The 103,914-nt window shown below is 45.9% G+C and overlaps 2 protein-coding genes across 3 annotated transcripts; both read right to left on the bottom strand.

Moving 5' to 3' along the window:
* Positions 1-4,808: 4,808 nt before the first annotated feature.
* On the bottom strand, positions 4,809-24,781 carry RTRAF (RNA transcription, translation and transport factor). Its single transcript, XM_044272328.1, has 8 exons — positions 24,628-24,781; positions 14,952-15,076; positions 13,110-13,209; positions 12,175-12,249; positions 11,939-12,027; positions 8,504-8,572; positions 6,849-6,897; positions 4,809-5,070 (listed from the first exon to the last, which is right to left on the bottom strand). The coding sequence occupies exons 1-8, from the start codon at positions 24,686-24,688 to the stop codon at positions 4,916-4,918; spliced, it is 723 nt and encodes a 240-aa protein (XP_044128263.1). The 5' UTR covers positions 24,689-24,781; the 3' UTR covers positions 4,809-4,915.
* A 7,799-nt stretch (positions 24,782-32,580) lies between these two features.
* GNG2 (G protein subunit gamma 2) lies at positions 32,581-88,805 on the bottom strand. 2 transcript variants are annotated; one of them, XM_044272232.1, is made up of 4 exons: positions 88,750-88,805; positions 51,522-51,580; positions 42,106-42,221; positions 32,581-33,199 (listed from the first exon to the last, which is right to left on the bottom strand). In XM_044272232.1, exons 3-4 carry the CDS (start codon positions 42,190-42,192, stop codon positions 33,071-33,073), a joined length of 216 nt encoding a protein of 71 aa, XP_044128167.1. In that variant the 5' UTR covers positions 42,193-42,221; positions 51,522-51,580; positions 88,750-88,805; the 3' UTR covers positions 32,581-33,070. The 2 variants fall into 2 exon arrangements, with proteins under 2 accessions (XP_044128167.1, XP_044128166.1); XM_044272231.1 differs by lacking the exon at positions 51,522-51,580 and having other exon boundaries at positions 88,750-88,799.
* Positions 88,806-103,914: the final 15,109 nt, after the last annotated feature.

Raw genomic sequence — 103,914 nt, 5'->3', positions numbered from 1 at the left:
CATACATCTGATTGGCTCTATGCCGGAAAAATCCTGATCAGGATTATCCCAATGCATTCTGAATGGAGAGAAATCCGTTCAGGACCGGAACGTTTTTTGGCCGGAGAAAATACAGCAGCATGCTGCGCTTTTTGCTCCGGCCAAAAATCCTGAACACTTGCCGCAAGGCCGGATCCGGAATGAATGCCCATTGAAAGGCATTAAGCTAAACGTTGTTTCGGCGCATTACAGGATCAGACGTTTAGCTTTTTCTGAATGGTTACCATGGCTGCCAGGACGCTAAAGTCCTGGCAGCCATGGTAAAGTGTAGTGGGGGAGCAGCATACTTACCGTCCGTGCGGCTCCCGGGGCGCTTCAGAGTGACGTCAGGGCGCCCCACGCGCATGGATCACGTCATCCATGCGCATGGGGCGCTCTGACGTCATTCTGGAGCGCCCCGGGAGCCGCACGGGCGGTAAGTATACCGCTCCCCACTACTACTATGGTAACCAGGACTTTAATAGCGTCCTGGCTGCCATAGTAACACTGAACGCATTTTGAAGACTGATCAGTCTTCAAATGCTTTCAGTTCACTTGCGGTGTTACGGAGCCGGCGGGCACTTCCGGCAACGGAAGTGAACGCCAGATCCTAACAACGCAAGTGTGAAAGCCACTTGTGGGTAGATGTTCTGGTCACACAGGCGATTACGCATGGACTCATGTGGAAAAAGAGCACTATAAGGCCTCATGCACACGGCTGTTGCATGCATTGGGGACCGCAATTTGCAGTCTCAATGCATGGGTACCATTCGTGTGGATCCAGACCCATCCGCAACACAAAAAAATAGAAACCCCCACAGAAGCAGGACTTCGATTCAAGTGAATGGGTCCTCATCCCTGATGTGGTGAGCAGACGGCTGGTGCCCTTGTGCATGAGGCCTAATACAGTACCAGGAAAGTGTATGAGATTACACAAATCTTATGTATATTTGCTTTTTTTCTTCCAAGCAGATTTTGAAATATGTCAACTGTTTGTGCTATATTTTTTTGGTGCACATTTCACCCTTCCATGCAAGGCTGAGATCTGCAGCAAAACCGCATCAAGTAATGTGGGTTTTGATGCGGAAATGCACAGAATTCTGTGCAGATTTTCTGTTTGTAAACCTGCAGCCACGTGCAGGTTGCCAACAATTGTTGTAAACCAAGGCTATGTCAACTGACCGGTGGTTGCAGATCCAACAATTCCCCGGCTCCTCTTCTGTTAGAGTCTCAGCCTGGTGCACACTGTGCGCATCTTTAGCCCAAACCTTTCTACTTGTCTAAATCTGCTCTTGGATTGGCCAGCAATGTTCACGTGAGCAGTGCTGACCAATCCAAGGGCAGTAGGAGGTGTCGGGCCTCCAAATGCACAGGATGCCTCAGATAGACTGAGAAGCAATGCCGCCATCTTGGATGGCAGAAGAGGAGCCTGGAAATGAGTGGATCTGTCACTTAAGGGGTTCTCGCGGAATTAAGAAAATGAAAATACATAAATATTACTTTATAGATTTCCAAATACCTTTCATTAGCTATAATGGCTCGTTTTTTCTGGGGAGCAATCAGGGGAAACAAAATGGCCGCTGTCCTATTAGTGCACACAAAACCTGTCCTAATCACACAGGAGAACAAGTTACTTCAGAAAACTGAGGTAAAGAGCTGCCTCATCCTCCTCTTCTACTTGTCAGGGATTATGCTCCTGAATACAGATAAGAGCTTCAGCTGAATCTATGTAGGAATGGAGTCCATGAGGAGACATGAAGTACATAGAGGACGGACAGGACAGACTGTGGTAATGGAGGCTGCATACAAGTGCTGCTGCTCATTATCCACATCTGCTCATGAACTCCATTCCTACAGAGATTCAGCTGATGACCATAGTAAACTGTGTTCAGGATCATAATCCCTGACAAGCAGAGCAGAGAGGAGGATGAGGCAGCTCTTCAGCTCAGTGTTGTGAAGTAACGTGTCCTGCTGTGTGATTAGGACAGGTTTTGTGTGCACCAATAGGACAGGAGACATTTTGTTTTTCCTAATGATTACTCCCCAGACAAAACGAGCCATTATAAATAATGTAAGGTATTTGGGAATATATTCATCATGAAGTCATATTTAAAGGGCTTCTGTCACCCCACTAAACTTTTTTTTTTTGGGGTACTTATAATCCCTATCCTGCGCTATACATTATGTTATTAATCATTTTCGTTCTGTAGATATGTCAAAAAACGTACTTTTATAATATGCTAATTACCTGTCTACCAGCAAGTAGGGCGTCTATGTGCTGGTAGCAGCCGCAAAAAAACCACCCCCTCCTCCTGTTGATTGACAGGGCCAGCTGCGATCTCCTCCTCCGGCTGGCCCTGTCAGCATTTTAAAAATTGCGCGCCTGTGTTGATTCGGCGCAGGCGCTATGAGATAAGGAGGCTCGCCTCCTCGGCACTCCCTCAGTGCGCCTGCGACATCTTCTCTTTCGGTGACTTAATCGGCGCAGGCGCACTGAGGGAGTCTCCTTATCTCAGAGCGCCTGCGCCGAATCAACACAGGCGTGCGATTTTTGAAATGCTGACAGGGCCAGCTGGAGGAGGAGATCGCGGCTGGCCCTGTCAATCAACAGGAGGAGGGGGCGGTTTTTTGCGGCTACCAGCACGTAGACGCCCTACTTGCTGGTAGACAGGTAATTAGCATATTATAAAAGTACTTTTTTTTTTACATATCTACAGAACGAAAATGATTAATAACATAATGTATAGCTATATCGCAGGATAGGGATTATACCGTATTTTTCGCCATATAAGACGCACCGGCGTATAAGACGCACCTAGGTTTTTGGGGAGGAAAATAAGAAAAAAAATATTTTTAACCAAAAGGTGTGCTGTGGGTTTGGAACTAGGTGGTCTGTGGATGGCACTATTACTGGGGATCTGTGGATGACGGACACTGTTATGGGGGGATCTGTGGATGACGGACACTTATGGGGGGATCTGTGGATGACGGACACTGTTATGGGGGGAACTGTGGATGACGGACACTGTTATGGGGGGAACTGTGGATGACGGACACTGTTATGGGGGGAACTGTGGATGACGGACACTGTTATGGGGGAACTGTGGATGACGGACACTGTTATGGGGGAACTGTGGATGACGGACACTGTTATGGGGGGATCTGTGGCTTTCACTGTTACAGGGGGATCTGTGGCTGGCACTGTTACAGGGGGGGGATCTGTGGATGGCACTGTTATACATGTGTCATCCACAGACCTTCCCAGCCCATAACTGTGCCATCCACAGATCCCCCGCCGCTCCTGTATACTAATATAATATGTCTTATTCAATTAATAGTTATTAAATATGCCTCTTTATTCCTAAAAGTACCTTAAATCCGAAGCGCTTCAGTACAATGCCGGCAGGCCGGGCAGCCGGCGCGGCGCGTCACTCACTGACGTCACTTGCCTGCGCCGCCTGCTTCATTCATAAAGTAGGCGGCGCAGGCACGTGACATCAGGGAGTTACGCTGCCGCCCGCCCAGCCTGCATACTACTGAAGCGCTAAGGATTTAAGGTACTATTAGGCATAAAGGGGCATATTTAATAACCATTCATTGAATATGACATATTTTATTAGTACACCGGAGCGGCGGGGCGGGCCTTTAGTACAGTGACTGCACCGCCCCGCCGCTATTGCCGGCCCCAGCTCCTCCTCCCAGTCCCTCCCCGAGTCCTCGCTCTCTTTACATCGCTGCCAGCGATGTAAAACTGACTGCATTCGCCGTATAAGACGCAGGGGCATTTCTCCCCCATTTTGGGGGAAGAAAAAGTGAGTCTTATACGGCGAAAAATACGGTAAGTACCCCCCAAAAAATGAGTTTAGTGGGGTGACAGAAGCACTTTAAGTATTTTCATTTTCTTAATTCCTGGAGAAGCCCTTTAAGATGAAAAGGAGGGCACCCGGTAAGCGTTCTGTTCGCCCCCCAGTTAATGTAAAGGTTTGTTTCTTAAACCAAAGGGTCGTTTTACTTCGCAGGAGCTGGCAGTTTTCAGATTATTGGCTGTTGTGGATTATCAGATGGTGGAAAAAAAAAAAATGCATAAAAAACAAAAAACGTACTTCTATGCTAAGAGATCCCTTTGGAAGATGGCCCCAAATAGCAATGGTCAAGTAAAATATGCACTGTATCACTTTTTCACAAGGTTGTCCAGGACTAGTGCCTGTGCAGAGCCCACCTGGGTGGAGCCAACACTTTCTTCCTAGTGGCAGCTGGGCATATACCCATGGTGCTGTGTCCCCCAATGCCATTCACGAGAAAAGACATCCGCTTTATTCCAAAAACTGCGCCGCGCTTATCCATAGGTTGTGTCTGTTATTGCAGCTCAGCCCCTTTCACGTCAATGGAGCTGAGGTGCGAGTAGTAGACAACTCATGGACAAGGGTGGAGCTGCTGGCAAAAAGCAACCATGTTTTTCTTATTCTGGACAACCCTTTTATTAAAGTGTACCTCTAATGATAGCGATGTCAGATCCCCAGCAACAGCTAAAACGAAGAGGCTCTGAGCTCCCGTAGCCCCGAGTGAAGACTGCCACAGTTCTCACTTTATCAATGGCTGATCTCTATGCGACACTAGAACATTACTAAATGTCCCCAACTGTGCCCTAGTGGAAGCTGAACATAAGGCTCAGGAAAATAATTGCACAGAGCCATAATAGGCCACTGCTATAAATCTGCATGCCCATAATGTACCAGTACTATGGAGATACTCCATGTGCGGCCTGTCAATAAACCGGCATAAACAGGAGCTGCTCGGAAGGGTTTTATTTTACCTTGTGGTACTATACATGAGTGCGCGCTGCATGCTGGGTGACTGACTGCAGGTTTGGGAGGGGCACACAAGTCAATGCCTGTCCTCATCTCCCCACTTTTCCCAGTCTGTGGTCTGTCTTGGGATCTGCAATGATCGCCTGCACAGCTACAATGGCCTCGTTAATCTTGGTCTGAAGTTCTCGGAGTTCTTCAACATGAAGTAATCGCAGGATTCGGGCAGCGTCGTTCAGAACGGCGTCTAAGTGACAGACAAGGAAACGTTTAGAGGACATTGTAAGGAAAGTGCAGAACACTGGGAAAGCTATAACGTTTCAGTCTTTTAGAAATCTAAATGTGATGGTTCCAAATTTTCTCACCTTTAAAGGGGCGATTATGATCCAGTTATGCAATTATGCTCTATCCACAAAATAGGGGATAACTATTAGATTGGTGGGGGTCCCCAATCACGAGAAGGGGGACTCCATACCCTGTGGAGCACCGCACTGCTCATTTCAGGGTGCTCCATTGGGTATGGGGTCCCTTGTTCTCATGATCGGTGGGGTTCCCAGCAGTAGGACCCGCACCAATCTAATAGTATCCCTTACCCTGTGGATGGGGGATAACTTCATATAAGTGGAATAGCCTGTTAACCCTTTCGTGGCACATTATACCCCCGTACCATATATTATTTGATAGCAGGCATGTTGTGAACATACCACCCAAACCTTCAGGCTAATTCCACACATGATGGATTGGACTTTGATGACACTTTACATACCATGCGTGTGATCGGGGTACACACTACATATTTCTGAGGAGTCTACAAAGGAAGGAAACTTAAATCCGCACATACATGCCAGAAATCCAAGTGAAGCCTCAGCTTTCTGCTGCGGATCTTGTAATAAATGTGTGCAGGATTTGCAATATTTAAACCCACACGTGTGAATACCCTTGGGCTTCATTCACATGGGTGCATTTTAGCTGCAAATTCTGCGAGCCTAATAACCTAGGAATCTATGATGCTGTAGGTCTGGATATGAGACCTGACGCTAGGACGGGATTTGCAGCTGTAACACGGACAGTGAAATGCGCCAGATTACAAACATCTGAATGAGGCCTTACACTGAAAGGGGTTATTCAAGACTTTTATACTGATGACCCATCCTCGGGATAGGTCATCGGTATTTGATAGGTGGGGGGGGTCCGACACCTGGAACCCCCTCCGATCAGATGTTTAAAAAGGCACCAGTGCTCCAGCATTCTTGCAGCTTAGCCTAAGCCAGTGATGGCTAACCTCTGGCACTCCAGCTTTGGTGAAACTACGACTCCCAGCATGCTCCATTCATTTCTACGGAGTTCTGAGAACAGCCAAGCAAGTGTCATAGTTTTACCACAGCTGGAGTGGCAGCTGGTCACATGGCCCAGACACAGCTCAGCCCCATTGAAGTGAATGAGCCGATATGCGATACCAAGCACAGCCGCTATACAATGTACCACGCTGTGCTTGGTGAGCAGAGAGAAGGCTGCGGCGCTACTGAGCGTGCTGGTGCCCTCTCAAGCAGCTGATCGGAGGGGTCCTGGGTGTCCGACCCTCACTGATCAGATACCGATGACCTATCCAGAGCATAGGTCATCAGTATAAAGGCCTTATTCACATGGTCCATGTTCGGTCAGTGATTGTGAGCCAAATCCAAGTGTGGGTCTAAACACAGAACAGGTGCAGATCTTTCCCTCATCTGTGTAGCCTCCACTCCTGGTTTTGGCTCAATCACTGACCCTTTAACGGTTTCATGGTTGCCTTCAAAATGAAGACCAATCCCTGCAGTACGCAGCATCCTTCTTCCCTTACACAGGCAGAATCAGGAAACACGTGCTGTGCTCCTAATAGTGCGTGCTCTTATAACTCTGCATGGCGGTGTTGTACCATGCCAATTCATACACATTCAGGAGAGCCACCAGGGGAAGACATGTGGATTAGAAACTAGAAAAAAGACAACAGCGCGACTGGACGGTAACGCATTAGTAGGGGAGACTCACCTCCAGTGTCGAATCCAAGTGTGTGTTTATCCAGCGCCACCGGAAGACCCTTCAAATACAGAAAGAAGATATTTCATGATCAGATGCTGAACTCTCCACCTGCAGGCCCATCAGTCTGGATAGAGGCTCGTCAGGCGCCCCCTAGTGTTTAACCAAGTACATGCGGCTGCTTGTGCACAGCTTCACTGTCAATAGTAAACTTACATCCATTCACAGGATGGAAATGGAAACTGCACTTGATGTAAGGAGCAGGAGTTCACTGCATGGAACTGAGCAGGTGGAGAAGCAATCGGAAGAGCTGCAGAAACCCAGGAGAATGAGGGAAGGGGGGCAGACCTGACAAAGCGCTCTATTTCAACGGAATCAGGCCATATGGAAAACGCAAATGTGTAGAAAACAGATGCCTCAGCTTTTTAAGAATTTAGATTAAAAAAATAAAATAAAAAATCTGAAATGGTTTAAATGGTATTGTTTGAGAATGGAAAAACACATCTTTCTATCACAATCGGCACAACTGTGGTTCATAGGCTGTTTGGTATTAAAGCTGGGACAGAGCTGCAATACTAGACACAACCATGTACAAGAGTGGCGCTGTTTCTGAAGAAAGCAGACGTGTTTTTTAAAGTGCATCTGTCAGCAGATTGACAGGACCAGGCAATGTAAACGTGATCACACCTGGCCCTGTCAAAGTGCAGAGGGTGCGGCAGTTGCAGAGAGAGAAGAGCCTCTAGGTGTAACAGCAACGCCCCCGTTGCTCCTAGAGGCTCATTTGCATATATAAAAAAAAAATCTCAGCAATGCGGGCACATGACCATGGGACCAACACTGATGCCTTCAGCTGCCGAGAGCACATGTAACAGGTCAGCCGGTGTCATAGGGACAAATCTGCTGACAGATGCCCTTTAAAGGAGAATCTGTCACCAGTGACCTCCCGATCCAACTGTTTGCATAGACACAAAGCTGTGATTCACCTGATTAAAACTGTTTTTCTTTTGTTGATTTGAGGCTCCGTTCCTGAGATATACGTTTCCTTAATATACAAATTAGGCCTTTGGTGCAATGAGGGTGTCACCTTCGCTCTTGTTGCTCCCAAGCTCCACACATTTCTGTAGCCAGCCCTTCCTTTACTGCTTTGCAACTGCCTGGCCGTGTCAAAGCAGCGAGGGAGCGGCTGGCCACAGAAAGGAATGGAGATTTGATGCAACAAGAGCAATGGTGACACCCTCATTGCACCAAAGGCCCAATTTGTATATTAAAGGAAAAAAGTATCATAGCTCCGGAAAGGAGCCTCAGATCAACCAAAGAAACTGCATTTTAAATCAGGTGAACCACGGCTACGTGTCTATGCAGACAGCTGGATAGGGAGGTCACTGGTGACAGATTCCCTTTAAAATCTCACACAACCTCTTAAAAGGGCAGTTTTAGATTTTTTCAAATCCACATCATTTTCCAGAAAGAGCGCCACCCTTGTCTATGGGCAGTATCTTGTATTGCAGCTCTGCTGCATTCAAATGAATACTTGATAAGAGGAAGATGCTTGACAAACCAGACATTCAGATCTGCAGCTTGTGACAAAGGTGAGCGAGCTCCAGCTTTCCTGTATGAGCCCAGGCTGCAAACAAGAGTCCGAGTGGGAGGTCCGGAAGAAAACTCACCTCTTTAGCGCTGTTGGATTTAGCTACGGCTTCTGTAGATAATCGCTCTTGGACAAGAATCCTTATGGCCTGAAGAGGGAAAAACAATCAATGAGCCATCATTTCTCAGACCGATATTATGGACGTTCCCTTCCTGTAGCTTCAGAGGTTGGCAGAAGGTCCATGACAATCCCAGAGCAGTAAAAAGGCAGATTTAGGACTAGAGACTCGGAGGAGCTTCTAAGTCACGCTGCTCATAGCGGGTGTAGGTGTCCATTTCTGCCATAACGACGGCCTCTAAATACATTTGCTGCATAGTACTCCAGCAATCTTTAGTATAGAGCTGGTGTAAAGAACATCAGTCCTAATAAATCCCCCTTTTGTGCTTTAGTTCCTTACTATTCAAGAGCTCTGCTTGCGGATAGTGAATGAGAACATTTTTATTTATATGCTCAGACTGAGGCCTCATGCACACGACAGTTTTTTTTCACGGCCCGCAAAAACGGGGTCCGTGGGTCCGTGATCCGTGACCGTTTTTTCGTCCGTGGGTCTTCCTTGATTTTTGGAGGATCCACGGACATGAAAAAAAAGTCGTTTTGGCGTCCACCTGGCCGTGCGGAGCCAAACGGATCCGTCCTAAATTACAATGCAAGTCAATAAGGACGGATCCGTTTGAAGTTGACACAATATGGTGCCATTTCAAACGGATCCGTCCCCATTGACTTTCAATGTAAAGTCTGGAGTTCTTTTATACCATCGGATTGGAGTTTTCTCCAATCCGATGGTATATTTTAACTTGAAGCGTCCCCATCACCATGGGAACGCCTCTATGTTAGAATATACTGTCGGATATGAGCTACATCGTGAAAATCAGATCCGACAGTATATTCTAACACAGAGGCGTTCCCATGGTGATGGGGACGCTTCAGGTTAGAATATACTGAAAAACTGTGTACATGACTGCCCCCTGCTGCCTGGCAGGTGCTGCCAGGCAGCAGGGGGCAGACCCCCCCCCCCCTGTTTTTAACTCATTGGTGGCCAGTGCGGCCGCCCCCCCCCTCCCTCCCCTGTGCGGCCGCCCCCCCCCCTCCCTCCCCTGTAGTAAACTCGTTGGTGTCCAGTGGGCCCCCCCTCCCTCCCCTGTAGTTAACTCGTTGGTGGCCAGTGGGCCCCCCTCCGTCCGCTATAGATAACTCATTGGTGTCCAGTGGGCCCCCCCTCCGTCCGCTATAGATAACTCATTGGTGTCCAGTGGGCCCCCCCTCCCTCCGCTGTAGATAACTCGTTGGTGGCCAGTGGGCCCTCTCCCCTCCCTCCCCCTCCTAATTAAAATCGCCCCCCTATCATTGGTGGCAGTGGTGAGTACCGATCGGAGTCCCAGTGTAATCGCTGGGGCTCCGATCGGTAACCATGGCAACCGGGATGCTACTGCAGTCCCGGTTGCCATGGTAGCTTAGCAATTTGTAGAAGCTTCATACTTACCTGAAGAGCTGCGATGTCTGTGACCGGCTGGGAGCTCCTCCTACTGGTAAGTGAAAGGTCTGTGCGGCGCATTGCTTATAGCACAGACCTGTCACTTACCAGTAGGAGGAGCTCCCGGCCGGTCACAGACATCGCTGCTCTTCAGGTAAGTATAAAGCTTCTACAAATTGCTAAGCTACCATGGCAACCGGGACTGCAGTAGCGTCCCGGTTGCCATGGTTACCGATCGGAGCCCCAGCGATTACACTGGGACTCCGATCGGTACTCACCACTGCCACCAATGATAGGGGGGCGATTTTAATTAGGAGGGGGTGGGAGGGGAGAGGGCCCACTGGCCACCAATGAGTTATCTATAGCGGACGGAGGGGGGGCCCACTGGACACCAATGAGTTATCTATAGCGGACGGAGGGGGGGCCCACTGGACACCAATTAGTTAACTACAGGGGAGGGAGGGGGGGCTGGCTACCAAGAAGTTAACTACAGGGGAGGGAGGGGGGGGGGGGGGGGGGCGGCCGCACTGGCCACAAATGAGTTAAAAACAGGGGGGGGGGGGGGGTCTGCCCCCTGCTGCCTGGCAGCACCTGCCAGGCAGCAGGGGGCAGTCATGTACACAGTTTTTCAGTATATTCTAACCTGAAGCGTCCCCATCACTATGGGAACGCCTCTGTGTTAGAATATACTGTCGGATCTGAGTTTTCGCGAAGTGAAAACTCACCTCTGAAAAAGCTTTTATGCAGACGGATCTTCGGATCCGTCTGTATGAAAGCAACCTACGGCCACGGATCACGGACACGGATGCCAATCTTGTGTGCATCCGTGTTCTTTCACGGACCCATTGACTTGAATGGGTCCGTGATCCGTTGTCCGTCAAAAAAATAGGACAGGTCCTATTTTTTTGACGGACAGGATACACGGATCACGGCCTCGGCTGCAAAACGGTGCATTTTCCGATTTTTCCACGGACCCATTGAAAGTCAATGGGTCCGCGAAAAAAAACGGAAAACGGCACAACGGCCACGGATGCACACAACGGTCGTGTGCATGAGGCCTTATAGATCTATTAGAAGTAGTTAAAGAGGTCGTCTCACTTCAGCAAATGGCATTTATCTTGTAGATAAGGTTAACACAAGGGAGTTACTAATGTTTGTTATTATCCATATTGGACCCTTTGCTAGCGGGATTCATTCTTCCATCACATAAAAAAACGTCTCCTTTCCAGGGTTTACAGCCACCGCTGCAGCACAGATACGAGGTCACTGCGACAAGAGCTGCTGCTCACCAAAGAAGCCGGCACTTTTTCCTACAGTGTGTAACCACGACCACCGCTGCCAGATTGCAGGGTGGTCGTAACAATGGAAATGAGCCATGTATAATGTGATGGGAAATGAATCAAGCCAGCAAAGGAAGTAATACAGAGAATCACAACACATTAGTAAGTGGTATTTACCATATTTTTCACTTTAAGATGCAACTAGGTTTTAGAGGAGAAAAATCATTAGTTTGGACCCCCAATCTTCATAAGACCACCGATCAGTCTTCACCAATCAGATCCCCCCCCCCTCAATCTATATTAGACCTCAGATCAGACCTCAGATGCTCTAGAGTCTAGACTGCACGCTCTTCCGGGTCACCTGATGATCCATAGCATCAAGTCCTGATGCTGCACGGGGCCTGGAAGACGATCAGGGAGCGGCAAGTACAGCCGGCACTACACTCACTATGCCTCCTGCAGACTAAGGAGCACTTCCATAATGGAAGTGCTCATTAGCAGTCACTTTATAAGACGCCCTGTCACCCCCTCCCCCCCTACACACTTTTAGGAGAAAAGAGTGGGTCTTGTGCAAAATATGGTTTTCTACATGATAAATGCCATGTATGTTGGCATCTCACACAAAACATGTAAGTACACAGGGCGATACAGACAGGACACGGCGGGGGCTCACCATTATTAGCCACAATAAGACTGAACTCACCTTCAGCATCACCAGGTAGTCATCGTGCCTCTGGATCTGTAGAAGGTTTGCCAAGGCCATGACGCCAGCTTTGAAATCCGGATTATTCACTATAAAGGGAAGAAACAAAACAATTCAAACACGAAATAAACCAGATGAACGCTCCCGCTTCTGGCTCAGCCGACTTATGATACCAGGGAGGAAGCTGAATGCGCTATATGCAGGAAACCTCCTGTAAAACGCGGTGTGCGACTTACCGTCCAGGTTTATCAGCGGCTCTGCAGGCTTCTGACCTCCGGAGGTGACCGGCTGTGCATCCTGGTATTTAGCAGCTGCAAAGACAAAATGACAACTGGGGTCACCATGATATAAAGAGGCCGCACCGCGCCAAACCGCACTCAGGATTCAGCGCAGGGATCGATACGTTTACAAAGAGATATTTTGGTATCAGCAAATAAATGTTACTCCTCGGACCATGGAAAGTCATACAAAGCAACTTCTCATGATTTCTAAAAGCTCTGCTTGCTGACATTCAATAGGAGCTTTCATTGTTTACTACCGAAGGATAATGATCTGCTCCGGTCATGTGATGGACACACACGACTGAATTGCATCCCGATTTAAACTCCACAGCTGCAAACACTATTCTGCTGGTGCAGTCACTGTGTACATACATTACTTATCCTGTACTGATCCTCAGTTACATCCTGTATTATACTCCAGAGCTGCACTCACTATTCTGCTGGTGCAGTCACTGTGTACATACATTACTTATCCTGTACTGATCCTCAGTTACATCCTGTATTATACTCCAGAGCTGCACTCACTATTCTGCTGGTGCAGTCACTGTGCACATACATTACTTATCCTGTACTGATCCTCAGTTACATCCTGTATTATACTCCAGAGCTGCACTCACTATTCTGCTGGTGCAGTCACTGTGTACATACATTACTTATCCTGTACTGATCCTGAGTTACATCCTGTATTATACTCCAGAGCTGCACTCACTATTCTGCTGGTGCAGTCACTGTGCACATACATTACTTATCCTGTACTGATCCTGAGTTACATCATGTAGTATACTCCAGAGCTGCACTCACTATTCTGCTGGTGCAGTCACTGTGTACATACATTACTTATCCTGTACTGATCCTGGATGATGCCGTACATGTCTGATGAGGTCACTCACCATTGTCTCCATACTCCAGACGTACGGCCAGGCCCAGCAGCCAGTCTATCGCTTCCTGACGCTCCTCTACTTTGAAGGGACACGTGACGTCCTTCAAATACTGGAAAGAAAATGGCAGCGAGTTATAAGAAACCTGATCCACATGGGGGCGCCCGATTACCCTAAGACCCCCACCTATGGGAGACCACTTCCTGCTATGTGCTCTAGTATTGGCTTTTCCAGTCCCACTGAAGCCAGAAATCCACTTCCTAGGTCATCAGAAGTGCTGGTTGCAGCTCAGTCAGTCCCCCATACTTTGCACTGCAACTCAACGTGTTCCGGTTGGCTGTTGTGTATAAGCAGAAGCTCAGCTCAAGGGGATTTAAAAAAAAAAAAAAAAAAAGTACTTTTTTTTTACGGATACCATAATACTCTATGGAGGGGTGCTGATGCCCCAATAGTCTATGGCAGGGATGCTCAACCTGCGGCCCTCCAGCTGTTATAAAACTACAACTAGCTGGAGGCTGTTCAGGCATGCTGGGAGTTGCAGTTTTGCAACAGCTGGAGGGCCGCAGGTTCAGCATGCCTGGTCTATGGCATGGATCAGCAACCTCCGTCACTCCAGCTGCTCAGAAACTACAGCTCTCAGAATGCTTCATTCACTTCTATGGGAGTAAGAAGAGCAGCCGAGCAGGTTTGCATACTGGGAGTTGTAGTTTCCCAGCAGCTCGAGTGCCGAAGGTTGCTGATCCCTGCTCTATGGGGTCGGATGTCACTGTACAGAAGCTCCACTGACACGGTCACTCTTCATCTACGGACAGTTACAACTGGAGGAGCGTTGAGTGAATCGAGCTTCCGAACCTAGATCCTAAGACGCTTCGCTCCAAACTCCAAACCCTAACCCTAATGCTGCACAGAAATCCGTCTCCATAGAGCATGAAAACGTTTGCGCAATGGCGAAGTGAAATTCATCATCTCAGACGTCCCGCAATAACTTCAGGATTAGATTTTTAAACTTTAAAGTAAAACCATTTTAAAACATGGATCCAAAGTCGGCTTCGGGAGCAGCTGGTACCTCGGTACTGACGCTAACTTTGGATCCATGTTTTAAAATGGTTTTAAAGTTTAAAAATCAAATCCTGAAGTTATTGCGGGACGTCGATGACAACGAATATCGCCTCGTCGGTGCCCTATACATTTTAATGCTGTACGGAGACGGATCTCTGTACAGCATTCAAACAGAAATCGGCTTCAGATCTAGGACCTGAAGCTCGATCCGCTCATCTCTACACTGCAGCTGCCCCTATGATCTGAGCTCTACTTTCTCCCCCCCCCCCCCCCCAAGCGTCCTAGAGCGGCATCTGGCGGGTCTGCCAGTACCACCACTGGTGCCCACCTCTTGCCACAGTCCCACTGCACCCTATATAATGGAATCCATTTCAAACTTCTGTCAAGTGTAATCATTGGGGTCCCCCGACACATATCTCCAACTAGGGCCTGAGACATGATGTGAACAGAACCTATGAGGCCTCGTGTTCGGCAGGTGCTGAGGCCTAAGGAAAGCCTCTTAGGCTGCCATGAAAATCAGTCAGCATTATGGAGGGTCTCATAGGAGGACAGAAGGAGCTTCCACCCTATAATGAATCACTCAAATGGTCAGGATCAGAGCGATCACCGGTCCCGGGCATTGCCGCAGGGTGCCACCTGTAATACACAGCGGAGATCCGTGGCTGATGGTGCGGGCTCAGCTCCGGTCCCAACACTGTACATGCACGGCTTGTGCCAAGGGGTTAAAGAAGACTCCCACTATCATATGTTATAACGTACAGGTCAGCTGATGTCAGACGGGGTCACATGACTCACCTTCTCGTACTGTTTCGGCCATTCGCTGCTGTGTATATTCCTTAGATTTCCTCGTTCTTCGATCTTGTAGTGTCGGATTTTCTGATCTTCTAACCAAACAATGAAGTTTCGGAATTCCGTTTCATCTGCGCAAGAGGGAAAATACACAAATCAAGTCAACGCCATCTGTACGGAAATGTGCTCACTGACCACACGGGCGAGACTGGAGCAGTGTATGGGACCAAATGTACTGACATAACGCCATGGGCTGGTGTTATAAGGGCAGTGTTCAGTCCGGGAAATACTGCGGTCACAGGGGAGCTTATTTCATGGACTGAATATGCGCGCGTGAAATTGCCCTTACACAAGAGATCCCAGCCGAGCATTCACCTAAATCTCCACCCGGACATCAATATGGCGGCAGAAGACAAACGACAACTCCAGACAAGACGTCAACCACTGGCAGCTGTCAACTAAAGTTACAAAGGTCCACACCGCCATCTTGTGGCTACACCTGGTACTACAGGATTTTCTTGTTGGTCACCTATGTATAATCGTTTGGTTATTTTCCTGTAATCACAGATTCATTGATATTTTTTTTTTTTCAAAGTGATATTCTGGTTATAACAAGTTATCCCCCATCTGCAAGGTAGGGGATAACTATTGGATCAGAGGGGGTCCTACAGCTGGGACCCCCCACAAATCACGAGAGTGGAGCCTCCATGGTCGTAAAAACGCTGCCACTCCATTTGCATAGGGCTTCGTTAAAGATCGCCAAGCGCTAAACTCTCCCATAGAAACAAAGAGCAGGGGCGCGCTTTTCCAACCAGCTGCCCCATCCATTTTAGCGGGGGCTCCATGGGGTCTTCATCACTGTGGGGGTCCCAGCGGTAGGACCCCCACCAATCTGATAGTATTCCCCTATCCTGTGGGCAGATGACTTGTACCTACCAGAATATATCGATATTTGTGAGCAAACCGGGCGATATACCCCGAGATGAGGCCATGAGGTGAAGACAGAAGGAACGGGATGTATGTTCCCTGCTCGAGTCTGGTTCTTCAGAGATGAGCGGCATCAGGTATATGCAGCCACTTATCTCTCTATAGAAATAACATGTACGTAGCCCAAACCTGCAAGTGATAACTGACTTGGGGCCGACAACTACCCCAAGCGTATCCTTAGGACATCACTACCGAAGGGCAGAATCTGCACATCATGGAAAGTTCTGCAATCTTCTAATCTCGTTTGTGCCTCCGTTTATGGCCGGTAGGAGCACCTGACTGAGCGGCAGGCACTACCTCTGCTACCAGGAATGAGGGGGACATGAGCAGGACGGAAAAGCGGAGAAGAATCACCCGCACATCCATTCCTCTTTGGGGGTCCCCGTGCCTCCCCTCCAGTGCACCCACTGTCACTTTCATTTGCATCAAAGCCGGTGCAGCCGATTCCCAATCACTTATGTGGCAGAAACTGAAAGGACCTCACAGGCTGTGCTCCGAATCCCAGCGGGAGGCCGGCACCGACTCCTGGGCTCCCGCTGTAACCGCGGGCATTAGGATTAAAGGGGTTGTGCAGCCGGTACATATTAAGAATGGTGGGGATCCGGTTTCCGGCACGCCCGCCGATCAGCTGTTTGAAGAGGAGGTGTCGCTCGTGCTGCTGCTGCTTCAAGGTTACACCGCACGTCGTCTCCCTTGTCTTGGTCGGTGGCGCAGAGTAATTACCAGTGATGGTACCATCCACTTGAAATTGCGCTGCGCTGGCGCTACAAGAGAGACGGCGTGCGGTGTAACCTTGAAGAGAAGCAGCGCTCGCACGATATGTACCGTGACCATCAACAGCTACTGACAGCAGCAACCACTTTAACTCTGATGCTGGCGGCTTCACCCCCTAAATACCAAGGTCAATAGCGACTGAGGCATCTTGGCAGTTAGAGGCTCAGGAATCCCTCTACCACTATCAGCCATGGGAGCCGGGGGGCCTAACAAAGCCCCCCCCCAGACCAACACGACTGTCTATTAGACCGTGCAGCAGACGCAGCCTAAGAGTTCATGCACACGAACGTATTTTCTTTCCATTACGTTTTTTTTTTTTTCGCGGACCATATGTGGAACCATTCATTTCAATGGGTTCGGCAAAAAAAAAAAAAAAAAAGGGAAGTTACTCTGTGTGCATAACGTTTCCGTATGTCCATTACGCAAAATGTTAAAACATCTCCTATTATTGTCCACATAACGGGACAAGGATAGGACTGTTCTATTAGGGGCCAGCTGTTCCGTTCCGCAAAATACAGAATGTATACGGATGTCATCCGTATTTTTTGCAGACCGCAGAATACATACGGTTGAGTGCATGAGCCCTAATACAGAGCCCGTCATTGATGATGATAGGCTATAATGCATTGATAAGCAAGGTACCAGCGCATTATGAAAAACAAAAAGAAATCTAAGAAAATAAAACCACTTTTCATGAAGTGTTAAAACACGCACGCACACACACACACACACACACACACACACACACACACACACGATATCGCACCGTGCTTGCAGTAACCCGTATAATAAAGATAATGTTAGGTGACCCTAACCCAAACTGCCCTGTGAAATACTTTCTTTTTCACCCCTGCCCCAAAAAATAACCAATGTGAATCCAAAAACAGTACTAATGAAAAAACGACAACTCGCCCCACAAAATACAAGCCACGTGCTACATCAGTACAAACACAGATGAGTTCGGGCTCTTGGAACGCTGTGACAGAATGAGACGAGCTGTTATGAGGCCCCAGAACACAAAAAACGAGACGCCGGAATCACCGCACTGACCTACAGAATAAGGCCTCATGCACACGACCGTTGTGTGCATCCGTGGCCGTTGTGCCATTTTCCGTTTTTTTTTCGCGGACCCATTGACTTTCAATGGGTCTGTGGAAAAATCGGAAAATGCACCGCTTTGAAGCCGAGACCGTGATCAGTGTATCCTGTCCGTCAAAAAAATATGACCTGTCCTATTTTTTTGACGGACAACGGTTCACAGACCCATTCAAGTCAATGGGTCCGTGAAAGAACACGGATGCACACAAGATTGGCATCCGTGTCCGTGATCCGTGTCCATAGGCTACTTTAGCACAGACGGATCCGAAGATCCGTCTGCATAAAAGCTACTTCAGAGCTGAGTTTTCACTTCGTGAAAACTCAGATCCGACAGTATATTCTAACACAGAGGCGTTCCCATGGTGATGGGGACGCTTCTAGTTAGAATATACAACGAACTGTGTACATGACTGCCCCGGATCTCTTACAGGGGGCTGTGATCCGTACAATTAACCCCTCAGGTGCTGCACCTGAAGGGGTTAATTGTGCGTATCATAGCCCCCTGTAAGAGATCCGGGGCTGCCAGGCAGCAGACCCCCCTCCCTCCCCAGTTTGAATTTCACTGGTGGCCAGTGCAGCCCCCCCCCCCGCTATTGTAATAATAGCATTGGTGGCACAGTGTGCAGCCCCCCTCCCTCTATTGCATTAACATTGGTGGCAGTGTGCACCCCCCCCTCCCTCCCTCCCTCTATTGTTTTAATACATTGGTGGCAGTGTGCGCCCCCCCCCCCCTTCCTCCCTCTATTGTTTTAATACATTGGTGGCAGTGTGCGCCCCCCCCTCTCACGATCATTGGTGGCAGCGGAGTTCGGATCGGAGTCCCAGTCCCAGTTTAATCGCTGGGGCTCCGATCGGTAACCATGGCAACCAGGACGCTACTGCAGTCCTGGTTGCCATGGTTACTTAGCAATAGTAGAAGCATCATACTTACCTGCTGCGATGTCTGTGTCCGGCCGGGAGCTCCTCCTACTGGTAAGTGACAGCAATGCGCCGCACAGACCTGTCACTTACCAGTAGGAGGAGCTCCTGGCCGGACACAGACATCGCAGCAGCCAGCAGGTAAGTATGATGCTTCTACTATTGCTAAGTAACCATTGCAACCAGGACTGCAGTAGCGTCCTGGTTGCCATGGTTACCGATCGGAGCCCCAGCGATTAAACTGGGACTCCCGATCCGAACTCCCTCCGCTGCCACCAATGATCGAGGGGGGGGGGGGGGGGGCGCACACTGCCACCAATGTATTAAAACAATAGAGGGAGGAAGGGGGGGGGGGCGCACACTGCCAGCAATGTATTAAAACAATAGAGGGAGGAAGGGGGGGCCGGCGCACACTGCCACCAATGTTAATGCAATAGAGGGAGGGAGGGGGGGGGCCGGGGGAGGCCGCACACTGTGCCACCAACGTATTAAAACAATAGAGGGAGGAAGGGGGGGGGGGCGCACACTGCCACCAATGTTAATGCAATAGAGGGAGGGAGGGGGGGCCGCACACTGTGCCACCAATGCTATTATTACAATAGAGGGAGGGGGGGGGGGGGTGTCTGCCCCCTGATCTCTTACAGGGGGCTATGATACGAACAATTAACCCCTTCAGGAGCGGCACCTGAGGGGTTAATTGTGCTGATCACGGCCCCCTGTAAGAGATCGGGTGCTGCCAGGCAGCAGGGGGCAGTCATGTACACAGTTTGTAGTATATTCTAACTAGAAGCGTCACCATCACCATGGGAACGCCTCTGTGTTAGAATATACTGTCGGATATGAGTCTATATTCTAACATAGAGGCGTTCCCATGGTGATCGGGACGCTTCAAGTTAAAATATACCATCGGATTGGAGAAAACTCTGATCCGATGGTATAAAAGGGACTCCAGACTTTACATTGAAAGTCAATGGGGACGGATCCGTTTGCAATTGCACCATATTGTGTCAACGTCAAACGGATCCGTCCCCATTGACTTGCATTGTAATTCAGGACGGATCAGTTTGGCTCCGCACGGCCAGGCGGACACCAAAACGACTTTTTTTCCATGTCCGTGGATCCTCCAAAAATCAAGGAAGACCCACGGATGAAAAAACGGTCACGGATCACGGACCAACGGAACCCCGTTTTGCGGACAGTGAAAAAATACTGTCGTGTGCATGAGGCCTAACAGTAACACGCTAGTTATGGTGCACGGTGTTGTAAATGTAAAGTGCTAAAATAAAATGATGGCGGAACTTCTTTTTTTATCCCATATCCACCCCAAAAAAAGGTAATAAAAGTTAATGGCAAAATGGTGTCACAAAAAAATCCAGTTGGCCAAAAAACAAGCCCTCATGCGGCTACATGACAGAAAAACAAAAAAGTTATGGCCAGAGAAAAGCAAATAAATTCCGTATCCTCCTTGACTGAAAATGAGGGGTATTTTTAGGCCTTGTGCAAACGACTGTTTCCGTTCTACAGTCCGCATTTTTTGAGGACCCATCATAGAAACACAGAATGTGTCGGCAGATAGGAACCATTTGGCCCATCTAGTCTGCCCAATATACTGAATACTATGGATAGCCCCGGCCCTATCTTAGGCTACTTTCACACCTGCGTTAGGTGTGGATCCATCTGGTATCTGCACAGACGGATCCGTTTGCATTATTCTGTAAAAAAAAAAAGCTCAAGTCAAAACGGATCCGTCCTGACTTACATTGAAAGTCAATGGGGGACGGATCAGTTTTCAATTGCAGCATATTGTGTCAGCGAAAACGGATCCGTCCCCATTGACTTACTTTGTAAGTCAGGACGGATGCGTTTGGCTCCACATCGCCAGATGGACACCAAAACGCTGCAAGCAGCCTCCAGAGAGGAATGGGGGCCAAACTGATGCATTCTGAGCGGATCCTTATCCATTCAGAATGCATTGGGGCAAAACTGATCAGTTTTGAACCGTTTGTGAAATGGATCTCACAAACTGAATTCAAAACGCCAGTGTGAAAGTAGCCTTATATGAAGCATGGCCTTATGCCTATCCCATGCATGCTTAAACTCCTCCACTGTATTTGCCGCTACCACTTCTGCAGGAAGGCTATTCCATGCATCCACTACTCTCAGTAAAGTAATACTTCCTGATGTTACTTTTAAACCTCTGCCCCTCTAATTTACAACTATGTCCTCTTGTAGCAGTTTTTTTTATCTTTTGAATCTTCTCTCCTCTTTTATCTTGTTGATTCCCTTTATGTATTTAGCAGTTTCTATCATATCCCCTCTGTCTCGTCTTTCTTCCAAGCTCTACATGTTAAGGTCCTTTAATCTTTCCTGGTAAGTTTTATCCTGCAATCCAGTCTGCCTACCTTTAAGTCTTCTGAAATAATGACCCCTAAATCCCTTTCCTCAGACACTGAGGTTAGGACTGTGTCACTGATTTTATATTCTGCTCTTGGGTTTTTACGTCCCAGGTGCATTATCTTGCACTTATCAACATTACATTTTAGTTACAACTCAAAATAGGGTGAGCACTCGACAAATGGCTTATTGGGGGTTAAAAGTTTATTTAAACACTAAAATGCACACATATATGAAGTATAAAATGATGTAAAATACAATTTCATATGCTATACATCTAATGATTCGCATAGATAGGAGATTTCCCCATTTGGTATGAGCAGTCTCTTGTTAAAGAACAATGTTAAAGGATATCCTGTAGAAATTCGTAATCCACTACTGGAACGTCTCTATCAACACTCTGATATACTGGTTAGGGGCCCGTATTCAGTATTGCACATGTATTCCGCTTTATATTGGCTGGTTATAGTCTTATATTGCCGGTCCTTGAACGGGTTATGGAGGTGGTTTTGTCTTACCTTCCTCGTGTCTGTCCCAAGCCTTCCTCTAGTTTGGCGAGGGCAACGCAGGACACAGTTGGCGTGGCTCTGCGCGCTCCTTCGCTGACTCACCGACTTCTCGCCGGAGTTGAGGCTCTGTTCCGGTTTAGTCCGTTCACGTGACTTGTATCCAGCGCAACAGGCAAGACAAAAGTCCGTCTTACTTCCAGGTATTACTTGTAGTTGTTAGAATTCTCGCATGGCCATGCAAGTTATCGCGGAGGAGTTTTCTTCTTAAGTCAAGCAATCGACCACTGATGAAGGGAAGGAGAGTTCCCGAAACGCGTCTGGGCTGGATCGCTTGACTAAAGAAGAAAACTCCTCCGCGATAACTTGCATGGCCATGCGAGAATTCTAACAACTACAAGTAATACCTGGAAGTAAGACGGACTTTTGTCTTGCCTGTTGCGCTGGATACAAGTCACGTGAACGGACTAAACCGGAACAGAGCCTCAACTCCGGCGAGAAGTCGGTGAGTCAGCGAAGGAGCGCGCAGAGCCACGCCAACTGTGTCCTGCGTTGCCCTCGCCAAACTAGAGGAAGGCTTGGGACAGACACGAGGAAGGTAAGACAAAACCACCTCCATAACCCGTTCAAGGACCGGCAATATAAGACTATAACCAGCCAATATAAAGCGGAATACATGTGCAATACTGAATACGGGCCCCTAACCAGTATATCAGAGTGTTGATAGAGACGTTCCAGTAGTGGATTACGAATTTCTACAGGATATCCTTTAACATTGTTCTTTAACAAGAGACTGCTCATACCAAATGGGGAAATCTCCTATCTATGCGAATCATTAGATGTATAGCATATGAAATTGTATTTTACATCATTTTATACTTCATATATGTGTGCATTTTAGTGTTTAATTAAACTTTTAACCCCCAATAAGCCATTTGTTGAGTGCTCACCCTATTTTGAGTTGTAATTGCATAGATTTTGATTAGAGGGTGGGTGTCCCTCTAGTGCGTTAGCAGCACCATTTCTATAATTTCGTCCTGAGTGAGCCACCATTCCTGAAGATACAGTCTATTAAATTTTAGTTGCCAGATTTTTGACCATTCCTCTAGTTTTCCTAAATCCTTTTCCATTTGGTGTATCCCTCCAGGAACATCAACCCGGTTACAGATCTTTGTGTCATCAGCAAAAAAGACCCACCTGACCATCGAGGCCTTCTGCAATGTCGCTGATAAAGATATTAAACAATGGGTCCCAGAACAGATCCCTGAGGTACCCCACTGGTAACAAGACCATGGTCTGAATCTACTCCAGTGACTACAACCCTCTGCTGTCTGTCCCTCAGCCACTGCCTAATCCATTCAACAATATGGGAGTCCAAGCCCAAAGACTGCACTTTATTGATAAGCCTTCTACGTGGGACAGTATCAAAAGCCTTACTGAAGTCTAGATAAGTGATGTCTACTGCACCTCCGCCATCTATTATTTTAGTCACCCAATAAAAAAATAAAAAATCTAAAAAAAAAAATCAATAAGATTAGTTTGACATGATCTCCCTGAAGGAAACCCATGCTGTTTGTCATCTTTCAAACTACTTAGGGAGGGGAGGGGGCAATGTGGACGAAACACGACCACTCAAGTCTATGGGTCTGTGAAAAACCACTGACAACATGGATGGCATCAGTGTTCTGTTAGTGATTTTTCACGGACCATTTATAGGAGACACTCTGGAAATTAATTTTCAGCCTAGCTGTGTCTTCGGGGAGCAAAAAAACGGACGAAACACGGATCCTTCACAGATGAACCACTGACCATCTGGTCACAGACATAGATGTGTGAAAGACGCCTTACATTAAAGGAGGACTCCGGTTACGTGAAGTAACAGGATAGGAGATAACTATTAGATTGGTGGGGGTCCTACTGCTGGGACCCTCATTAATCACAAGTGCAGCCATCATGTTTTCATGATGACATTTTACTCATTTTGGGCTAAAAAAAAAACCTTTTTCAATTGGTCTTTATTAAAAATATTAAGCCGCTCTGTCACAAGTAGCCTGCTACTAGAGAATCTGAAGGCCGTACAGAGAAAAGGACTCAACATTTTTAATAAAAAAGTGACTTCTAGCTCAAAATTATCAACAATTCAAAATAAATAAAAAAAATGCCCCCAAAGAAGGACAGCCGTTAGCTCTGCAGTGTAAAGAATGGCGGGATCCCTTCTGGTTGCCATGGTTACATTCTTGGTAACCATCAAGCTTACGGTGTACGTTCAGCGCATGTGGCCGGTTCCTTAGAGAACGATGCACCGCCAAAAACCTGTCCGGAAAGTTTATTTTGGGGGCGCTGGACAGCTTCTTAAAAAGGGAAAGACCCCCAGGTCTGGGAGGCTGCAATATAACGAAGAATGGCGGGTTCCCTTTAAGAGCGGCAGCCATGACACTGGATTAAATAGAGCGCAATGTCAGGTCTCCTCATGTATCAATCATTAGCTGCAAGGAAATGTATGGACGTCTTCCTGGGCATAACCACGGCAACCAGAATGAAAACCTCCATCCTTTACACTGCAGGCTGCGTTCTGAAAAACAAGACAATTCTGCACAATAGAAACTTATTCTTATGTTAGACAATTACTTATTCCTTCATTCTGTTACTTCAAAGGGACAGTTTGGGGCCCCAGTTACAATGACCGCCTGTCAAGGGTCCTCACCCAGCTTTCCCAACGCCCTGATCGGTAATGCAGGGACATTGCGAGCCTCACAGTGCACAAATAGGCACATTTGCCATTTAGGAGCCTGAGAAAGCTGGGTGACCACCCAGGGGGCGGCCATATTGGTTATCAAACAGCTTCACCAGAGGCTAAAAATACCAGGAAAGAGAGAAATGTAACGTATAAGGACCGCACAGGAGAAACCGCACCGGGAAGAGGCACCAGTGTGACTAACGCCATACGACCCCTGACAGAAGCCACCGATGAATGAACCCGCGGCGGGAAGATGCCGCCACCTCACCTTTACAGTTGAAGCCGGCGGGGTTGTGGTAGTCCAGCGCTTGCAGCTTCCTGCGGAACATGTCGTCTCCTCACCCGGTGATAACCTGCCACACTGCAGCTGGCAGACAGCTCTTCACAAACCGTCAGTGCGCAGCCGCACGACTCGTCCAATCGCACGGCCCCAGCGACGCTCCGTCCAATCACTGCGTACGTACGTGCGCCCCCTCAGCCAGTCAGAGCGCGCGCTACGTGAAACATCTTATCCAATCACAGCGCAGAGCGCGAACAGCCAATCCAAGGCCAAGATCGGGAAGCGTCTGACCAATCACAGGACGGAGGAGCCCACGCAGCGTCTCGGGAACGCTTTACGGTAACGTCGTAGCGCGCTAGGAGAAGCTTAGGTGGGGGCGTGGTTTAGGATGACAAACCCGCCTCCTGGATTGCTAAAACGTCCATTTTGGTTGAGGGTTATGTGCCAGGGGGTGAATTATAATTGAACAGAGAATCATTTCCGGAAGTCATTGCCCCGGAAACAAATCTGGGCCTTGTAATGCATTGACCAGACACAATGGACTGTTAAGCTGCTCACAAATCCCACAATGCAATGTGCATTGTCACAGCGGGAGCATGCTGGCAGATGTAGTGCTGCAGCTGAAGAATTTATTGGCCATTTATAAGGCCATGACTAGGCAGGAACCTGGCCCTGTTCATCACTAAGAAGAGGGAGGGGCTGCTAGGGTGCACAGAGTGGCTCTGGCCCGCCTTCGTTGCACTTAACTGCTCATTTGCATTAGGATTAAAAGTCCCCTTTCTCCAGAATGATGCCACAAGTCGAAGTGAAAGGTATCATCAGATTCAGCTGAGATAGTCCTAGAAGGCACAGAGCCTGGCGGACCAGGGAATGTCCTGCTGACACACGCCCTTTAACCCCTTCATTACCAGAGTGTTTACCCCCCCCCCCCTTCCTTACCAGGCACATTTTTTTCCGCAGTGGGCCTATTTCACAGAAAATAACTCATTTCTGAGCAAAACTGCATGAATTTGATATTAGACCTTTAGACACACTTGCTGACTGTCCCCAATTTGCAGGGACTGTCCTTCGTTTTCAGAGTCCTGGCAAATTTGGGCTTTCCTCAACCAAAAATGGCTAGGGCTAACGATAACCCCGCCCATAAATGATTGTTTCTGGGTGGAGTTGGGCGTTCCCAGGGGCGGGGTTTTTTCAATGTCCCTATTTTTACCAACCTAAACATTGGTAAGTCCGCATTATATGGCAGATGTAATGTTAAAATATATCTATATTGAAGAAAAACTGAAAATTATGAAATGTTATTTTTTTTCTTCTGTTACAAAAGATTTCAAGAGAAAACATTTTGAAACCCATCACCTTATATTTGCACTCCGCCACTTGTGTAATTTATCTACTGGCTCAGCTCATCGCAAGACTTCAGAGGACTGCATTCTGACGGTATTATTTTTCTATTGCTGGTTCTATGGCACCGTACTGCCAGATGTTGTACAGCACCAACACATTAGAAACACCTTCAAAGTGACTTTTTTATGTTGATCCCATAAAGCAGGCGTGGCCAACTTGCGGCTCTCCAGCTGTTGTAAAACTGCAACTCCCACAATGCCCTGCTGTAGGCTGATACCTGTAGGTAGCCTCGGCATGCTGGGAGTTGTAGTCTTGCAACAGCTGGAGAGCCTCAGGTTGACCATCCCTGCCCTAAAGAATTCATCTTGGGGAAATTTGAACATTTTAAATGTTTGGCTTTAAAAAAAATAAAATAATAATCTATAAATGAAATAAGTGTGCTTTTTTTTATATGTTACACACACAAAAAAGAGATAATATTTAATAATAGAAAACGGGAAAAACGTTTGTATATTTTACACACTCAAAGTCTGCTATACTCTTGCTAAACCTAATAGCTATAACTTTTTTATTACATTTTTTTACTTTTTTTTATTTTCTTTAAGAAACAAAAAGTGAATGAACCCTTTCCTGACACAGTCAGGGCAGGAAGGGTTTAATTCACAGACAGACTGCCAACCTTACAACCGGCAGGGGTCACGCTCACACATCAAGGATCTTAGCTGTCACAGGGATCACCTTAACTGATCTCCGGGATCTTCACTCTAATGACAGCGCGGTCACAGCGACCTGCAGCGCCACAGAGCACCGGCAGATCGTAATGTACCCTGCTATATATGGCGGGTTACATAACAACTTACTCGCCCGGTGGTAAGCAAGCGGTTAAGCTTCAGAGAATTGCATTAGATTTAGAAGCAATTCCCTAATGCAATATTTTTGATTTGCAGATGCATTTCTGCTTCTCCGCCAGCAGAGGGCTCCCTACCCCCGGGCATCCTCTTCACAGCAGGATTTATAATGAGCTCAGGCATGTTTGTAAGTAATGTCAATTATAAAATGACAGGCTTAGCCGCTTCCAGAACAGCTGCTCCGATCCGGGAGGATTTTTTAGATGACTTTACATTTTTCTTCTTTGTTCCAGGCTGCGCTCCTGTGTACGGTCTGGGAACCGACGGCAAACAGGACTGGAATCTGCACAGCCTCCCCCTCTCTGGAAAGGCACGGCCTCCTTGCATAGCAGTAGTGCACCCTCCTATTTGGCTACATTCACACGACCGTTAAAAATGGATACACTGACAGTGTTTCATGGCCATTCTGCATCCATTTCCTGCCCGTCTGTTTTTTCTGATGTTTTGCATCAGCCGTTAAAAATGGATGTAGTTCATTGGCTTTTTTATTTATAAACATCCCAATCCTCAGTATATATAATGCCCCCCACAGTGCCTCCTAGACATCAAATGTCCTCCATAGTGCCCCCAGTATAAATAATGCTCTCTTAGTGCCTAATGCCCCCCAGTATTAATAATACCCTCCTTAATGCTCCCCCAGTATATATATATATTTGCTCCCCATTGTGCCCCCAGTATATGTAATGGCCCCTCCAGCCCTCAGTAGTGCTCTCAGTATACATAATGCCCCCTGGATTTCAGATGCCCTTAATAGTGCCCCCAGTATAAATAATGCCCTATTAGTTCCCCCCAGTATAAATTATGTCCGCTACTGCCCCCCAATATAAATAATGACCCGATAGTTCCCCCAGTATATATATATATATATATATTTGCTCCCCATTGTGCCCCCAGTATATATATAATGGCCCCTTTAGCCCCCCACTTCTTGTAGTGCCTCCAGTATACATATTGCCCCCCATGGTGCCCCTTGGACATCAAATGGCCCCCTATACTGCCACCCAATATAAATAAGCCCCCTTAGTGCATTTATTCCCCAGTATATATAATGGCACCTGCAGCCGCTGACCGATCCTTTTTTTTTTTTTTTTTTTGTTAAATAAAAAAATTATTATACGCGCCTCATCCACTTCCACATGAGGGAACACTCGCTCCTCACTGGAGGCAGCAGGTCCAGTGCTCCCAGTGTGATCACATGACATCATGATGCTGGGAGTGCAGGTCCTGCAGTCTCCTTGTGTTCCCACACATGCAAGTGGAGGAGTTGTTTTTAACGCCCCCCCCCCCGCACCTCCTGATCTTGTTGCAACCAAGAAGGGGACCCCTCCCCTGATCAGCTTATCCTGAATCGCCAATAAATTGTTCAAACCAGACTGCACCAGGTTTACTCAAAATTTACCATATGTGGTACCTCACTTTTTTCAACATCTCTGCTTACAGTCAATGAATAGAACGTTTTTGTTTCCATCTAGAGGCAGAAAAGAGGTCCATGACACCGCAGAGTGCAAATAATCAAACTGGACCTTCTGATATTCCATGGAGATGATGAGAATCTGTATGCACCTGCAGCACAGAGTGTTTCAGGAGCCTAATACCTAGATGTTGTGGGCGACAAGGACCTGACTCCTTCGTACAGCGTAACATGAGACGGGAAATGGACGCGGAAGACCGAAACTGGTACAGGAAGCAGGGCCAGAACGCCACAGCAGCACAGAGTGCTTCAGAAGGCTAATGGTCTGAATTTGTACAAAGGGAACGACCTGTCCACTCAGGAGCAGAGCCATGATGCCACGCTGGAAAGCGAATGTACAGACCATAGCCTGGTGCTGTGACAAGCAGGGTCCACAACAGCACAGAGTATTTCAGGAGCCTAGTGTGCTTCTCTTATCGGAGGCAGTGTCCTGATAAATGGACTGAGCGTGAAAAGCATCAAGTTATGAAGAAGGGAACATAGGTAGAGGTAGAAGTCCAGAGAAATCATAGGGCCTTCCAGCAGCACAGAGTATTTCAGAAGACTGTGACTATTTTACAGTTAAAAGGTTCCCGATATTGATGACCTTTATTGCATATTTATTACCGATATTGCAATCCATATATGGCCCGGATATAATGGACTGGAATCCACTGCTAATGTTATTGAATAGGGATATGCACGTGGGCGTATAATTTCCGTCAGTATTTGAAATCCGCAGCATGTCCGAGTTTTGTGCGTATTCGTTTCCAAATATGTCCATTATATTCTATGAGAGTGCATCACATCAGAACACGCATGTAAACCCTGAAGCAATACTGCCGGTCTATCATCAGGAATCTGTGCATAATCCAGAGCCAAGAAAGCGGGTAGGTCACTAATATCTCATCTGTGAGGGTCCGACGCCCCGCACCCCCCACTGATCAGCTGTTCCCTGCAGCCTCGGGCACTGGAACCATCACTGTGAATGGAACAAGAGGCACAGCGCCAAAGTGTGGCCGTTCTGGGTTACTGCAGCTTATTTCCCATTGAAGTGAATGGAAGCTGAGCTGCAGTATCCCAGCACGACCACTACACTTCGAACGGCGCTGTGCTTCCTGTCCCATTCACAGTGATGGTTCCAGCGCCGGAGGCTGCAGGGAGCAGCTGATCGCCGGGGGTCGGACCTTCACTGATATCAGTGCCAGCCTGTCAGGAATGCCATCTACCGGTACCAGCCATTTCAGGCTCGGTGAATCCACTGAGGACAGAATAACACGAGGAGTCAGATCTTAAATTAATCCAAAAGTTTATTGAGAACAACTACATGGAGGTTCACTTGGGATTCGAGATGATAGTGACGCACGCCGTACACTGCCCCCCCCCCGCTCACCTGCGAGGTGCAACGTGTCATTGTCTTCCCGTCACCATGAAATAATGGAGGCAGCCATTGTGTGATGTCACCGGATCCCTATGATCTTATTGGCTGCATTATAACATCACTGAAATCCGGCAATGAATGGTCCAAAAAGCGGCGCCCCCCGCAGTGTACCGTATTGTGCCCACTTCATCCTGTCTTCTGTACCTAAAGCACGATCGCTGTATTATAATATACAGTCTCTTTCTATCCCTCTCTACCTTCAAGATCTTTGCTTGCTGTCAGTGGCTGACAACATTCTTCTTTAGATCCAAAGGCTGACGACCTGTACAGATCTAATACTGTACTACAATGGTTTCCAGTCTAGACAATCCTCTGTGGGCTAAATCCCTCTCCTGCCCTGGTCGTTTGTTACAATGTATCAGTGCAGGGACAACGTATCCGTCTGGTGTACTGCCAGTTTATAGCTCACAGAGGACGGTCCAAGACTGACCGCAATGGTAGCAAACTCTCATCTGTGAGAGTCTATACAGTGTGTGAGAACAAGAATCCACAGCAAGCAGAGATCTTTCAAACAATATATTAGAAATGTATACGGGTTGGGCATTATTGACACAATATTGGCTTCAGATGGGTCCCATTTACGACAGACTGTAGACCGTCAATGCTGCCCATAAAACAGCCCAGTGCGGCTGAAGCTTCAGGGAAGGTGAAGATGCCAGACGTATCGCATATGTATGTACAAGTGACATTGTAACGTTACCATGCAAGTCAATGGGCGCTGTTTGTGCGCCACCAGGTGGTGACTGGTGGTACTGCAGTTTATTAATTTGGGAATAATGGAGTATTCTGAGCACTGGTATTTTTGGGAGTGGTTGGTCTGTGACCTCGCAACACCCAGGCTTATTACCGACTGCAACCAACGTTGTTCGGTTGCTTTAGGGAAGCAGAAATCCCTGCGCTGCCGTCCAAGCCTCTCGTGTTTCTGGATGCATAAAGGACATTAGTGCGAATGACTAGAATGTGGTTACAGGTTTAGGTGAACGCATTCATTCGATACCCTGCAAGTTAAAATGTGTATTAAGTGCAATTCTTCGAAAATCTTAGAGACCCGGGAGCCGGCCTGTTCATTGCACCAAGGCAGATAGTGTGAATCGGGCAGTGGAGACTGCGAGAGGTTACTAAAGTACCGTCACGTGAGGACTCGAAATTTACCCTGAGCTCAAACCACACCAAAAAAAAATATATAAAAAAAAAAAAAAGTCCAAGATTTCCAGCCATGCAAAAATGGAAGAGAAAGGAGTCAGAAAAGAACAAAATGTTAGGAGGCTGAAATAAAATTTGACATTATTTACACAACACACTAAAGGGAGCAAAATACGTGGGGTATTGTATAATGTCCTATTGGTCAGCATAGACAATCTGGCTGCTGCATGCTTAGTGGGGAAAAAAAAGGTGAAAAAGCATTTTTGATATTTGATGGTTCAAGAAACAGCGCCACTTGCGTTTATGGGTTGTGTCCGTTATTGCAGCTCATGCACATGAGGCTGCAATATCAGACACTGCCTGTGGTGGCGCTGTTTGGCGATAACTTTTGGGAGGGAGAAGTTTCCTTGCGGGAAGCCTATATAGGAGGGGCCATATAATCCAGGCAAATTACTCCTCGGACTCCATAAGGCCCCCATTTTTTTTTTTTCTTGTATAGCCACTGTAAATAACACGAGGGGGCGACAAGATCAAAGCTTAGATGCATCACTGAGAATAAAGCCCGGGGTTCCCAACGCAGTAACACACGTCTCCAAACCAGGGCAGGAGGTCCACCTTGACTGGGAGACATCTGTCACCTTCCATAGGACAATCAGATCTCCACATCTCCCTAAAATGCTGAGAAACGTCTTCTTGAACCGATCTCGAGTTACATGATGTTTTCTTCTCCATTCGCATCTAAAGCTACATCGAGATTCTACTGGCTTCCCTTTCCAGAGAGCAATGCATTGTGGGAGTTCACTTGAGCTGAAGTTACAGCTCGGCAGGTAGTTCACACATCTGGCAGCAGGTGGCGCTAAAAGGCTGTCGGTTTCAAGAATTTTCAATGCAGCTCTGGATGTGAACGGAGGATACAACATAAAATGACTCAAAATCAGTACGAAAACAGTCGGGAATTTTATGCAACTTTCTAGAGCTTAAAGGGCGAACTCCATGTTTAAAATTGGCATTAAATAAAAAAAATTAAAAAGAAGAGCAATCAGCAACACAATATGGTAATATATAGCATTCTCCTGGTATATACATGCAAAAAAAATAAAAATGGCACATCACCTAAAATGATAAAAAAAAAAATGAATAAGTGAAATACTTTCGAGCAGACATATGGTACCACCTTAAATTTCAGATGGCGCCATAAGGTTGCAGCTCAGGGGGAGGCATTATGGCTAAGGCTGTCAGTACTTGAGCAGCAAAATGGTTAAATTACACCCCTATTTCTAGGCAGTGGAACAGTCCTCTAAAGTTTATTCCACTAGGGCATACGTTGCAATTTTTTTAAAACTATTTTTATAAATAATTTCCATGCAGGACGCCTTTTAAAATAGTCACGAAAAAAAAAAAAAAAAGATATAAAAAGACGGCACTACACAAATATCTTTGCAGAATTAAAAGCAGAGTTAAATAGATTAAAAATCGCAGGCTGGTCCCCCCCCCCCCCCAGTAAGTAATGGCGCAACGCTGGATGATGCCACTGTGCACGCTGTGAAGGTTGACTGTAATCTATCCAAGATCCCTAAACGTGAAAACCCATCTTTGTGCTACTCTAAACGCCACAACACACGCTAGCAAAAAATGACATAGAAACAACACCGCCGTTTGCTTTCCTGCAGCTTTAAAAATAAAATAAAAATACAATACAATTTACGGCAATTTAAATTAAAACATCAGAAAAAAAAATTTGAATTATAAATCACACTGTACATCCTTTAACATCTGCAGAGCGAATATTTTTCCCCAACATAAAAAACTAAACAAAAACAAAAAAAATCTTGAAAAAAAATTGAAAAATATTAAAAAAATAATAATAATATACAAGCAGGATGTTAACTGAGAGGTGACACAAAGCTTTTTTTTCCCCCCCCTTTTTTTTTTTTTTTTTTTTTACATATTTTCTACAAGCTGGAAAGGACAGAAAGTCTTGGTGCAGGTCCCCAGATGTTTCCATAGACTTGCCCCGCCGTTTTCCAGACTTCTTCTAGATTACTATTATTACTGAGGATTCTGCAGACCATAAAAATAGTCCTTGATGTTACAAATTCTAACCCGGTGTTCAGGTAGCCTGACCGCAGCCCGGTCCGGGTCTTACTACAGGATGGCACAGAAAAACTTTTTCTCTCTGAAGGGGTTTTCCGAAGCGGGCACTGGGGTCAATAGCGGGTCCTCCTTGGCGTGGGCTTCGCAGTACGCCATCAGATCTGCAGCTGCTTTGGATACCTTCGGAGAAAAAAACAAAAACAGCAGGTCTTAGGATATTCACGGAGCAGATTTACAATGCAGACATTTCCGGTATATTCACACAAGACAAATTTGTTGCAAAACATAATTCTGGGACTGTCCCATTCATCCGCTTCGCTATAGTCCATGCGGCTGCAGCAGAAGCGACCCCATTCCCATGAACGGATTATCAGTCCCAGAAGTGTCTGTAAGAAATGAGTAAATTCACACGTGGCGGATTGACAGCAGATTCTACCCAAGCACAATCTGCAGCGCGTCCATTCTGCTGTGGAAATACCGCCGACTCCTAGGGAACGTTCCCACGTTGTAGAGAGCAAAGCCTGCGTCAGATTAGCAGCATTTCTGCAATGAAATTTGCAAGAAAAATGCACGGCTTGGGTTTTTTCTGCTGTGGATTTCTAGCAGAAACGCGATTTTCTGATGCAGTAAATCTGCAGCATTTCTGCGACGTGTGAACGTGCCCTTACCATGGATTTCACCAGTTTCAATGTAGCAAACACAGTCTCCTACTATTATCCTGACAACTTGGGCCTTTTAATTCACTGCTTGCTGTCAGTGAATGGTAACCTGTCACCAGTACAGTCACCTGTACTGATCTAAAACTTCTCACAGCTGAGCATTTGCTACAACTGTTTCCAGTCTAGGCACTCCCTATGTGTATGTAGAGACCAGTTATAGGATATAGTGGTATACGGGATGTCACAGGCTGAAACCTGGGGAAGAGGAAAGCGAGCTGGTGCTGGGTAGAAGTGGGTGCAGGAATGGAAGAGAATTTTTTTTTTATTACTTTGCCAGCTTCCTGCAACTTTGGTAAAAAAAATAAAACAAAACAAAAAAAAAATAAAACTTGGACGACCGCTTTAATAGTCGGAGTACATTGTTACCTGCACTGATACAATGTAACAAACTACCAGGATCAGAAAGAGACGTGTGATGTCGGTGAATTAGAGGATTGTCTAGACTGCATGCAATTGTAGCAAACCCCCAGCCTTGCAGGTTTTCAGTCTCTGGCTGTTGTGTAAAAGAATATTCCCATTTGCAGAAGAATCGTCTACACAGAGTATATTAGAGAAGAACCTGTAAAGTCCAGTCCTGTCTTCAGAGATGAATGACGACTGCCCGCTACAGTGGCAGACCGCTAGGATACGCCATCACTTTACGGTCGGTGGGGGTCCAATGCCAAGATTGAATGGGAGGCAGCACTAAATCAGGTGGCGGTCCTGGCGATATGCCATCACTTTATAAGGCTACTTTCACACTAGCGTTTTAGTTTTCCGGTATTGAGTTCCGTCACACGGCCTCAATACCGGGAAAAAACGCTTCAGTTTTGTCTCCATTCATTGTCAATGGGGACAAAACAGAACGGAGAACTCCAAAATGCTTTCCATTCCGTTTAGTTGCGTTCCCAGACCGGAGAGCAAACCGCAACGTGTTGTAGTTTGCTTTCCGTCCTGGGATGTGGAGCAAGACCCATCCGGCATGACCCCCAATGCAAGTCAATGGGGACGGATCAGTTTTCTCTGCCACAATCTTCCACAATAGAAAATGGAACCGTACCCCATTGACTTGCATTGGGGGTCATGGCGGATCCGTCTTGGCTATGTTAAAGATGATATAACCGGATCAGTTCATAACAGATGCAGACGGTTGTATTATCCGTAACGGAAGCGTTTTTGCTGAACCCTGCCGGATCCAGTAAAAACGCTAGTGTGAAAGTAGTCTAAGGTTCTAATATCCCTTTAAATATGTTCTGTATTTCCTGTAATCATTAGGATGTAATGTATATATTAACCCCCAATCACACAGGCCCGTACAGCGGGGGCCACGCTCTCAGAAGATGAAGGATTTGCTGTGTCAGGAGCCTCCATGTGTCACTTTCTGGTATCAGGAGATTTCAGCTTTCATTTGTTGTCCTGTCAATCACTGTCGGCTCGAGTGCAAACGCAGAAGGAGACCTGGAGGTCGTGAGCCCTGTGTGGACGGGGTTAAATAAAAGATGCTACACCACTGCTGGTCACAAGGGTCAGATGTAGCAGAGCTATATTTGTCAAAGGCTGCAGCCAGGGACGTAGCTATAGTGGGTTCAGAGGTAGCAGTCGCTACCAGGCACAGGAGCCTGAGGGGCCCGAAGAAAACACAAGGTAGTCGCATGCTGGTCAAGTTACACCTCTGGCTGGAGGGAAGGGGTTAGGTCAAAAATTTGGCATGGGGGATGGGGGTGCCATTTCAATTTTTTCCCTCAGGCAGCAGAAAGGCCACGTGCTTCCCTGGCCACAACTGACTGAGGAAAGGGGGGCCCAGGCTGAACGGTTTCAGCTGCAGCATTTGTACTGGTGGGCTTCTTCCAGCACCAGGGACCCCTCTGCACCCCCCCATAGCTAAGGTTCTGTACAGCAGCTCAAAGACTTTGTATCCTGCTGACACAGCTGTAGTATTCATTAAAAGAGAAGCGCCTGATACACTGAAACGAACCACACATCATGTTATGGCCCTGTTCACATTCTGGTACAATTTAGTATTTTTTTTTGCAGGCAAAAATTCTACTGGAACTGGAGAATGTATGTAGACAGTGCTTCCATTCACCAACAGCAGCCAGAGGTGCTGAAGAACTGGAATGCAAAGTCTATTAGAACGTTGTCAGACCGGCTGGTTGCAGTATGATGGAGCTGCTTCACCATTGCATTCAACGAGCTGCAGTTAAAATAGGTGCCGCTGCCTGGGGGGCCCTCCTGATCGCTGGGGCCCCATGCAGTTACGTGGTCTGCATAGTGGCCGTAGCTCGGCTTCACCCAGACCAGAGGTTCGCCCCAGTCAGAGTGCCTTGTTGACCCCCTTAGCTACGCCCCTGCGTGGGGGCACGGCTACTGGAGTCAGTCGTCAGTGTTATGTATGTATTATTCAGCAGATTGGGGATGCTCCCTGCCTGCGCCTGGAGACCACTAGGCTGCTCTGAAACAGCAAATTTTGTGAACCCCTCCTAGCAATTAAATAAAACATGCACTCCCTCCCCGGGCTCCGATGTGACACGCATGATCGCCTATTAAATATGATCCAGACTTCTGCCTCAGTCCTGTACTGTACATTACGTCAATTAGAAGACAGCCGAAACATCCGCTGCTTAAAGGGGTATTCCCATGGCACATCCACTCACTGCAGCATAAATGTTTGATAGTCCCGCGTCTATGTGGAAAATCAGGGTCCCCCGATGCCAGACCCGCCACATGCAGGCAGCGAATGAATGGAGAGCTGGTCGCATATATGCAAGGCTCTCTCCATTCACTTCCACAGCCGGACCCCCATACTCCACACAGGTGCCGAGGTGGGATCTGTAGCAGACATTTATCCACAGTACACAGCCATGTTGGAAATTTTCCATACTCAAATTCAATATTCTGCAATTTTATAGTTTATTTTCACTTCATTCTCACCAGCTTTAAAATCACTGCTTACTGTCAGTGAATGAAAACAGGGTTGTTTAGCTCAGGAGTGTCACTGATGCACGGTAACAAATGATAGCTGTGTGAAAGTAGGGCTAGGTTAGTATGCATTTTTACTCTCCGAATGTAACAGTAATGTTTTTATTTACTGACAGCAAGCCAAGATCTGAAATTTAAAGTGTAACTGCCATGTTTTCATCAAAAAGATCAATTTTAGCACTGTTACTGCTGCTACATGCATTATGCATAAAGCAATCTTTAGTTTCTTCACATACAACTGTTTTCCTTGAGATTTTCCCTTAGTTTCAGGCTGTTTTAACCTCTACAATTATGAGGATCTTCTCAAGATGGCTCCTCTGCCAGTTCTCCGAGGCCAAAACTGCTTTCCCTCACTTCATACACACTTGCTGTAGCCAGCAGCTTCCTGCTAGCCAATCAGATTGGATTACTGAGAGACACGCCTCCTCACTCTGAAGCCTAATGCAGGCATGCAGTGTGAAGGACCGCCCCTCTGTCTCTGTTTAAACTAAAGGGAAGACAGACCAGCTATAGCAACAGTCTTTTAAGGGAGCAGTGGAAAGGGACAGAGGACATTAATGACAGCTGTTATTATAAGGTAATTACAGATCTGTTGACATTCATTGACAGACTAACTCAGGTATACATGCCTAGCGCTAATAAACTAGCAAATAAAAAAAATATGACAGTTACACTTTAAATCCAAAGTATGATCAAAAGGTGAATAAATATATAAAGGAACTATCTTTCCAAAAATAGAATTTCCCCTGATGTGTAGAATGAGACAGAGCTAGCAGAGTCATCTCATTGTCATTAGAGGGCAGGGCCAGCAGAGTCATTACAAGGTAGGGTCAGAGGTCATCTCATTGCCATTACAAGGTGAGATCAGCAGAGTCATCCCATTGGTGACCATGCTCTCGAATGACAATGAGATGACTCTGCTGACCCTGCCCTCTAAAGACAATGAGATGTATCTGCTGATCCGGCCCTCTGACAATAAAATGACTCTGGTGAACATGCCCTCCAATTACAGAGTATTCTCATCATTTGAGGGCCATATCAGCAGAGTCATCTCATTGTCATTGGAGGGATCGTATCAGCAGAGTCATCTCATTGTCTTTAGAGGGTAGGATCAGCAGAGTTATCTCATTCGAGGGCAGGGTCAGCAGAGTCATCTAATTGTCATTTGAGGGCCATATCAGCAGAGTCATCTCATTGTCATTGGAGGGCATGGTCACCAGAGTCATCTTGTCATTTGAGGGATCGGATCAGCAGTCTCATCTCATTGCCATTAGAGGGATCGGATCAGCAGAGTCGTCTTATTGTCTTTAGAGGGTAGGATCAGCAGAGTCGTCTTATTGTCATTCGAGGGCAGGATCAGCAGAGTCGTCTTATTGTCATTCGAGGGCAGGATCAGCAGAGTCATCTTATTGTCATTGGAGGGCAGGATCAGCAGTCATCTTATTGTCATTATCTTCTTGTCATAAGGTGGGGTAATGAGAGTAATCAAATTTTTATTAGAGAGTTGAGTCACCAGCTTTCCTGCCAATTACTGGAGACTGTCCTAGTTTATGGACACTTTTCTGGCCATTAATCACCAATAGCTATAGCTGCCCTGCCGCACAGCCTTCACTCAGGATAGGAAGGAAGTGTGTGCCTCCAATATGGCCGCCACCAGGGAAATGGTAAAAAAAAAGAAAATTAAATAATTCCAATGTGAAAAAAAATAAGAGAACAAATATTAACATTACAGACAAGATTTCTCTTTTACAGACTCGCGTATAATGAATGAACCCTGAATTAAACAAGACATTCCCTTTAAGGTGTTTTTAGTAATGGACGTCTTGAGGACGCACCAAGAGTTAACCAGAGACTTAATGGCATTAATAGCTGTCAACATGAAAACAGCGGGGAGTGTTGGTTTATGAAGAATCCAGCCCGGCTAATGGCAGAGTGCACATCTTGATGTTTTAAATTATCCAAATACATCTGCGTCTTCCCGTCTCTCCCCGTTTGATGTATTCAGCTCCATTATTCATGGCACCATGGGTGGAAGCTTTGCACACACAGAGAAGTCACTTAATTCTAGAAATCACATTGTGCATTAAATCCACTAATGAAGGAAAAGTTCATCTGGATTTTTTATTTCCGTTGTATTAATTTTTTAGCAGAGTGTGGAGGGAACAGAATTTGTATTTAACACATGGATTAAAAAAAAAAAAAAAAATGTAGTCTGGCAGGTCTAGAGAGGCTGGGATGGGTGTAGACTACTAGTCGGTAATATTCCAGATTTATTTCAAATTTATAGAATAAATAGATCCCATGGGGTGTGAGGTCATCCAGTATGGCGGTTTGTGACATCACCACCAGTCATGTGTCAAAATTAAGACCAGCAGGGACCTGGTAATCACCAGAACAGGGATCAGTGAGGTGAGCATCACTTTATTTAATTTGTTTTTAACCTACTGAGTCCTTTGCATACATTTTCCATGCTGGACAGCCCCTTTAACGAGAGGTGGCCCAGGGATATATGGTCTTCACAAGCGTAAAATATACTTATAGAAATGTAGTCATCTCTCCTGACGCGTTGCATTCCCCATGTAATAACATCTTTTCATATAACTGTATGTTGAGCCATTTCTCTATTATTCCTACTAAAATGTAGTAAATGCACTTACAGCAGTCTGCAATGAAAGTCCATCTGGGACTGGGTGTTATCAGTTGGGAGTGTGTCCCTTCACCGTCTGACACTGGCAGCACTGATTGGATAATGTCAGACTGTGCATGGAAACACCACCCAACTGGTAACATCTAGATGGGCCTTTATTGCAAAATGATAGCAGTTTATTTCTATAGTTCCAGTTGGAATAATAGAGGAATGTCACAATATAGAGTCATAAGAATAGATGTTGCAGTATTATTACATGGGGAATACTGATGGTTACTAAATTAGGCTTGTCAGGAGCCGATGACAGCTCTTTAAAGTCCATCTGTCATTATATTTGTCCCTATGACACCGGCTGACCTGGTACATGAGCACTTGGCAGCTTAAGGCAGTGTTGGTCCCATGTTCATATGTGTCTGCATTGCTGAGAAAAATTAAGTTTTCATTGCGTGGCCCTGTCAATCAAAGTGCAGAAAGAGCTGAGCCTCTAGGTGTAATGGACACACCCCTGTTGCTCCTAGAGGCTTATTTGCATATATTAAAACATCATTTCTCGCTCGTATCATTGGGGGGACACAGGGCCATTGGTATAGCTGCTGCCGTGTTGGTCCAATGTTCATATGTGCCCGCATTGCTGAAGAAAAAAATGAGATTTTTGTGGACTCACCTGTAAAATCTCTTTCTCGCTGAGTTCATTGGGGGACACAGGACTGTGGGTATAGCTGCTGCCGCCACTGGGGGGTGACACTAGGCTAAAAAGTATTAACTCCTCCTCTGCCGGCTAGATCCCCTCCAGCCTAGATAGAGCATATCAGTTTGTGCACAAGCAGTAGGAGGAAAATAAATCAGAAATTAAATAACATAACAATAACCAGTGGGTCCGAACCCAAAACTGAGGACCCTACCAGTAAATCAACTGCCGTCACCTGCGGCAAAATTAGAAACAAAAACAACGGGTGGGAGCTGTCCCCCAATGAACTCAGCGAGAAAGAGATTTTACAGGCGAGTCCACAAAACTCTTGTTTTCTCGCTCATATCATTGGGGCACACAGGACCGTGGGACGTCCCAAAGCAGTCCACAGGGAGGGAGAAACCACACTCCCATGGAAGCCACAGCTGTGGGAGTCTAAGACACCACAGCCCGCAAGACCTTGCGGCCCAGGGCGGCGTCTGCCGATGCAAAGGTAGGCACCTGGTAGAACTGACACTAAGCTAAAATACTGATATGCTCTCTCCAGGCTGGAGGGGATATAACTGGCGGAAGGAGCTTTTTTTTTTTATCAGATCATTTTTATTAAAGGTTTTACATACAGCCAATTAGTCAGATAAACCATACATTATATGACAATAGGATATCAATACAGTAAAATAAATCATACTTTATCCAAATCAGCACGTCAATAACACTGCATCAAATAAACCTTTATTAAATCTCCCAGTCCCCCCCAACTCCCTTCCCACCTCCCCCTCTCTGTGTGGTCATCGCCCTCGACATGGACAAAAATGCTTCTCTTACATCTTAACTTCCAAATCCCCTTGGGACCATTCCATTCCAAATATGCATCAATCTGAGACTTCCCCCCAGGTCCAGCCAGCCACACCTGCCATTGCTTCTTAAATTTCTGTACAGTGCCTCTTTTAATATAGATGCCACTCTCCATGGATATCATATGATTGACCATATTTATCCACTCCGATTTAGTCGGAGAGATCGGCTGTATCCAGTGTTTTGCAATGGATTTACGTGCAATGTACAATAATTTAGCAATTGCTCATTTATAATCATTGGTGGTTGTTAGGTCCTCTACATACCCAAGATACCCCACCAGTGGAGTCTTTGGTAGAATAACTCCATAGCTGTTTTCTATTTGTCTATACACTCCACACCAGAAACGCTCCAGTTCTGTACAGGACCAAAACATATGAGCCAAGTCTGCATCCGGGGCAGCACACCTAGGACAGTTAGAGTCCGCACGTAGACCCATCTTAAACAGGAGTCGTGGCGTCTTGTATACCCTATGAATAAGGAATAATTGCGATCGCCTATGTGCCACACTCATAGATATCGTGGGTACTGCCCCCAAAACATCCCTCCATTTTTCCTCCGACAGTTCCCCAACATCCCTCTCCCATTTAGCCTTAAGACTGGTTAATGGATCACATACTACTTTATCTAGTAGACTGGCATAAGCCATGGAGATAATCGTGCGCGATAATCTGGCCTGCACTACTGAATCAATCACCGGCATGGAGTGCAGAGCTAACACTTCTTAGCCTAGTGTCGCCTCCTAGCGGCAGCAGCAGCAGCTATACCCACGGTCCTGTGTCCCCCAATGATACGAGCGAGAAATTATGTTTTAATATATGCAAATAAGCCTCTAGGAGCAACTGGGGCGTGTCCATTACACCTAGAGGCTCAGCTCTTTCTGCACTATGATTGACAGGGCCAGCCAGTGAAAATTTAATTTTTCTCAGCAATGCGGGCACATAGGAACATGGGACCAACACAGATGCCTTCAGCTGCCAAGTGCACATGTAACAGGTCAGCCAGTGTCATAGGGACAAATCTGCTGACAGATTCGTCATTGGATTGGAGGAACTAGGACCTCCTTACTAGGGGGTTAGCAGACTAGTAGTGTCAGGCAGCAGCTGAAACAGGCGCGGTTTTTATTGTTGTATAATCACATCACTGACTAAGGCATAGGAAGTTACCGTTCGACCTCGGTACTGATGTATTGTACAGGATATATGTGTATACTTCATACCTTTATTCTGTCTATATTGGCTTCCATTTTCAGTTGCTCTACCAGCTTCCTGGCTTGTGCTATGTTGGCTGTGTTATTGCTCGCCATTAGGCTGCCGGCTTGGCTTCTACGCTGTGCTGAAAAATGAAAAGGAAGGAAATTAGTTGACAAGTTGCCTGCAGTTGCCTGCATTAATTATCACTAAGTGCATTACTTGAAAGATACGCGTTAGGAAATAATAGACGGCAGGGGCGGATTATAGGGAGGGCAGATAGACATGTACCTCGGACCTGAGGGGCCTCCACCACGATCCTATCCAGCCGAGACGTGGCCAAGCATGCATGTGGCTCTCCCTTTTGAGGTCCGAGTTGGTGTGTGGTTTTCTTTACTCCCATAGACTTGCACATGAACACCACCTCTACTATACATGTCTGGTATAGGGGTCTTATAGGGTCCGGATCCCAGATTTGGGATGAGGGCCCCCACTAACCTTTATCCATCCACCAGCAATTAATAAATGTATAAAATACAGGACAGGGGTTCATGGGAGCCTCAACCCAACTGATTTCACAGGATCAATATCCCTGGTGTGACCTTTCCATTCTTAGAAGTATTGATTTGTGAAACCTCCTGGAGTCAGTAGTATCTGAGATGTGGCAGCGAGTGCTGAGCTGTTAGAACTTGGGACTGAGGTCGTGTCGTGACTTTGTGCCAAAGGAAAGTAGTCGAACACAAGCCTACCCCAATACACAGGGATATCGTCTATCCGCAGCAGCCCGAGAGGCCTCAAAATAATTTAGATTTAAAAAAATGCCCGTTCTTCATTTCCAGTCCCAGGGTAATAGGAATTTCTGTTATACCCTAAATATTTATTTAAAAATAATGTTTATATTTCCATGTTTAACTGGAACAGTAAATAAAGGAAAAACTACATTGTAACCAATTGAATACAGTTTTTTTTTTGTATTGTATTTCCTTTAAAAAAAAATTGATGTTTCTAATAACTTTTTTTAAGATAAAACATAAAAGGCAGATGACTATTCTGCTTTATATTGTTGTTTTTTAGTATTGAATTTCCTTTTTCTAAAAAAAATAAAAATAAATTATATTATATATATATTATAAAACATAATAGAAAAACTATCATTTCATTAGGCTTCCTTTACAGTTTTTGTTTTTATGTCAAAACCTTTTTTTTTTACCACAATTTTTTTTATTCAGTTGAGTTTTCATATGTGTTTTTCTGTATCTCTACCCTAAAGAGATGCAAATATTTTCTGTGTAAAATTATGTCCCTCCAATTGTTGAGATTGCCATGGATGGGGTTTTTTCATTCCCCAATACAAAATTCTTATTTTGGGGAATTTGTATTTATTACCAGATAACATTAGTCCCCCTGAGATGAGGCAGGGGTAGGGTTGGCCGACCAGTCGTACAGAAGGGGGGTCTGATGTCATGGACTCGGTTGCCTGTTATCATTTCCCTCATGCGTGCACAGTGATAAAACTCTCAGGTAGGATTTTCTCCCCCACATCAGAGGGATAATAAACATGGTGATTACATTTAGCGATAACTCCTGCATTTTAATGACATTACTGTCAAGTCGAAGACAAATGAATGTGCACCTGTCACCTTTGCATATCATAGGCAGCCTATAATAATACTGGGAACCCGCACCAGATGTAGACAAAAACAGCACAGACAAAAAGTTGGACCATAGCAGCCGGTGAAATCGCTTCCGATTTTCTAACCGGAGCCGTAGTGAAACCTTCCTTCACAAGGAGAAAAGGATTATTTTGACGCCCTACCCTGTCCAATGAAAAGTGTTGATGCTCCCGTGTCACCCACCGAGCACCCGCCACGGTAGCTCATTCTGGATGCGCCGCTGCAAGGGATCAGTGATCCGATTGGTTCCTAACAGCAAGAGCTCCATTGACTTTTATAGCTATAGAACACTCAGGGGAATTTCAGGACGCCACCATATACATTAGTCAGCTGGTCCCACCCAAACCGTCCGACTGTGTATGGCCACTTCTGGGATCACGTGCCGTACATTTGGTAGATGATCCCGGCCTGAGATTACTACCTGCAGCGCATGCGCGAGTCTGAATCTTTCACTAAAGCGTTAGAAATAGATTCAGACTCGCGCACGCGCTGCTGGTTCTGATGCCAGGCTGGTATCACAAGCTGGATGTATGGCACATGATCCTGAAACTGCTGGCCGCACGGGGTCGTACGGCTTCTTGGACAAACACTTTAGGGTCTATTTTTTTCTTCTAGAACTGAAATTGGAGAAGCCCTTTAAAAGGGGTGTCATCTACTGGAAATGATCCTCTTTTATCGCAGTGGGCCAGTCGAGGCAAAACATACAAATCCTATGATCCGGCATCCAACAGTCTGGTCATTTCTATAAACTGGAAGTTGAAGGAACCAATACAAACTGCAGACTCTCTAGCTGCAATAGTCTGTAGCTATTTAGCTGCTGGGAGCTGTAGTCCCCCGGAAGATGGGGGTAGGGATGGGGAATAGGTTGGGGGACTGTCAATCTAGAAGATTCTTATCCTTCAATGTAATTGATTTCTACGTATGTCCGTTAAAACAGTATTTATCAGGTCCAGTAAATTCCTGATTAAAGGGGATGTCGCATTTAGCGACTCCATTTTTAATACACCCTATTAGGGAGTAATTGGAGAGGGTCCTTGGTTCAGGATACTCATCACCAGGGTGAAGAGTGGTTACAAACAATGTCTCTCACTCTGGGAGGACCTGTCCTGCATTACATAGACAGCTAATTGATTTCAATGGGCACCGTGTAATGCTTCACTTCTCCTGCGGGGGCACTGCAGGGAAATTGAACACTTCCTGCCAAGTTTTCTAACAGATCAGGCTGATCATTGCAGGTCCCAGGAAGGGAACACTTTATGATAAACTTATTGTCAATGGGCCAAAGAGTCCAAAGTGGAAAACACACCCTTTAAAGGGTTTTTTCCAGGAGTTCAATACTGATGGTCTATCCTTAAAATGGAAAAATACCAAGATTAAACCAGGCACTCAAGTATGGAGCATTGATCAAAATTTAATAAAGAATAAAATATATCGATATACCATAAAATATAAAATAACATAAAATCATACAAATTCACATAAGGAAAACCATTAATAGCAGCAATATATGGCCAATAGTTTCAGCAGCTTAAATTTGAAAGACCGCAATCCTTATTTCAATCCAATGAAGATCAATCTGAACAGAGGTCTATGCAGAGCTCCAGGCGGTTTGATTTTGAAAAACCGCACCCTTAGTTCAGTTTGGGAAAAAGATGCAGCTTGAAACAGTCTAGGCGGTTTAGATTTAAACAGCCGCCGCCCTTATTTCAGTCTTAAGAAAAACCGCAATTCCAAATATTATAAGAAGTCTTGTGAACAGTCGCCGGTCTTATTCGGTAATAGCAGAGTGTGACTATGCACTAAGGTGGCGTCCCACCTATTCGAGCAACTTTGTTACTTTACCTGGCCGGTATTATCTTGTCCTGTGTCCGGAAGGGGCCATCCAGAGAACCCCGAAACGCGTATGGTCTAATACCTCGTACCGGCATGCTGGGACAGTAGCTCCCCTGGACTCCAAGATTAAAAAGCTGTGACTAAGAGGAACGAGCACCGGAGAAACAGCCACAAACATCGTTCTGTAAGCGGATATCCGGATGACTTTGTACCCACAGCATATCTTTTCTAGGTCCGGACACAGGACAAGATAATACCGGCCAGGTAAAGTAACAAAGTTGCTCGAATAGGTGGGACGCCACCTTAGTGCATAGTCACACTCTGCTATTACCGAATAAGACCGGCGACTGTTCACAAGACTTCTTATAATATTTGGAATTGCGGTTTTTCTTAAGACTGAAATAAGGGCGGCGGCTGTTTAAATCTAAACCGCCTAGACTGTTTCAAGCTGCATCTTTTTCCCAAACTGAACTAAGGGTGCGGTTTTTCAAAATCAAACCGCCTGGAGCTCTGCATAGACCTCTGTTCAGATTGATCTTCATTGGATTGAAATAAGGATTGCGGTCTTTCAAATTTAAGCTGCTGAAACTATTGGCCATATATTGCTGCTATTAATGGTTTTCCTTATGTGAATTTGTATGATTTTCTGTTATTTTATATTTTATGGTATATCGATATATTTTATTCTTTATTAAATTTTGATCAATGCTCCATACTTGAGTGCCTGGTTTAATCTTGGTATTTTTCTATATTTTATGTGACTGGGTGGGTCATATAAACCAAGAGCACCTTAAATCCATTACCCAGCTGTAGTGATCCACAGACACCCTGTTCTGATTTCACCCTATCCTTAAAATAGGTCATCAATATCAAACCCCCAGAACACCCGCCAAACAGCGGTTTGAAGAGGCCGTGGCACTCCGGTGAGCACCGCAGCCACTGACGTCAGGTTCATTGGTGACAAGGCCTAGGTGCAGTTCACTGCCATTCAAGTCAATGGTCTGGGTCTGCATTTCCAAGCATAGCCACTATACAGTGTATGGCACTGTGGTCTGCAAAGTAATATATTTCAGAAAAGCAACAAATTTGCGATTTTTGTAAGAAAAAAAAAAGCAATGAAAACACCCCCCTGCACCCCCACCCAATTATAAGAGGTCTTTCTACAGCAGTGCCAGTCTCTCTCCCTGCAGTCCCCTGCTAATTGCCAGCTGCCAGCTTGAGGGAAGCCATCGCTTGGCGCGGGTTCTATGCAGATTACAGTTCAGCACATGAGATCACCCGGTTCCTGAAATAACAGGCAGCCTTATAATTTATCCTCAATGGAGAAAATCACCTCCCTCTGTTCTGTATGGCATAATGGCTCCTAGGAGAGGCGGCGATGTGGGGTCTATACAAAGCTAATTTAAGGGGATGGCCTAGCTTTTGACAACTCCATTTTACATTCCTTTAAGGAGACTTTTAGCTGAAGGGGGTAGTGGGGAGGGGGTGAGGGTCCCCCGTTTTGGACCCCTCCTCTATAAGCCATGTCTAGAGCCGCTCTCAGCCCCGGCCTGAAATGCGTCAGCATCCCGTAACTTGTACAGTCACAGGGTCTTCTAGACTTCTATCAATGACATTCAGTCATTGTATAATAAAATATTCTGAAGCTTTCTGATTTGCTTTGTGTTTCAATTCTTCACCATTTTCAAGAGCTCTGTTTGCTGTGACTGAAGGAAAGCATTTGTGTTAACATACAGAGGCCGATTACTGGTACAAAGCTAGTAGTTTTCACAGCTGAGAGTTTGTCACAGTCTAGTTAATCCTCTCTGAGCTAGAGACATTACATGCACATTTTACTACAATGTATCCGTGCAGATGAAGTGTATCATCATGGGTTCCTGGCTGTTTAATAGAAGACTGGATTCAATTGAAGCAAACTCTCAGTTGGGAGAATTTGGGAAATCTATTGGAAGTTGGTTTCACACATACAGGTAAAATTCTGCTCCTGTATTACACCCGCAGGTCCCAGCCCAACTGCAGGTCTAATACCCAAACTAACACCATCATAGATCAGACCCGTGGTAATATGGGCATAAACATTTTCCTCTATTACGCTTCATGAACCTGGCCTAAACAAGAGTGTTCGCCTTCATTGACAACAAGCAGAGATCTTGAAAATGGTAAGGGACTGAAATAAAGTATGTGAAATCCCTGCATAGTTTTTTTTATTTTTATGCAGTGGCCACTAGAGGTTTTCCATTTAAATACGTAAGCGGCTGTTATGGCAGCGTGCCCACCACCGATCCACTCCTTCCAGTGCTCTGCTCACCCTCTCTGTTGCTCCTGGACTCGTGGCAGCTTGGACCCACCGATGTTCCTCACCTCCTAACTCATGGATGTCAAACTCATGGCCCTCCAGATGTTGCAAAACTACAACTCCCATCATTCCCTGATAGCTGTAGTATGCCCAGGCATGATGGGAGTTGTAGTTTTGCAACAGCTGGAGGGCCACGAGTTTGACATCCCTGTTAACTGGTAGGCTCAGCTGCCGGAGTAACACTGCTCTGTCCACCTCCACACGGACTAAGGCTTCTTTTCTGTTATCCCTGTAGGGTGCAAGCTTCCTCTGAATCTTAAATGGCCAGCACGCACCATAATGTTCCCCAGCCAATAGCTGGCCATCGTAGGCTACTTAAGGCATCTTCCCCCGGTGGGAAGGTGCCTGAGCAATAGGTTCTGGTTCTCTAGTTTCCTGCAAAGGTCTGCCATTTCTCGTTCTTCTGCCCTTGTACTGACCTCTGCCTGATTTCTGGATTCAACCCATCACTGACTTCTACCTAGTCTCTGTGCTGAGATTGAGCTGCCTTCCCTAACCTTGGCCTGTCCCTGACTACGATTTTGTCTGATCCCTTGGTGTTCCACATCAGTGGCTCTTGAACCTAGTCAGGTCAGTTTCTCTCCTGAACAGAGACTACTCTGAGAGGTAAAATCATGGTGGTTCCCCAACAGCACAATCTAGATCCCTGTATAGGAGTTAAAGGGTGAAGGCCAAGGGGGTCACTTAGGTAACACCGTTAGGAGTAGTCCCAAGCGAAATCTGTTCAAGTGACACAACAGATCCACATCCGTGACCCTTCACTCCAGCTCAGAGAGGGATCCTGGACAGGTGGACTGGGGTTGTCCTAATGCAACAGTCCTTTTCAACTCCTTCAACCTGGATCAATGACATTCTGATTAAGGGTACATTCACACGAACGTATTTCGTTTCAGTGTCCGTTCATTTTTTTTTTTGAGGATTGGATGAGAACCTATTCATTTCAATGGGTCTGCCAATAATGCGGACATCACACCGCGTGCCATCTGCATCCATATCCGTTCTGTAGCCCCGCATTTTTTTTAAAAAAAAATAGAACATGTCCTATTCTAGTCCGTTTTGCGAACAAGGACAGGCATCGTCGTTACAATGGATCCGCAAAAAAAAACAAAAAAAAAACGCATGCCATACGGACGTTATCCTTTTTTTTGCAGATACGCAATTTGCGGCATACGGTCGTGCGAATCTAGCATGTAAATGACTAGAACAATTATTTCCGACCGAAGAAAATACTGTTCATCTATGGAAAATGAACTCTTCATGCAGTGGCCAAATAATGAATTATCAATATACTGATTGTATCTGGGACAAAACCGTCCGCAATGAGCTGAATGCATCAACAAGTGAGCTCCTATCCATCGGGGGAAGATGAGCATTCCCAACACTAGATGGCCTGAGGGTGTTTTCTGGATAAAATAAATATTAGCGTCTAGGAAGGGGATTACTATGTGCCAGATATTACAATAAGCAGCGTAGAATAGGGAGAACATCAAGATCGGGGGCAAAAAGTGTCATCAGGAGGGTGACAATATCCTGCAGGGATGCTCAACCTGCGTCCCTCCAACTACAATTCCCAGCATGCCCAGACAGTCTACAGCTATCAGAGCATGTTGGGAGTTGAAGTTTTACAACAGCTGGAGGGCCGCAGGTTGAGTATTCCTGCTATAGAGAGTGATACGTCATATACACCGCACAGTAGATGTGCGGGAACCAGGAGCTGAAGAATGAGGTATTGATAGTAAAATTCCTTTAATCTCACATCCGATCATCTGGCCATTCAGGCAGCCTCCACTTGTTCCTTGCACAGGACTGATAAACTGGGGTTAAGCAAGGAAATAAAGATTAAAGGGGTATTCTCATCTTCTAAAAGGATGGTATAAGGGCAGCACGGTGGCTCGGTGGTTAGCACTGGTGCCTTGCAGCGCTGGGGTCCTAGGCCTACATCTGCATGGAGTTTGTATGTTCTCCCCGTGTTTGCGTGGGTTTCCTCCGGTTTCCTCCCACGCTCCAAAGACATACTGATAGGGAGCTTAGATTGTGAGTCCCATTGGGGACAGCGTGATGCTAATGTCTGTAAAGCACTGTGGAATATAGTAGCGCTATATAAGTGCATACAATAAATAAATATTGCTAGGATAGGCCTCATCTGTTGGGGTCCCCAATCCTAATGTAGGGGCTGCATCGTTGTACTGCCTGTACAGTGGCGCCCCCACTCCCCTGGTTGTGCAGGGAACTGCATTTGATCTAAATAGGCAAAATTGTGACAGGGTAGCTGAGCTAAATCAGCCCTCCATCCCCTTCATTCTCAGGAGTAGTGGTGGTCCCAGAAGTCGGACCCCCGGAAACTACTACTCCCAGAATACTCTATTCATTTCTATTGGAGTTACAGATGAGCAAGTGTGCATGCTGAGAGTAGTAGTTTGGCAGCAGTTGGAGTGATGAAGGTTGCTGACCCCTGTGCTTGGGGTTACTTTATCTAGTTTAATATCACAATTCTTATAGGGCTGCAGTTCATTCCATATCAGTCTCTGCTGTGTCAGCTCCATGGGGACCGGCTGAGACATGAGGTCCTCATAGCTGCTTCCCTGTCCCTTCCCTGTCCACAGGTTAAAGCAGCTATAATGATCCCGACACTAAATTCATTAAATGTTAAGGAAATAAATAATTGACTATAATTGAGTTTTCGTGAACCTTCCATGCATTTAGTACAAATGGAGATCGGGTTATGCAATTTTAAAGGTGGGAATTTAGCTGCCGACCTGAACTGTCCTTGCTTCACCCCTGTATGCAAGAAGCTAATATTGAGGATTAGAAAAACATGTCTGCTTTCTTCCTAAAACAGCGCCACCCCTGTCCAGGGGTTGTGGGTGGCATTGCAGTACAGCCACATCCAGTTCAACAGAGCTGAGCTGCAATACCAGATACAAGCCATGGACAGGCGTGTTGCTGGAAGAAAATAGTCATGTACTTCTAATCCTGGACAACCCCTTTAAAGTGCTATCTATGTGCACGGTAGTGTGGCCGCCACGACAGGAATCGCCAGTGCTATGGGGCCTCTAACTTTGCGCTGAACTGTAAATTTTAGTGGAAATGTATGCTAATAGATTACTACCGTAGATTTGATTTTTCAGCACAGAGACAGGTGGATCTTACTGCAGCGCAGCATACGGTATATGGACTCTATACAGCTCATCATTAGTACAGTGGCATGAGAAGTCAGTGGAGGGTCGGTGGACGGCTATGGTCAGGGGGGTATCTTGAAGCTCCTGTAACAGAGGCCCCCACTTATGTGTTATTCACAGTACTGGTGTCTCGCTTTTTGGCAGATGGGTCTTTGAGGGTCTCCGCACCCCTATAACTATGTCACAGGCTTGGGAATAGCTTCTGTATAATTCAGCATATGCTGTGCTGATTGATGGCTCTCGGCAGGGTGCTTCTACGCCGTCATTCAAGAGCCCACATCTGCTATGGGGTCTTCCACCCATCCTTATGCCCTGCTTATGATATCACCAGGTGGGGGTTAAAAACACGAAATTACATTTAAAATGGCAAGACAGAATGTAGGAAAACAGGGGAGGAAAATTACCAAGAAAAGCGTCAGTGCTCTTCTTACTGTCGCTCTCCACCGATCTCTTCTAATCTCGTCTGTCAATAGAAAAGACAATGTAATAAAATATACAGCACTACCCATAATCAATGCAATAAAATATACAGCACTACCCATAGTCAATGCAATAAAATATACTGTACTGGCGATAAATGTAATATACCACACTACCCATAGTCAATGTAATAAAATATACAGCACTACCCATAATGTATAAAACTATGTCATACTACCGATAATCAACGTAATAAACTATTATTGGTGGCACGGCATATCTTATTACAGTATCGGTAGTGCGGTGCCCCCTTAGTGTGTGTTTGATGATGCAGCATCCCGGTCCCGCACGCAGTTAGGGCTGATTTCTGGGAAGCATTTTTTGGTAGCTGGAAGATCTGCCAACACTTTCGGGAGGTCGTCCCTTTTTCCAGGAAAGTTGTCAAGTATGTTTAAACGTCATGCCTGGTGTCTGTCAGGACATGCTGGGAGTTGTAGTTACTGGTTGGAGAGCTCTAGACTGTACATAATGAAGTAAAGCACTGGCGACCCGGGCTGCGTCCAATCTACTCCTAATTGCACTCCAGATAGCGATTGTTTGCAGGTGCCCAAGTGAGCGTATCTGAAGATAAATACATTAAGGCGCAGGGATGTGCTGGATAACACCTGTCCGCTGTGTATCCCTCCGTGTTAATGTGCCTATTATAGATCCCTGACACTTCAATGGACATTGACCTATGCACACGGGTGCAGGCTACACGCCATTGCCTGGTTACAGACCTGCAATCAAGCACAGGCCACATGCTCCATACTCCAATTAAAATGCTATTAAAATCAATTCCTGCAGCATCGGTGTAACAAGGGGCAACATGCCGCACCCACAGCGGTCCTGCATGTATTCTGCACTGTTCATTTATTATACTTTTATATTCCGCAGCGCTGTATGTCAGGAATCCACATTGGTCCCTATGGGACTTATAACCTAATTTTCCCTACCTCAATCTGCACCCCAGGGACAAGTCCATAGCAAACCAGTTATCCTCAGCAGAGGAAGAGGCCAGAGTATCCAGCGGGCGGACACAGGCAGGAGAGGGGCCCCTGGTGTACATGGGCTCCTTGCTGTCAAACATCTTTCTGAGAATAAACGTCAATAGCTCAGTCCATTACATACAATTTAATAGCAGCAGAAGCAGCTTGTGAGCCTCCTACCTTCTGAGCCCCTATGCAGCTGCACAGGTTGCACATATAGTAATGTTCACCCCTGTTTACTCTGCTTGGCTTGATGCAATATGGCACGGAGGGTTGTCTAGACTGGATACCACTGTAGCAAACACTCAGCGGTGCGGTGAGAAGTACGAGGTCTGTACAGGCTGTTAATCTACAAGACTCTTGCACTGACAGCAAGCAGAGGATGAAATGTGCAGAAAAGTGTTTAAAAAGTTGCAGAACTTTTTGTTTTCCATCATGTTCTTGGTGAGTACAGGACAGAGCTACAAAGAAGAATATTGTCCCGGTCATCGCAACCTCTGAGCAAACAGAAGATCAAATGAAGAATCGCTGCGGAGTACAGAAAAGCAACCGGACTGCTGCAAAATACAGAATCATTCCTACTAGTGCCTCTAGATCAAATGGTCCCCCCAGACCCTAAATTAGGAATTTTAGCATGGCTCCATTACTTTATTTATGATGGGTATAGATAACCTTTTTTCATACATTACCAGAGGGGACGTTCCATCGGGACCCCAAGTATTAGCTGGAAAAAAACAGAGGGAAGCTATGGAGTCTCCGACCAACACTGATGCATGTGTATGGTCAGCTGAAAGTCCATCTGTCAGCGGATTTGTCCCTATGACACTGGCTGCCCTGTTACATGTGCAGCTGGAGGCCTCTGTGTCGGTCCCATGTTCCTATGTGCCCACATTGCTGAGAAAAATTATGTTTTATTATATGCAAATGAGCCTCTAGGAGCAAAGGGGGCGTTACCATTACACCTAGAGGCTCAGCTCTCTCTGCAACTGTCGCGCCCTCTGCATTTTGATTGAGGGGGCTAGGGAGTGATCACATTTACATTGCCTGGCCCTGTCAATCAAAGTGCAGAGAGCGCGGCAGCTGCAGAGAGTTATGAGCTTCTAGGTGTAACGGTAACGCCCCCATTGCTTCTAAAGGCTCATTTGCATATATTAAAATGTCATTCTTCTCCTTAATGCGGGCACATATGAACATGGGACCAACACACATGCCTTCAGCTGCAAAGTGCACATGGAACAGGTCAGCCAGTGTCATAGGGACAAAGCTGCTGACAGATGCCCTTTAAATGAGTATCCTGGTTAGATAAATGATCCCACTGGATAGGGAACAGCTGTTAGAGAGGTGGAGGGTCAGACCGCTGGGACTCCCAACGATCATAAAAACAGCTATCGCATGCCGCTGTAGGAAGGAGTGGCAAGTCAATGCACATGGTCGCTCCCGTCAAACCCTATGGGACTGCTAGAACTGTAACATCTTGGCAGAAGAGCAAGACTCAAGAAAATTGCAACAAAAAAAAAACACTTTGTAAACCGACTGCTAAGGTTTTAGCTTCAGAAATGCTCAAGTTAAAGAAGCTGCTGTCAGGGATCGGTCTCCCTTGCAGCGGCCACTACAGGTGAAATGTAGTATTACATGCAGGCCATTGAATGACCAATCGCCTTCTAATATATGAACGGCTGGGTCCACAAATTGTGTATCTGGAAAACACGGACACGCATTCTGTGGAACGGAACGTCCGGCCCATAATAGAACAGTCCAGTCCTTGTCCATAATGCAGACAAGTATAGGACATGTTCTATATTTTTGCGGGTGCCACGGAACAGACATACGGATGCGAACAGCTCAGGCTGTGCTGTCCGCATTTATTGCAGCACCATTGAAGTGAATGGGTCCACATCTGACTCACAAAAATTCGGATCGGATGTGGACCAAAAATATATTCATGTGCATGAGCCCTAACCTAGCGTCTCTCTCCTCTGGCTAATAGAAGAGGATCCCTAGAACTGGACAGCCCTTCATATTCCCTAGGGCAGGGACGCCCAACCTTCGTCCCTCCAGCTGCTGCAAAACTACAACTCCCAGCATGCTTTGACAGTCTACAGCTATCAGGGCACGCTGGGAGTTGCAGTTTTACAACAGATGTAGGGCCGCAGGTTGAGCATCCCTGCCCTAGGGGTTTATAAAATAAGTGGAAAAGCCCTTTAAATGCCAGTGAGTAAGATGTCACATTGCTCCTATAAGCAGGGATGTGATATATTAATTAGAGCTGCTGACTAAACTTCTTTATAGATTGGCTTTTCCCTCCAGTGCCGACTCCTCACATGTGCGGCAGGTTTGACCTTGTCCTGGATAGATATTAGATATATAGATATATACACCCCTCTCGCTACAATCAAGATCCGTCATCCCCCCGGGTAGCGTATAAGCCACTTATCTTTAGAATAGGACCACATGTGGCAGCCGGTGAGCAGTCAAGACACAGCTATAATTTTGCCAAAATAACGCGTGGCCATACAATTTATAGCCCCCGACTTACGAGGCCATAACACCAGACCGCCATCTCCTATCATCTGCAATCCAAGTGTGAAACGAGCTCTTCAGTATACATTCTAATCACCAAGGGTCCTGCTATGGCAGCTGGGTCTCTACGAGGATACTGACTCATTATCCAATTAAGTGTATCTAACGTTTCCTCTGGGAGCCTTCATGCCCCACTGATTCCTTAAGACATCTATAAGGACCCTCTCCAGGGTATTTACCCATTTCTTCTGAGAGGTCCCTGGCTGGATGTTGACTGGTTTTTGGTTGACAGGGGTTGCCCAGCCTTTACTAGGTGATGGTCAAGATAGGCCACCACTAGCTGATAGGCGGGGGTCCAACAACCCACACCCCTAGCTGTTGGGGTGTAGCACTGTTGCCAGAAGTTGGCCATAAGCACCATCAGCCTTGTAATGGAGGGAGCTGGTTACCACAGCGCTGTTCGCATTGACTTCTACACCTTAACAGCTAATCAGGGGGGGGGGGGACCTATGGACCCATAAGCAAGCTTTGGGGGCTCCTGTTCATTAGATCTGTAGTTTAAAGATAATTCCCCTTTGAAGTAAACTTTTTTCCAGAAACCTAATATCCCCCATCGACGGGGTAGGCGATGTCTGCTGGGGCCCCCACTAATCATGAGAACAGGGGCCCTGTGTCACCTGTTCAAACTGAGTTGTGGTCGTGCATGGGCCCACTGCGACACCGCTCAATCTCTATTGGACTGCTGGAAATGTACAGCGCTCGGCTATCTTCATCAGCTCCAAGACTTTGACAGTGCGCGAGTATTACCACCTCTCCAATCAACCAGAGGCCAAGGGACCACCATTCTCGTGATCAGTGGGGCTGTGCCACCAGGGGACAAGGGACCACCATTCTCGTGATCAGTGGGGCTGTGTCACGAGGGGACAAGGGACCACCATTCTCGTGATCAGTGGGGCTGTGCCACGAGGGGACAAGGGACCACAATTCTCGTGATCAGTGCGGCTGTGCCACGAGGGGACAAGGGACCACCATTCTCGTGATCAGTGGGGCTGTGCCACCAGGGGACAAGGGACCACCATTCTTGTGATCAGTGGGGCTGTGCCACCAGGGGACAAGGGACCACCATTCTCGTGATCAGTGGGGCTGTGCCACCAGGGGACAAGGGACCACCACTCTCTATCAGTAGGTGTCCTCCCTGATCATGCCTGTGGCTAGGAAAAATGATCTAACATTCTCTTTTGGCAGGTACCACCATAATGCCCCCTCCTCTTCTTCTGGCAACTAAGTGCCCGACTGTATAGGGAGGGTGCTCAGTGACTGGTGGTCTCTCCGCCACCCCACCCCCCCAAGTTGTTTGGGGAGCTGGCCCCCTCACGGTAATGTTGAAGTAGGTGTTGGCGGTCTAGGGCCATTAAGGGTTAATTAACTGGGGATCCTTCTTTATTCATAAGGGGGCAGTGCAGGAAATCCTGCTGGTTACATATACCCCCCTCCCTGTCCCTGTCACTTCCTCTTGCTAGTGGAAGCCATGTGGCCCTCCCTCCCTTTGCGGTTATTCTTGGGAGACGAATCGATGTGCGATGTTATGATCAGTTCTGGATACTTGGTTATTTTGTTTTGTTTTTTCTACTCTTAGAGCTGCAAATTCTAGTTGAGTTTATGAAGCCACAGCTGGCGGCATTTGAGTATAGCGGAGATATGGTGGTAGCTGATGGCAAACTTGCCCGCTGGGAGTCCAGCGGTTGGCATACCACTCCGATAATTATGGTTTATTAAGGTTTGGCGCTTTAATAAAGAAGCTGTGGCCGATCACCACCCAGCAATAAAGTGACACAGTTGTCGGCATTTTTTGTCATAGGTCAAGGTTGGGGAAAGGGGCCAAGGGTGAGTTAAAGGTGGGACGACCCCCCCCCACACACTTTCCCCTTTTTTCCCTGTTTACCAACAGTCTTGAGCTCCACATTTACCTATGGTTATAATTTCCTTTACAGAAGTTCCATCTTCTACACTATCTGGCAGAACAAAAAAGGGGAGGAGGGGGATGCAGCTGCAGCTTCAGTGCCTGAATTTGTGAGACTGCATGCTGCGAGAGGGAGCAGCACGGAGGAGGCATCTAATTGGCTCAAATCACACAGCACTGCTCGCCCCTCACCCAATCAGTTCACTCGGTAAGCATGGAAAAAGACTAATAAGAAGGAAAAAGACCTAAAGCATGCAGATTACACGCCACGTTTCTTTGCACTATATCTACTAGACATCTGCTGCTATCCTACAGAGTTTGCAGGAGGACATTTTTCTTGCAGCGAAGTGAAGCACACAAACTACTGGAAACGCCTTTCAGAAGGTCAGATTTGAGGTAGCCAAAAATATGGCAGCAGTCAGCAATATGAGAAGATGCTACCGTGCAAGTTTATCAAGATGTTGGATCAGCATCAAGAAATGAGAAGAGACTTCTGGAACCGGCGTTCACTTGACCCTTCTGTGATGTGAGCTTGAAGAAACCTAGACAGTGAGAGAGGGTTGTGTCCTCCAGGGAATCCTGGACCATTGCACCATGTCTGAATTCCTTCATATGGGTCACACGTTTATTACAGTGCACCTAATGGTCGCTGCCACTAGGGAGTAGATCTGCATACATGGCCTCCTGCTGACCTTAGGACCACATTCATATTGCTCTCTAGCGGTGTTTACAGGAGAATGTGTGGGGGTACAGAGGAATGGTGCCCTGCACTAGAGACAGACTTGCACTTGCACTTTCTTTGGGCCAGTAGACGGCATTTATAGAGATTTTATGGCTCCACAATGAATTTTAGTGAATCATACAATATCACATCCATCCCACCATGCCTTAGACAACCGCTGTAAAATGGCCTACAGAAGGGTCTACAGAGGGCAAGACCCAATAACAATTGGGGAAATGCTGTGGTCCTACAGGACGCAAAGGACTTGTGGACCTCCAGATGCTTCCCCTTCCCTTTGCTCTCTACATATGGAGATGAAGCCCAGTAAGTCCACATGGGAGAAGTAAGGAGCTGCCAGATTTCAGCCCCCCTCCTGCCTCTATGGCTTGTATATCCTAGGTCATATGAGAGTATTTAGAGGTAATTAAGGGGGCTTCAAGATGTGATTGACAGTATTGCATGTTCTTTTCGGTCATTTCTGCTGCGGAGGACCTCCTACCCCTTCATCCCACCACATTTACTTGGATACACGTGGCAGTATATGAATGCTCCAGGGGCAGTTTCTGTATATGACCTCATTCACATACTGTATGTTGTTTTTTTCTTTCAGCTTTCAGTCTGTTTAACAGAACAACTCCCGACACATTCCAGATCCAAGTAGTTAATCTGCTCCAAGGAACTGCAGCCAGAGATGAGGAACAGGGGTCAATGTACTGCACCTTTTCAGAGCAGTGCAGGATTAACCTTTTATAAACTTCAGCTTTAAAAAATAAATAAAAATGAACAAGTGTGTGGCGAGCAAGGCGATAACACCGCCATAATACTGGTGAATATCCTTAAAGGGCTTCTGTCACCCCACTAAACAGTTTTTTTGCTTACTTATAATCCCTACACTGCGATTTCTGCCTACATAATCTAATTAATCATTTCGGTTCAGTAGATTGTGTTAAAAACGTGCTTTTAAAATATGCAAATTACCTTGCTACCAGCTAGTAGGGCGGTTACTTGCTGGTAGCAGCCGCACCCTCCGATCCTAAAGACGCCCCCTCCGCATGTTGATTGACAGGGCCAGGGAACGGGATCGTCCTCCGCTGGCCCTGTCTGCTATCAAGATCTCGCGCCTGCGCCGTAACGGTATTCAGTCGGCGCAGGCGCACTGAGAGGCGGCCGCTCACTCGGCCGCTCCATCCTCAATGCGCCTGCGCCGATGACGTCACATCTACACCCGGCGCAGGCGCATTGAGGATGGAGCGGCCGAGCGAGCGTCCGCCTCTCAGTGCGCCTGCGCCGATTGAAGTCAGGTACGGCGCAGGCGCGAGATTTTGAATGCAAACAGGGCCAGCAGAGGACGATCCCGTTCCCTGGCCCTGTCAATCAACATGCGGAGGGGGCGTCTTTAGGATCGGAGGGTGCGGCTGCTACCAGCAAGGAGCCGCCCTACTAGCTGGTAGCAAGGTAATTTGCATATTTTAAAAGCACGTTTTTAACACAATCTACTGAACCAAAATGATTAATTAGATTATGTAGGCAGAAATCGCACTATAGGGATTATAAGTAAGCAAAAAAAACTGTTTAGGGGGGTGACAGAAGCCCTTTAAGGACAAATAGAATTAATCTACATAAACAATGCAGCCACTACAAAAATATATTACATTACTTATCTGACCCAGAGTTACATTCTGTATTATACTCCAGAGCTGCAGTCACGATTCTGCAGGTTTCAGAGCTAATATCTACCAGTGTCCCGGTCGCCCCTGCTTGTTCAGTGACTGCAAAGAGCTTGCTCTATTGGTTTTCTGGTGGGAATAATTATTAACTTTTTGACATCTTCCTATGCATCCAGCCGAAGTGTGAGTGCAGCTCTGGAGTATAATACAGGATGTAACTCAGGATCAGTACAGGATAAGTAATGTAATGTATGTACACAGTGACTGCACCAGCAGAATAGTAAGTGCAGCTCTGGAGTATAATACAGGATGTAACTGAGGATCAGTACAGGATAAGTAATGTATGTACACAGTGACTGCACCAGCAGAATAGTGAGTGCAGCTCTGGAGTATAATACAGGATGTAACTCAGGATCAGTACAGGATAAGTAATGTATGTACACAGTGACTGCACCAGCAGAATAGTGAGTGCAGCTCTGGAGTATAATACAGGATGTAACTCAGGATCAGTACAGGATAAGTAATGTATGTACACAGTGACTGCTCCAGCAGAATAGTGAGTGCAGCTCTGGAGTATAATACAGGATGTAACTCAGGATCAGTACAGGATAAGTAATGTATGTACACAGTGACTGCACCAGCAGAATAGTTAATGCAGCTCTGGAGTATAATACAGGATGTAACTCAGGATTAGTACAGGATAAGTAATGTAATGTATATACATAGTGACTGCACCAGCAGAATAGTGAGTGCAGCTCTGGAGTATAATACAGGATGTAACTCAGGATCAGTACAGGATAAGTAATGTATGTACACAGTGACTGCAGCAGCAGAATAGTGAGTGCAGCTCTGGAGTATAATACAGGATGTAACTCAGGATCAGTACAGGATAAGTAATGTAATGCATGTACTGTAATAAGGTACAAGGAATAATCGTGGATGATAGGTATGTGTCACAGGGGTTCCTGGCCTCGGTAGAGTAAGAGCCAGTTTTCATGTGTCAGCAGCAGTTGCTGTGTGACACCTTGCTATCTAGTATGGCTGTAAATAGCTGATCTGGGCCGGCTCTTACTGGGAGTAGTCAAAGTGCTGGGTGGGTGACTACCACCCCAGTCCAGGCCGGGTTTTGACAGGTGGGTGGATTACTCCTCTCTGACACTGGAGCTGTGTGAAACTCTGCTGAGATCTGAGGCCTGTGTGTTGGCTGAAAGCTGAAGACAGTGTGTCGGGCGAGCAGGCCGCCTAAAGTCTGCAGGTGGACTTTGAGGCTGAGCATTCAGCCAGGTGTAGATTAAACACCCAGGATCAAAGGTGAATGTTTTTCTGTATGAACTGTTTTGGGTGTAAACTAACACCAATACTGAAAATGGACAGTCATACTGTGAACCTGCAACTAGTGTGAATAAACACTGCAGTTTTTGAGTTACCAGAGCGAATCCCCACAGAAGACAGTGACTGCACCAGCAGAATAGTGAGTGCAGCTCTGGAGTATAATACAGGATGTAACTCAGGATCAGTACAGGATAAGTAATGTAATGTATATACACAGTGACTCCACCAGCAGAATAGTGAGTGCAGCTCTGGAGTGTTATTCAGGATATAACTCAGGATCAGTACAGGATAAGTAATGTAATGTATGTACACAGTGTCTGCACCAGCAGAATAGTGAGTGCAGCTCTGGAGTATAATACAGGATGTAACTCAGGATCAGTACAGGATAAGTAATGTATGTACACAGTGACTGCTCCAGCAGAATAGTGAGTGCAGCTCTGGAGTATAATACAGGATGTAACTCAGGATCAGTACAGGATAAGTAATGTATGTACACAGTGACTGCACCAGCAGAATAGTTAATGCAGCTCTGGAGTATAATACAGGATGTAACTCAGGATTAGTACAGGATAAGTAATGTAATGTATATACATAGTGACTGCACCAGCAGAATAGTGAGTGCAGCTCTGGAGTATAATACAGGATGTAACTCAGGATCAGTACAGGATAAGTAATGTATGTACACAGTGACTGCAGCAGCAGAATAGTGAGTGCAGCTCTGGAGTATAATACAGGATGTAACTCAGGATCAGTACAGGATAAGTAATGTAATGCATGTACTGTAATAAGGTACAAGGAATAATCGTGGATGATAGGTATGTGTCACAGGGGTTCCTGGCCTCGGTAGAGTAAGAGCCAGTTTTCATGTGTCAGCAGCAGTTGCTGTGTGACACCTTGCTATCTAGTATGGCTGTAAATAGCTGATCTGGGCCGGCTCTTACTGGGAGTAGTCAAAGTGCTGGGTGGGTGACTACCACCCCAGTCCAGGCCGGGTTTTGACAGGCCTATAAAAAACAGCCAGCAGTGTCAGGTGGGTGGATTACTCCTCTCTGACACTGGAGCTGTGTGAAACTCTGCTGAGATCTGAGGCCTGTGTGTTGGCTGAAAGCTGAAGACAGTGTGTTGGGCGAGCAGGCCGCCTAAAGTCTGCAGGTGGACTTTGAGGCTGAGCATTCAGCCAGGTGTAGATTAAACACCCAGGATCAAAGGTGAATGTTTTTCTGTATGAACTGTTTTGGGTGTAAACTAACACCAATACTGAAAATGGACAGTCATACTGTGAACCTGCAACTAGTGTGAATAAACACTGCAGTTTTTGAGTTACCAGAGCGAATCCCCACAGAAGACAGTGACTGCACCAGCAGAATAGTGAGTGCAGCTCTGGAGTATAATACAGGATGTAACTCAGGATCAGTACAGGATAAGTAATGTAATGTATATACACAGTGACTCCACCAGCAGAATAGTGAGTGCAGCTCTGGAGTGTTATTCAGGATATAACTCAGGATCAGTACAGGATAAGTAATGTAATGTATGTACACAGTGTCTGCACCAGCAGAATAGTGAGTGCAGCTCTGGAGTATAATACAGGATGTAACTCAGGATCAGTACAGGATAAGTAATGTATGTACACAGTGATTGCACCAGCAGAATAGTGAGTGCAGCTCTGGAGTATAATACAGAATGTAACTCAGGATCAGTACTGGATAAGTAATGTATGTATGTACACAGTGACTGCACCAGCAGAATAGTGAGTGCAGCTCTGGAGTGTTATTCAGGATATAACTCAGGATCAGTACAGGCTGCTGGGCCTGGCCATACGTCTGGAGTGTGGAGACAATGGTGAGTGACCTCATCAGACATGTACGGCATCATCCAGGATCAGTACAGGATAAGTAATGAATGTACACAGTGACTGCACCAGCAGAATAGTGAGTGCAGCTCTGGAGTATAATACAGGATGTAACTCAGGATCAGTACAGGATAAGTAATGAATGTACACAGTGACTGCACCAGCAGAATAGTGAGTGCAGCTCTGGAGTATAATACAGGATGTAACTCAGGATCAGTACAGGATAAGTACAGTATGTACACAGTGACTGCACCAGCAGAATAGTGAGTGCAGCTCTGGAGTATAATACAGGATGTAACTCAGGATCAGTACAGGATAAGTAATGTATGTACACAGTGACTCCACCAGCAGAATAGTGAGTGCAGCTCTGGAGTATAATACAGGATGTAACTCGGGATCAGTACAGGATAAGTAATGTAATCAAGTTTAGATGTTTTGGAACAATGAGCACCATGGTTGCTCGTGTGAACATACCCTATAATTGCATTAAACCTATTCCCAGTATAATTACTTTGTTTTCGCACCAGACAAGCTGAATATTATATTGGGGCAGGGGTACAGACAGCGTCATACATGTCAAGACAGTCTAGGGTGAGAACTCTGTAAATCTTGCCATCGTTTTGACACCTATTACTCGGCACTGCTAACACTATTACAGGCATCCTCAAACTGCGGCCCTCCAGCTGTTGCAAAACTACAACTCCCAGCATGCCCGAACAGCCTACAGGTATCAGCCTACAGCAGGGCATTGTGGGAGTTGTAGTTTTACAACATCTGGAGGGCCGCAGTTTGAGGATGCCTGCACTATTATATAGAAGACACAGCGATATTGTCAATTAAGCCTTCATTACATGCCAGGGGCAGAGATGACCGACGCTGTATATCTAATATATTAATAAGACCAAGCAAACCCATCGTCCAGGACAGAAACTAGGTACAGTATACATTGAGTAAGGCATTGACTCCATTTTCCAATGGAAGCACTGTAAATAATGTCTCCCTTCACTGACAGAAAGCAGACATCTTGAAAATGGTGAAGAATAGAAAAGTGTATCAGAAAGCTGCAGAACTTTTTATTATACAGGTTTTAAAACCTTTGCCATAGTTTATTGCGGCAATGCAACCAAAATAAAGACATAAGAAGGGAGAGATATTCTTTGTGTATGCAGCTCTTATGGAGATCTGTGCGTCTCAGTGGTTACAGAGATACAGGGGAAACACAAAGGGGTTTTCCAGGCTTTTAATATTGATGACCTATCAATATAAGATCAGCGGGGGTCCGACATCTAGCACCCCCTCCATGCGTGCGTGCTGTCTCTCTTACTGTTTGCCGCTGCTATGTCTTCGGCAGGCAGGCAGAGACGGCGCGGCACGCTCTTCTTCTTCATACAGCTGATCGGCGGGCGTGTCGGACCCCCGCAGATCTCATATTGATGACCTAGAGGTCATCAATATTAAAAGCCTGGGGAACCCTTTTAAGCAAGTATGACTGCGGGATCAGACTACACGAGGTGCTTTGTAGTCTGTCACCATGGAGACATACAAGTCTTAATAGGAGCTGTATAAGAGATCTGCATAGCACCATAGCTTTGCTGACTTGCTTAGCTTTTTTATTTTTTTTTATTTTAAAGGGAATCTGCCAGCACATACCTGTAACTAAAACCATCAGCCTCTCTAGATGTGCGCTTGCCAGCATACTCTAATAAAAAACCTTTCTATCTTATGGAAATTATTCCCTTGCACCTCATTGCATTCAGTGGCTATGCCCATTTTCCCTGCTGCCCATGCTCCCACTGCTTTGACCGACAGGGCTAGGCAGTGCAGACATACGCCTGGCCATGAAGTCGTATGGCAGCGCGGTCAAGCACACGTGCAGTACATGGCTGAAAACAGCCGGGCAGATATAGACTCTGTCCGTGTCGGCAAATCTGCCCGGTGATCTCCAGACATGTACTGCGCGTGCGCTTAAAGCATTGCAGCAAGACGTCAGGGCCAGGCATGAGTACATATACACTGCCTGGCTATATCAGTCAAAGCGGTGGGTGCGCAGCCGGCAAGGAAAATAAGTAGAGCCTCAGGGTGCAACAGCAATGCCCTTGTTGCACCAAGCGGCTAATGGGGAAGACGGTTTTAGTTACAGATATGTGGTGACAGATTCCCTTTAAATGCATTGGAGCAATATATATGAAATGGTTTGAAAAAGTATACATACCCTTTAAATCGTGTTTATATCAGTTGGGAAACCTCTTTAGAGCGATCATAAGAAGAAGAGAATAAAATTGCTATAATATAGCCATAAAGGTTATTTGGGGGAAATAGGCAAAGGCTGCACAGAATAATAATTATAGTGTACCCTAAAGAAAGGGTAAATAAGAATAAATGGGGCGACCGGCCCTTTAACTGTGCAGTAGATTGTGAGCTGCCTTTGGTGAATGTGGCACACAGCACTTTCCAGGCTGGTAACGTCTCTTCTGCTGTGTATTCTGTCACTGCAGCCGATCCAGCTCTGCCCACCGGCTGCAACAAGAGCAGACCCCACAGTGTGCGTCCTGAGGATGGAAGAGTCCCCCTCATTCCTCTGCCCATGCAGCTAAAATATCCAAATGCATCCAATGTTAAATCGGATCATATATTTCAGGCTGATTATTCATAAATGTAAATGCAGAGCTACAGAAAGACAAAATAACATCTGCGCTGCCAGCTAATGACTCACAGCAATCAACCCCCAATTATCGTCGTGTTTGTTCCTGCGCTGATAACACGGGTTGTGCAAGAATAGACTGGGGTATCAACTGTGTGCTTCAGAGCAGAATCCGCTATTCACCAGGCTGGGAGATAGATAGAAAGATAGACAGATAGATATGAACAAGATGGATAAATATGAGATCGGTAGATATGTATTAAATAGACAAATGGTTATGAAATGGATAAATATGAGAGAGATATGAAATAGATGGAAAATATGAGATAGACCGCAATCACTTCCGCTGTGTGGGGACAAGCAGTTGATATAGCGATCGACTCCATAGAAAATCATTGTTCCAGCGCAACGACGCGATCACCCGTGATTGTCGACACCTTTAAGGCTGCTTTCACATATGCGTTTCGGCATTCCGGTATGGAGATCTCAAAACCAGGCCAAAACCGTTCCGTTTTGCCCCCGTGCACTCTGAATGGAAAGAGATGCGTTCAGGATGCATCAGGACAATCTTCCCTTCCGGCAGCATTCCGTTTTGTGACCGGACACAAAATCGTTTCAAGCTGCAATTTTGTGCACGTTATCAAAACGGAACAAACCAGATCCGTCACTAAAAACAATAAGTCAATGGAGACTGATGCGTGTTTTTTAGGATCCTAAAAAAACGGGTCCGTCACCCATTGACTTTCAATGTATTTAGTGACAAATTTGTTTAGTTCCGTTTCGATTTCACACAACCGCATCCTATCAGAACGGATGCATCCTGATGTGGAACCGTTTTGGTCAGGTTTTGAGATCCTCTGCCGGATCTCACAACCTAAAACCAAAACGCAGATGTGGAGGTAGCCTTGCACTGTCAGATTATTCGGGACTGAGCATGCATACAAATGTTTTTCCCAGACAATCTGACAGATAACGGGACCCTTAAAGAGTCACCAGAAGGCGGTGAGGAGGGGGATGCGACTGCAGTACGTCTCTTCCTCGCTCATACCGTACACCTAGGCCACCTCTGTGAATATTGTGCCCATCCAATTAAACAAGCACCATTCTTGCAGGATGTAAACGCGCCCCATAGGATTTTAGCCAGCAACTGGCTTCATTACAGCTGAACTCAAATGAACTTCCAAAAATGTGGGGAGCTACACCCTGTGGGTGTGATTAGTGGTAATGAAAACAATACTGAATATTAGTGCGAGGACCTGAAGAGCCCGGGTGTAAAGAACGCGCCGCACTACTGCATACAGACCTGGGATTTATGGAGGAGCATAAAATGCTACAATGATAGAGGGGCCAGAAATTAGGGGCCCATTAGAGGTGAGGTGTAGTTAGTAATCACTGTGGATAATGGAAGGACTCAGCCACTGGACACATGCTCAGCCCCATATATATATATAAGATGTCCCCAACTGCTCTTGAGTTACGAGCAAAAGAACTGTGCCAAAAGACATGGTCAGTAGTGGGTTCATGGATGGCATAAAATGAAAAATACCACAACCCCCAGCTTTACGAGACCCCTGCACCCCAGATTAAAATGGAAAAAGTTTTTTAAAATCCATGACAGGAGAAGATGTCATGAACTGGGTATTGAGGTGGAGGATTTGCAAGACGTTCTGCTATTGGCAGGTCTATCGGAAGAGGGTGACAAAATGATAGGAGATGGTCCATTTACGGAGTTGAGAAATCCATCTAAAATATTTCCCCCGGTTAGTGATACCACCCCTATCGATACTTTTCTGTATGTAGTCACACAGGACCTCCAAAAATTAGAGGATATACCTCTGGGCAGGGATAACCTTACATCAGCTGAAAGACAGGCCTTGGAAGCACTGGAGACGGACACGTCCATTGTTATTAAGCCCTCCGACAAAGGAGGCAATATTGTGGTGATGGAGCAGGGGGATTATCGTTTAATGTGTCTCCGCCTGCTTGAGGATCCCAAAACATACAAGCGTCTTCCAACTAACCCTACCTCCATATTCAGACATGAGCTGGCGAGTTTGTTAAATAGTGCTTTTGGAGACAAACTCATCAGCAAAAATGAATTGGACTATCTTCTTCCTAAATCCCCGGTTGTGGCAACATTTTACAGTCTGCCGAAACTGCACAAAGCAGGATCGGTACTGAAGGGCAGGCCCATTGTCTCGGGCATAGGTGGCCTTACTGCCAACGTAAGCACGTATTTGGACACAATTTTGCGTCCATTCGTGATGTCGTTGCCATCCTATGCCCGAGACACAATGGATGTGCTACAACGCCTGGATGGAATACAGTGTGAGGAAGGTGTCCTCCTCACTAGTTTGGATGTTGAGGCCTTGTACAGCTCTATACCCCATGATCTTGGGTGTAGGGCTGTCGAGGCCTTCATCCAACAGAGAGGTGAACAATGTCGCCGGCACAACATCTTCTTGCTACAGCTGCTGGAATTCGTCCTCACCCACAATGTCTTCATCTTCGACCAACGCTTCTACCACCAGCTCAGGGGTGTCGCGATGGGCAGTCCCTGTGCCCCGACTTTTGCCAACTTGTACCTGGGCTGGTGGGAGAAGGAAGTTGTGTTCGGCGATGAGATGGAGCAGCACACATCGAAGGTGCAACTATGGATCAGGTACATCGATGATGTGCTGATCCTGTGGAAGGGGACACAAGAACAATTTGCGGCATTTGTGGCAGCATTAAATGTGAATCAGATGGGTTTATTTTTTACATCTGAGGTACAAGAACAACAGATAGCATTTCTGGACCTGATGATCACCATCGGCACTGACAGAAAGATAACCACAAATCTGTTTAGGAAAAAAACCTCGACTAACAGCCTTCTATACTGGCAGAGTGGTCATCCCCTGGCCCTGAAAAGAGGTATCCCGAAGGGACAATACCTCAGGGCCAGGAGGAACTGTTCAGGCCTAGGTGATTTTAGGGCTGCTGCATCTGACCTTAGAGGCCGATTTATCAATCGGGGATACCCACAATATGCTTTGAAACAAGCGTTCCATCACTCCATGAGTACAGACCGTACCCAATTGCTGGTTCCAAAACCAAGAAACACTGCGGACTCCACGCCCAGAATTGTCGCAACTTTTGATAAGGCCCACAAAAATGTTCGTGACATTTTACAAAATCACTGGTCTATTCTGCAATCTGACCCAGATATTGGGAAGCTTATTCCAGAGTTTCCCTCAATCACGTACCGACGTAGTTCAAATCTACGTGACCACTTGGTGAAGAGTTTATATACACAACCCAAACCTGAGACCTGGTTAAAAAATACCCTCAAAGGTACCTTCCCCTGTGGCTCGTGTATCATCTGCAGGAATATCCTGAGAGGAGAATTCTTTACCAGCCACATAACAAATAAAAGGTACAAGATACGGGCGTTTATCAGGTGTACTTCTGCGGGTGTTGTGTATTTAATCAGTTGCCAATGTGGGTCACAATACGTCGGCAAAACAAGACGTGAGTTGAGACGCAGATTCGGCGAACACATGTCGGATATCCGTAACAAACGGGACACATCAGTGGCACGTCATGTATGTGAAATGCATGACGGTGACCCTGATGTGTTAAAAGTACAAGGGATTGAATTAGTAAAGATGTCAATTCGTGGAGGGGATATTGATATACCCCTATTACGAAAAGAAGCGATGTGGACATACAAGTTGCAGACAGTTCAACCATTAGGGCTCAACGAGTCCATATCTTTCGCCAGTTTCATCTAATACAGTAGCCCCATTATACATGGGATGGTCTACATTAGAGCTGGATGTCTGATATTGGAGCACGTCTGATTTTGGAGTCGCATATACCTATATGCTGCCCTTTATATTTAAACCTTGGAGTTGATCTGCACACATGTATATGCTGCCCTTTGAAATTTAATAATAAAAAAAGGAAGAAAAAAATCTTTAATAAATATAACATAACATGATGTAAGTTGCATCTTGTTTTTTCCATTTTTGGTATAATATAATAGGGTCTGTATATGTACATATCGATGTGCATCTATACAATCTGGATGTATAGGATATGTGCATGTCCAACCTGAGCTGCGTGCAACAGTGATGCTTCTTTTGAATCTATCAGTGTTGTAATTTACCCCTCCCCTTTGATGTCACACGACATGGGTGTGAGCGGTACCTGTCTTTTTTCTGGTTATGAATCATGGGGGCACCCCTTGTGTGGATTTGCTCCGGTCTGGAATGACAGTATATGGGCCGCGAATCTCACTCCCCCTGTCACTGCGTATAACGCAATTCATGTCAGGAAGTGTTGGAATCAATTTCGGCATCGGCCGGTCAGGGGGCGGAGCTAGAGAGCCCGCCCCTACTTCTGATTGGATACGGTACCGGGACACGCCTCCTGGTGGGCGGGGCCTCGTCCATATGAACTCGGCGTTCTATCGGCCGCATGCGGCCATTACAGCGCCATTAGCCATAGCACACCACAGTGCGGCTCTACTGTTTTGACATTAGCAAACAATAAGCTCCTGAAGATGCGTGATAATAACAGGTCACGTGGAAACGCGTAGAGCTAATACATTGTATCAGGATACAGCTCTTTAGGCAGGACTGCACTAGATGCATTTAACCCTTTAGTCCGCCTTGGAGTATGCATGTGATGGATGGATGAGCCAAAACATACTGGCTTTTATGTGTGTGAATGGAGCTTAATCAATTGGCTCTGAGTGGTTGTATTTAGCCAATACTGGCTGCGGATATAAGGCTGTGACCTAGGTATTTACCATCAGCAATACACATTAAAGACTGATCTGTCATCTGCACTACAGTTAGTGGCTGCAAGTCCTTTGAGACTGTTATATGACAGAGGCAGTGCGATCTAATGTATTGAGCATTCCTGGTTACATATACCAGGTGGCACAACCTTATCTGTGTATATACATCCTACAGGATCACCGATGATACACACATAGTGCATCCATTCACACTGACTTTAGTGTCCATTTACCCCGACCTGCAGATACATAGCTATTCCAGCTAGCAAGTCGGGTCTTACCCTAATCTTCTTAATGTGCAGAGATATTTGCTCCCCTCTCTGTATACATTTCTAAGATTAGTTGCCTGATGGTCACAGATTGTGACATATGGGTTTCCCCACCCTCTTTTTAAACAGACTTTAAATAAAGCTTTGTTTTTTTTATTTTAAACGTTCATCAGGCTGTGATTATCTAAGTATTATAGGAACGTCTATCAATCCAATTGTTTTTGTGTGTATTGTATTTAACCCCAGGTATAACACATAAAGATAACATAGCAGCCCAGACCTTACTTGACCCCAAACTTCATGAGGCCCCAGCACTCCAGACCTTACTGTACCCTAGACTTTGTGAGATACCAGACCTTACTACACCCCAACACCCTATACACCATGAGACCTCAGCACTCCAAACCTTACTATACTCCAGACTGAATGAGACCCAGGCACTCCAGACCTTACTAAACCCCAACTTCATGAGACCCCAGACTTTACCGGCACCCAGATGAAATCACACATTAAAAAATATAGCACCCCAGACCTTACTATACTCCAGACTCCATGAGACCTTAGACTTCATGAGACCCCAGCACTTGAGACCTTACTAAACCCCAGGCTCCATGAGACCCCAGCACCCCAAACCTTATTATACCACAGACTTTGAGACTCCAGCATCCCATACCTTCGTATACCCCAGACTCCATAAGAATCCAGAATCCTAGACCTTACTATAGCCCAGATTTTAGGAGACACCAGATCTTACTATACCCCAGGCTTATGCAACTCCAGCACCCCAAACCTTACTAAACCCCAAACTCTGAGACCATAGCACACTAGACCCATACCTTACCATACTCCAGACTTCACGAGACTCCACAGCTTACTAAACAGACTCTAGGAGACCCCAGCACCCTAGACCTTACAATGCCCCAGACTTTATGAGACCCCACACGTTATTATACCCCAGTCTCCATGAGACCCCAGCACCCTATACCTACTAGACCACAGCACCCAGACTTCACTAGTAGCCGTGACCCTGACCACCCTCTGATAATCCACCATTTGTTTCCAAAGACTCAGAAGAAATCCTTTGTGTATGTTCACACCTGCATGGCGATTGGTACGCGATTTGGACTGCACTGTGTGAATAAAATCTTATAGTATATTTCTGTTCACATTTTATTTTGCCCTCTGTTCCTGCAGGTACTGATAATCCAGAACCTATCAGGTCCCAATGGTGACAGATTTGACGTTTTTCTCAGACCTATCCATAGGATAGAGGTTCATCAATATCAATTTGGTTTGGATCTGACCTGGCACCCTCCCATCTATCATCTGAAGGGGCCGCGCCCTCGTCTTACAGAAATGTGTTGGTTCCTGACTTTTGATGTCTACATCTATCTGTAGACACACTGCTCGGTTCTCTGGCTTGATTATGCAAACCAGTTTGGGGAAGTGGCTGAGGGCTGAGTCGAGCCTTTGAATCATCTAAATCAAAATAATATTGATTTTAAAGGGGAAGTATGATCACTTCATGCAGCCGTTTTTTTCTTGTCTGACCGACCCATGTAGTACTGTATATAGCACACGGTCTATCTTAAAGGTGCATTCCAACGTGGATGATGAAAGTACAATAACAATGGTGAGCACTGGAACATGGTGGACTGTATGGCCTGAAAACACTATATATACAGCGTGCACACCTCACATCCACATAGAGGAGTCCTGTCGGATGACAATTAGTGAAGTATTCGTATGCCGAGTGGGTGTTGGCAGGACCTGGTATTAGATATCATTTAGATCAGTGGTGCCGTACATCAGGTAATTAAAGAGTATACAAGAGATAGGCTCATAGAAGGTGGGGTCTAGTGGTGGACCACTGAAAGGGTGCAGGTCAAATGGTGGGCCATAATGAGATTCAATCTAGTAGGGGTGAAGATGGTGTGGTCCAGTAGTAGACTAGAGGGTAGGGTCTAGTCACAGATTATGTAGATGGTGGGGTCCACAGGTAGACCACTTAGATGGTGTGGTTCAATCATGACCATGTAGATCATGGATGTCAAACTCATGACCCTCCAGATGTTGCAAAACTACAACTCCCATCATTCCCTTATAGCTGTAGTATGCCCAGGCATGATGGGAGTTGTAGTTTTGCAACAGCTGGAGGGCCACGAGTTTGACATCCCTGATGTAGATGGTAGGACTTGGACTGCTGAGGATCTGCGGTCGTGGCTTGGCTGGTGCATTTCAGTGTGGTCACAAGGTTCGTGGGTGCTGCTCTACAGTTTTTTATTTACACATGTAGATGGTAGGGTCCATGGGTCTAGAGGACAGATGGTGTGGTCCACTGGTGAACAATGCAGATGGTGAGGTCTAGTCACAGATCGTTTCGATGGCAGGATACAAGGTCCATATAGATGGTGGACTACAGGATGGGGCCTCTGGAGTTTATTACATTGTGGTCTAATAAAAACCATATCACAACATTTTTTTGCCAAAATATACGTAAATCATTAATAAAAAAAATAAAAAAAAGATAATAAATATGTCTCTAAGGCCTCATGCACACAAGGCCTAAAAAGGTGCCCACAGCCTCCATAAAATCCATCAAGTTTGGGGCGTTCCCGGCTCATTATGGCCATTATTATTTTATTAGGGGAATGGAGAAACCTCTAATCTGTCAGAATTTGAAGAACCTTTAATTAATTATTAGTTATTTGCCTAGATCCTGTTATCCGTTGAAAGATGCAAATATACGAGGCCACAGGAACAGTCCTATCTACACTATTTCCTGACCTTCTGAAAGTCATTATCCGCCTATTACACCTGAGCATTACTAATGGCTCCATTATCTTAGGTCCATTATGTTCCTTTGGCCACGGTAAACCCCAAGCTCTACACAAACAGTCAGGAGCCTGGTTTGCACTTAGGGGCCTATTTGCTGTGGGGTCACTCCATAGTAGAATGATACAGTCCTCCTGTCTGCTGCACCTCTGTTATTTCAGGTGTGACTGGTCATTGTAACCCTGCGATATTGGTCCCCATCTCCACGCGGTAGGTGTAGAAGCCATCAATTTGGGCCGATGCAGTGAGGGGGCGGTTTGTTTCCTCGCTAGGTAGACCGTATTCTTTGACACTAGTGTCACATTAGCGCCCTGCCATCCATCCTGGAAATAGAGGGTTGCTGTATTCTCCTCTGTAACCTGAATGACTAATGTATCGGCGTTTTCCAAGTTTGCAGCAAATATGCGGAAACCACAGCGCTGGAGGCAGAGAGCTTTATATTCGCATTCCTCTCAGTCGTAGCTGTACACACGATCTGTGCCAGGCCTGCAGAAAAACAACATTTGGCGTTCCGCGCTCCGCAGCCAACATCCTCGTCACTGACCAGGCTTCAGTACAAGAAATGGATCTTTAACTACTTCCATTTCATAAGGGTTTGAAAAAAATATAAAAAATTATGATAATAATACACTTTGCGTTTAGATGTAGCAGTACTGAGAGTGTTGGATATAACAGAGCAGGGAGTGTTAGATGCAGTAGTGCCGAGTGTGTAAAGGACTGCTGACATGGCGCAGATTTGACCCCACTGACATGCAGCGTAAGGCCTCATGCACACGACCGAATTGCGGATCCGCAAAACACGGATGGTGTCAGTGTGCGTTCCGCAATTTGCAGAACAGCACGGACAGCCATTGATATAACTGCCTATTCTTGTCCGCAAAACGGACAAGAATAGGACAGGTTATATATATTTTTTTGCGGACCACGGAACGGAGCATTGGATGCGGACAGCATACGGAGTGCTGTCCGCATCTTTTGCGGCCCCATTGAAGTGAATGGGTCTGCATCCACGCCCCAAAAACTACGGCTCGGATGCGGACCAAAACAACGGTCGTGTGCATGAGGCCTAAAAAAATACACAGGGATTTTTGTCCTTGCCGTGGAATACAATAATCCGGCGGAGAAACGAGCAGGTTTGTTCTTCTTGCAGATTCTGTTCTGTAAAGCTGCAGATTAGCCACGCGTCGATGAGCCACTCAATGGGACTAATTCTCAGGGGGATCCGCCGGCACAGCGGCTGTAGCAGAAGGCCAAGTTTCAACCTGAGATTTCTGCAGCAGATCCTCTTGGAAGTACACATCAGATTCGTCATAGACCAATCCGACATGTGTGACCATACCCTTAGGGCAGTTCCACATTTATGCATCCATATTCCAGGCGTGCCCTGGCCTAACTGAGGGTTTGCTGTACAGATCACTATGAAGCTGGGAGTTCGGTTCTGCAAACTTGTGCTCAAGCCGGGACATAATACACTCATGTAGAGCTTTTGGCCTTGGGGAAAGTTCACACATGGCAGAATTGTTGTGGATGTGTGGTGCGGTTTTGTTTTTTGTGCACTGCAATTACAGCGTACTACATGAAAACGCCATCTAATGGTGGACTTTACCATAGGGCGAAATCCACAGCAAATCCCCAGCACAATTCACATGTAACACGGATTGGCGATGAGAAAAATTCCATCATGCGTGGTCTTACTCTTAGATGTTGTTGCTGAGACTTTTAATAGGGGCACTGTGGCAGGCACTTTGAGCGTGGCACTCAGACAGGCATTAATCATGGGGGCACTCAGGCAAGCAATAATGAGGGGGGCACTGTTTGTCAGGGCCACTCCACTGGATGGCATTATTTAAGGGGGCCATCTGGCTGTCATTTTGGGAGCATGGTCAGTATTTGAGGTCCTGAAGACACATTTAGCAGGCTGCAGCTATGGATATGGGGGGGGGGGGGGGGTTACGTGTCTGATGGATGTCTTGTAATGACAGGAGTCTCTGCACGGACAGAACCCAGACGTCTCTCTGCACTCAGTGTTTGGAAGGGAGATCCCTTAAAAGGCCAGTCATGCCAAGGAGACATAAATCCAAGCAGGTGGATCAGTGGAGCACTCTTCCTGCATATAGAATATAACATATACATAGAGACGAACACTGGCTGGTATGTATAGTATGACTAGCTATACAGCAGGCACTACATCACCCATCATCCCAGTGGAGGAGGGGAAAATGTATCATTTGTATCTTATACTATTTGTATCTTATTACATTCAGGGCATTTCTTCAGAGATGTCACTACGCTTCAATCACATGGGGCAAAGATTAAAGGCGTTGTCCTCTCTCGGACGCCCCTTTTTTATGAAGGCTCCCCCTAAAAAGGAGTTAAATCACTGCATATCCCTCAGCTGTTATTTGTGGGGGGCGCCAAGCAGTTCAATTCTCCTGCAGTGCCACCACACATAGAACTTAAAGGGGTTGTCTGCCTTCAGCAAGTGGCATTCATCATGTAGAGAAAGTGAATACAAGGCACTTCCTAATGTATTGGTATTGTCCATGTTGCTTCCTTTGCTGGCTGGATTAATTTTTCCATTGAATTATACAATGCTCGTTTCGTTTTTCATCATTATGACCACCCTGCAATCCAGCAGCGGTGGCCGTGCTTGCACACTATAGGAAAAAGTGCTGGACTCTCTTTGGTTGCTTTTGCAGTATGCTTTGGGTCATTGTCCATCTGCACTGTGAAGCGCCGTCCAATGATTTCTGAAGCATTTGGCTGAATATGAGCAGATAATATTGCCTGAAACACTTTAGAAATCATCCTGCTGCTTTTGTCAGCAGTCACATCATCAATAAACACAAGAGAAGCAGTTCCATTGGCAGCCATACATGCCCACGCCGTGACACTACCACCGCCATGCTTCACTGATGAGGCGGTATGCTTAGGACCATGAGCAGTTCCTTTCCTTCTCCAGACTCTTCTCTTCCCATCACTCTGGTACAAGTTGATCTTGGTCTCATCTGTCCATAGGATGTTGTTCCAGAACTGTGAGGCCCCCTGCACACGATCAGGATTGCGTGCGGATTTTACGCGTGGATTTGCGTGCGGAAAATCCGCACCGTAGGTCATGTACATTGTATTCTATAAGAATTTGAAATTCTCAATGCACTTGATGCAGATTTTTTCCGCGCGGATTTTAAAATCCGCGACATGTCAATCATTTTTTTTTTTTCCTGACCGGATTTTCTTAATTCACTTAGTGAAATCCGCACGCAAATCCGCACTTATTAATGCGGATTGACCGCACGGATTTCCCTGTGAACACCTGCGGATTTCAGTGCGGATTCTCCGCACATGAATCCTGAACGTGTGCATGTAGCCTGAAGGCTTTTTTAGATGTCGTTTGGCAAACTCTAATCTGGCCTTCCTGTTTGAGGTTCACCAATGGTTTCCATCTTGTGGTGAACCCTCTGTATTCACTCTGGTGAAGTCTTCTCCTGATTGTTGACTTTGACACACATACACCTACCTCCTGGAGAGTGTTCTTGATCTGGACAACTGTTGTGAAAGGTGTTTTCTTCACCAGGGAAAGAATTCTTCGCTCATCCACCACAGTTGTTTTCCGTGGTCTTCCGGGTCTTGTGGTGTTGCTGAGCTCACCGGTGCGTTCCTTCTTTTTAAGAATGTTCCAAACAGTTGTTTTGGCCGCGCCTAATGTTTTTTCTATCTCTCTGATGGGTTTGTGGTGTTTTTTCAGCCTAATGATGGCTTCACTGATAGTGACCGCTCTTTGCATCTCATCTTGAGAGTTGACAGCAACAGATTCCAAATGCAGATAGCAGACGTGAAATGACCTCTGGACCTTTAGCTGCTCATTGTAATTGGGATAATGAGGGAATAACACACACCGGCCATGGAACAGCTGAGAAGCCAATTGTCCCATTACTTTTGGTTCCTTAACAAGTGGGAGGCACAGATGTAAACTGTTGTAATTCCTGATTTGGATGTAAATATCCTCAAACTAAAGCCGACAGTCTGCAGGTAAAGCCGACAGTCTGCAGGTAAAGCCGACAGTCTGCAGGTAAAGCCGACAGTCTGCAGGTAAAGCCGACAGTCTGCAGGTAAAGCCGACAGTCTGCAGGTAAAGCCGACAGTCTGCAGGTAAAGCCGACAGTCTGCAGGTAAAGCCGACAGTCTGCAGGTAAAGCCGACAGTCTGCAGGTAAAGCCGACAGTCTGCAGGTAAAGCCGACAGTCTGCAGGTAAAGCTGACAGTCTGCAGGTAAAGCTGACAGTCTGCAGGTAAAGCACATCTCGTTTGTTTCATTTCAAATCCATTGTGGTGGTGAATAGAGCCAAAAATGTTAGAATTGTGTCCATGTCCCAATATTTATGGACCTGGCCGTAGATGCGATTTTTGCAATCTCATTTGCTTTGCGGGTACTGTATTACGCTGTGAAAGTGCCAAAGGAAAATCTGCAGATAGTATGCTAAATGGGCATGTAGCCTTTTAATTCCTTGGCACACCCAGAGCCTAAAAATCATTACAGACCTGACATTTTTCCCAGCTGAGGGTCTGCCACAATTGTATCCTGTCTAGACAGTCCTCAATGAGACACCAGTCTGATGCAATTTTACCTGCACTGATACACTGTAACAAACTATCAGGACAGGAGAGATTTGTGCTGCCGATGTCTTTAGCTCTCTTACTGCTCACGTCGTTTACCAGTCTCCTACCAGACGGAGCGGAGGGAAGAAGCTGCTGGTTAAATCTCAGGTGTCTATCCAAACCAGACGTGACGGCAGAGTCCCCCGACGCCATTTTCTGGACAGCAAACCTCAATATGCAGAGGATGACATTGTAGCCTTAACGAGGAGCAGGATTCAGTCCCTGAAGAAGTGCTGGAAGAAACCTCTTATCCTTGCGATGCCTTAACCCTCCAGCACATCTGCGTCCGAAGCACCAGCGTTGTCGCGGATTATGTCACATTGGATGGGACAAACAGCAACACGACACGACATGACAATGGGGATATATCAGTGTATAGCTCGGCAGATTTGACACTTAGGAATTCGGTAAAGCTGGGTGCTAAGCTGTAACGGGCGGCCATATTGGTTGTCACTCAGCTTTCCTAGAGACAGACAGAACTGCAGCAATAGGGTTCATTTTAGTTACTGTGCAAGAGTGATAACAAACATGGCCGCCATCACAGTCCCCACAAGGCACAGCACTCCGCTTTCTTATGACCCTGATAAGCACATCTGTCTACTCTAGTCACAGACTGGTGTTTTTGTCCCTTTTTGTCATTAGATCCCCCCTTTATATTTTATGCCGTTCTCTCTACCCTTGGTTACAGTTCGCTTACTTATTAGCGCCTGGCATTGGCACGGGCCGCACGGCCATTACACATTAATTTTACCTGCATTATCCATAGAGGTTGGCGTGCCACTCCTGGGCCCTGCACCCATCTTGTATGGCTTCTTACGTACCTTAAGTGTGACATATATCATACTATATACACGCTGTATGCAACTGTATATTAATTTACAGTAAAATTCCTTTAATCCAGAGTGAATGGGGCCTGGATTATCAGACAGACACAGAAAAATACATTTAACAGACTTCCGCCACGTCCCCTTCCCACACCACACCCCTTTTTTAGACCTGGCGTGAGTGGGGAGCAGTCGCAGATTGCGGCGTAAAGAACCTAATTTAGGCGTATTTCTGTTTGATAAAGGACCCCTTGAGTGTGGAAGTTGTGCAAATTTACAACGTGTAATTCAACATCTGGGGCGGATTTTGAAAACTGCAGCGTGTCAATTTTATGTGGCGGGTTTTCCCCTCTTGCAGTGTCAGGGGTTAAATCCACGGAGGAGTCTGCAGTAAATCCACAGCAAAATCTGTGGGTAACACATGCATTCCGGGAGGAAAATCGGCAGCAGATTGGCACCTTGTGCACGTCCTCTAGGGAACCAAATAAAATAAAGAATAAAATCTGCGCCTAATTCTGGTTTTACTAATATAAAATTAAAAAAATCTTAATCATGGGCCCGGTACAGGTGACGGAAGTGCTGCAGAATTTTACAGTCACAGCAAAATCTGTGACATTTTTAAGAAAATTGTATCCATACACTTCTTAATGATAACTTGGGCTTAAAGAGGTCCTCTCACTTCAGAAAATGGTATTTATCATGTAGAGAAGGTTAATACAAGGCACTTAGTACTGTATTGTGATTCTCCATATTACCTCCTTTGCTGGCTCGATTCATTTTTCCATCACATTATACACTGTTCGTTTCCATGGTTACGACCACCTGCTATCCAGCAGCAGTGGTCATGCTTGCACACTTTTTCCTAAAGTGCTGGCCTATGCACACCCCTCCAGTCCAGCCACCAGAGAGGCCGGCGCTTTTTTCCTATAGAGTGCAATCACGACCACCACTGATGGATTGCAGGGTGGTCGTAACCATAGACTCAAGCAGTGTATAATTTTATGGAAAAGTGAATCCTGGCTAGCAAAGAAGGCAATATAGACAATCACAATACATTACTAAGTGCCTAGTATTAACTTTCTCCACATCAGGGATGCCCAACCTGCGGCCCTCCAGCTGTTGTAAAATTACAACTCCCAACATGCTCTGGGAGTTGTAGTTTTGCAACAGCTGGAGGGCCGCAAGTTGGGCATCCCTGGTCTACATGATAAATGCCATTTGCTGAAGTGAGACAACCCCTTTAAATCCCCAATGAGTTAAACAGATTTGGAGCACGGATTTCATCCTTTGCAATGCTGAGGGTGAAATCTGCAGCAAATGGGCGGCCAAACCGGAACGTAACTGGTGGATTTTGCTGCAGTTTTGTTGGAGATTTTCCTCTACAGAGTACGTCCTGTGTAGACGGCGCCCACGCTCTGTGCAGGGTCTGCTGTGATGATTTGCATTTAGGGAAGTACAATCTTTACATCAGGCACCGTGCAGTTATCTAATACAGGAGGAACAAACTGTACCCCCCCACACACACACATTACAAGAACTCAGCTCACTGAGTGCGTCTCACAGTACGGCCCCATTCAAACAACTGTGTCCGTTTTGTGGACCAGCCATGTGTCCATGTGAACGGAGCCTAATCTTATTTTTTCTGATAATGACCAGAAGTATGGAGAATGTAGCTCTGGGGTGTAATACAAAATGTATGTAATGTAATGCATGTACACAGTGACTCCACCAGCATAATAGTGAGTGCAGCTCTGGATGTAACTCAGGATCAGTACAGAATAGGTAATGTATGTAAACAGTGACTGCACCAGCATAATAGTGAGTGCAGCTCTGGATGTAACTCAGGATCAGTACAGGATAAGTAATGTATGTAAACAGTGACTGCACCAGCAGAATAGTGAGTGCAGCTCTGGAGTATAATACAGGATGTAACTCAGTGGAGGATAAGTAATGTATGTACACAGTGACTGCACCAGCAGAATAGTGAGTGCAGCTCTGCAGTATAATACAGGATGTAACTCAGTGGAGGAGAAGTAATTCTAAATAGTTACAATGACTCTGGGGGGCCCAATGACCCTCTTGGCATATAAGAAGACACTGGAATATGAGAAGCCCAGGTACAGATTTGGCATTGGGATCCTGCTTCTTCATGTAATACTTCTGCAGTAGACATTCAGTTGATGTGTCTTGATTCCTAGGGCAATACACATATGCACATGAAACGTTACTTAAAGGGGTTGTCTCACCTCACATAGTAGGGGCATATTGCTAGGATATGCCACCAATGTCAGAAAGGCGCAGGTCTCGGAGGGGGAATTCACGCCAATCTCTAGAATGGAGCCCCCAAAGTGAACGAGAGTGCACTATGCATGCGCGGATGCACTTCATTCATTTCTATGGGACTGTCAAAAATAGTTGAGTGCTTGCTCAGCTATTACTGGGAGTCCCATAGAAGGCTGTGCTTGCGTGTTGTGGTCTCTAGTCCACTAATTTCTATGGAACTTCTGAACTTAGCTGACTGCGCTCGCTCGGCTATATCCAGAACTCTCATAGAAGTAAATGGAGCATGCTGTGCATGTATGGTGCGCTCTTGTTCATTCGGGGGGCTCAGTTCTAGAGATAGGTGGGGGTTACAGAAGTGGGACCCACACCTGACATTGGTGGCATATCTTAGCAACACACCCACCACCAATATGTGAGAGGACACAACCCTTCAGTACCACAGAACTTAAAGGGGTATTCCCATCTTAGACAATGGGGGAAATATCGCTAGGATATGCCCCCATTGTCTGATAGGTGCGGGTCGAGAACGAAACGGGGAGCGCCGTGGCTGGAGGACCCCAGATTTCCCGGGGTCTGTCCACCACCAAGCGCTAATCCCCGCCTCTCCCATAAAAGTGAATAGGAGCGTGTCGTGCATGCGCTGCCCATGCTTCCATTCATTTCTATGGGGCAGACGGCAATAGCCTAGTCAGCGCTCGGCTATTTTCGGCAGCCCCATAGAAATGAATGGAGAGCGGCTGCGCAATGCGCTCTCCTTCACTTTTGGGGCTCCGTTCTCGATATAGGTGGGACCTGCACCTATAAGACAATGGGGGCATATCCTAGCGATATGCCCCTATTGTCCGAGATGAGAAAACCCCTTTAATATAATATTGGAAACATGGAATTTACATGGGTTAACCTTACTCCAGCACACTGCCTTAGTCACATTGGGCTATCCTGATCATACACTGGAAATGGTGGCGAATAGTAGCTGCTCCCAGTTATATATTTTTTGGGGAAACATTGGAGAAATATGGAGTGTTCTCTGAAATGCCCTCCTGGAAACATACTCTGTATCTATGCAACCGTCGGGCCGGGGATGATTCTGCGGATGACTCATATTGTACCTCTTGCAGCAGAAAACAGTGACAGCTGCTCAAGATACAGGAAAGAAATGGAGGAAACGCGATTTTCATTTGTACATTTGGCCTACAGAAGACGTAGCTGTAGCTCCAGGGAGAGCTGATGCATAAATCAGACGTGTGCCGGCTGTTATTTCTGCTTGGTGATTTAGGTTACCACTGTCTAGGACCTTAATAAAGATTCAGTATACAAAGGGGGGGAATAAGGGGGTGTCCTACTTTAAACGAATGTGTCATCAGAAAGCTAACTACTGTTTAAAATCAACATTATGTCAAACGTTTTATTTCAGAATTCGTGAATTTTCATAAAGGGCACTATTAATATATATTTACTTTTATAATATGTAAATGAGCCTCTAGGAGCAGGGGGGGGGGGGGGGGGTTGCTCCTGCTTCTAGAGGCTCCCGTCTCCCACCTCAAGTCACACCTTCTAAGTGTTGATTGACAGGGCCAGGCATCGTTCGCATCCTTCTGCCTGCCCTGTGCCCTGGGGAAATCTTGCGCCGTTCGGTATTCTGCGCAGGCGCAGTGAGGAAGCTGGCAGCCAGGGGTATTCCTATCTTTGACCCGCAGTTGTAGTTAGAATGGAGCCCGCAAAGTGCAGGAGGGTGCACCACACATGTGCAGTCGCCCTCCATTCATTTCTACGGGACTACCGAAAACTGCCGAGCTCTGGCCCGGCTATTTCCATAAGGCCCATAAAGTATATGGAGCGGTGGCCGAGCTTGCACTGCGCGCTTCCCATTCATTTCAATGGGACTCCTGAAAATAGGCCAATTTCGTCACTCCCATAGAAATGAATCGAGGGTGGCCGTACCCTCCAGCAGCTTGCAGGCTCTGTTCTAAGTACAGGTCCCTAAGTCCAGAGGAGGGACCCGCATCTCTCAGACATTGGGGGCTAATCCTAGCCATATGCCCTAATGTACAAGATGGGAATACCCCTTTAACACAGGATCCATTATACACAATGATGATACTCCCCCTTCCTACACAATGCCCTCCACACAGGTCACACAGCATGCCCGTGACACTTTCGCATAGAAGTCATTGAGTCAGCTGTATCTATGGTGCCTGCTGAGCCAACCTCTAAATGCTATTAAAGGGGTTTTCGGAGACTTTTATACTGATGATGAGCTATCTTCTGGATAGGTCATCAGTATGTGATCAGTGGGGGTCTGACACCCAGGACCCCCGTCAATCAGCTGCTTGAGAAGGCACCGGCACTCGCAGTAGCACCGCGGCCTTCTCTCAGCTCACCAAGCACAGCGCCGTACATTGTATAGTGGCTGTGCTTGGTATTGCAGCTTAGCCCCATTCGCTTTAATGGGGCTGAGCTTCTCCTAGGCCACGTGACAGATGAACGTTATGTCACATGACCTAGGCTATGTTGGCGCTACATAAATAAAGGTTATTATTTTTATTACAGAATACTCCTGGCCTCTGGCCAGCCACCTCTACAGGTATTCTGATCTCATATGAGTATTACCCCCTTTAACCCAAAGTTTCCCCCAAAATTAAGATTATTTGCTAGGAAGAAAAGGTTCAGAAAAAAATACATTCGTCAAATGACCTTATATTTCACAATAAGGAGAAGGAATAACAGAAAGGGAAGTCAGTGTAGAGATATACATATGCAGTTATTGAACACATCTGCCACGTTTTTTTTTACTTGTTAGAGTCGCATTTTGTGCTCCAGAGCTGCTCTTCTTACTAGGGACAGACATAGTCTGAAGTGGGAAAGGAGAGGATTTCCGCAGGATAGCCGTCAGTTAGAGATCGACTCCTTTTAGGGTACGTCCACACAGGGCGCAGGCGCAGTGGAATTTCTGTCACGGAAATGCAGATGGAAAACACACAGCATTTTATCAGAGCAGCAAAGTGGATAAGATTTATGCAGGTAAAGATTTTGCACAGGGGCCCAAGATCTTGAAGCTACATCTTTGGTTAAACGCTGTCTATATGGCTTTACATGATATATTACATCATAAAAGGGGGTTGTCTGCTTGCGATTTCCTGAGTAAAAGCAGCTCTAGTTCTGGTTTAGTACACCCATTTACACGTAATACTACATTTGTCCTGTGGTGGGCGCTGCAGGGCCAGACGATGCTTCTTCTGGTGATCTCATTTGATTGCTCAGGTTCCTGGTGCCCTCCGAGGCTGTAAAATGGGAGCTGGAGACACGGCACTACCCAGCGCTGACTAATGTAATTAATGGAAATGAAGCAGCCAAACAAAGAGACCATAGACGCACCCCTGGGGGTCTCTGCTGCACAGACCTTTGTATTGACACAGATCTGATGGCGGCATTCATTCAGTGAGCTGACCTTTGAGTTTTTGGGGGAATCTCGGACACAGCTGTTTTCTATACTGAATCTATAATTGAATTATTTCATTCTAGACAAGGACCAGATGGTTGCTAAAAGGATTATCATTATTGACCACAATATGATCCAGCCAGTAACCCAAATCTAGAAAGCTGCCCACCACAGCCCTGTCCTGGTGTTACCATGGATACATTTATATTGGGATTTTTTGTATCATGAATCATCCTATCAGTGAGTCACATCCCAGATGAAGGAGGCTGTACCTGTGAAGCTGCACATCTGATCCTATCCAGTGGGCACCAGCAGCTGTTCTGAAAGGCCAGGGCTACACCAGGACATTGCTGGGTCTGGGCACTGGTGACATCGCACGTATCACATGGGTATTGTACCCGACACGGAGAGGTGATAAGCTTCCCTTTATTCTTTTACATTTGCAGCTTGACCATAGTGTAAGGATCCAGCTTTATAAATAATTTTGTAACTATATTAGATTTCTTGAGTTACATCCTGTATTATACTCCAGAGCTGCACTCACTATTCTGCTGGTGCAGTCACTGTGTACATACATTACTTATCCTGTACTGATCCTGTGTTACATCCTGTATTATACTCCAGAGCTGCACTCACTATTCTGCTGGTGCAGTCACTGTGCACATACATTACTTATCCTGTACTGATCCTGAGTTACATCCTGTATTATACTCCAGAGCTGCACTCGCTATTCTGCTGGTGCAGTCACTGTGTACATACATTACTTGTCCTGTACTGATCCTGAGTTACACCCTGTATTATACTCCAGAGCTGCACTCACTATTCTGCTGGTGCAGTCACTGTGTACATACATTACATTACTTATCCTGTACTGATCTTGAGTTACATCCTGTATTATACCCCAGAGCTGCACTCACTATTCTGCTGATGCAGTCACTGTGTACATACATTACTTATCCTCCTGTACTGATCCTGAGTTACATCCTGTATTATACTCCAGAGCTGCACTCACTATTCTGCGGGTGCAGTCACTGTGTACATACATTACTTATCCTGTACTGATCCTGAGTTACATCCTGTATTATACCCCAGAGCTGCACTCACTATTCTGCTGGTGGAGTCCTTCCCTGCATACTCAGTGTCTGTTCAGAGCTTCAGCTTGTAGTTTTCATTCTGTGAAGTGTCATTATTACATTTGCACTGTACAGTCATCTGATATGAAAGACTAACTGCTTAGCTTAGCTGACTTTTTTGAATGACAACCAGCAGAATAGTGAGTGCAGCTCTGGGGTATAATACAGGATGTAACTCAGGATAAGTACAGGATAAGTAATGTATGTACACAGTGACTGCACCAGCAGAATAGTGAGTGCAGCTCTGGAGTATAATACAGGATGTAACTCAGCAAACAGTAAACAAAGAAAATAAAATATATATAGCCCGGCTACCACTGTTCATGTAGCATCTAATAGATAGCCAAAGTAATGAAATGTGTGGAACAACAAAGAGGGGCAAGGCCTAGCGGCAATAATGATAGAAGATGGGGAACACATTCCCTGTAGAGGCCCTAACTAGACCTCGGCCCAGGGACAACCCCTAGTGGAGGGATTTCCCTGTCCTCGTGCCTGCCCTATAAGGCCCTGTAAAGCCCTAGATGGTTAAATTGATAACAATAACCCAACGCATTTCACCCGATAGGGTTCCTCAGGGGGTCGGTAATGACTGGATACATTCCATCAGTAATGATAACATACTCAATCCAATAGATTTGACCCAAAAGATATGACAGATAAGGCACACTTGACTATGGGTGCTGGATACATCACATGTTCCTCATGGCTAATGGGGGTGGATGCAACAGGTGATGTGCCCCATACGTCACCAGACTACCTCGGGCCGGGTACTTGATGAGGCAAGATGTAAGATCAGTACAGGATAAGTAATGTATGTACACAGTGACTGCACCAGCAGAATAGTGAGTGCAGCTCTGGAGTATAATACAGGATGTAACTCAGGATAAGTAATGTATGTACACAGTGACTGCACCAGCAGAATCGTGAGTGCAGCTCTGGAGTATAATACAGGATGTAACTCAGGATAAGTAATGTATGTACACAGTGACTGCACCAGCAGAATCGTGAGTGCAGCTCTGGAGTATAATACAGGATGTAACTCAGGATAAGTAATGTATGTACACAGTGACTGCACCAGCAGAATAGTGAGTGCAGCTCTGGAGTATAATATAGGATGTAACTCAGGATCAGTACAGGATAAGTAATGTATGTACACAGTGACTGCACCAGCAGAATAGTGAGTGCAGCTCTGGAGTATGATGCAGGATGTAACTCTGGATCAGTACAGGATAAGTAATGTATGTACACGGTGACTGCACCAGCAGAATAGTGAGTGCAGCTCTGGAGTATAATACAGGATGTAACTCAGGATCAGTACAGGATAAGTAATGTATGTACACAGTGACTGCACCAGCAGAATAGTGAGTGCAGCTCTGGAGTATAATACAGGATGTAACTCAGCATCAGCACAGACACAGATATGAGACAGACTACTTTTCCTGCGTAGATTACAAATACTTGTGACTTGGTGTGTGGAGGGTTGGTGGGGTGGGGGTGGGGGGGGGGGTGATTTGCTGTTCATCGCACTCATAAATTAAATGCAATGACACTACTCACACAGTTGCCATGGCGACAGTTCTGAAATAGCTTATGGAAGATGCTTTATAAGGTGCATGGAACATACAAGTATATGGAGGCAGGCATTGCATTAATGCTGGATGTCATTTTCTCTGCGCTCTATTACAGCTGCACGCTTGTTCACAGACACCACGCTCCAAAATCACAAGAAAATTGTCTTTTGCACAGACGCAGGCTTATCTCAGAATATTTATTTTCATTCTGAAAGCAGCAATTAGCAAAATGTCAGCTAACCCCGATGCCATACAGAAGGAGCATTGTATCTATGAATGGCATTAAAAAAGAAAAATCTATAAAGAACACAGTTATTTTTGCAAAACCAATTCCCCCCTCTCCTCAGCCTGGGCACAATGGTACGCTCTGTACTCCACACACAGTTAAAGCTCAAATGTATTTTTGCATGAAGAAAGGGGGTGGATTGTCTTTTATTCTAATGGCGCCTTAATACATAAAGCAAACATCAATTACCTTGTTGTAATCAATCATTAAACTGAAATATAATTGCGCTTCGGGAGAGGAAGATGCTGGACTACATCAGGCACAGTCACGTTATAACTACTACCCTCATCTTACATTGTCATATTGAACGGTCAAATTTTTTATATAATTTCACCCAAATGGATTTGAACGGATATACTCAATGATATACAAAGTATATTGTGCTCACAGTCTACACCTTGTGTGTAAAAGAATTATCATACTTCAGCCAATGATACAATGTGTCATGCAAAGTATTTAAAGGGGCTGTCCACAATTAGAAAAAAAAAGGTCTGGCTGTGTCTTTGTTTTTCTTTTCTAGAAGCGCCTCTGTTGTCAAAGGGCTGTGTCTGGTACTGGAGCTCAGTTCCATTCAGTTGAATAGGGATGAGCTACAATACCAGGCACAGCCTATGACCAAGAGTGTGGCTATTTCTGGAGAAGGGCCCCCATACATCAGGAAACTAACCCCTTTGAGGCCAGGGTTACACAGCACAGTGACACTATGGTGGTCACCCAAGGATAGAAGTATAAGTGCAAAGCTTTCCTGTATACTTCTCCGCTTTTTTAAATCCATTGCGCAAAAGTGGCGCAACTGCACTGGTTGGACCGACTTTATGTTAAAACATCACAGAGAAATTGGGTAAAATTATTCAATGTGTCAAGAGGCTTTAGCATAATGTGAGTAAAGGATAGAATGTATTTAAGAAGTATGGAAAGAATATATATTGTAGAAAGCGTGGGAAGTATAAGTAGAGCAAGAGATACAATGTATTCTAGAAAAGATGCAATGTACTATAGAAGGCACACAAGAGATACAATGTATCACAGAAGGCGTAGAAAGGATACAATGTACTAAAGAAGGTGGAGAAATAGATATAATGTATTATAGAAGGTGGAAAAATAGATATAATGTATTATAGAAGGCATACAAGAGATGCAACCTATATTAGAAAGTATGGAAAGGATACAATGTGTTACAGAGGGTATAAGTGCAGAAGCCATACATCACATTGCTGAACTGTTTATGTGCATAGATGTATGTATAGATGAAGACCTAGAGAACTGGATCACACATATCCACAAGGCACAGGTTATCACAGAATGTACTGGACAGAAAGCATGATAAGAAGCAGTTAATTGATACGAGGTCTGGCACACTGTGTTCCCATTAATCAGCAATCACAGTCCTGAGTGGACGGGGGTCTTACCTTTCGGTCTTGCAGGCTCGGTAGAGGATATCCAGCCCCTGTGTGCAGCTCTGTAGGAAGCAGAAGAGAAGCTGTGTGAAAGGGAGCAGAAGCCCAGAGAGAGAGAAATCTCCACCCATCGTTTTACTCAGTCGTCAGGAAATTAATGATCACCCACTTCCTCTACCCTGCAGAGGGGCGACTTGCATCTCACATCTGCCTGCCTCTCGTGTTGCATGCTAGCTCTGCCATGGGCTTCTGGGGGCTCATACTGGATGATACAGATGTAGCCTCAATTCAAATGTGATTTCACACTGGGCAAGGTGGCTTAAATGTGTGACTGATATTTTACACAGGACTGGCTTAAGCTGGCCACAGCATAACAATCTTCTATTAAAGGGGTTTTCCAGGCTCCTGATATTAATGACTTAGGATTAATATCCGATAATTGAGGGATCAACGCCCTGCACCCTCACCGGTCAGATGTGAATAGGAGCTGAGCTGCAGTAACCTGGCGCAGCCACTAGACTCTGAGTGCTAGCTCCATCGTCAGAGGCTGCAGGGAACACTTGACCGGTAGGGATGCAGAGGGCCGGGCATCCACTAATTGGGATATCAGGAGCCTTGCAAACCCCCTTTAATTTTTAGGATGAATAACAGTTGCCCATAGCAACCAATTCAGATTATTTTTATTTTTAAGAGTTGCCTTTAGAAAATTAAAGGTGGAATCTGATTGGTTGCTATGGGCAACTGAGACAGTTTTCCTTTACACCAGTTTTGATAAATCTCCCCCAGTGTGTCCATAGGGTTCCGTACAAGCTCCTACACGTATGAGAACGCGCCTCACAACGAATTATAATTGGAATTAGAATTTGCAACTTGTCAGATTACCCAGTGTCACAGAACGGCGGTATAATAAGGATTCTTACATTCTACGCCTCATACACACAACCGTATGACGTATATCTGTAGTAGTTATGTGCGGTACACAGACATGATAGGGCACATAGAGGTTTCTGTACCTCCACTTTACACCAACATTGTCCAAGTTTTGTCAACCCACACCCCCTTGCTGGGCTGGAAACCAGCGAGCTGAGCGCAGTGGATAATCCTTTTTGGTGCATTTGCTTCATAAATAGGAGTAAAACTTGATTAGACATTAGGCGCCAGAAATGTTCCAAATTCAGGCATATTTATGAAAAAACGTGCCATACACCACTGGCCGCCATATGGAAACCTATAGATGTTTATGAAGACTGAAAAATCTGATCTGAGAGAACCTCTGTATGAGACTTGTAATGTACAGATGCATCAGGGGAGAAGTCGCTGGGGTTTTCTATGTTTCCATGCCGATCAAGACACTGGCTGCTACGGGGCCCATGCGGATGGGACTCACTACAGGGGTGCAGCATCCAGCTACATCTCTGGGGCAACAGTCAAGCATATCCTTGAATAGAAGGAGAAACCGCATGGCTGGTTTAACGCCATGTCCGCCAGTTGGGTGGAGATTGGGCATGCCGGAGCCGGGACTCCAGCCCCTGAAAATTTACTAACATTTACACCTGGAAACAGGCGTAAAAGTTAGCAAAAAACTACGCCAGTCAAGAGTTGCCATAGTTTTTACGTCACACGCAAGGATTGCCACAGATTTGCCTTGTCATAAATTAGATACATTTTACAGCAGCGCAAGGGGCAAACTAAGACCACTGTAAAAATACAGTCTTAGGCCTCTTTCACACGGGTGTGTGCGCCCTGTGGTCGTGCTGCGGGCCGCAATACACGAGCACAGTCCGTGGGGCAGCCGCACAGCCGCAGCGGATCGCAGACCCATTCACTTTAATGGGTCCGCGATCCGGCCGTTCCGCAAAAAGATAGGACATGTTCTATCTTTTTGCGGAACGGAAGTACGGGACGAAACCCTACGGAAGCCCTCTGTAAGTGCTTCCGTAGGGTGCCGTTCAGTGCTTCCGTTCCGCATCATTCCGCATCTCCGCATTTGTGGACCTATTGAAATGACTGTATAAATGAAGAAGGAGATCCAGCTTCCAAACAACATGTAAATGCTTTAATGAAAAGGTGCTAAAATCCAGACATGTACATCAGGTCTACGCAGTTTCAGATCAATAAATTCAGATCCCTACTCATGACAACATGATAGTGTGAGACACTGGCCTTAAATAAGGGGCAGGTCAAACATATCAGGTGGACACAAGTCAGCAGATAGCTCCACCTCTGAGACATAAGAACATATGCTAAAAAAAAAAAAAGAGAAGAAGAAAACTTCAGAGGAAATAATAAGGTACCAGGGTCAATAATGCAGTATGAGATCATGCCTGCGATTAAGACCCATTGGTACACAGGTACCCATGGTGAAGATCCAGTAAGAGTCTCTGTTTAAAAGAACTCTCCTATGCTCACCTCCTCAACGTTTAGCGAATTTAACTCGTTCCACCCCCCGCACAACAAGGCCACTGATCTCACCTGCATGACAAGCCGCATAATGTGAACTGACCGCGGAGACATTCCTGGTCAGCGCATGCGGAATGTCAGAAATATGCCTGCGAATCCTGGTTTTGAGGCTGTTAGAGGTGCAGCCTATATACTGTAGACGGCATATCATGCAGGTGATGCAGTACACCACAAAACTGGTATTACAGTTGATATACTGTTTCAAAGTGAATGTTTTTTGATTGGACACAGAGACAACAGTTTGGCCAGTTGAAAGATGCTTGCAACAAGTGCAAATGCGATGTCTGCATTTGTAATTTCCTTTAAAACGTAACCAACTCTGCTGTGTCTGGGAATGGTCTAAAAGCAAACTAGAGCTAACACGTTGGCCCAAGGTAGGGGCTCGACGGGCAATACATTTAATGTTAGAGCTGAGAACATCAGACCACTGTCCATCCAAGCGCAGCAAGGACAGGTGTTTTCTGATTATATGACAGATCTTGCTGTATTCAACACTGTAGCTTGTGGAGAAGACTGGTTTCCCTCCATCCATGCGGCCTATTGTGGCCAGGATAGGATCATTTACGGAGCGGTTGTCTGCGTGGGTTGACAGTTTGCTGCAGCCGCTTGTCCAGACTATTCCGGGTTTCCTCTTAGATACTACAGTCGTGGCCAAAAGTTTTGAGAATTACATAAATATTGGAAAAGTTGCTGCTTAAGTTTTTATAATAGCTATTTGCATATACTCCAGAATGTTATGAAGAGGGATCAGATGAATTGCATAGTCCTTCTTTGCCATTAAAATTAACTTAATCCCCCCAAAAAAACTTTCCACTGCATTTCATTGCTGTCATTAAAGGACCTGCTGAGATCATTTCAGTAATCGTCTTGGTAACTCAGGTGAGAATGTTGACGAGCACAAGGCTGGAGATCATTATGTCAGGCTGATTGGGTTAAAATGGCAGACTTGACCTGTTAAAAGGAGGGTGATGCTTGAAATCATTGTTGTTCCATTGTTAACCATGGTGACCTGCAAAGAAACGCGTGCAGCCATCATTGCGTTGCATAAAAATGGCTTCACAGGCAAGGATATTGTGGCTACTAAGATTGCACCTCAATCAACAATTTATAGGATCATCAAGAACTTCAAGGAAAGAGATTCAATTCTTGTTAAGAAGGCTTCAGGGCGTCCAAGAAAGTCCAGCCAGCGCCAGGATAGTCTCCTAAAGAGGATTCAGCTGCGGGATCGGAGTGCCGCCAGTGCAGAGCTTGCTCAGGAATGGCAGCAGGCAGGTGTGAGCGCATCTGCATGCACAGTGAGGCGAAGACTTTTGGAAGATGGCCTGGTGTCAAGAAGGAGTGCACGATCGTGCACTCCTGATTAGCCTGTCTGCCCCATGGGGTTGATTTTAATTAGTTTCAGTATAAAGCTGTTGCCTGCTCTCACTACATTCATTGGAAGCTGTCTAGCACAAGGAAAGGTATACAGTGGGCTCGGCATGCATGTTGGTACCTGAATCCCATGTAATGGAGGCCATTATGACACCAAAAATGGTAAAAAGCAGAGTGGATCCAGCATGCATGAGGATCCAACACTCCCTGAACTTTATGGCGGCCATTATGGCACATAACAGGTAGTATTTAGTGTTAGGACCCGTCTAACAGAGATCGCCTTGACGTTCGGCAGACGGGCTCAGATGGTTTTGTACAAAATGCAATGTCCAAGCATCTCACTTTATAAATAAGCGTAGCATTAGCACTATATTTTTTGGCATTATTGTACTTTATCTGATTTGCAGGGTGCTGCTGCATGGTCTCTTTTTTTCCTCTGGTGTCAAGAAGGGCAGCAAAGAAGCCACTTCTCTCCCAAAAAAACATCTGGGACAGATTGATCTTCTGCAGAAAATATGGTGAATGGACTGCTGGGGACTGGAGCAAAGTCATATTCTCCGATGAAGCCTCTTTCCGATTGTTTGGGGCATCAGGAAAAAGTCTTGTCCGGAGAAGAAAAGATGAGCGCTACCATCAGTCCTGTGTCATGCCAACAGTAAAGCATCCTGAGACCATTCATGTGTGGGGTTGCTTCTCATCCAAGGGAGTGGGCTCACTCACAATTTTACCCAAAAACACAGCCATGAATAAAGAATGGCCCCAAATCACCCTCCAACAGCAACTTCTTCCAACAATCCAACAACAGTTTGGTGAAGAACAATGCATTTTCCAGCACGATGGAGCACCGTGCCATAAGGCAAAAGTGATAACTAAGTGGCTCAGGGACCAAAACGTTGACATTTTGGGTCCATGGCCTGGAAACTACCCAGATCTTAATCCCATTGAGAACTTGTGGTGAATCCTCAAGAGGCGGGTGGACAAACAAAAACCCACTAATTCTGACAAACTCCAAGAAGTGATTATGATAGAATGGGTTGCTATCAGTCAGGAATTGGCCCAGAAGTTGATTGAGAGCATGCGCAGTCGGATTGCAGAGGTCCTGAAAAAGAAGGGCCAACACTGCAAATACGGACTCTGCATAAATGTCATGTAATTGTCGATAAAAGCCTTTGAAACGTATGAAGTGCGTGTAATTATATTTCACTACATCACAGAAACAACTGAAACAAAGATCTAAAAGCAGTTTAGCAGCAAACTTTGTGAACACTAATATTTGTATCATTCTCAAAACTTCTGGCCACGACTGTAGAACTGTACTCCAGTCCTTTTATGAATTTCCTTGGAGGCCGGAGTATGTCTGGATAACTGCGGATGTAACATCCTTATATACTGTCATTCCTCACGCTTCAGCCATTGCCTCTTTACGATGGTTCTTGAATACTTACGCCGATTATAGCGTGGAATTTCAGGACTACATATGTGATGTTGTCCATTTTCTGCTTAAAAATAATGTATTCATGTTTAACCATCGTTTTTTCTTACAATGCACTAGCGTTTCCATGGGGGCAAAATTTTTGCCCTCCATGACTAACATCTATATGGCGTGGTGGGAAAATTTTTACCTTTTTTCAGATCACAACACTTGGGCCCCCTCATTACAGTGGTATGGCCGTTATATTGATGACCTGTTGTTCATCTGGTCAGGTGACCATACCGCCATACCACTGTTTGAGGAGTTCCTAAATAATAACACTTTTAATTTGAAATTCACTATTAATTTTAATTGCACATCCATCGCATTTTGGGATTTGACTCTGGTGGGTAATGTTACTCAATCCAATATAGTCACCCGCACTTATCGCAAGGAGACTGCAGGTAACAGCACTCTCTTTGCGTCTTCATGTCATCCTGCCCATGTTGTTTGTAATATTCCCAGAGGCGAATTCATACGCCTCAGACGGAATTGCTCCAGTGATGTGAGCTTCAAGGAAGAGCTCAATTCAGCTGCTGAGCGTCTTGTTGCCCGTGGATACAGCAGTCTGTCACAGGCCGCGGCACAAGTCTGTCACAGGCCGCGGCACAAGTCTGTCACAGGCCGCGGCACAAGTCTGTCACAGGCCGCGGCACAAGTCTGTCACAGGCCGCGGCACAAGTCTGTCACAGGCCGCGGCACAAGTCAAACTCAAATCACGGCCAGATCTAGTTTTTCCCAAAAAATAAGTACAGCAGCCGTTTTAATTTCAACAGTGAGGTCCCTAAGAATAGGGCCCCAGTCTTCTCCACAAGCTACAGTGTTGAATACAGCAAGATCTGTCATATAATCAGAAAACACCTGTCCTTGCTGCGCTTGGATGGACAGTGGTCTGATGTTCTCAGCTCTAACATTAAATGTATTGCCCGTCGAGCCCCTACCTTGGGCCAACGTGTTAGCCCTAGTTTGCTTTTAGACCATTGCCAGACACAGCAGAGTTGGTTACGTTTTAAAGGAAATTACAAATGCGGACATCGCATTTGCACTTGTTGCAAGCATCTTTCAACTGTCCAAACTGTTGTCTCTGTGTCCAATCAAAAAACGTTCACTTTGAAACAGTATATCAACTGTAATACCAGTTTTGTGGTGTACTGCATCACCTGCATGATATGCCGTCTACAGTATATAGGCTGCATCTCTAACAGCCTCAAAACCAGGATTCGCAGGCATATTTCTGACATTCCGCATGCGCTGACCAGGAATGTCTCCGCGGTCAGTTCACATTATCTTATCCTGCTTGTCATGCAGGTGATATTAGTGGCCTTGTTGTGCAGGGGGTGGAACGAGTTAAATTTCCTAAACGTGGAGGTGATCATAGGAGAGTTCTTGTAAACAGAGAATCTTACTGGATCTTCACCATGGGTACCTGTGTACCAATGGGTCTTAATCGTAGGCATGATCTCATACTGCATTATTGACCCTGGTACCTTATTATTTCCTCTGAAGTTTTCTTCTTCTCTTTTTTTTAGCATATGTTCTTATGTCTCAGAGGTGGAGCTATCTGCTGATTGTGTCCACCTGATATGTTTGACTGTCCCTTATTTAAGGCCAGTGTCTCACACTATCATGTTGTCATGAGTAGGGATCAGAATTTATTGATCTGAAACGCGTAGACCTGATGTACATGTCTGGATTTTAGCACCTTTTCATTAAAGCATCTACATGTTGTTTGGAAGCTGGATCTCCTTCTTCATTTATACTTCTACCATCTCTTAGTTCCTGGCGAATGTCCGTGCTTCCATCTCAGCTTGGGACCAGGTGCCGAAACAGCACCCGTGTATTGTGGATCCGCAAATGCGGTCCGCAATACGGCAACGGGGCGCACACGCCTGTGTGAAAGAGGCCTTAGTAAATGTGCTGCGTGCAGTGATATGGGCCAGCCTATAAAAAGAATCTCATTGTATTTTTGCAGTTGGGCCCCTCTTTGGACTTGAACTCTTCTTTGGCTTTTTTGGCAAACAAAATTATTTTGGTGGCCCATACTTTTACTGCCTGCTGTATCCGTCAATCTGCATGCAAACGGACAGCATTTGTAGACGGAGCCGGGTGCGGATCCGTCTCACAAATGCATTGCAAGAACGGATCAGTCTGTCCGTTTGTCATATGGACAAACTAATCCGTTTCTATTTTTGTTTGCATTTTTAAAGGTCTGCGCATGCGTAGGGACGGATCCGGCACTAATACATTCCTATGGAAAAAAAATGGCGGATCCGGCATTCAGGCAAGTGTTCCGTTTTTTGGGCCAGAGATAAAACCGCAGCATGCTGCGGTATTATCTCCATCCTGATCAGTCAAAAAGACTGAACTGAAGACATCCTGATGCATTCTGAACAGATTGCTCTCCATTCAGAATGCATGGGGATATAACTGTTCAGTTATTTTCCGGTATAGAGCCCCTAGGACAGAACTCTATGCCGGAAATGAAAACCGTTAGTGTGAAAGTACCCTTACACCATGCTGCCAAAAAATATGCATATGTGTACCCCCCCCTCCCACCTTTGTTTGCTGTGACTTATAGTTATTACACAGACAGACACTCGGCACATGCTCAGGAGCTACGAATGGCGCCAGAAGCAGGATGCCTCCTTTGGGTGAATTCACGCGCTGCAGATTTATTGCAGACCATTCGGCGGCTGCAAATCAGTTCCATTCATTTGAATGAGATTGATTCAGAGGCTGGATGTCGGCAAGCCCCATTCAGATGAATGGGTCAGTGCACTGAATTTGCCAGGGCTGACTACAATATGGCATCACTGTGCCAACACGATGAGACATTGCCCATTGTTCAGCCCTGTCCTCTTGAAGCACAGTCATAAAAAAAAAAAAATAAAAAAAACACGAGAAGCCACTCTTGCTGTACACATGCATGAATGATGCCACGTGATAAAATGACCAAGAGTTAGGGGATAAATTGATGGCGCCTGTGCCAGCGCTGAAAATCTGGCGTTCTGGACAGACAATGCCTGTCTACTTACCTCCTCAGGGACGTCCTGCAGTGGCAGGCAGCCTCCTTTTCCTTGCTGATGTTCCTCTCCCTTTTTTACTCCCTCCAAGTGCCATCTGCTGTGTGCAATGGGTGTCCCTGATTTGAACACATGCATGATTAAGAAGCACACAACCCACATCATCTGCTTGGAAATGGGATTTTTTTTTTTTTTAGTCCCCGGATTAGAAAGCTGCATTCAGTGATTAAACCCTTGCAGAACAATGAATCTCTGGCACCAGGCGCCTATTGTCCTGGCTGCAGAAATAGACCTCTTATGCCAGGCGGGGAACAAAGGCGATTACACAGTTTAAGCTCTAGATTTAACGCCTTGGCTGACACATATCACATTCATGAACTGGTGAGAACCAATCTAATCGAAAAACCTAACGATCCCAGCATAAATGACGATCGTTAGCGACTATCGTTATCTTTACGGGTCAACACGATCTTCTCTGACTGATTAACGGATAAAACGGTGCAGTTGCCACAAGAATATTGCTGCAATGTAAGGGACACTAAACAATATTTGCAATAATCTGAATGATTTTTAAACGAGAAATTTGCAGCAGATAAAAATCTGTTCCATTCACCTGAATGTGGCTTCTAGAAATCCACGTGCTTGCTGCTTCGTAAAATGAAATTTCTGCAGCGTGTGAGTGCACCCTAAGGCCAACTGCACACGAGTGTGGGGAAACGCACATAAAATCTGCACACATTTCTGCGAGGATCTGTGTGCGTTTCTACAGCATATCAGCATATGCGGTTTTTGGTGCGGATTAGATGCGGTTTTACCGCAGATCTCACACTTCCATTGAAAAGGGTGAAACCTGGAACTCAAACGCCAAACATAATTGGCATGCTGCAGATCTGGAAATCCGCACGGCAGGTCAATACACTTTGCTGGTACTGTAATACGCTGTGGCTTTTCTGCATGGGAATCCGTGCTGAAAAACTGCACATTTTCCGTGATGCCTAATAGTGTGATGCAGCTTGGTCCTAGGGGCTATAAGCACATGCTGGGAGTTGTGGTGTAGGTGCCTGGACGAATGAATATAGCAGGTTTAGATCTGCGGGGTCTGGACATATAAGACTCTGTTCACACTTCTGTTAAAATTTTGGTTGGGAAATAATAGAGAGCTGATCCATCCTATGACGGACACTAGAGATGAGCGAATTTTATGTTATGAAATCCGTATTTTGCGGAACAGTACTATCCTTGTCCGTAATGCGGACAATAATAGGAGATGTTCTATTTTTTTGCGGAACGGAAATACGGACATACGAAAACGGAATGCACACAGAGTAACTTCTGTTTTTTGTTTTTTTTTGCTCTACTCTCTAAGGGCTCCTGCACACGACCGTATGCCCTCCGAGACATGCGGGCCATATGTCCCGGAGCGGCATCGATGCTGTGCATGTCGGGCCGCTCATATGATCTTATGAGTGCGGGATAATAGTCCCGCGGGCGGCCCGACATGCACAGCATCATTGTAATCTATGATGCTGTGCGCTCCCATGCGCACGATCGATGCCGCTCCGGGACATATGGCCCGCATATCTCGGAGGGCATACGGTCATGTGCAGGAGGCCTAAAGGAGAAACTTTTAGCTAATGAGGCAGTCGAAAAATAGCAGAAACCCTTCTGTCCTGTGTGGGGGCCCTTAGTTCTCTATGTACACCACTGAATGGCAGTATTATTTATCTGCCATTATTATTTGAAGACTGAATGGCAGTATTATATGAGGACTGCACACAGGTACTAGCATTCTAATACACTGTTAATTGCACATTTTATGGCAGTTGTGGTAATATTTGTGCACTGACACCATTATGAGCTTATAGTTGGGGAGGGGGTAGCAGTGGTCCTTTTATAGTAAGAGAACATACTAAACGTCTCATCCAGTAAGGGTTCTGCCATCTACAGATGTTTGCGTACAGCTCCACTGGCCCAGCTACAAGACGCCAGCACTCCATCCCAATTTCTTCCACTGCAGCATATTTTACCTAAATGTTAAATGGAACCTGTAACCTGGATTTGCTATGGGTTGCTAGATGGCCGCTAGCACATCCGCAATACCCAGTCCCCATACTCTTTGTGCTTTTATTGTGTAAAAAAAATATATTTGATACATATGCAAATTAACCTGAGATGAGTCCTGTCCCTGACTCCTCTCACATACAGGACTCCTCTCAGGTTAATTTGCATATGGATCAAATATTTTTTTTTTTTACACAATAAAAGCACACAGAGCTATGGGGACTGGGTATTGCGGATGTGCTAGCGGCCATCTAGCAACCCATGTCCTCAGCTCTATACACAAAATCCCGGTGACAGGTTCCCTTTAACATTTAGGTAAAAGATCCTGTATTATTTAAATGTTGGGTATAGATCTTTTCCGTGGAGGATTTAAAGGTTCTTTAAAGAGCCTAGGTATAGCATTTGAATCAAGACCCAGAACATACTTAGTAAGATATGATCTATATAAACTTGACCTTTCCTATATAGCGATTCCTATCCTTCTGCTCTGAATATTGACCAGTGGTTGATGCTGTGCTGCTGCCATACGTGTTTGCATCAGATATAATTAGGATCCTGTTGTGACCCAGATTTCCAACCACAGCAGCATCCCCCCTGGGAAGTTTGTCATGTGGAATGTTTATGTCCCTAGAATGTATATAGGGATAATATACGGTTGTCCGAATTTTTTTATTATTTTATTTTTAGGATTTGATTTGTAAATACATTTATTTTTACAGGTTATATTTCATAGTACTGGATGACATTACCATGGTGGACTCGAACCCATAACCGAAGCGTTGCATGGTCACATTGCTCTCTATTGTTTCATTTATCATCTGCCCCAATACTTGACTACAGAATAGCAATGGAACCAGTTATCATATGTACTGGTGACAATACTAGGGGAAAATAGGACTCCATTAAAGGGCTTGTCAAGGATTTTGATATTGACGGCCTATCCTCAGGATAGATCATCTATATGTGATCAGTGGAGGATCATATTTCCAACTTCTGACACCCATGCCGATCATTTCTTTGAAGAGGCTGTGGCAGGGGCCAGAAGCAAATAACTATAACCATATGCAGCAAAGTCCAAAGCCACAAGCTTGCGTTACCTTTGCTGTCTGAGTCCAAACTAGGTCTTTATGGTCCTCAACCTTCTATAGTAATTCAACGCTTCTTTCCTCTCAAAGGTTGATCCTCAGCAGATCTTTTCTGGCAGTTTTTCCTCTCAGGAATGGTGTCGTCCTGGACAAGTATTCCTTCTAGGCCTACTTTTCAGCAGCTCATAGCAGACAGGTCTTCACTCTAGCCTGACTTGCTAGGAACTCCCAACCACTAACCAGGTGAAAAATGGGCCCAGCCCACTACCCGGCTTAACAATTTTCTATCTATACCTAGCCTTTTTGAAGTACATGAAGTGCATAGATCATAGTTGGCATCACAGTAAACCTGAGCATTAACCTTTTAGCAGTGATCCAAGGGGTCACTGCATAGGCAAGGGCATAGTTATAGGGGTGCAGAAGCGGCAGTCGCGCCTGGTCCTCCTGCCACAGAATCCACACCATTAGGATAGATTCTTACGGCTGTCCATGTTGTGGCCGCAAGCGGAGTCCGTGTGTTGGCACGCGGCATGGACTTGGCGACCGCTGGAAAAAACTGGTCTCCAGGTCAGTGAGACGTGGGCCAAAGTAGTGCACGCCCTAATTGCACCATTAACATCCACGTGCAGTCCGTTGCATGCACGGCTAGCACACAGCCCAAAAATATGGCCGCCTGGATCAGACTTAACCCCTTCCCAACTTGCAGCATCTCATTTTAACCCCTTCAGAACAGGCCCATTTTCCATTTTTTCATTTTTGTTTTTCACTGCCAGCCATCCCAGAGGCATAACTTTTTTACTTTTCCATTCACATAGCTGTATGAGGGTTGTTTTTTTTTTTTTTTGCGGGACAGGTTGTACTTTCTAATGGCTCCATTTACGGTTGCACTGGAGGTATGCTGAAGATTTCTTCCACAGCATGTAAAGTCTGTATTTGAACACACCCTAAAGGGGCAGTCACCGAACCGTATCACAGTCCACAAATTGAGGATCCGCAAAACATATACCGGCCGTGTGCATCTGGTATTTTCCCCTTCCACAGGTCTCGCACTATGGAACAGATACCTATTTTTCTCTGCAAAAACGGAGAAGAATAGGACATGTTCCATTTCTTTGTGGGGCCGCGGAACGGACATAGGGATGCGGACAGCGCATATTTTGCAGCTCCATCGAGATGAATAGGTCCGCATCTGATCTGCAAAAAATGCACACTGAAAATACAATAGTGTGAATGCCCCCTCAGGGCTCAAGCATACGAGCAATGTATGGGTACCGGCCGAGTGCACTCCGTTTGTGGATGTGGACCCATTGACTTGAATAGGTCGACTATCCGCAAAATACATTGCGCACCACAAAGTAGGACATGCGCTCCATACTGCTTCCGATCTGTACCGCTCCGTATCTGTCACGGACGGTGTACGGGAAACAAGACAATGCAACATGCATATATGACTCACTGGATCCAAAGCTAAGGAACCAAGGGGAGACCCCTGCACAAGACCTAGCCCTTTCCCTGGCTGCTCAGCCTATGCAAAGATCCCAGAGGTGGATGGTTGCATAGCCACCTACCTCGACTATATAACCCCTGAACACCCTACAATAGTGAGGGGACACGACCACCGGCTCCCTACACCAGACACGGAGGGAGTCAGGGTCACCTGGGATCCAGCAAACAGAAAATAACAGATAAATGTACAGCACTTAACTTTGTAGCAGACAGGAAAACAGGATAAGCATGCACACACACTCCAGGAAGAAGTATAAGCCGCCCAGTAATGCATTATGGGGCGGAATTTAAAGGGATGCAATCAGTCCAACCACATGACAGCTGAGAGAGGCTAACGAGATGAGGAACTGAATACCACAACAAAGAGAACTCAAGGAGGAGGTTCTGAAAGGCTTCTGTCAGAGCTTCTCAGCTGTCTGGTTGTGACAGTACCCCTCCCTCTACGAGTGGACTCTGGACACTCAGAGCCCACCTTCTCAGGATGGGACCTATGGAAAGCCCTGATGAGACGAGAGGCCTTAATGTCCGTCACTGGGACCCACATCCTCTCCTCAGGACCATAACCCTCCCAATGAACAAGGTACTGGAGAAAACCGCGGACAAGACGAGAATCCACAATCCTAGAGACCTGAAATTCAAGATTCCCATCAACCATAATCGGAGGAGGAGGCAAAGGCGAGGGTACAATGGGTTGAACATAAGGTTTCAATAAGGACTTATGAAAAACATTATGGATCTTCCAAGTCTGAGGAAGATCAAGACGGTATGCAACAGGATTGATGACAGACAGGATTTTGTAAGGCCCAATAAACCTAGGACCCAACTTCCAGGAGGGAACCTTCAATTTGATATTCTTGGTAGACAACCACACCAGATCACCAACATTCAGGTCCGGACCAAGCACACTCCAGGAAGAAGTATAAGCCGCCCAGTAATGCATTATGGGGCAGAATTTAAAGGGATGCAATCAGTCCAACCACATGACAGCTGAGAGAGGCTAACGAGATGAGGAACTGAATTACCACAACAAAGAGAACTCAAGGAGGAGGTTCTGAAAGGCTTCTGTCAGAGCTTCTCAGCTGTCTGGTTGTGACAGTATCTTGCAGACCTATTCAAGTCAATGTGTGAATGAGAACTTACCTGGAGTCCTTACCTTGCTTTCCTTGGCTCCGACCTAGCTCTGCCAGCAGTTTTGCATTGCCAAAACTGCTGACAGACTCCCTTTCCAGGGGTTGTCAAAGATTAGAAACACATGGCTGCTTTAGAAACACAGCACCACCCCTGTCCATGGTCTGTGACTGGTACTACAGCTCGGCTCCATTAAGGTAAATAGGGCAGAGCTGCAATACCGCACACAATCTGTGGACAGGGGTGGTGCTGTTTTTGGAAGAAAGCAGCCATGTTTTTCTAATCCTGGACAACGCCTTTAAGTGAAATCACTGGGTCTTTAACATAGGATTGATGTAAAGTGAGTCAAGTGCAGTAAAAGCCCCCAGTGTATATATATGTATACAGAGCTCAGGGCAGAGCCGTAGATGTCGAGGAATCACGCTCGTGGCCATGTCTGTTTTCTCAAGTGCTGCATACATTTCCTAGAGGACAGCAAACCAATATAAGATGGCTACTTACCTCAGTTGCCATGGCGACGGTGACGGCTCCTTTCTGTGGGCGGCTGCGTTAAGTGCTGGTTGTGATTTGTACCTAAGGACGACACAAAGGAACCGGCAATGAAAGAGAAGCCGAAGAAACCAACATGTCCGACCCGGAACCATAGAAATCTGTAGAGCCACGTAGAATGAATCATTCCTGCTTCAAGAGCTCACTGCTTTCAAGATCTCTGCTTGCTGTGCATGAAGAGACATATTCTTATAGGCAGCCAGAGGTTAACCATCTCTCACAGCTGAGGGTTTGTTACAGTGGAGTCCAGGCTGTTTAGATTAGAGGGGATTGTCTAGACCGGATACCACTGTAACAAACCCTCAGCTGTGGGAAGTATTAGAATCACCTATAGTCATTGACAGCAGGCGGACATCTTGAAATCGATGAGGAATTGAAACAGGTTCTGTTTGCTGTAAGTGAATGGAAACGTTCTTGGTTACAAGCTGAGGTGAAAACAGCATGCGCCCTGCGGCTCCATTCAAAGCCTATGGCACTTCTAGCTGGAATACCCCTTTAAGTGAGGAGTCCATAGCCTCAGGGT

This window comes from Bufo gargarizans, chromosome 11 (genome assembly GCF_014858855.1).
Source record: "Bufo gargarizans isolate SCDJY-AF-19 chromosome 11, ASM1485885v1, whole genome shotgun sequence".
Classification (NCBI taxonomy): domain Eukaryota; kingdom Metazoa; phylum Chordata; class Amphibia; order Anura; family Bufonidae; genus Bufo; species Bufo gargarizans.
Note: the sequence above shows the minus strand (reverse complement) of the source record. Positions and strands in the feature narration are given on the sequence as shown.

Bases quoted from the DNA above. Each gene is read 5' to 3' on its own strand.
- RTRAF (XM_044272328.1), bottom strand. From the start codon at position 24,688: ATGTTCCGCAGGAAGCTGCAAGCGCTGGACTACCACAACCCCGCCGGC. The intron at 12,250-13,109 runs GTGAGTGACCTC...TTGTCTTTGCAG, and splicing joins TCTGGAGTATGGAGACAATG to CTGCTAAATACCAGGATGCA. The intron at 12,028-12,174 runs GTAAGTCGCACA...TTCCCTTTATAG, and splicing joins GCCGCTGATAAACCTGGACG to TGAATAATCCGGATTTCAAA.
- GNG2 (XM_044272232.1), bottom strand. From the start codon at position 42,192: ATGGCGAGCAATAACACAGCCAACATAGCACAAGCCAGGAAGCTGGTA. The intron at 33,200-42,105 runs GTATGAAGTATA...TTTTCTCCGAAG, and splicing joins CCAATATAGACAGAATAAAG to GTATCCAAAGCAGCTGCAGA.